The following is a 144,179-nucleotide window of genomic DNA, read 5'->3' on the forward strand; positions in this document are numbered from 1 at the left end:
ACCACATGCATTTCCCAATTCAAGTGTTGGAGCATTATAGTCACATATCCATCCACACCCAATTCGGTCCAGCATGAGAAAGCATTTCTAGCATGATCTCTTCATTCCTCTTTCAAGGTTCAGAAGAGATCCAAGTATGAATAGTTTCTTTTCCACGATAACTACCCAATTGGATGAAGATCGAAAGCTCTCTAGTAAAATCAAGAGGAAAGAAAGAAGAAGAAGAATAACAACTACACTTAATCCATTGAATCACAATAGAGCTCTCTAACCCAATGTAAAGAGTTAGTTGATCATTACTCTACCAAAATAGAAAAGAAAGAAAGTGTAGAAAAGTAAAGATGAAGATTGAAACTGAAAATAAAACTTCAAAATTCATAAATGAAAAGTACAAAGAAAGAAAAGGAAAAGTGTGTGAGGGGAGGGAGTCCGAGGACCCCTCTTCAATCCCCCTTTCCAGAATTTCCAAGATGCTTTCAATGTAAAGACTAAGGCCTTTATATAGGCTCTCCTAAATTACAAAATGAAATTAAAAGCAAATTACAATTAAATGAAAATTCCTATTCTAGATGCTTCTTGTGGTCTTGATTGGTTGACAATTGTGGGCTTGCTTGTTTGAGCTTTGAAGTGGACTTGAGAGAGAGTGAGTCAAGTTGAGGTCCAGGTGCTAAAGTTAGTGCTAAAGTTAGCCACACTAACGCTACAAGTGTGGCGTTAGTGCTAAAGTTATTGTGGCTAACGTTGCACTTGCTGCCCAGTTGGTGTTTTTGGGGCTTAAAAGATGCCTCTTATTTGTGCTCCAATTTCATGCCCACTATAGAGTATTATATATCATTGGAAAGCTCTGAATGTCAGCTTTCTAATGCAACTAGAATCACCTCAATTGGACCTCTGTTGCTCAAGTTATGCTCCTTTGAAGTGGACATGGTGGCGGGCATAGTTGCCAGCGTTACTGGAAAACTTGAGTGCCAATAACGCTAGCGATCAGGGCTTCATTATTGCCAGTTTCTGGAGCTCAAACTTAGTGTCCACCCCATACTATTATATATTGTTGGAAAGCCCTGAATGTCTACTTTCCAATGCTTTTGGAAGCGCATCATTTGGAGCTCTATAACTCGAGTTACACTTCTTGGAAGATGAAGAGGTCAGCTGGCCTTTATACAGGTTGATACCATGTTCATTATTGCACTTTCAGGGTCGGTTTTCTCTCTCAAATTTAGTGTCAACCATGTAGTGCCATATATGCTTGGAAAGCCCTGGAATCCTACTTTCCAATGCCACTGAAATCACCTCATTTGAAGCTTTCTGGCTCAAGTTATGCGTGTTTGAAGAAGGCATAGTTAGGCTGCCTGGTGGGACTTTTGCCCACGTTAACTACCACGTTAACTAAGTTAACATGGGAGTTAACGTGGATCATAGTGGCTTGTGTGGGCTCATTCCAACGTTAGTGATAATTTTGGGTGTCACTAACATTGGCGATCACCTCCCTTCTTCACGTTAGCTTCCACGTTAACTAGGTTAACGTGGCTTATTGTGACTTGGCCAATGTTAGTGATAAAGTTGAGTGTCACTAACGTTGGCTTCCCCTTTACTTCTTAACGTTAGAGGCCACGTTAACTAAGTTAACGTGGCAACTAACATGGCCACTTATGAGCATGGTCCAACGTTAGTGATAATGTTAAGTGTCACTAACTTTGGCTCCATTTCCTTTCTTCAAAGTTAATGCCACTAACTTTTCTCACTAACGTTGTGGCTTTCTTTCCTTCCACATTAGTGCCCACGTTAGTGTAACTAACGTAGCCACTAACGTGGCTCTTCTCTTCTTCTTTTGGCCTGAAATCAATTAAACAAAGTGCATCAAAGTCTTTCTCTTAATCATGGGATCATGCATCATCCAATTTATCATATAATTCATGCAAAATTCTCATGAAATCATGTAAAGTGCACAATGTATGCTTGAATCAAGATGTAAGTGAATATCTACCCAAAACTAGCTTATTTCCTAAGAAAATGCATGAAACTACCTTAAAAACAGTAAAGAAAAGGTCAGTGAAACTGGCCAAAATACCCTGGTATCACAACACCAAACTTAAAGCTTGCTTGTCCCTAAGCAAGTACTGGAACAAGAGAATGATGAATGGAATGCCAAGAGAAATGAGTCATTCTTGTGGAAGTCATGTCCCTGGTTTTATGGTGGTTTCATGCATAGCAACTTAGGTTCATTCCTGGCTTTCAGACCTTTATCATGTCCTAGAATACTTACTGTGATTGCATCCCATGAGACTTTTATTCATTGATCCTTTTGTTGTCATTTCAAAGCTTATTTTTGTTCTTAAGCTAAGTGCTCTGTAAGGGGGCAACTCTTTAAAATAAGCTTTCAGCCAACACTCCCGAACCAGTTGGTTCAAGGTGCTAGGTGTTGAAGCACCCCTAAGGACTTACTTGCTCAAGTCTCTCCCCCATACATACACACCACAAGCACATAGTTATTTATTTTCTTTTCTTAAGACCTTGGTGTCCAGCACCTCTTTGGGTTACTAAATGCTCTGTAGTGAGGGTTACTCTTGATAGTGGACTTTCAGCTGATAATCCCGAGTTAGTTAACCCAAGTTACCAAGTGATAAGGCATCCCTAAGAGCTTATTCATCCAAGAAAATCCCTCACACAGGAGCATCACAGACACATGCCTTCAGATTAAAAACCATTGGTGCCTAGCCTTATTACTTATTCTTTTTCTTTTATTTTTCAACTTTGATTGTTCTTTCCCTTTTTCTTATTAGGATCTTGTTATTTAGCTAGTCTCATGGGGTGTGTTCAAAGCATATGATTCAGGACAGATAATTGTCTTCCCACCTTGTGGTTGAACCAACTTAGCTAACTTATGACCACACCACAAACTCAGGAACTTACTCCATAGTATGAACTCCACTCTGGTCTTTTATAAAACAGTCATTCTCTTTTCATTTGATTCAAAAGGGATAAGCATACAAGTAAGCAAAGTAAGGATGCAGTAATGACATTTAGACTAGAAAACACAGCCTTAATCAATAAAAAGTTTAAAAGACAGAATTGACATGCTTATTCACAAGGGGCAAGCACACATACATACAAAGAACTTAGAAGACAATCATGCAATTGAATGTACTGGAAATAAGTAAGAGGAGAAAGGAACTTTACCACCTTGTATTTTATCTTCATTATTGTTGCCCTTTTCCTCCTATTCTTCCCCTTTCCACACCAGTCATAGAATGATTGCTTATACTCAAGCAACAATTAAAACAGTGGTGATGGGGTCCATGATGGATCATGAATGTCTTAGAATGAAGTGTGAGTATACATGTGTCTCAGCAAGCAAGGTTAAGGATACAATAAAGACACAAGAGATACAAACAGAGACATTTTGATTGGATTAGTAAGTGGTGTTGGCATGGTACTTTGCATGAAAGTTAAGTGGCAACACCAAACTTAGTGTGCCACTGTCAATCTAGAATGTTGCAAGTACCCAGTGAAGATTGAAATTTAAATTGTTGCATGGTAAAACCAAACTTAGAGTGCAATCATATGCCAAATTATTGAAAGTAAACTAAGCAAAGCAAGAAAATGTTACCTACGGTTGGGTTGCTTCCCAACAAACGCTCTTTTAATGTCATTAGCTTGACATGTTGTTCACGACTTTCTTCCTCTTCTTCCAGTTTGTTAAGAGGAATGACCTCAAGAGGAAAGAGGAGCCAGTTAATGCCCCTTGTTTTGAGTGCCTCTCCCCAGCAAGCCTTCTTCTGTTGTTAGCTTGAGTAAACTTGCTTGTTGGGGTAGGGGTGGGATGGCTTTTGGTTGACCTTTCCTTCTTCATGGATATTGTCCTTCTTTTCTTGGTCACCATCCTTTTGTTAGTGTTCATGTTGATTGCCTTCACCACCTTGATTTCAGGATTTGGGTATTGTATGATGGGTGGAGCATCCTCTTCATCAAAAACTTCTTGAATTGGTGGTTCAATGAACTCACCCTCTATGCAACTCTCTATTTCATTGGAGTGTGGGCTCCCTTGATTGACTTCCTCTCTTTTTCTTGACCTTTGAATGAACTCCTCTGTTTCTGGAGAGAGTGGAGTGGTTTCTCTTTGTGATCTCAGCTCTTCAATGAATTGTTCTTCAGAATAGAGTTGTGCATTCTGTCTTAATTTTTCTTCATGGTCTCTTTCTGCTATTTTCTCCTCTTCGATTGTCTTCATTATTTCTTCAAGGAGGAGTTCTATCCTAGCGAGTCTCTCTAAAGGTGGTTGGGTAGGTTGTAATGGTTGGGCGGGGTTAGTTTGTGAATGGAATTGGTTATTTTGTGGTTGTGTGTTCTGAAAGTGGTATGACTCTTGTGGGTAGTAAATTGAGTTTTGTGGATGGTGAAATGAATTGTATGGATTTGGGATAGACTTTTGTGCTGAGGCATACTCAAATGATGAAGAATTTTGGCATGTAAAACTTGGAGGTGAGGTTGTATAATTGAGAGGTGTTGGCTCTTGATGACTGGGGTATGAATGAGTGAAATCTCTCTGATTTTGATTTTCCCACCCACAACTTGAGTAGTGATCAATTTTACCAAAATATGTACCATTTTGTGGCTCTGGAAAGTACCCCATTTCATGTTCTTGATACTCCCACCCACCATGAGCATAGTAAATTGGATCATCCTGTGGTGGTGGAGAGTTTCTCATGAAATGTGATTGACTACAATACGAGGGATGCTCCTTTCCTTCCTACAAAAAGCTCTGTCTCAAACAATAATCACCACAAGAAATTGGAATCTCCATTGTCACAGATGAGGAAATTCCCAGTGAGGCAATATCACAAACAGTTAGTTAGCAAAAGAAAATAAAGAAACAAAAGAAAACAAAGACAAAATAAAAGTGTCTAATCTAGTAAATCAATCAACCGGTAGTTTGTTAATCACAATTAATCCCCGGCAACGGCGCCATAAACTTGATGCACGGAAAACTTGTCTCTCAACAAATCTCCCTTCGGCAACTGTACCGAATTGTCGTCAAGTAAAACTCACAATACAGTGAGGTCGAATCCCACAGAGATTAACGGATTAAGCAATCAATGGTTAATTGATTATCCTAGTTAGACGGTTCAGATTTGGATGATGAGCATAAGGAATTGTAAATTGACAGAAAAGTAAAGAAAGCAATAAAGTGCATAAAAGTAAAATGGCAAGAAAAGTAAATGTAAGAACTAAAAATAAAATGAACATTGGGATCGAGAGATATTGCAATCCTCCGGATCAAGTTCATTCTCATCTCTTCCTCAATCAATGCACTCATTGATCTCCTTGGCAATCTTAAGTGATCGAATTACAATTCCTTGTAATTCGATCTCTCAAATCTTGATCAATAGCTAATTCCTTGGCCAATTGCTCATGAGAAGAGATGAAGTATGGTCACTGATTATACCACATGCATTTCCCAATTCAAGTGTTGGAGGATTATAGTCACATATCCATCCACACCCAATTTGGTCCAGCATGAGAAAGCATTTCTAGCATGATCTCTTCATTCCTCTTTCAAGGTTCAGAAGAGATCCAAGTATGAATAGTTTCTTTTCCAAGATAACTACCCAATTGGATGAAGATCGAAAGCTCTCTAGTAAAATCAAGAGGAAAGAAAGAAGAAGAAGAATAACAACTACACTTAATCCATTGAATCACAATAGAGCTCTCTAACCCAATGTAAAGAGTTAGTTGATCATTGCTCTACCAAAATAGAAAAGAAAGAAAGTGCAGAAAAGTAAAGATGAAGATTGAAACTGAAAATAAAACTTCAAAATTCATAAATGAAAAGTACAAAGAAAGAAAAGAAAAAGTGTGTGAGGGGAGGGAGTCCGAGGACCCCTCTTCAATCCCCCTTTCCAGAATTTCCAAGATGCTTTCAATGTAAAGACTAAGGCCTTTATATAGGCTCTCCTAAATTACAAAATGAAATTAAAAGCAAATTACAATTAAATGAAAATTCCTATTCTAGATGCTTCTTGTGGTCTTGATTGGTTGACAATTGTGGGCTTGCTTGTTTGAGCTTTGAAGTGGACTTGAGAAGTGAGTCAAGTTAAGGTCCAGGTGCTAAAGTTAGTGCTAAAGTTAGCCACACTAACGCTACAAGTGTGGCGTTAGTGCTAAAGTTATTGTGGCTAACGTTGCACTTGCTGCCTAGTTGGTGTTTTTGGGGCTCAAAAGATGCCTCTTGTTTGTGCTCCAATTTCATGCCCACTATAGAGTATTATATATCTTTGGAAAGCTCTGAATGTCATATTTCTAACGCAACACAAATCACCTCAATTGGACCTCTGTAGCTCAAGTGATGCTCCTTTGAAGTGGACATGGTCGCGGGCATAGTTGCCAGCGTTACTGGAAAACTTGAGTGCCAATAACGCTAACGATCAGGGCTTCATTATTGCCAGTTTCTGGAGCTCAAACTTAGTGTCCACCCCATACTATTATATATTTTTGGAACTAGATATCTACTTTCCAATGCCTTTGGAAGCGCATCATTTGGAGCTCTACAACTCGAGTTACACTTCTTGGAAGGTGAAGAGGTCAGCTGGCCTTTATACAGGTTGATACCAAGTTCATTATTGCACTTTCGGGGCAGGTTTTCTCCCTCAAATTTAGTGTCAACTATGTAGTGCCATATATTCTTAGAAAGCTCGGGACACCTACTTTCTAATGCCACTGGAATCACCTCATTTGGAGCTTTGTGGCTCAAGTTATGCGTGTTTGAAGAAGGCATGGTTAGGCTGCCAGGTGGAACTTTTGCCCACGTTAACTCCCACGTTAACTAAGGCTCATAGTGGCTTGTGTGGGCTCATTCCAACATTAGTGACAATGTTGGGTGTCACTAACGTTGGCGATCACCTCCCTTCTTCACGTTAGCTTCCACGTTAACTAGGTTAACGTGGGAGTTAACGTGGCTTATTGGGGCTTGTGTGGGTTCCTTCCAACGTTAGTGACAATGTTTGGTGTCACTAACGTTGTCCACCACCTTGTTTCTTCACGTTAGCTTCCACGTTAACTAGGTTAACGTGGGAGTTAACGTGGCTTATTGTGACTTGGCCAACATTAGTGATAAAGTTGAATGTCACTAACGTTGGCTTCCCCTTTACTTCTTAACGTTAGAGGCCACGTTAACTAAGTTAATGTGGCAACTAACGTGGCCTCTTATGAGCTTGGTCCAACGTTAGTGATAATGTTAAGTGTCACTAACGTTGGCTCCATTTCCTTTCTTCAAAGTTAATGCCACTAACTTTTCTCACTAACGTTGTGGCTTTCCTTCCTTCCACGTTAGTGCCCACGTTAGTGTAACTAACGTAGCCATTAACGTGGCTCCTCTCTTCTTCTTTTGGCCTGAAATCAATCAAACAAAGTGTATCAAAGTCTTTCTCTTAATCATGGGATCATGCATCATCCAATTTATCATATAATTCATGCAAAATTCTCATGAAATCATGTAAAGTGCACAATGTATGCTTGAATCAAGATGTAAGTGAATATCTACCCAAAACTAGCTTATTTCCTAAGAAAATGCATGAAACTACCTTAAAAACAGTAAAGAAAAGGTCAGTGAAACTGGCCAAAATGCCGTGGCATCAATACCACAGACAAGGTTTAGACTTTCCGGATCACGGGAATGGCCATCCATGGGTTCTAACTTATACCACGAAGATTCTAATATCTTTGACTCGGTCCCCTATATTAGATATCCAAGAGATACCCATTCAATCTAATGTAGAACGGAAGTAGTTGTCAGGTACGCGTTCATAATTGGGAATGATGATGATTGTCACGACCATCTCATTCACATTGATGTGCAAATGAATATCTTAGAAGCGGAATAAGTTTGTATTGAATAGAAAAACAGTAGTACTTTGTATTAATTCATGAGGAACAGCAGAGCTCCACACCTTAATCTATGGTGTGTAGAAACTCTACCGTTGAAAATACATAAATGATGAAGGTCCAGGCATGGCCGAGAGGCCAGCCCCCAAACGTGATCTAAAGATGAAACTAAAAATGTTCCAAAGATATTCCAAAGATATTCCAAAGATGTAAATACAATAGTAAAAAGTCCTATTTATACTAAACTAGTTACTAGGGTTTACATAAATGAGCAAATGATGCAGAAATCCACCTCCCGGGGCCCACTTGGTGTGTGCTTGGACTGAGCATTGAGCTTTACACATGTAGAGGTCTTTCTTGGAGTTGAACGCCAGTTTGTAACCTGTTTCTGGCGTTTAACTCCACTTTGCAACCTATTTCTGGCGTTTGACTCCAGAATCCAGCATGGAACTGGCGTTCAACGCCGGTTTACTTCATCTATCCTTAATCAAATTATGGACTATTATATATTGCTGGAAAGCCCTGGATGTCCACTTTTCAACGCAATTGAGAGCGCGCTATTTGGAGTTCTGTAGCTCGAGAAATTTCACTTTGAGTGCAGGAAGGTCAGAATCTAACAGCATCTGCAGTCCTTCTTCAACCTCTGAATTTGATTTTTGCTCAAGTCCCTCAATTTCAGCCAGAAAATACCTGAAATCACAGAAAAACACACAAACTCATAGTAAAGTCTAGAAATGTGAATTTTAATTAAAAACTAATAAAAATATACTAAAAACTAACTAAATCATACTGAAAACTATGTAAAAACAATGCCAAAAAGCGTATAAATTATCCGCTCATCACAATACCAAACTTAAATTGTTGCTTGTCCCCAAGCAACTGAAAATAAAATAGGATAAAAAGATGAGAATATACTATAAATTCCAAAATATCAATGAAACTTAGCTCCAATCAGATGAGCGGGACTTGTAGCTTTTTGCCTCTTGAATAGTTTTGGCATCTCACTCTATCCATTGAGGTTCAGAATGATTGGCATCTATAGGAACTCAGAGTTCAGATAGTGTTATTGATTCTCCTAGTTCAGTATGTTGATTCTTGAACACAGCTACTTTATGAGTCTCTGCCGTGGCCCTAAGCACTTTGTTTTCCAATATTACCACCGGATACATAAATGCCACAGACACATAACTAGGTGAACCTTTTCAGATTGTGACTCAGCTTTGCTAAAGTCCCCAATTAGAGGTGTCCAGGGTTCTTAAGCATACTCTTCTTTTTGCTTTGGACCTTGACTTTAACCACTCAGTATCAAGTTTTCACTTAACACCTTCACGCCACAAGCACATGGTTAGGGACAGCTTGGTTTAGCCGCTTAGGCCAGGATTTTATTCCTTTAGGCCCTCCTATCCACTGATGCTCAAAGCCTTGGATCCTTTTTTTATTACTCTTGCCTTTTGGTTTTAAGGGCTATTGGCTTTTTGCTCTTACCTTTTGGTTCAAAGAGCTTTTGGCTTTTTCTGCTTGATTTTTCTTTTTCTTTTTTTCTCTTTTTTTTCTTTTTCGCTATTTTTTTTCTCCTTTTTTTTCTGCAAGCTTTTGTATTTACTGCTTTTTCTTGCTTCAAGAATCATTTTTATGATTTTTCAAATTATCAAATAACATTTCTCCTTTTCATCATTCTTTCAAGAGCCAACATATTTAACATTCATAAACAATAACTTCAAAAGACATATGAACTGTTCAAGCATACATTCAGAAAACAAAAAGTATTACCACCACATCAAAATAATTAAACTAGTTTCAAGGATGAATTCAAAACCATGTACTTCTTGTTCTTTTGTTTTTAGAACAATTTTCATTTAAGAGAGGTGATGGATTCATATTCATACTTTTAGGCATAGACACTTAGACACTAATGATCATATATTAAAGACACAAACATAATTAAACATGAAGCATGGAAACCGAAAATAGCAAATAAATAGACAAGGAGATTAAGGAATGAGTCCACCTTAGTGAGGGTGGCGTCTTCCTCTTCTTGAAGAACCAATGGTGCTTTTGAGCTCCTCTATGTCTCTTCCTTGTCTTTCTTACTCCTCCCTCATAGCTCTTTGATCTTCTCTAATTTTATGGAGGATGATGGAGTGCTCTTGGTGCTCCACCCTTAGTTGTCCCATGTTGGAACTTAATTCTCCTAGGGAAGTGTTAATTTGTTCTCAATAATTCTGTGGAGGAAAGTGCATCCCCTGAGGCATCTCAGGGATTTCATGGTGAGGAGTCTCCTCATGCTCATGTTGAGGTCCATGGTCTCTTATTTGCTCCATCCTTTTTTTAGTGATGGGCTTGTCCTCTTCAATGAGGATATCTCCCTCTATGTCAATTCCAGCTGAATTGCAGAGGTGGCATATGAGGTGAGGAATGGCTAACCTTGCCCAAGTGGAGGACTTGTCAGCCACCTTGTAAAGTTCTTGAGGTATAATCTCATGAACTTCCACCTCTTCTTCAATCATAATACTATGGATCATGATGGCCCGGTCTATAGTAACTTCAGACCGGTTACTAGTAGGAATGATTGAGCGTTGAATGAACTTTAGCCATCCCCTAGCCACTGGTTTGAGGTCATGCCTTCTTAATTGAACCGGCTTGCCTCTTGAGTCAATTTTCCATTGAGCTCCTTCCTCACATATGTCTATGAGGACTTGGTCCAACCTTTGATCAAAGTTGACCCTTCTTGTGTAGGGGCGTGCGTTTTCTTCCATCATTGGCAAGTTGAATGCCAGCCTTACATTTTCCGGACTGAAATCTAAGTATTTCTCCCGAACCATGGTAAGCCAATGCTTCGGATTCGGGTTCACACTTTGATCATGGTTCCTAGTGATCCATGCGTTTGCATAGAACTCTTGAACCATTAGGATCCTGACTTGTTGAATGGGGTTGGTGAGAACTTCCCAACCTCTTCTTTGGATTTCAATTCGGATCTCTGGATACTCATTCTTTTTGAGCTTGAAAGGAACCTCAGGGATCAACTTTCTTCTTGGCCACAACTTCGTAGAAGTGGTCTTGATGGACCTTTGAGATGAATCTCTCCATCTCCCATGGCTCAGAGGTGGAAGCAACTGCCTTCCCTTTCCTCTTTCTAGAGGTTTCTCTGGCCTTAGGTGCCATAAATGGTTATGAAAAAATAAAAAGCTATGCTTTTACCACACCAAACTTAAAATATTTGCTCGTCCCCGAGAAAAGGAAGAAAGAAAGAAGTAGAAGAAGAAGAGAAATAGAGGAGAGGGAGAGAGAGTAGGTTTCGGCCAAGTGGAAGAAGAGAGAGTTGTGTTGTGTGAAATAGAGGAAGGAATGAGGGGTTTAAGTTTCGGCTTGATGCGCGGAAGTCGTGATTCCTTGGTGACGACGCTGAAAACTTTATACGCACGTTCATAATCTTAATTCTTTGTCACAACTTCGCACAACTGACCAGCAAGTGCACTGGGTCGTCCAAGTAATAAACCTTACGTGAGTAAGGGTCGATCCCACGGAGATTGTCGGCTACAAGCAAGCTATGGTCACCTTGTAAATCTCAGTCAGGCTGATTCAGATTTATTAAGAGATTATAGTGTACTAAAAGATAATTAAAATAGGATAGAGATATTTATGTAATTCTTTGGTGAGAATTTCAGATAAGCATATAGAGATGCCTTTCGTTCCTCTGAACCTCTGCTTTCCTGCTGTCTTCATCCAATCATTCCTACTCCTTTCCATGGCAAGATGTATGTTGGGCATCACCGTTGTCAATGGCTACTTCCCGTCCTCTCAGTGAAAATGATCCAAGATGCTCTGTCACGGCACGGCTATTCATCTGTCGGTTCTCGATCATACTGGAATAGGATCCATTGATCCTTTTGCATCTGTCACTACGCCCAGCACTCGCGAGTTTGAAGCTCGTCACAGCCATCCCTTCCCATATCCTATTCGGAATACCACAGACAAGGTTTAGACTTTTCGGATCTCAGGAATGGCCATCCATGGGTTCTAACTTATACCACGAAGATTCTAATATCTCGGACTTGGTCCCCTGTATTAGATATCCAAGAGATACCCATTCAATCTAAGGTAGAACGGAAGTGGTTGTCAGGCACGCGTTCATAAGTGGGAATGATGATGATTGTCACGACCATCTCATTCACATTGAAGTACGAATGAATATCTTAGAAGCGGAATAAGTTTGTATTGAATAGAAAAATAGTAGTACTTTGTATTAATTCATGAGGAACAGCAGAGCTCCACACCTTAATCTATGGTGTGTAGAAACTCTACCGTTGAAAATACATAAATGATGAAGGTCTAGGCATGGCCGAGAGGCCAGCCCCCAAACGTGATCTAAAGATGAAACTAAAAATGTTCCAAAGATATTCCAAAGATATTCCAAAGATGTAAATACAATAGTAAAAAGTCCTATTTATACTAAACTAGTTACTAGGGTTTACAGAAATGAGTAAATGATGCAGAAATCCACTTCCGGGGCCCACTTGGTGTGTGCTTGGGCTGAGCATTGAGCTTTACACATGTAGAGGTCTTTCTTGGAGTTGAACGCCAGTTTGTAACCTGTTTCTGTTGTTTAACTCCACTTTGCCACCTGTTTCTGGTGTTTGACTACAGAATGCAGCATGGAACTGGCGTTCAACGCCAGTTTACGTCATCTATCCTTAATCAAAGTATGGACTATTATATACTGCTGGAAAGCCCTGGATGTCTAATTTCCAATGCAATTGAGAGTGTACCATTTGGAGTTTTGTAGCTCGTGAAATGCACTTTGAGTGCAGGAAGGTTAGAATCCAACAGCATCTACAGTCCTTCTTCAACCTCTGAATCTGATTTTTGCTCAAGTCCCTCAATTTCAGCCAGAAAATACCTGAAATCACAGAAAAACACACAAACTCATAGTAAAGTCTAGAAATGTGAATTTTAATTAAAAACTAATAAAAATATACTAAAAACTAACTAAATCATACTGAAAACTATGTAAAAACAATGCCAAAAAGCGTATAAATTATTCGCTCATTAGAAGTACATCAACATGGAGGAAAACTCCCGACTAGGAGAGACCTCAAAATCTGGATTCACCTACCCCTCCCGAGATAAGGGTAAGGAATCCAAAAAGAAGGAAGATCGACATGGGGAGAAAATAAAAAAAATCACAATTACACCCCTCTTCGGGTGTCCCTTGTGGATGTCTACAGGAAAGTTTGCCACACTGAAAAAATACCTGATGCGGGGAAAACTTGTCTCACAACAAATCTCCCTTCGGCAAGTGTACCGAATTTGTCGTCAAGTAAAAACTCACAATAGAGTGAGGTCGAATCCCACAGGGATTGATTGATCAAGCAACTTTGATTAGAAGAATGTTCTAGTTGAGCGAATCCAGAAAGTGGGTTGAGAGTTGCAGAAAATAAAATGGCGGGAATGTAAATAACAGAAAAGTAAATGCTAGAATTAAAGGACTGGAAGTAAATGACTGAAAATAAATTGCAGAATTGTAAATGGGAATGGGGGATTTGCTCATAAAAGTAAATAGCAGAAATTAAAGAGAATGGGTAAGATCAGAGATGGGGAGTTCATTGGGCTTAGGAGATGTTGCAATTCTCCGGATCAAGTTCATTTTCATCTCTTCCTCAATCAATGCACTCATTGATCTCCTTGGCAATCTTAAGTGATTGAATTACAATTTCTTGCAATTCAATCTCTCAAATCTTGATCAATAGCCAATTCCTTGGTCAATTGCTCATGAGAAGAGATGAAGTATGGTCACTGAGTATACCACATGCATTTCCCAAACCAAGTATTGAGAGGGTTATAGTCACATACCCATCCAAACCCAATTTGGTCCAGCATGAGAAAGCATTTCTAGCTTGATCTCTTCATTCCTCTTTCAAGGTTCAAAAGAGATCCAAGTTTGAATAGCTTCTCTTCAAAGATAACTACTCAATTGGATGAAGACCGAAAGCTTTCAAGTAAAATCAAGAGGAAAGATAGAAGAAGAATAATGAAAATTAGTATTGATCCATCAAATTACAACAGAGCTCCCTAACCCAATGAAAGGGATTTAGTTGTTCATAGCTCTTGAAAATGAAAACAAAGATGGAGAATACATCATAAAACTAGAAATTACAAAGAAAGTAAAATACAGAGAGTGGTTCTTCAGCCTCCAGAACTCCTTTACAATTCAAAGTTACTCCTATATATACTACTCTTCTCAGCTTCTAGTTCATTCTTCAAGTCTTGGGCCTTTGGATCTTGAGTTTGAAGCAGTTTCTTTCTTTATTTGGGCTTGGCTTTACTTGCAGAGAGAAAGTGCAGAGTGGCTAGAGACTTAAGCTCAGGGCGTAAGGGGTGTTAATCATTTAGTGAAAGTCCAAGTTCGGGAATGTTAGTGACACTTAACATTGTCACTAACGTTCCAATGCACCCCTTTTGCCTCAGGTTAAAACCCACGTTAACTAGGTTAAGGTGGCTTTTAACGTTGCCTTGTCAACCTTCGAGAACGTTAGTGACACTCAACATTGTCACTAACGTTCCAGTGTGCCCCTTCTTGCTTCACGTTAAAGCTCACGTTAACTAGGTTAACGTGGCTTCTAACGTGGCCTTTGCCATCCTTCGAGAATGTTAGTGACATTCAACGTTGTCATTAACGTTCCACTGTGCCCCTAGGTCTCACGTTGGAGTCCATGTTAACTAGGTTAACGTGGCTTCTAACGTGGCCATCTTTTAGCCATCCCAACGTTGGTGACAATATTGAGTGTCACTAACGTGACTCTTGGGGGTTGTGTGGTTGCTTCAACGTTAGTGACAATGTTGAGTGTCACTAACGTTGTCGACAACTCTTCATCCTCTTCGTTAGTTCCCACGTTAACCAAGTTAACGTGGGAGTTAACGTGGTACTTTGCACCATAGGCCAACGTTAGTGACAATGTTGAGTGTCACTAACGTTGGCTTCTCTTCCCCCCTTTAACGTTAGAGGCCACGTTAACCTAGTTAACGTGGCTTCTAACGTGGCCACTTATGAGTAATTGCCAACGTTAGTGACAATGTTGGGTGTCACTAACGTTGGCTCAACTTCTCTTCTCTACGTTAGAGTTCACGTTAACTTGGTTAACGTGACTCTCTAACGTGGGCATTGATGGCTTTTTTTGAGAGTGTTATTGGCAATCACTTTTCTCATTAATCTTGCAAGTTACCTCCCCTTTTCTTGCTTCCTTTTGGTCCTGAAATCAAGCAATAAAGTGCATCAAAGCTCTAGTCCAAGTCATGGGTAATGCAACATAATATTTGTCACTAAACTTATGCAAAATCCTCATGAAATTATGTAAAATGCACAATGTATGCTTGAATCAAGGCATAAGTGAATATCTACCCAAAACTAGCTTATTTCCTAAAGAAATGCATGAAACTAACCTAAAAACAGTAAAGAAAAGGTCAGTGAAACTGGCCAAGATGCCCTGGCATCACAACACCAAACTTAAAGCTTGCTTGTCCCTAAGCAAGTACTGGAACAAGAAAATGATGAATGGAATATCCAGAGGAATGAGTCATTCTTGTGGAAGTCATATTACTGATTTTATGGTGGTTTCATGCATAGCAACTTAGGTTCATTCCATTACTGGCTTTCGGACCTTTATCATGTCCCTAAACACTTACTTTGTTTATATCTCATGAGACTTTTATTCATTGATCCTTTTATTGTTATTTCAAGGGTTATTTGTGTTATTTAGGCTAAGTGCTCTGTAAGGGGGCAACTCTTTAAAATAAGCTTTCAACCAACACTCCCGAACCAGTTGGTTCAAGGTGCTAGGTGTTGAAGCACCCCTAAGGACTTACTCCCTCAAGTCTCTCCCCCACACATACACACTACAGGCATTTAGTTTATTTATTTTCTTTTCTTGAGACCTTGGTGTCCAGCACCTCTTTGGGTTACTAAGTGTTCTGTAGTGAAGGTTACTCTTGATAGTGGACTTTCAGCTGATAATCCCGAGTTAGTTAACCCAAGTTACCAAGTGATAAGGCACCCCTAAGATCTTATTCATCTAAGTAGATCCCTCACACAGGAGCACCACAGACACTTGCCACAAGATTAAAACCATTGATGCCTAGCCTTATTGCTTACTCTTTTTCTTTTGTTTTTTACTTCCATTGTTCTTTCCCTTTTCTCTTCTTAGGATCTTGTTATTAACTTAGTCTCATGAGTGTATCCAAAGCAAAGTATTCAGGATAGATAGTTGTCCTCCTAGCCTTGTGGTTGAACCAACTTAGCTAACTTATGACTACCCCAAAGATTTATGAATGCACTTCCACAATATCAACTCCACTCTGGTCTTTTACAAACATAATCATTCTCTTCTTCAATTTGATTTAAAAAAAGGGACAAGCTTACAAGAAAGGGAAGTAATGATGCAGTGACATAAAGACCAGTGAACATAGACTCTCTTCAATACTAAAAACTAAAAATAACATGATTTGAAAAAGGTTTAAACATAACATGGAAGCAAGTTCTATTTCATACAAGATCTTCCTTATTTAAAATATAGAGAAAGATGGAACAAAGAAGGAACTCCACCACCTTTTACTATTGTGGGAAAGGGACAGCCATCTAACCTTATTTCCATCCTTGATAAGTTACATGGTTATGTAGAGGAAGAAGAGAGGATCATTTTGGTGAAAACGGAGTTTTGATTTGAGTTTTAGTTCAGAAGAAATCAAGCTTTGAAGATTAAGTGTTCTTGAAAGTTTCTCTCTTTTCTCTCTTGTTATTTTCGGCCAAAATGATGAAATGAGACAGCCTTGGAGGTCTTGGGGGTGTAAGGTGAGTTGTGATTGGTTGGCTTGGAGGTGGATTAAAATAATATTAAAATATCTCTGGTGTACAACTACTAAAACTAGGTGTACTGGAACACTCGTAAAAACATCTCTAAAAATTATTTTCTGAGCTACTAGCATAAATGACACTAGTAACATATTTATTATGAGAATAGAACATTTATAATGAGGCCTTAGCATTGCTAAATTCATCAGAGAGTGCTGGTGCTAAGCTGCACCAGTAAACCGTAAACCCGGTTAAACCGATTTTCTGTTTTTAACAAAAACAGACCAGGTAACCTTATAATATCATTCAAGCATGTTATAATACTAATATAATGATAATATTATACTATTATCTCTCTCCTCTCATGAATCGAGTCCGGTTCATCAAACAGAGACTATTTACGGAAATCAAAATCAAAACTGCCAACCGATACGGTTCAAAAACTAGGTTCTTCCCGATTGCATTATCAAGCTTGCCTCAGAGGAGGTTCTAGCTTAAGGATGACATAATAATAATGAGGATTGAGATGCTTGATGATATAACAGAGGTGTTCCCTTTATTGATCTTCTGGAGAAACCCGTACTTTCAGAAAAGATCTCATATACTCGAAAATCAGGGTTGTTACATTCTACCCTCCTAAAAGAAAATTTTGCCCTCAAAATTTTTGTTATCTAGGAATAGATGCGGGTAATTATCTTTCATCTTATCTTCCAGTTCCCAAGTGTGCTCTTCTTCTCCTCTTGGTTCCCAAGCTACTTTGACTAAGCGAACAACTTTGCCTCTTAGCTGCTTATCACTTCTTTCTACTATCTGAACTGGTGATGCTTGATATGTCAAATCATTTCGTAACTGTACTGTATCTGGTTGTAAAACGTGACTCTCATCGGGAACATATTTTTTTTAAGTTGCGAGACATGAAAAACATCATGAAGGTTTGATAAATAAGGAGGAAGGACTATTTGATAAACTACTAGACCGACTCTTTTAAGTATTTGGAAAGGTTCCATGTATCGTGGGTTAAGCTTTTTAGTTTTAAGGACTCTACCTATCCCAGTAATCGAGGTTACTTCTAGAAAGACACGGTTTCTGTCACTAAACTCTAAGGGTCTACGTCTATTATCGGCATAGCTCTTTTGACGGCTTTGTGCTGTCTGGATCTTCCGACGAATCTCCTTTATCTTCTCAGTAGTTTCTTACACTAATTCTGGACCTAAGACACTAGCTTCTTCAACTCTGCAAGCAATGGTGACATCCAGTACAGTGCTATGGAAATCGGTCCGGCTCCAGGTACTAGATCAATGCTGAATTCTATCTCTCGCTGAGGAGGAGACTCAGGTATGTCGTCCAAGAAAACATCAGGAAATTCCTTCATCATTCAGATTCGTTCTAAGCTTAATTCACTACCATTTGAGCTAGCCGCTAACAGAACGTACCCCTCACAATCACTCCCGCCTAAGGTAACTCTTACAGAATTCAGATATAAGGTGTGGGACAGAAATGGTTTAGTACATAGACTATCAGATAGAATAACAACAGTTCTTTTAAAATAATCAAGGAAAACATGATACTTAGATAACCAATCTAATCCTAAAATAACTTCTAAACCATATGGAGGCAAACAGATTAGATAGTGTATAAAAGTCCTGTTCCTAATAGCGAATGGTACTTGCAGAAACACTAAACTGGTCAAAGCATTTTGGGATGCAGGTGTATGGACAATCAAGTAAAAATTCAATTTAAAGAAATATAATCCTAACTCGTGAGCAATAGTTAGAGAAATTAAGAATGCGATGCACCCGAATCATACAGTACAGTTAGAAATTGATTCTTGACATAACCTAACCTTGAATGAGGGCGTTCGATTGCACAACATCATCAATAGTGATAGCAAACACTCGTCCTTGTTGCTGGGTTCTAACAGAATTTTGAGTAAATCCCTTCAGACAATCCTTGGCAATATGTCCAAGTTCTCCACAAGCATAGCAGTTAGGTGATCCAAACTGGCAAGACCTGTTATCATGCTCTTTTCCACATTGCTTACATGCAGTGTTTATGTAAGCCTGATGGGCTCGTTCACCATTGCATTGCCTTGCTTTACCTCCATTCTTACCCGTACGGCGAGCAGTAATGTTACCAACTTGTAGATTCTTATGTTGTCGTATGCCACGCGCTTTAAAATGCACCCTTCTCCCAGCTGCCTGATGATTACTAAGACGCCTTGGTGGAAATCCTTGGCAACTCACCTTGGCCACATTCACTTTCTTAATACATTCTTCTACTAACTTATTCTTGTTGACTAATTCAGCAAAATTACATATCTCCAGCGGAACTATTGAACTCATCAGATCATCACGAAGGCCTCCTTCAAACTTCAAGCACTTCCATTCTTCAAAGTCAGCAGGATTCCCTTGACAGATCTTAGAGAAACGACACAAGTCATCGAAATTACGAGCATACTCAGCAACAGTCATACCCCCTTTCCTCAGCTGCATAAGCTCTATCTCTTTAGCATCACGCACTGCTCTTGGAAAATATTTCTTGTAGAAATCATCTTTAAAAATATCCCAAGGAATGTCACCTTCATTACGTTGTAGCAGTCGCTGTATCCCTTGCCACCAGTACTCAGCTTCTCCCTCGAGCATATAAGTAGCAAACTCCACGTGTTGTCCTTCCGGAACATGCTGCGCTCTCAGTGATCGTTCAATACCTCGAAACCAGTTATCAGTGTCAGTCGCAACGAGTGTACCCTTAAACTTAGGCGGATTAACTTTCAGAAATGTCGCAAGGGTCATAGGTCTTTCAAGATGCCCTAAGTTATTCTCATCATTCCCATTATCTTCTCCGTATTCATTCTCGTTCCCATTTCTCACTCCGAGACGTTCAACAGCCCTAGCCGCTGCTACAGCAGCTTCACGCACTACTTCAGCCACGTTGTTCATGGTAGCCATAAACGTTTCCTATTCCCTCTCGTAGTTAACATTAGGAATTCCTTCCCGTACGCCTCGTCTCCGTGAACCCATTATAGTCTTGTTCACACCAAACAATCATTGTTAAGGTGATCAGTCTTAACACTTCAAGTCAAGTGTGAATATTCCCAAAATGAAAACACAGAGACAATCATGCAGCATATATCACTGGGATATCCTATACGCATGAGACACACAACAGAGTCTGCAATGAAGCATAGTCAGTCCACTCCCCAGGCTCTATTGGGAACGAACTGCTCTGATACCAAATTGTAACGACCCAATTTTCAATATGTCTAGATCATACCGGAAACTGAGCGCTACCAATTTGTCTTCCTAATTATTATCTATTATTTATTATATGAGCCTGATTCGTTGTTAAAAGCGTAGTTAATTTGCGTGGTACTTTTTTTTTTAAACGTTTGGATTAAAAACAGAATCATTTATAATCAATCCACAAATAGTAACAGATAAAACAGTTATAAGCAACCACACATAAATACATCACAAGTAGCTAGCAACATTCAGTTATCCAGCCTTTATTAGAGTATAGACCTTTAGTTAGAACACCCCTAGGTATAGCTAGATAATTACTATATACATATACATACATACAACATCCCAGGTCCTGACTTGTTCAAGAAGTCCCTAAGCTGGCACCCAGGCTAGCCTAGACTCTATATTCACCTAGTCCCTCTAAACTACTAAAGCGAGGGAAAGTATGTTCTAAGTCTTCACAACTCAAGTCAGGTGGAACGTCATCAAAATATAGAACATCATCTGCTACTCCTCTACACAATCAGACTTTTCCACAGGACATCTCTCTGGTACCTCATAAAGTATCCACAAAATAGGAATCTCGTACACAGGATTTAGGTTAAAGTGCACATACGAACAGGGTGCAGACGTTGGCTGGTCTCACAGTATATACATATAATCAGAGAACGATATTTACCCTAGACTCCGAAGACTATCTAGAGCAGAATCCTCTTCTTGCGAATAGTCATCAGTGAACTATGGTAAGGTACTCTTACTTCCATCTGAAGGGGGAAGGGAGAGAGAAGGGGTAAGAACTGGGGAGTTCTTAGTAGGGTCGGGGTTATTAGTTACGTTCATTTACTTGGGGTCGATTAGCAAACAAATAACATAATACAGCGAAGCAGTAAACAGAAGATAAAGATAGAAAGAGAAAGTAGAGGCAATAGAAAGTAGAACACAAACAAAAGAATACAATAAAACACAGAAATAGTATGCAAGCAGACAAACATAAAGAAATAAACCACACACAGAAAGGAATGCAACAGAGAATGATGCGCAGACAAGAATGATGCATGTCTAGCCCTAGTGCAGGTAATGAGCTCATCTGTCGGTTACTAACCCGCTCCCGACGTTATCCAGCAACCTCTGTCTGGATAAGGCTTTCCTATTGGCTATACCCCTATGTACAGGAAATAACCCCTCTGCCACCACAGGGTCCACTGCATGCAGGAAATAACACATCTGCCACTGCAGGGATGTATGCCGACACACCTTCTGTATACAGGAAATAACCCCTCTGCCACTACAGAAATGGAACAGGTGGTCACGGTACTTCTGTAGCAGGAAATAACCCCTCTGCCTTACAAAAATAAAATATGGATCTGTACCGCAGGAAAGCGTTTCTCAGTGGTTGCACCATTATCTATCTGACTGCTACAATGCAGTAGATGAACATATAGATATCTCTGAGGTTGCCTTAATGCAACAGATGACCTCTCAATAGGTCCTCTACTCTTTATCATATTACTCTCTTCGCTTTGTCTCTTTATTCTGCTCTGTTTGTTCTTTTCTCTGCGCTTCTTTACTTTATTCTGCTTTCTCTGTTTAACGTATGTATTTAAAGGTTATGTAAATTTCGGTATGAATAGTTCGCCTGTCCCAAGTATAGGTTCATTAAGTCTATACTGAAACAGTTTAACTTTTCATATAATACCTAACCCTAGTCGCAACTCAAGGACTAACTATGTTGCCCTAGTTCGTTCACTAATTTCTGTCTGTTTTTCTGTTATTAAAACCTTACAGACTTTTCTTTAGTTTTTATCTTTTCTTCAACTTTTTATCTTTCTTTTATCTTTGCCTCACTAATATGTTCTTACCACTCCCTAAGTATTTTATGAGGGTAATTATGAGATTCTGCACTTAAAGTTGTCTTTCTAAAGCTTTTACAGAAAACTGCCTTTTTCGCATTATTTTATTATTTTTATTATTAAATTTTCGAAAATTACCCCACTTTAACTTTTAACCTTTAAAATTCACTTTTTACCACCCGTAACTTTTAATATTTCTACTTTTACCACCCTAACTTTCAGAAATTACCATATAACCCCTTAAACACCAAAAATTTTACTTCCTTGCCCTTTTATGAATAAAAAAGGTGTTCTTCATTGTTCTTCACCACACTCAAAGTGTTCTTCATGTTCTTCATAAATTCTTCAGATTCTTTCTCTGTTTTTACCCGTTTTTCAGTCTTTTCAGCAACCGATTTTTACTATAATTCATAATAAATTAGCAGCCACTAAAACTCCATCTTTTCTACATGATTTCAACACAAATTGAACCCCAATTTAAGGTCTAGGGTTCGTTTTTCCAGCAGCCATGAAGAACACAAATTCAAAGTTGAATATCATCGAATTTCATCAAATTTTCACCAAAATTTCAACAAGAATTACTCATATAAACAATCAATTTCAAGCATAACCAAACCATATCATAATCACACAACTCAAACACAATCAATCAAGATTAAATTCGTCAATCCCTACCTGGTTTTGTTGCTCCTAATTCGGTTAAACTTTCAGGTGGTCCTTAAGCACTTTTTCCTCCTAAATCACATCAAGAACAACTTTAAATCCAAAAACTCTCAACTGACCAAATCTCACTCAGTATGTTAGGAAGAGATATCTCACCTTAGACTTGCTAGAAATTCACATTTCTTGGCCCTCAAGTCAAGTTAAGCATGATTCCTAAGGAAGAACATCAAGAAAACACATGTTTTGCATGGTTTTCCTTCAAAACCGAATTGAAATGGGAAAGGGACAGCCATCTAACCTTATTTCCATCCTTGATAAGTTACATGGTTATGTAGAGGAAGAAGAGAGGATCATTTTGGTGAAAACGGAGTTTTGATTTGAGTTTTAGTTCAGAAGAAATCAAGCTTTGAAGATTAAGTGTTCTTGAAAGTTTCTCTCTTTTCTCTCTTGTTATTTTCGGCCAAATGATGAAATGAGACAGCCTTGGAGGTCTTGGGGGTGTAAGGTGAGTTGTGATTGGTTGGCTTGGAGGTGGATTAAAATAATATTAAAATATCTCTGGTGTACAACTACTAAAACTAGGTGTACTGGAACACTCGTAAAAACATCTCTAAAAATTATTTTCTGAGCTACTAGCATAAATGACACTAGTAACATATTTATTATGAGAATAGAACATTTATAATGAGGCCTTAGCATTGCTAAATTCATCAGAGAGTGCTGGTGCTAAGCTGCACCAGTAAACCGTAAACCCGGTTAAACCGATTTTCTGTTTTTAACAAAAACAGACCAGGTAACCTTATAATATCATTCAAGCATGTTATAATACTAATATAATGATAATATTATACTATTATCTCTCTCCTCTCATGAATCGAGTCCGGTTCATCAAACAGAGACTATTTACGAAAATCAAAATCAAAACTGCCAACCGATACGGTTCAAAAACTAGGTTCTTCCCGATTGCATTATCAAGCTTGCCTCAGAGGAGGTTCTAGCTTAAGGATGACATAATGATAATGAGGATTGAGATGCTTGATGATATAACAGAGGTGTTCCCTTTACTGATCTTCTGGAGAAACCCGTACTTTCTGAAAAGATCTCATATACTCGAAAATCAGGGTTGTTACAGTTGTCCTTGGCTTAGTTGCTATTCTATCATTTGCCTCTGCCACTCATCTTGCTGCCCCATCATCTGTAGTTGAAGCTCTTTCTGTGCTCCTTGGCTTTCCAAATATTGTCTAGATAAGCCATCAATGGCTTCCTATAATTGGTGCATGTCCAAGGTCTGTGGTGCTTGTCCCTCTAAGGCTTGTCCTTCAACTACTTGAGGAGCTGTCCTCTTTCTTTACTTCCGTTGAGGCAGGGGGAGTGCTGCAGCATTCATCCTTTGGACCGTTATTGGAATGCCTTCCTTTATCCAAACGGGGTCCTCATCTTCAAAAACCACTCTAGCTTTCTTGCATATTCGGTAAATGGTGCTGGGGTATCCTAATGTTCCTCTTGAGTCGCTTTTCTCTGCCATCTTTCTAATTCCTTGAGCTATGATCTCATGAACTTTGATTTCTCCTCCCTTGAGTATACAATGCAACATTGTTGCTCTCTCGAGATTCACCTCCGAGTTGTTTGCAGCTGGGAGAATAGACCTCCTTACTAGCTCGAACCACCCCTTAGCTTCAGGAGTGAGATCTGTTCTCTTAATGAACTTTGGTTTATTTCCTGCACCCCTTTCCCAGTCAGCTCCTGGTACACAAAGGTCTAGTAAAAGCTGGTCATAATTGGGGTTGTTGTCCAATCTTGAGTGGTAACTTTCTTCTTTAAATGGTATAGACCGTAGCTTCAATGCCCTCATTACACTCATGGGACCAAAATTCACCATTGTTCCTCTCACGAAGCTTGTATATGACTCATCTTTCTTATCATACCTGACTGCATTTGCATAAAATTCTCTTACGAGATTTGCATTCACCTTAGTGACCGGGTCAGTGAGGAGCTCCCATATTCTCCTTTTTACCTTTTCTGTGATTTCGGGGCATTCAGTCTTCTTAACTTGAAATCCCAGCTCATACTTCTTTTCCTTTCCTATAAAGATTTAAAATAAGGAAATTAATATCATAAAAAAAAATTTAAACTCTACGGCTAGAATAAAATGAAAGAAAGGATTTGATTGTTTATTTATGAATTCTAACTAACTAACTAACTATTGGTGGTTCCTTATATGCATTTTGGTGGCACCATGGGGTGACACCAAACTTAGTTTGGATCACTGTGATGGAGGTGTTGTGTTCAAAGCTCCCAAGACTAGCAGCATCTTGGTTTGCTTTGAACACCAAACTTGTTCCTCACTATATTCTGCATAAGAAGATTTTCACCAATTGTTTGTCAAGTTTGAATTGAAGCTCATAAAAATTGACTTATTCATTATCTTCTGAAAGCATATAAAACATGGGTTGCCTCCCATGAAGCGCTTCTTTAGCGTCACTAGCTTGACGTTTTTCTTTCATCACGGTGGTTGGTAGTGCTTAAAGTCCTCCCCTCTTGCTGTGGACTTGTATCTATTAGTTGGATCAATGATCTCCACATGTTCCAGGGAAAGAACTCTGTTGATAGTGAAGACCTTAGGTAATTGAGATGGCACAGTAGGTAGGTTAGGGGAAATATCTGGGAAGTAAGCTGAGACAACTCTATCCCCTGGAGAGAAGTCTTTCGTAGGGATCTTCTTGTTCCTCCATCTCCTTGGTACCTCCTTCTTTGTTTCTTTTGAGGTTGCCTTCTCCTTGGTGACCTCTTTTCTCCAAGGAGTTGTGATGCTGTCTTCACCTGCCTCTAGAGGTTTGGGATCCTCCAACTTTTCCTTTAGCTGTGGTAATTGCTGTTTTCCTTGTTTGTCAGTTAAGGGGGTCTCAGAATGAACTGGCTGTGCTTCAGTGCTTGTTTCCTCCTTCAGTGTCTCATTATCATGTGTGCTTAGTTCCTTGTCCTCTTGATCTGTTTCTTGTGAGAGTTTGAAAATATTGAAGCTGAGTCGTTCATCATGGATTCTAAATATTAGCTCCCTTTTCTCTACATCGATAAGTGCTCTGGCCGTAGCTAGAAATGGTCTTCCTAATATGATTGGGTGAGTGTGACTTTCTTCCATGTCCAGAATGACAAAGTCTGTTGGGAGAAAGTACTTTCCAACCTTTAGCAACACATTTTCCACCACTCCTATTGCTTGCTTTTGAGTTTTGTCAGCCAGTCTGATAATGACATCTATGGGTATTATCTCATTGATCTGTAGCCTCTTCACCAGGGATAAGGGCAGTAAGTTGATGCTGGCCCCTAAATTGCATAGTGCTCTGTCGAACATATTTTCACCTATGGCACAAGGGATATGAAAACTTCCTGGGTCTCTTCTTTTTGTAGGCAACTCAGGTTGAATAAGGGCACTACATTCCTTGTTCATCACTATAGTCTGCCCTCCCTTGAGTGAGCTTTTCCTGGAAAGAAGTTCCTTCATATACTTGATGAATGCGGGCATTTGTTGAATTGCCTTGATGAATGGTATGTTCACATGCAGAGATGCAAACAAGTCTAGGAACCTTGAGTATATTCTTTTTCCCACAGCACCATTGAGCAGTTGAGGGAATGGTGCATAGAGCTTCAGCAGCTCTTGTTGTGAGATTTCTGGTTCTTTGTGATCTCTATCCTCCTCCTTTGTTGAGTTGTCTTCAGGTTGTTTGCACATTTTGCCTTGCTTGTCTTCAATCTCTTGATCACTTGTAGTGACCATTTTGCAATCTTCCCATCTTACTTTCTTTGCTTCTCCCTTGGGGTTTTTCTCAGTGTCACTTGGGAAGCTATCAGTCGGTTTGGGAATCTTCTCAGCTAAATATCCCACCTGGAATTCCAGCTTCCTAATGGTTTTTCCCTGGTTCTTAATATTGGCTCGCACCTCCTCTTTGAACACCTTATTTTCTTGAATCTCTTGGCATATTCCTTCAAATAAGGCTTCAATCTTAGAGAGCCTGTCATCAATTGATGAGTGGTTCGGAGCAGATGTGCTGTTTTGGTTTTGATAAGTATGTGGAGAAGTGTTGTTGTGGGGGTGTTGAGATGTCCTCTGGGTGAATTATTGGTGAGCTGCATTGTTGTTGGAGTTGTAACGTCTCTGGTCTTGGTTTTGATCTTGCTCACTTCCCCACCCAAAGTTCGAGTGATTTCTCCATCCAGGGTTGTAAGTCTTGGAGTATGGATCATAGTTTTTCCTTGGTGAATTCCCAATGTAGTTGGCTTGCTCCTGACTCCCTTCTGCTTCTTGGTTTACTCCTTCTTGTGTTGCTGATGAAGTGGAGATTGCTACTACTTGGTTCATCTCCATCTTCTTTGTGAGGTCAGCCAGCTGCTGGGTTATGAGCTTGTTTTGGGCCAACAGAGCATCTACATTGTTTAGCTCCATCACTCCTCTTGTGTTCCCTCTTTCGGAAGCATAGAAGTAGTCGTTTTCTGCTACTGTTTCAATAACATCTATGGCTTCCTCAATGGTCTTCTTCTTGTTCAAAGACCCTCCTGATGAATGGTCTACTGCCTTCTTTGACTCATAAGAGAGCCCTTCATAGAAAATGTGCAGCTGGACCCATTCGTTGAACATGTTAGGTGGACACCTCCTTGTTAAGTCTTTGAACCTCTCCCATGCTTCATACAGAGTCTCACCATCCTGTTGCTTGAAGGTTTGAACCTCAGCTCTCAACCTATTGATTCGTTGAGGAGGGTAGAATCTTGCTAAGAATTTGTTCACCACATCCTCCCAAGTTGTCAAGCTCTCCCTTGGGAAGGATTCCAGCCACTTGGCTGCCTTGTCTCTGAGTGAGAAGGGAAATAAGAGAAATCTATAGGCGTCAGGATGAACACCATTAGATTTCACTGTGTCACATATTCTCAGGAAGGTGGTCAAATGTTGATTGGGATCTTCTTGAACACCTCCTCCAAATGAACAGTTGTTCTGAACAAGGGTGATGAGCTGTGGTTTAAGTTCAAAGTTGTTGGCATGGATTGTTGGCTTTTGGATGCTACTTCCACAATTGCCTGGGTTTGGATTAATGTAAGAGCCCAAAACTCTTCTATCCTCCCCAGCATGATTTGCTCCACCTCCTCTGCCATGGTTGTGAGTCTCTTCTTCATGATGATTTTCCATGTTTTCTTCCATGTTTGGTTCAAAGTATTCCTCAAACTGTTCCTCCTCTTCTTCAGCACCAACTACTCGTTTTCCTTTTGCCTCTCTCCTTAGTCTAAGGAAGGTTCTCTCTGGTTCAGAATCAAAGAAAGTTGAAGCCCCGCTTCTTCTCCCTGTCATACAACTAACAAGTACAAGCAGAGAAAATAGGTGCAGACAGTATTTGTGTCAGAATTGATGTTAGTTGTGGGTGATGCAATATATCAAACAGTTAGTGGGTTAGCAAATAGAATTAAAAATAACAAAGAAAAACAAAAGAGTAGATGGAGAAGGGAAGAAGTTTAGCTAAAACAAAAAGTAAATCACTCAAACAGAAAAATGAAATTCACAAAATAAAATGCTCAATCTAGTGATCTTCCAATCTAATCATTGTTGATGCACAATCAATCCCCGGCAACAGTGCTATAAACTTGATGCGGGAAAAACTTGTCTCACAACAAATCTCCCTTCGGCAAGTGTACCGAATTTGTCGTCAAGTAAAAACTCACAATAGAGTGAGGTCGAATCCCACAGGGATTGATTGATCAAGCAACTTTGATTAGAAGAATGTTCTAGTTGAGCGAATCCAGAAAGTGGGTTGAGAGTTGCAGAAAATAAAATGGCGGGAATGTAAATAATAGAAAAGTAAATGCTAGAATTAAATGACTGGAAGTAAATGACTGAAAATAAATTGCAGAATTGTAAATGGGAATGGGGGATTTGCTCATAAAAGTAAATAGCAGAAATTAAAGAGAATGGGTAAGATCAGAGATGGGGAGTTCATTGGGCTTAGGAGATGTTGCAATTCTCCGGATCAAGTTCATTTTCATCTCTTCCTCAATCAATGCACTCATTGATCTCCTTGGCAATCTTAAGTGATTGAATTACAATTTCTCGCAATTCAATCTCTCAAATCTTGATCAATAGCCAATTCCTTGGTCAATTGCTCATGGGAAGAGATGAAGTATGGTCACTGATTATACCACATGCATTTCCCAAACCAAGTATTGAGAGGGTTATAGTCACATACCCATCCAAACCCAATTTGGTCCAGCATGAGAAAGCATTTCTGGCTTGATCTCTTCATTCCTCTTTCAAGGTTCAAAAGAGATCCAAGTTTGAATAGCTTCTCTTCCAAGATAACTACTCAATTGGATGAAGACCGAAAGCTTTCAAGTAAAATCAAGAGGAAAGATAGAAGAAGAATAATGAAAATTAGTATTGATCCATCAAATTACAACAGAGCTCCCTAACCCAATGAAAAGGGTTTAGTTGTTCATAGCCCTTGAAAATGAAAACAAAGATGGAGAATACATCATAAAACTAGAAATTGCAAAGAAAGTAAAATACAGAGAGTGGTTCTTCAGCCTCCAGAACTCCTTTACAATTCAAAGTTACTCCTATATATACTACTCTTCTCAGCTTCTAGTTCACTCTTCAAGTCTTGGGCCTTTGGATCTTGAGTTTGAAGCAGTTCCTTTCTTTATTTGGGCTTGGCTTTACTTGCAGAGAGAAAGTGCAGAGTGGGCAGAGACTTAAGCTCAGGGCGTAAAGGGTGTTAATCATTTAGTGAAAGTCCAAGTTCAGGAACGTTAGTGACACTTAAAATTGTCACTAACGTTCCAATGCATCCCTTTTGCCTCACGTTAAAACCCACGTTAACTAGGTTAACGTGGCTTTTAACGTTGCCTTGTCAACCTTCGAGAACGTTAGTGACACTCAACATTGTCACTAATGTTCCAGTGTGCCCCTTCTTGCTTCACGTTAAAGCTCACGTTAACTAGGTTAACGTGGCTTCTAACGTGGCCTTTGCCATCCTTCGAGAACGTTAGTGACATTCAACATTGTCACTAACGTTCCAATGTGCCCCTAGGTCTCACGTTGGAGTCCACGTTAACTAGGTTAACGTGGCTTCTAACGTGGCCATCTTTTAGCCATCCCAACGTTAGTGACAATGTTGAGTGTCACTAACGTTGGCTCATCCTTCATTTCTCATCGTTAGCTTCCACGTTAACCAAGTTAACGTGGAAGTTAACATGACTCTTGGGGGTTGTGTGGTTGCTTCAACGTTAGTGACAATGTTGAGTGTCACTAACGTTGTCGACAACTCTTCATCCTCTTCGTTGGTTCCCACGTTAACCAAGTTAACATGGGTGTTAACGTGGTACTTTGCACCATAGGCCAACGTTAGTGACAATGTTGAGTGTCACTAACGTTGGCTTCTCTTCCCCCCTTTAACGTTAGAGGCCACATTAACTAGGTTAACGTGGCTTCTAACGTGGCCACTTATGAGTAATTGCCAACGTTAGTGACAATGTTGGGTGTCACTAATGTTGGCCCAACTTCTCTTCTCTACGTTAGAGTTCACGTTAACTTGGTTAACGTGACTCTCTAACATGGGCATTGATGGCTTTTTTTGAGAGTGTTATTGGCAATCACTTTTCTCATTAATCTTGCAAGTTATCTCCCCTTTTCTTGCTTCCTTTTGGTCCTGAAATCAAGCAATAAAGTGCATCAAAGCTCTAGACCAAGTCATGTGTAATGCAACATAATATTTGTCACTAAACTTATGCAAAATTCTCATGAAATTATGTAAAATGCACAATGTATGCTTGAATCAAGGCATAAGTGAATATCTACCCAAAACTAGCTTATTTCCTAAAGAAATGCATGAAACTAACCTAAAAACAGTAAAGAAAAGGTCAGTGAAACTGGCCAAGATGCCCTGGCATCAATACCCCTAGCTCGACCACTCAAAAGCAAAAAAGGAGGAGGAAATTGGACTGAATATTGTGAATACCATCGAATCCGTGGGCATTCTACCAACGAATGTTTTGACTTAAAGAATGTCATAGAAAAACTAGTAAGAGAAGGGAAATTAGATCGGTATCTGGCCACTCGGGATGATCTGCAAAGAAAAAGAAGAAGGGACGAAGATGTCGGACGAACCGAGCGATCACCTCGTACACCAGAAAGACACGTCCACATGATACACGGCGGATTTGTGGGAGGAGAAATCTCCAAATCATCTCGCAAAAGATATCTTAAAGAAGTATATCATGTTGAGGGTTGGCGGTCTACCCAGGATCTCGGCCGGTACAAGCTCTACTAAAGGCAGAAGAAAGCTCGGACCAGAACGATCCCAAGCTGTGGAAGAGCAAGTACAAGCTCTACTGGAGGCAGGATTCATAAGAGAAGTCAAGTACCCACTATGGCTAGCTAACGTCGTCTTGGTAAAAAAATCAAATGGGAAGTGGCGAATGTGCACCAACTACACTGATCTCAACAAAGCCTGTAAATGATCCATATCCACTCCCAAGTATCGATGCTCTAGTAGATGCCTCCTCCGGATATAGATACCTCTCGTTTATGGACGCTTATTCGGATACAACCAAATCCCAATGTATCCACCCGACCAAGAAAAAACTTCATTCTTAACCCCAAAAGCAAACTATTGCTACATCGTCATGCCTTTTGGTCTTAAAAATGCGGGAGCTACTTACCAGAGATTAATGAATAAGGTCTTCACGGATCATATTGGAAAAACCATGGAAGTCTATGTGGATGACATGTTAATAAAGACACAAAATGAAGAGACGTTGCTGTCCGACCTCGCCCAAATATTCAACACCATAAGAAGGCATGGCATGCGACTTAATCCTGCAAAATGCACCTTCGCAGTAGAAGCTGGAAAATTCCTGGGTTTTATGCTCACACAAAGAGGAATTGAGGCAAATCCAGATAAATGCCAGGCCATACTCGATATGAAGAGCCCGACTTGCATCAAAGAGGTACAACAGCTTAATGGTAGACTGGCAGCCTTGTCCAGAATTTTAGCGGGATCAACGATAAGATCTCTCCCCTTCTATGCTACTCTAAGGAAAGGAAAGAAATTCGAATGGACAAAGGAGTGCGAACAGGCCTTCCAAGATTTCAAAAGATTCTTAGGATAGCCACCTATCCTATCTCGGCCACGAGAAGGAGAACCACTCATATTATACCTTGCAGTAGGAAGTCAGGCAGTAGCCTCAGCACTAGTTTGAGAAAACGACAGTGGGCAACAACCCGTATACTTCATCAGTAAAGCATTACAAGGATCCGAGCTAAACTACCAAAAATAGAAAAATTTGCCTATGCTCTCATACTAACATCTCGACGTCTTCGTCCATACTTCCAAGCTCACACTATTAGGGTTCGGACCAACCAGCCCATAAAAGGGATATTGCAGAAAACAGACCTAGTAGGCAAAATCTTTTAATGGGCAGTCGAGTTGTCCGAATTTGACCTTCAATACAAAGCTCAGACAACCATCATATCATAATACCTGGCCGATTTCATTGCAGAATATACAGGCACCCCGGAAACCCCACAGAATGGAATCTCTACGTGGATGGCTCCTCAAATAAGATTGGAAGTGGCGCGGGTGTGATAATTGAAAATAACCAAGGAACCCAAATCGAACTCTCTCTCAAATTCGGGTTCCCTGCCTCAAACAACCAAGCTGAATATGCGGCACTACTAGCTGGTTTGAAGCTGGCTAAAGAGGTTGGAGCTCAAAAACTCATCATATTCAGCGACTCACAGGTGGTCATGATGCACGGAAAACTTGTCTCTCAACAAATTTCCCTTCGGCAAGTGTACCAAATTTGTCGTCAAGTAAAAACTCACAATAGAGTGAGGTCGAATCCCATAGGGATTGATTGATCAAGCAACTTTAATTAGAGGAATGTTCTAGTTGAGCGAATCAGAATTTGAGTTGAAAATTACAGAAAATTAAATGGCAGGAAAGTAAATAACAGAAAAGTAAATGCTAGAAACAAAGAGCTGAATGTAGATGACGGAAAGTAAATTGCAGAATCTTAAATGGGAATGGGGTAATTGCTCATAAAAGTAAATGACAGAAATTAAAGAGAATGGGTAAGATCAAAAATGGGGAGTTCATTGGGCTCAGGAGATGTTGCATTCTCCGGATCAATTTCATTTTCATCTCTTCCTCAATCAATGCACTCATTGATCTCCTTGGCAATCTTACGTGATCGAATTACAATTCCTTGTAATTCAATCTCTCAAATCTTGATCAATAGCCAATTCCTTGATCAATTGCTCATGAGAAGAGATGAAGTATGATCATTGATTATACCACATGCATTTCCCAAATCAAGTATTGAGAGGATTATAGTCACATATCCATCCAAATCCAATTTGGTCCAGCATGAGAAAGCATTTCTAGCATGATCTCTTCATTCCTCTTTCAAGGTTCAGAAGAGATCCAAGTTTGAATAGCTTCTTTTCCAAGATAACTACCCAATTGGATGAAGATCGAAAGCTTTCAAGTAAAATCAAGAGAAAAGATAGAAGAAGAATAATGAAAACTAGTATTGATCCATCAAATTACAACAGAGCTCCCTAACCCAATGAAAGGGGTTTAGTTATTCATAGCTCTAGAAAATGAAAACAAAGATGGAAAATACATGATGAAACTAGAAGTACAAAGAAAGTAAAATACAGAGAGTAGTTCTATGCCAAGAGGCTCCCTATAATTTCCAACTCTCATTTTAATTCAAAGCTACTCTTATATATACTACTCTTCTGATCTTCTAGTTGGCTTTTCAAGTCTTAGGTATGGGCCTTTGGATCTTGAGTTTGAAGCAGTTATCTTCTTCATTGGCTTAGTTTTACTTGCAGAAAGAAAGTATGAAGTGGGCAGAGACTTTAGCTCAGGACGTTAGTGGTGTTAACGTTTAAGTGGAAATATGGGTTCGAGAACATTAGTGACAATCACTTTCTTCACTAACGTTCCTCACCAAAGTAAGAGCCACGTTAACTCCAACGTTAGTGGCACAAACGTTGCTACTAACGTTGCCTCTTTGTCCTTCGCACACGTTATTGGGACTTACCTTTCCCAATAACGTTGAGAAGTCTCCCCCTTTCCTACGTTAGAGTCCACGTTAACTTAGTTAACGTGGCTCTTTTAACGTAGGCTTGCCAACCTTCGAGAACGTTAGTGACACTTACCTTTGTCACTAACGTTCCAATGTGCCCCTATTTCTCACGTTAGAGTCCACGTTAACCTAACTAGGTTAACGTGGCTTCTAACGTGGCCATGCTAGCCATCTCCAATGTTAGTGAAAAAGTTGAGTATCACTAACGTTGGCTCATCATTCCCTTATCCACGTTAGCTTCCATGTTAACTAACTTAACGTGGGAGTTAACATGGCTCATAGTGGCTTGTGTGGGTTCATTCCAACGTTAGTGACAATGTTAGGTGTCACTAATGTTGGCGATCACATTCTTGCTTCGCGTTAACTTCCACGTTAACTAAGTTAACGTGGGAGTTAACGTGGCTTATGGAGGCTTGGCCAACGTTAGTGACAAAGGTGAATGTCACTAATGTTGGCTTCTCTCTTGCTTCTTAACGTTAGAGCCCATTTTTAACTAAGTTAACGTGACTCTTAACGTGGCCACTTATGAGCTTGGTCCAACGTTAGTGACAAAGGTAAGTGTCACTAACGTTGGCTCCATTTCCTTTCCTCCACGTTAGAGTTCACGTTAACTTAGTTAACGTGACTCTTAACGTGGCAATGATGGCTTCGAGAGCGTTATTGGTGATTACTTTTCTCATTAACTTTGCAAGTAACTCCCATTCCATGTTAGGAGTTACGTTAATTAGATTAACGTGGCTGCTAACGTGGTTCTTCCTTGCTTCCTTTATCCTGAAATCAAGCAATAGAGTGCATCAAAGTTCTAGTCCAAGTCATGGGAAGTACAACATCCAATTTGTCATTAAATTCATGCAAAATCCTCATGAAATCATGTAAAGTGCACAATGTATGCTTGAATCAAGATGTAAGTGAATATCTACCCAAAACTAGCTTATTTTCTAAGGAAATGCATGAAACTACCCTAAAAATAGTAAAGAAAAGGTCAGTGAAACTGGCCAAAATGTCTTGGCATCACAACACCAAACTTAAAGCTTGCTTGTCCCTAAGCAAGTACTGGAACAAGAGAATGATGAATGGAATGCCAAGAGAACTGAGTCATTCTTATGGAGGTCATGTCCCTAGTTTTATGGTGGTTTCATGCATAGCAACTTAGATTCATTCCTTTACTGGCTTTCAGACCTTTATCATGTCCTAGAATACTCACTGTGATTACATCCCATGAGACTTTTATTCATTGATCCTTTTGTTGTTATTTCAGGGCTTATTTGTGTTCTTAGGCTAAGTGCTCTGTAAGGGGACGACTCTTTAAGATAAGCTTTCAGCCAACACTCCCGAACCAGTTGGTTCAAGGTGCTAGGTGTTAAGACACCCCTAAGGACTTACTCCCTCAAGTCTCTTTCCCCCATAGATACACACCACAGGCATATAGTTTATTTATTTTCTTTTCTTGAGACCTTGGTGTCTAGCACCTCTTTGGGTTACTAAATGCTCTGTAGTGAGGGTTACTCTTGATAGTGGACTTTCGGCTGATAATCCCGAGTTAGTTAACCCAAGTTACCAAGTGATAAGGCCCCCCTAAGAGCTTATTCATCCAAGTAAATCCCTCACACAGGAACACCACAGACACATGCTTCAAGATTAAAACCATTGGTGCCTAGCCTTATTGCTTACTCTTTTACTTTTATTTTTCCACTTTCATTTTTCTTTTCCCCTTTTTCTTATTAGGATCTTGTTATTTAGCTAGTCTCATGGGATGTGTTCAAAGCATAGTATTTATAACAGATAGTTGTCTTTCCACCTTGTGGTTGAACCAACTTAGCTAACTTATGATCACACCATAAACTCATGCACTTACTCCATAGTATGAACTCCACTCTGGTCTTTTGTAAACACTCATTCTCTTTTCATTTGATTTAAAGGGAACAAGCATACAAGTAAGCCTAGTGATGATGCAGTGACATAAAGACTAGCAAGCATAGACCTCTTCAACACAACTTAAATAACAAAATAAAAAAGTTCAAACTAACATGGAAGCAAGTTCTATTTCATACAAGATCTTCCTTATTTAAAGCATAGAGAAAGATGGACCAAAGAAGAAACTCCACCACCTTTTACTCATGTGCTTGCCCATGCTCTCCTCCTTGCTTGACCTCCTTGTGTCCCTCTTGAGTGCTCGTACTCCCACTCTCTTTGCTTTTTCCAATCAACTTCTTCCAGAAACCACTATCTTCCATCTTTTTTTTTTTGTGTTTCCTTTTGCTGTTTCACCTTCCTCTCTTCTTGTTCTACAAAGTCTTTTTGGACCTCATCATATGTAGGGATGGCATAGTGTAGATCATGCATATGACTAGACATGTAGTTCAACTTGGCTTGAGTGTTTACGTTGAACTCCTCCCTACGTAGTTGCCGTCCTTCATTAAGTACAGTAAACTCATTGAATGCTTTCATCTGAGCTATTTGCCGCTGATTGAGTTCCTGCAAATGCTTATCTTGACGTTCTTGCCTCTCAATAACCTGGTGGATGGCTTGAGTGAGCTGGGAGTATTGTTCCTGTTGCTGCTCCATTTGTTATTTCTGCCATTCTTCTTGTTGGCTCATCCAGTTGGACTGAAGGTTTAGTATTTGCTCTTGTCCTTCCATATGTCTCATCCCCAAATCTTCAATGGCCCTTAGAAGGTGATTCATATTCAAGTCGGCTGTGTCATGATGCTCTTCTTGTTGATATTCTTCTTGATGAGGCTCCTCTTGGTGAGCTCCTTCTTTTGCTTTTAGTTTCCCTATTTGTGGCCTTCTTTGTTGCTGAGCAGGTGTAGTATAGACCAGACGCTGGATTGTCATTAGCCTCCCTGGGTTCACCCAGTCTGGATTGCTATCCTCAAAGACCACCTTGGCATTTGTGCACAATCTGAGAAAGGTGCTGGGGTACCAAAGTCTGGCACCTGATTCAAGCTTCTCAGCTGACTCTTGAATTCCTTCAGCTATCAGTTCATGCACATTGATTTCTCCACCTTGTACTAGGCAATGTACCATAGTTGCTCGGTTAATATTGACCTCTGAATTATTTGCAGCTGGGAGAATAGACCTCCTCACGAGTTCAAACCACCCCTTGGCTTGCGGACTAAGGTCTCCCCTCTTTATGAACCGGGGTCTTCCATCTGCATACCTCTCCCAATCTGCTGCTATAACACAGATGTCAGTCACGATTTCTGTGAGCTCATCATTGTCAGGGCTCTTACTTATCCTTGCATGATAACTGGGCTCATCAAAATGTGGTGATTTCAAGTGAAGATTTCTTGTTATAGCATTTGGGCTGAAGTCCACCCCCTTTCCTCTTACATAGCTTTTGAAGGTTGGGGCCCTGGTTTTGTCTTCTCTAATCACATTTGCGTAGAACTTTTTGATGAGGTTTGCATTGATCTTCCCCTTTGGATTAGTGAGCCTTTGCCACCCTCTTTGTTCAATTTTCTCCCGAATCTGTGGGCACTCATCTTCATTGATTTGGAAGGTTAACTTGGGCAGTATCTTTTTGAGCTTTATCCGCTCAAATTCTCGTTCAGTGAAGGCAGTTTTGAATCTCTTCTCATCGAAAGGAATGCTCTCCATTGGTTCCTTCCTTTTTTGCCTCTTGGAGCTTGATGATGCCATGAATTTGAGTTGCTGTGTGAGGGGGTTGGAAGGTAAGGATAGATGAAGAATTTGGTTGGTTAGGATGAGGTGTGATGAAGAGGTTTTGGACGCCGAAAGTGTGAAGTGTGGAGAGTGGGAATTTGAGTGTGAGGGGTAAGTATGCACTAGGACACACTTATATAGGGAGATTATGAGTGAGTGGAGGGTGTGGATTGATGGAATGGTTTCTTGATGGACGGTTGGGGTTGTGCATGGAGAAAGGACAAGGATCATCACTTTGTGAGGGTTATTGGTTCGGTCTCCAAGGGTCTCCTTTTTTTCAATGTTGCATGGCAACAATTTCCAATGCATTCCTTCTTGAGACAAGGGTGTAGTTTCTCTTCATGAAGTGGCCGAACCTTTCTCATTTAATTGTCCAATCAATCCCCTTCAATGCTCCTCTCCTTTTTCCTATAAAAATAAGAAAAATTAATATCATAAGAATTCAAAATTTACGGCTAGAATAATAAAGAAAAAGGATTGGATTGTTTATTCATCAACACCAACTAACTAACTAACTGTGTATCCTTATATGCATATTCGTGGCACCTTGGGGTGACACCAAACTTAGTTTGGAGCACTGTGATGAAAAGTTTTGTTCAAAGCTCCAAGACTAGCATGCTCTGAGTTGCATCCATGCTTTCTTGGCATGCTTTGAACACCAAACTTGTTCTTCACTATATACTGCATAATAAGGATTTCACCAGGTGTTTGTCGAGTTTGGGTTGGAATTCATGAATATTGACTTATTCACTATTAAAAGCATATAAAACATGGGTTGCCTCCCATGAAGCGCTTCTTTAGCGTCACTAGCTTGACATTTCTCCCTCATCAGGGTGGTTGGTAATGCTTAAAGTCCCCCCCTCTTGCTGTGGACTTATATCCATTGGTTGTATCAATGATCTCTACATGTTCCAAGGAGAGAACTCTGTTGATAGTGAAGACCTTAGGTAACTGAGATGGTACAATGGGGAGATCAGGGGGGATATCTGGGAAGTAAGCTGAGATCACTTTATCCCCTGGAGAGAAGTCCTTGGTAGGGATCTTCTTGTTCCTCCACCTCCTTGGTACCTTCTTCTTTGTTCCTTTTGATGTTGCCTTGCTCTTTGTGACTTCTTCTTCTAAGGAAATTTTGTTGTTGTCTTCACATGTCTCTGGTGGTTTAGGTTCCTCCAGCTTTTCCTTGAGCTATGACAACTGCTTATTTCCTTGTTCATTAAGCAAGGATTTTTCCTGATGGGCTGGTTGTGCTTCAGTGCTTGCTTCCTCTTTCAGTATCTCATCATGATCTTTGCTTGGTTCTTTGTTCTCTTGGTCTGCTTCTTATGAGAGTTTGAAGACATTAAAGCTGAGTCGTTCATCATGGATCCTCAATATTAGCTCCCCTCGCTCCACATCTATGAGTGCTCTGGCTGTAGCTAGGAATGGTCTTTCCAATATGATTGGGTGGGTGTGACTCTCCTCCATGTCCAGGATGACAAAGTATGTGGGAAGGAAGTATTTCCCAACCTTTACCAACATATTTTCCACCACTCCTATTACTTATTTTTGAGTTTTGTCTGCTAGCCTGATGACTACATCTGTGGGCATTATCTCATTGATCTGCAGCCTCTTCACCAGGGATAAGGGCATTAAGTTGATGCTTGCTCCCAAATCACAGAGTGCTCTATCAAACATTGTTTCTCCTATGGCGCAGGGGATGTGAAAACTCCCTGGGTCCTTTCTTTTTGTAGGCAACTCTGGTTGAATGAGGGCGCTGCACTCCTTGTTCATCACTATAGTTTGGCCTCCCTTGAGTGAGCTTTTCTTGGGAAGCAGTTCCTTCATATACTTGATATATGCAGGCATTTGTTGGATGGTCTTGATGAATGGTATGTGATGCCAAGGCATCGTAGGCTAGTTTCACTAGCATTTTTCTGTTAGTTTTAGTTGTTTTATGCATTTTCTTGAGCTTAAAGTAACCAAGAATGGTTAAAAGAATAACAAAGCAATGAACCATCCAAACAATATGATTTTGATGCAAATTCCATGAGTTTTAGTTATATTACTTGAATGCTATGAATGGAAGATTTCTCATGAAATTTTGCAAGACTTTGATGCATTTGTTTGAATGATTTCAGGGAAGAAGAGGCTAAGCAAGGAAGCAACAAAATCAATAAAGGAAGCTTGAATATCACATGTGGAGTTTAAGTTCCAGTTTAAGCCTAAACTGGAGCTTAAACGCCAGAATCATGAAGGCTAAGAAATGCTGGAATTGAAGTTTAACCTCCAGTTTAACCTCAAACTGGAGGTTAAACGCCAGAATGAAAAGCCTCACCAAAGAAGCATTCCACGTTTAACCTCCAGTTTGACCTCAAACTGGAGGTTAAACGCCAGAATGAGAATGCCACTCAGGAAGGAGTTCCACGTTTAACCTCCAGTTTAACCTTAAACTGGAGGTTAAACGCCAGAATGGGAAAAGCACCAGGGAGCCATTTCCACGTTTAAGCTCCAGTTTGACCTCAAACTGGAGCTTAAACGTGTTCGACCAAGTTTTCCCCTCCAGGGTTGCTCTCTCCATTTCCACGTTTAAGCTCCAGTTTGACCTCAAACTGGAGCTTAAACTTGTTCGACACCTCCAGGGCTACCCTTCTAAGCTTCCACGTTTAACCTCCAGTTTAACCTTAAACTGGAGGTTAAACGTGTTCGACCTCCAAGATGCCTCCTTCCATTTCCACGTTTAACCTCCAGTTTAACCTTAAACTGGAGGTTAAACGTGTTCGACCTCCAGGGCTGCCCTTCCTATCTCCACGTTTAAGCTTCAGTTTAACCTTAAACTGAAGCTTAAACGTGTTCGACTACATGACTCTCCAGGGCTGCCTTCTTCCATTTCCACGTTTAAGCTTCAGTTTAACCTTAAACTGAAGCTTAAACGTGCTTCTACAAAAGGCCTCACTGGAAGTGTCTGGCGTTTAAGCTGCAGTTTAAGCTTAAACTGCAACTTAAACGCCACTCTTGGAAAAGGTTTCTGGGCCAAAAATATTGCGGTTTAAGTTAGTCTTTGAGCACAAACATTAACTTAAACTTACTCTGGTATGAAACCCAATTGAATATCATGGTTTATGGGATTGGGCCTGAAGGATTGATGAGTTTGAAATCTCAATTTATTGAGTCATGTGTCATTATTTGATTATCACTAAGTTGGCTCAATGAATGTTACAGAATTTGGATCAACAGCCTCAACAAGATTATGGATCATAAACCCAAGGCAAAAGGAAAGCATGGAGAGGCCTCAAAGCCCAAGAAACACAACAGAAGCTCAATATAGAAAGTGTATAAATAGGATAGAATTGAAGGGAGGAAGGACTTTTACTTTCACTTTTAGCTAGTTTTCATATCTTTGTAATTGAATTCAGAGCTATGACTCACTAAACCCCCTTTCATTGGGTTAGGGAGCTCTATTGTAATTCAATGAATCAATAATAGTTTTTCTTCTTCTTCAATCTTTTCTCTTGAATTTTGTTAGAAAGCTTCTCGATCTAATTCCATTGGGTAGTTGTCTTGGGAAAGAAACTACCCATAATTGGAATCCTTCGGAACCTTGGGAAAGGAATGGAGGATTCATGCTAGAGAAGCTTTCTCACAGTGAATTGGATTGGGGTTTGGATGGATATTGTGACATGTAATCCTACCAAATTGTGGTTCATGAAACTGTGTGGTATAATCAGTGATCGAGCATCATCTCTTCTTATGAACATTTAAACCAAGGGATTGGGAATTTGTTCATTTTTAGAGAGAATTGGTGAGCCAAGGGATTGGGATCCAATCATATAAGATTGCCAAGCAAAATTCAATGAACGCATTGCTTGAGGAAGAGATAAACATGTTTTGATTCGGAGATCTCAATATCTCCTATAACCCAATGAATCCCCCAATTCTGATTTTCATCTTCTCTTTACATTCTGCAACTCAATTCATGCAACCACCCCATTCCCTTTTAATTTCAGCAATTTAGTTTCTGCTCTTTAATTCATGCAATTTAAGATTCCGCCATTTCAATTTCTTGTCATTTACTTTTCCCGCCAATTTTACATTCCGCAATTCTCACCTCAATCTTGATTCCGCTCAACTAGAACACACTTCTAATCCGAATTGCTCACTCAACCAATCCTTGTGGGATTCGACCTCACTCTATTGTGAGTTTTTACTTGACGATAACCGGTGCACTTGCCGGAAGGAATTTTGCCGATCGTGCAATTTCCTAAATCGTAGCATAACTAGTTTATGCGCATCAAGTTTATGGCGCCGTTGCCGGGGATTGGTTTTCGATTGACAATTCTCAAATTGGAAGTTAACTAGATTGAGCATTTTTTTTGTTTTGATTAATTCAGTACAAGTTACTTGTTGAATTTTAATTTCTGCACCCTGTTACATGCTTTCTTTCTTTATGCCTTTAAATTCAAGCAACTAACTCACTGACTCACTAACTGTTTGAATTAATTCCTCAATTGCTCTAACCATACTCTTCCATTAACCAAGAGTATTTCACTTGTTTGTTGCCTGTGCTGTGTTCTTGTATGACAGGTAGGAGAGGAGAGACATCAACTCCTCCATATACCGAACCAGAGAGGACCCTTCATAGACTTAGAAGGGAAGCAAGAGGGAAGAGAGTACTGGGAGAAGAAGAATCTGAAGGAGAGTCTGAGGACAATTTTGAGGAAGCTCTAGATCTCAACATGGATAGAGAAGTTCACAACCATGAGAGAGCTGAAGGAAACAATGCCATTCCTGAGAGGAGGGTTCTTAGTTCATACATAAACTCAACCTCTGGGAATTGTGGTAGCAGCATCCAGAAACCACCCATTCAGGCCAACAATTTCGAGCTCAAACCACAGCTAATATCACTGGTGGAGAATCATTGTTCATTTGGTGGAAGTGCTAATGAAGATCCCAACCAACATCTCACAAAATTCTTGAGAATTTGTGACACTGTGAAGTCCAATGGAGTCCAGGAAGATGCCTATAAACTGCTTTTGTTCCCATTTTCACTTAGGGACAAGGCAGCTAAGTGGCTGGAATCATTCCCAAGAGGGAGTCTAACAACATGGGATGAGGTGGAAAGCAAGTTTCTGGCACGTTTCTACCCCCCACAAAAAGTCAATAGGCTTCGATCTGAGGTTCAGACTTTTAGACAACAAGATGGTGAAACTCTCTACGAGGCATGGGAGAGATTCAAGGATTTGACAAGGAAATGCCCACCAGACATGTTCCATGATTGGGTGCAATTGCATATTTTCTATGATGGACTCTCTTATGAATTAAGGAAGGCTGTAGACCATTCATCAGGAGGTTCATTGAACAGGAAAAAGACTGTGGAAGAGGCCATTGAAGTAATTGAGACAGTGGCTGAGAATGAGTACTACTATGCATCAGAAAGGCACAACACTAAGGGAGTCATGGAGCTGAACCATGTTGATACAATTCTAGCCCAAAACAAGGTGTTTGCCAAGCAACTAGCAGAGCTTACCAGGCAATTAGAAACAAAGCAAGTGGCTGCAATACACACACAAGATCAAGAGGAAGTAAGCATTGAAGGAGGTGATTGGGAAGAGGCCAACTATGTGGGAAACCAACAAAGGCAATCATATGATCCACACTCCAACACTTACAACCCAGGATGGAAAAATCACCCAAACTTTGGGTGGGGGAACCAACAAACCCAACCACAAAACCACAAACCTTACAACCACAACCAACATAACAATTCCACATACCAAAACTCCAACCAAAGATCATACCAAACCACACAAAACACTTACCCCCAACCATCATATCATAGCCAAAATAATCAACCTACTCAACTTAATCCGAACCAACAATTTCAAGATCAATTAAACCGGATAGAAGGAATGATGGCAACCATGAGTCAAGACATAACCGAATTGAAAAGCTTCAGGGATGATGTGAGAGCTACCTTAAGAAACCATGGTGAAAAACTCAAGAGGATGGAGTCTCAAGTAGGAGAGCTATCTCAACAGGCCGTCAAATCAACTGTAGTGTTCCCTAGTGACACAGAAAAGAATCCTAAAGGGGAACAAAAGAGAGTGAGATGGGAAGAATGCAAGGCCATCACCATATTGAAGGAAGTTTCAGAAGAAGAAGGAATCAGGCCCTCAGAGCAGGAGCCAGAAATCTTGAAGGAAGGTGTGGAAGAAGTTAAGCAGGAAAGTGGAACTGAGCAAGCCAAGGAACTGCAAAAAGGCATGCTGGAAATATACCAACCAAAAGCACCATTTCCTCAGAGGATAGGAGGAGGTGAAAAAGGGAAAACCTATTCAAGGTTTTTAGAGACATTTAACTCTCTCCAGGTCAATATTCCCTTTCTTGAGATTCTCCATCAAATGCCTACACACATCAAGTATTTAAAGGAATTGTTAAGCAAGAAAAGAGTTTTGAAGGGAGGACAAACGGTAACAATGAACAAAGAATGCAGTGCTCTCATCAAGAAGGACACACTCTCTAAGAAAACGGACCCAGGAAGTTTTCATATCCCTTGCATCATAGGGGAAACAAAAATTGACAGAGGATTCTGTGATCTAGGAGCTAGCATAAATGTGATGCCTCTAACTCTTATGAAGAGGCTACAACTGAATGAGGTGAGATCCACTGATGTAATCATACAACTGGCTGACAAAACTCAGAAGCAAGCTGAAGGGGTAGTTGAAAATGTGCTGGTGAAAGTGGGGGATTATTACTTCCCCACAGACTTTGTCATTGTGGACATGGAGGAAAGCTACTTACACCCTATCATTCTGGGCAGACCATTTCTAGCCACTACTAGAGCGCTCATAGATGTAGAACAAGGAGAGCTAATTCTGAGAATACATGATGAACAGCTCATTTTCAAAGTTTTCAAACCTGCATCTGAGCCTGAACTAGAACCTGAAAAGCCTAAGGATGATAGTAGCCATCTGTGTTTGGAGGAAAGTAATCCAGCAGCTGAAACTCTAAAACAGTCCTTGGAAGGCAAACAAGAGTTGCAAGAGTTAAAGCCACAAGAATCAGTGGAAACAGATCAGAAGGATTCTCCTGACATAAGGGTCAATGAAGAAATCCTCAAGAGAAAGGGAAGAGTGATAGGGAGATTGCCAAGAGGGTGGAGAAACAAGAAAATTCCCACTGAAGGTTTTTCTCCGGGAGATAACGTGATATCAAGTCATTATCTACCAATCCCACCTGGCCTCAAAACCATTCCTTCCCAGCTCCCTCAAGTGTTCACAATCAGGAAAGTTCTTTCTATGGAACATTTAGAGGTCATGAATGACTCAAGTGGGGACGTTTTCATAGTGAGAGGAGAAGACGTCAAGCACTACAATCCACCCTAACAAGGGACAACCGTCAAGCTAGTGACGTTAAAGAAGCGCTTCATGGGAGGCAACCCATGTTTTAATATCCTTACTTTTTTTGTTTTGTTGTGCATCTAATAAAGCATGGTTTCTTATGCATGAACTTGAATCCTCAGGACAACTGCTGAAAGAGTGCACTAAACATTGCATGTAAAATGCAATTTGCCTCTAAGTTTGGTGTGCCTGAAGGCACCCCAAATTTTATTCAAAATGCATTCAATTTTTAGTGCACAACCAAAGATTAAGTTTGGTGTTCCTCTTTGAACACGGTTCATGAAAAGCACGAAGTTCCTCTGGATTTCAAAATTCATGACAAGTATACCATTCGCATGTTTTAATGCTTTGGTTTCAATTACTTAGGGTAGTAAATTTGTTTAGAATCAAAGAGCCAAGGTGACTATGATTTATTAGAATTAAGCACATTCATTAAGGACAACCAATATGGATTTCATGTCATCAGGAGACTTGACCAAACACTAAGTTTGGTGTCCAAATAATAAGTGTGCATACATGTAGAAGTCACGGCTATAAGCTCATAAAGACAATCATTGATTTACATGTGCAAGTACTATTCATAATTCACATGGACCGAAAAATGATAGCAAACTTGTTTGATTGTGCAGGTACAAAAGAAAAGACAAAAATGAGGAAAAAGACAAAGGGAGGTACGGTGCTTGGTCAAAAAGAAAATTCACAAGTCTTTGAAACTAACACATGGGAAAAGGAAGTTCTGCAAGAAAAGATAGCTACATGTACAACCTAATGCACCCAGAATACTTCCAAGAAAATGAAAAGCAATTCGTCCTTCTCCCTAATTCATATATTTACCATCAAGCCACCCTTCACAAATCACCCTAACCGTCCATTTTGCACTTACGGGCACTATAAAGAACCACTTGGGGAACAAGTTCAACACCACCAAATCTCCTTCATGCACATTTCCTTCATCATAGCATAAACTATCTCTTGCCGAAAACAACCTCCCCACACTTCCAACAACACTTCTTGCTTCACCTTGTCAACTTTAGCTTGTCACTTACCAAAACTAAGGAACCAATGGCAGCTTCATCTAGCCACAAAAGAAGAAAAGACAAGCAGCCAATGGAGGAAAACAGGGAATTCGATGCAGGGAGATACAGATCAGTTTTCCATGAGATTCAAGCCGAATGGATGAGACCTAAAACGGTACTAGCTGAGGTTCCCTTTGACCTTGAAAAGGATGAGTTCCCAGGTGTTTGGGAAAAGATCAAAAAGAGGAAGTGGGAGCTCCTGACTAAGCCAATAACTAAAATCAACATCAACCTGGTGAAAGAGTTTTATGCAAATGCAGTAAGGGAGGATCCAACCAAGAAACCCACATACAAAAGCTATGTGAGAGGGGTGGAAGTTGACTTCAGTCCCAAAGCAATCATGAAAACTCTTGGCCTGAAAAACATACATTTCAGCCAAGCAAGTTATGAAGAAAGGATGATAGGAGAACCTGACTATGCAACTATTGCTGAAGACCTTTGTGCTATCAGAGCTGAATGGGTGAGAAAAACAAGAGGGGCTCCAAGAGTCTTGAGAAGGGGAGACCTAACACCTGAAGCTAAAGGGTGGTATGCAATAGTTAGGAGATCCATCCTACCCACTGCAAACTCTTCAGAAATAGTCCCTAAAAGAGCCATCTTGCTACATTGCATTATGGTGGGAGGGGAGATCAAAGTTCATAAACTCATTGCTGAACAGATACAAGAGTTTAGTGAGAAAAGTGACCCTGAATCCTGGCTCCACTTCCCCAGCACTATCATTAGACTATGCATCGATGCCCAAGTACCACTTGAGGATGAAAGACCTAATTGGCTATATCCTGGATTGGCCATAACCGCGTACAGAATGACTCTTGGCCCAACTCCTCCAAGACATACAAGAAGAAGAAATGAAGAAGGGCAACAAGTGGAAGCCGAGCAAGAAGCAGAACAAGAAAGACAGGAAGGAGAAGACAGAGAAGAAGAGCAAGAAGAGCAAGCAATTCCAGAGAGAAGACAACGAATTCCCAGAGACCCCATGGATATGAGCAGAATGCAGGAAATCATGGAAGGAATGTCTCAACAATACATGAGGTCTCAGGAGAGACAAGAGGACTTTCACCTAAAAATGATGGATATGCAAAGGAACTTTGAATCAAGATTCTTCGATCTGCAAAGGGAACAGAATTTACACTTACAGGAATCCTTCAGCCACATATGCCAACACAAAGATGCCAATGTCTTGGCAATCAAGGAAGCCACTACTTTACAGAATGCAAGATACTCAGTCCAAGCTGATTACAACATCAGTTCGCAAATCAAGCTTAACTACATAGGGGAACATCTACACAAGATGGACCCAGCATTCCCAGCTTTTGATGAGTATTTCAAAGGGAGGAAAGAAGGAGAAATAAACAAGGCAATGATCCTTGAAAAAGGAGTGGAAGAAACGATGAAAAAGGCTGGATTCTAGAAAAAGCTCATAAGAAAAGACAAAGGAAGCACAAGTGGTCAAAAAGAGACAGGAAGCAAGAAGAAGCAGGATCCCAAGAATTAAGAAGAACCAAGCAATAAATAAGAGGTGGTCTCGTTCCTTAATAATCAAATGATCATTGGTTGATTGTCTTTATGAGCTTTCTTTCATCATAAGTCATTTAAGTGTTATGTGGAGTTTTTTTTTTTTTAGTATGAGTGTCTGTTTATTGCTTTGAATAAAGTGAATGCCTAGATGTTTGGATATAACTTCACCTTCTTAAACAAGTGCTTGCCATGCTTGTTCTGTTTCCAAAAATAAAAGAAAAGTTTGAACAAAAGTAACTTGGCTAAATTAGTGACAAATCAAGTAGAATTAAGTGGTGGTATGCATGCTTGATTGTTTAGTCAGATCACTGGAATTAGAGTGTAGAATTATCATTCTTTGTGTAGAAATTGAAAACTGTCTATGGATCTGGATGAATAAATGTCTTTGGCCATGAAAAAGAAAGAAAAAGAAGAAGAAAAAGCCACTGAAAAAGGGCAACCAAAAAGCAAGAAAATTGAGAAAATAAGCTAGGCACCAATGGTTTGAACTTCTGAGACAAATGCCTGTGGTGTTCATGTATTAAGGATATGCTTGGATGAATAGGTTCTGAGGAGTGTTTCAACACTTGGTAACTTGGGTTAACTAACCCGGGATTATCAACCAAAAGTCTATTATCAAGAGCAACCTAAATACAAAACATTTAGTCACACAAAGAGGTGCTGGGCACCAATGTCTCAAGAAGAAATGTGAACTAAAATGCCTAAAGTGGATATGTGTAGTGCACTGATAAGAAAAAGAAAATGCCAAAGGCTTGTGCAACACATGACACTAAGCAAACAAGGAGCAAAGGAGCTCTAAGAAAAAGAAAAGAAAAACAAAGAAGAGAAAAGTGCCAAAGACATAAGAATAACAAGAGGCCATAGCAGTGTTTGATGGATGCAATGAAAAAGTGATAATCTTACCTGATAAGTATGAAAAAGTGATGCTGCAACTTTCTGCATAAAACCCTTCTGATGAACTTCAAATGCTTGCTAATATAGCCAATGTAATTGCTTTCTGTTTCATACTTTCTTCTCAAATAACTCAGGACTTGCTTAGGGACAAGCAAGTATTAAGTTTGGTGTTGTGATGCCAAGGCATCGTAGGCTAGTTTCACTAGCATTTTTCTGTTAGTTTTAGTTGTTTTATGCATTTTCTTGAGCTTAAAGTAACCAAGAATGGTTAAAAGAATAACAAAGCAATGAACCATCCAAACAATATGATTTTGATGCAAATTCCATGAGTTTTAGTTATATTACTTAAATGCTATGAATGGAAGATTTCTCATGAAATTTTGCAAGACTTTGATGCATTTGTTTGGATGATTTCAGGGAAGAAGAGGCTAAGCAAGGAAGCAACAAAATCAATAAAGGAAGCTTGAATATCACATGTGGAGTTTAAGTTCCAGTTTAAGCCTAAACTGGAGCTTAAACGCCAGAATCATGAAGGCTAAGAAATGCTGGAATTGAAGTTTAACCTCCAGTTTAACCTCAAACTGGAGGTTAAACGCCAGAATGAAAAGCCTCACCAAAGAAGCATTCCACGTTTAACCTCCAGTTTGACCTCAAACTGGAGGTTAAACGCCAGAATGAGAATGCCACTCAGGAAGGAGTTCCACGTTTAACCTCCAGTTTAACCTTAAACTGGAGGTTAAACGCCAGAATGGGAAAAGCACCAGGGAGCCATTTCCACGTTTAAGCTCCAGTTTGACCTCAAACTGGAGCTTAAACGTGTTCGACCAAGTTTTCCCCTCCAGGGTTGCTCTCTCCATTTCCACGTTTAAGCTCCAGTTTGACCTCAAACTGGAGCTTAAACGTGTTCGACACCTCCAGGGCTACCCTTCTAAGCTTCCACGTTTAACCTCCAGTTTAACCTTAAACTGGAGGTTAAACGTGTTCGACCTCCAAGATGCCTCCTTCCATTTCCACGTTTAACCTCCAGTTTAACCTTAAACTGGAGGTTAAACGTGTTCGACCTCCAGGGCTACCCTTCCTATCTCCACGTTTAAGCTTCAGTTTAACCTTAAACTGAAGCTTAAACGTGTTCGACTACATGACTCTCCAGGGCTGCCTTCTTCCATTTCCACGTTTAAGCTTCAGTTTAACCTTAAACTGAAGCTTAAACGTGCCTCTACAAAAGGCCTCACTGGAAGTGTCTGGCGTTTAAGCTGCAGTTTAAACTGCAGCTTAAACGCCACTCTTGGAAAAGGTTTCTGGGCCAAAAATATTGCGGTTTAAGTTAGTCTTTGAGCACAAACATTAACTTAAACTTACTCTGGTATGAAACCCAATTGAATATCATGGTTTATGGGATTGGGCCTGAAGGATTGATGAGTTTGAAATCTCAATTTATTGAGTCATGTGTCATTATTTGATTATCACTAAGTTGGCTCAATGAATGTTACAGAATTTGGATCAACAGCCTCAACAAGATTATGGATCATAAACCCAAGGCAAAAGGAAAGCATGGAGAGGCCTCAAAGCCCAAGAAACACAACAGAAGCTCAATATAGAAAGTGTATAAATAGGATAGAATTGAAGGGAGGAAGGACTTTTACTTTCACTTTTAGCTAGTTTTCATATCTTTGTAATTGAATTCAGAGCTATGACTCACTAAACCCCCTTTCATTGGGTTAGGGAGCTCTATTGTAATTCAATGAATCAATAATAGTTTTTCTTCTTCTTCAATCTTTTCTCTTGAATTTTGTTAGAAAGCTTCTCGATCTAATTCCATTGGGTAGTTGTCTTGGGAAAGAAACTACCCATAATTGGAATCCTTCGGAACCTTGGGAAAGGAATGGATGATTCATGCTAGAGAAGCTTTCTCACAGTGAATTGGATTGGGGTTTGGATGGATATTGTGACATGTAATCCTACCAAATTGTGGTTCATGAAACTGTGTGGTATAATCAGTGATCGAGCATCATCTCTTCTTATGAACATTTAAACCAAGGGATTGGGAATTTGTTCATTTTTAGAGAGAATTGGTGAGCCAAGGGATTGGGATCCAATCATATAAGATTGCCAAGCAAAATTCAATGAACGCATTGCTTGAGGAAGAGATAAACATGTTTTGATTCGGAGATCTCAATATCTCCTATAACCCAATGAATCCCCCAATTCTGATTTTCATCTTCTCTTTACATTCTGCAACTCAATTCATGCAACCACCCCATTCCCTTTTAATTTCAGCAATTTAGTTTCTGCTCTTTAATTCATGCAATTTAAGATTCTGCCATTTCAATTTCTTGTCATTTACTTTTCCCGCCAATTTTACATTCCGCAATTCTCACCTCAATCTTGATTCCGCTCAACTAGAACACACTTCTAATCCGAATTGCTCACTCAACCAATCCTTGTGGGATTCGACCTCACTCTATTGTGAGTTTTTACTTGACGATAACCGGTGCACTTGCCGGAAGGAATTTTGCCGATCGTGCAATTTCCTAAATCGTAGCATAACTAGTTTATGCGCATCAGTATGTTGACATGCAGAGATGCAAACAAGTCAAGAAATCTTGAGTATATTCTCTTCTCAATAGCACCATTGAGTCGTTGGGGAAAAGGTGCATAAAGTCTCAGCAGCTCCTGTTGTGAGATTTCTGGTTTTTGGTGATCTTTTTCCTCCTTCTCTGTTGAGGTATCTCCAGGTTGTTCTGCCAACTTGTTTGGCTTGTCCTCAGTCTCCTTATCACTTATAGTGACCATCTTGCAATCTTCCCATCTTACTTTCTTTGTTTCACCTCTCTGATTCTTCTCTGTGTCACTTGGGAATCCATCTGTAGGTTTGGGAATCTGCTCAGAGAGATACCCCACTTTGGATTCCAACCTCTTGATTGTGTCTCCCTGGTTTTTGAAATTGGCTCGCACTTCCTCCTTGAATGCCTTGTTGTCTTGAATCTCTTTGCCTATGCCTTCAAGTAGATTCTCAATCCTTGAGAGTCTGTCATCAAATGATGGTAAATTGGGATTAGAGGTGGAAGGATGAGGAGGGTTATTTTGGCCTTGGTAAAGGTTTTGAGGGGGTTGGTTATGTAGGTGCTGATATGGTCCAGATGTGAAATGTTGGTGGGCTGCATTGTTGTTGGGATTTGAATGTCTTTGATCTAGGCCTTGGTCTTGTTGATTTTCCCACCCAAAGTTTAGGTGATTCCTCCATCCAGGGTTATAGGTCTTAGAGTATAGATCATGGTTTTGCCTAGGTGAATTCCCAATGTAGTTGGCTTGCTCCTGACTACCCTCTGCTTCTTCATTCACTCCTTCTTGGGTTGTTGATGAAGTAGTGATTGCTGCTACTTGGTTCCTCTCCATCTTCTTGGTGAGGTCAGCCAGCTGCTGAGTAATGAGCTTGTTTTAGGCCAACAGAGCATCTACATTGTTTAGCTCTATTACTCCTCTAGTGTTGCCTCTTTCAGAAGTATAGAAATAATCATTCTCTGTTACTGTTTCAATGACATCTATGGCTTCCTCAATGGTCTTCTTCTTGTTCAAAGATCCTCCGGATGAATGGTCTACTGCCTTCTTTGATTCATATGACAGGCCTTCATAGAAAATGTGCAGCTGCACCCATTCGTTGAACATGTCAGGTGGACACCTCCTTGTCAGGTCCTTAAACCTCTCCCATGCTTCATAAAGAGTCTCACCATCTTGTTGCCTGAAAGTTTGGACCTCAGCTCTCAGCCTATTGATTTGTTGAGGAGGGTAAAATCTTGCTAAGAATTTGTTCACCACATCTTCCCAGGTTGTCAAGCTCTCCTTTGGGAAAGACTCCAGCCACTTGGCTGCCTTATCCTTGAGTGAGAATGGAAATAAGAGCAGTGTATAGGCGTCAGGATGAACACCATTAGACTTCACTGTGTCACATATTCTCAGGAAGGTGGTTAGATGTTGATTGGGGTCTTCTTGGACACTTCCTCCAAACGAACAGTTGTTCTGAACAAGGGTGATGAGCTGTGGTTTTAGTTCAAAATTGTTGGCATGGATGGTTGGCTTTTGAATGCTACTTCCACAGTTTCCTGGGTTTGGATTGATGTAAGAGCCTAAAACTCTTCTATCCTCCCCAGCATGATTTGCTCGACCTCCTCCGCCATGGTTGTGAGTCTCTTCTTCATGATGGTTTTCCATGTTTTATTCCATGTTTGGTTCAAAGTATTCTTCCTCTTCCTCAGTACCAACTACTCTTTTTCCTCTTGCTTCCCTCCTTAATCTAAAGAAGGTCCTCTCAGGTTCAGAATCAAAGGAAGTTGAAGCCCCGCTTCTTCTCCCTGTCATACAACCCACAAGTACAAGCAAGGAAAATAGATGCAGAAAGTATTTCTGTCAGAATGACTGTTAGTGTGAGTGATGCAATATATCAAACAGTTAGTGGGTCAGTAGAATGAATGGTAAATAACTAAAAACGAAAAAGTAGGGGGAAGGGAAGAAATTAACTAAAACTGAAAGTAAATTACTCAAACAAAAAATTAAATCAAACGAAAATAAAATGCTCAATCTAGTTACCCTCCAATTTAATCATTGTTGATGCACAATCAATCCCCGGCAACGGCACCATAAACTTGATGCACGGAAAACTTGTCTCTCAACAAATTCCCCTTCGGCAAGTGTACCGAATTTGTCGTCAAGTAAAAACTCACAATAGAGTGAGGTCGAATCCCACAGGGATTGATTGATCAAGCAACTTTAATTAGAGGAATGTTCTAGTTGAGCGAATCAGAATTTGAGTTGAGAATTGCAGAAAATTAAATGGTGGGAAAGTAAATAACAGAAAAGTAAATGCTAGAAATAAAGAGCTGGATGTAGATGACGGAAAGTAAATTGCAGAATCTTAAATGGGAATGGGGTAATTGCTCATAAAAGTAAATGACAGAAATTAAAGAGAATGGGTAAGATCAGAAATGGGGAGTTCATTGGGCTCAGGAGATGTTGCATTCTCCGGATCAATTTCATTTTCATCTCTTCCTCAATCAATGCACTCATTGATCTCCTTGGCAATCTTAAGTGATCGAATTACAATTCCTTGTAATTCAATCTCTTAAATCTTGATCAATAGCCAATTCCTTGGTCAATTGCTCATGAGAAGAGATGAAGTATGGTCACTGATTATACCACATACATTTCCCAAATCAAGTGTTGAGAGGATTATAGTCACATATCCATCCAAACCCAATTTGGTCCAGCATGAGAAAGCATTTCTAGCATGATCTCTTCATTCCTCTTTCAAGGTTCAGAAGAGATCCAAGTTTGAATAGCTTCTTTTCCAAGATAACTACCCAATTGGATAAAGATCGAAAGCTTTCAAGTAAAATCAAGAGAAAAGATAGAAGAAGAATAATGAAAACTAGTATTGATCCATCAAATTACAACAGAGCTCCCTAACCCAACAAAAGGGGTTTAGTTGTTCATAGCTCTGAAAAATAAAAACAAAGATGGAGAATACATGATGAAACTAGAAGTGCAGAGAAAGTAAAATACAGAGAGTAGTTCTATGCCAAGAGGCTCCCTATAATTTCCAACTCTCATTTTAATTCAAAGCTACTCCTATATATACTACTCTTCTGATCTTCTAGTTGGCTCTTCAAGCCTTGGGTATGGGCCTTTGGATCTTGAGTTTGAAGCAGTTATCTTCTTCATTGGGCTCAGTTTTACTTGCAGAGAGAAAGTATGAAGTGGGCAGAGACTTTAGCTCAGGACGTTAGTGGTGTTAACGTTTCAGTGGAAATGTGGGTTCGAGAACGTTAGTGACAATCACTTTTTTCACTAACGTTCCTCACCAAAGTAAGAGCCACGTTAACTCCAATGTTAGTGGCACAAACGTTGTTACTAACGTTGCCTCTTTGTCCTTCGCACACGTTATTGGGACTTACCTTTCCCAATAACGTTGAGAAGTCTCCCCCTTTCCTACGTTAGAGTCCACGTTAACTTAGTTAACGTGGCTCTTTTAACGTAGGCTTGCCAACCTTCGAGAACGTTAGTGACACTTACCTTTGTCACTAACGTTCCAATGTGCCCATATTTCTCACGTTAGAGTTCACGTTAACTAGGTTAACGTGGCTTCTAACGTGGCCATGCTAGCCATCTCCAACGTTAGTGACAAAGTTGAGTGTCACTAACGTTGGCTCATCATTCCCTTATCCACGTTAGCTTCCATGTTAGCTAAGTTAACGTGGGAGTTAACGTGGCTCATAGTGGCTTGTGTGGGTTCATTCCAACGTTAGTGACAATGTTAGGTGTCACTAACGTTGGCGATCACATTCTTGCTTCGCGTTAACTTCCACGTTAACTAAGTTAACGTGAGAGTTAACGTGGCTTATGGAGGCTTGGCCAATGTTAGTGACAAAGGTGAATGTCACTAACGTTGGCTTCTCCCTTGCTTCTTAACGTTAGAGCCCACGGTAACTAAGTTAACATGGCTCTTAATGTGGCCACTTATGAGCTTGGTCCAACGTTAGTGACAAAGGTAAGTGTCACTAACGTTGGCTCGATTTCCTTTCCTCCACGTTAGAGTTCACGTTAACTTAGTTAACGTGACTCTTAACGTGGCAATGATGGCTTCGAGAGCGTTATTGGCGATTACTTTTCTCATTAACTTTGCAAGTTACTCCCATTCCACGTTAGGAGTTACGTTAATTAGATTAACGTGGCTGCTAACGTGGTTCTTCCTTGCTTCCTTTGTCCTGAAATCAAGCAATAGAGTGCATCAAAGTTCTAGTCCAAGTCATGGGAAGTACAACATCCAATTTTTCATTAAATTCATGCAAAATCCTCATGAAATCATGTAAAGTGCACAATGTATGCTTGAATCAGGATGTAAGTGAATATCTACCCAAAACTAGCTTATTTTCTAAGGAAATGCATGAAACTACCCTAGAAACAGTAAAGAAAAGGTCAGTGAAACTGGCCAAAATGCCCTGGCATCAGGTCTCTTCACAAATAGTAGGGAGCTACCAAGCCAAGGATCCCACCATGAAAAAGTACTTGGATAAAACCAGGGAACAGCTCGGACAACTCGGAGAGTATGAGGTCCGTCACATACCCCGCGAATAAAATGCCCGAGCTGATGCACTCTCAAAATTAGCCAGCACCAAACTAGGAGGCAACAATAGAAACCTCATCCAAGAAATACTACAGAACCCGTCAATCTCGGAAGAAGAAAAAATCCTGGCCATAACAGGTCTGGATCAAGGATGGATGACTCCTATAATTAACTTCCTCAAAACAAAAAACACTTCCTACAGATGAGAAGGAAGCAAAAAGGTTAAAACGGGAGGCACCATACTACACTATCATAAACAATGCTCTATACAAAAAAGGAATTTCAATACCATTGTTAAAATGTGTACCAACCTCCAACACAAAGGAAGTTCTAGAAGAACTACACAGTGGCATCTGTGGCAATCATCTCGGAGCACAAGCACTCACCAAAAAAGTACTCCGGGCAGGATTTTATTGGCCGACTCTACAAAAAGAAGCCACAGATTTCGTAAGGACATGTCTACCATGTTAGAAACATGCCAACTTTTACATTGCCCCGCCAGAGGAACTCATCAGCGTGACCTCACCTTGGCCATTCGAAAATTGGGGACTCGACCTTCTCGGACCCTTTCCTCAGGGATCGGGACAAGTTAAATTCCTCATAGTGGGGGTAGACTATTTCACAAAGTGGATCGAGGCAGAACCTCTAACTAACGCCACTGCTAAAAGAAGTCGAAAATTCCTATATAGGAACATTGTCACAAGGTTCGGGGTTCCATACTCCATCACCACAGACAATGACACCTAATTCACAGATGCAGGCTTCAGAAAACTACTAGCCGACTTGAACATAAAATACCAGTTCAGTTCCGTAGAACATCCCCAAGCCAATAGACAAGCCGAAGCTGCCAACAAAATCATATTGACAGGGCTAAAACAAAGATTACAGGAAGCAAAGGGAGCCTGGGCAGAAGAGCTCCCACAAGTCCTATGGGAATATCGAACAATGCCACATTCCACCACAAAGGAATCACCCTTCTGATTAGCATACGGAATGGAGGCAATGATCCTAGTAGATATTGAAGAAGGGTCGCCTAGAGTGATCCACTATAATGAAGAAGCCAACTCCCAACTTCAAAGGGAAGAACTCAACCTACTTCCGGAAGTCCAAGAAAAAGCTCGGATCAGGGAAGAAGCATTAAAACGATGAATGGCTTCGAGATACAATCAAAAGGTAGTGCAGCGAGGTTTTGCTGAGAACAACCTCATCCTAATCTGAAATGATATCAGAGCAACTCGACTTGGAGAAGGAAAGTTCGCAGCAAACTGGAAAGGACCCTACCGAGTTATAGAAGTACTTGGAAATGGCTACTACAGACTGTCCGAACTCGATGGGTGAGAGCTTCCTAGGTCATGGCACGCCTGCAACCTAAGAAGGTACTATAGCTATGGACAATAAAGGATCTTAGGATAAGGCGCACTCTTTTTTCTGAAAAGATTTTTTAACGAGGTACCAAGCCAAGATCTACAAATTGCCCGACTTAGAGGGATAAAACCCCCAAATGTGTATATCTGCATTTTCTTTTTGAATAAAAGTTTTTTAGATTTTCTACAAATTCTCAAGACGCATTAATCTGAAACATTAAGAATTCATCATCCGATTATGAAGCTACAGATCGGCAGAAAGTGAAAATCAAATTTACTGCACGATCGCGATAAAGACCAACAGAGATGAAAACCAAATTCATTAAAAGGTCGATCAAACGAGGATTAAACCCAATTTCTACAAAATCAGCAAAGATGAAAACAGAATAATGCAAGAAGTTATCGAAAGTGATCCATAGAAAGGACCTGACGAGGTCTTAATAAAATGGATTGCTAAAAAATAACTTAAAGACTGGCCGACGTAAAGAAGTCGGACCGGTTGCAATAACCAAAGTTATAAGTAAATCCTTGGAAAGAGGTCTGGCCAGCCCTATAAAAGAGAATTACTATAACTTTGAAGGGCCCGACATGAAGAAGTCGGCCCAAAACATAAAGTTATAAAGGTAATCCCTGAAAGAGACCTGAACAAGGTCCAAGAAAGAGGATTACAAAAATAACTTAGAAGGGCTCGACATGAAGAAGTTGGCCCAAAACATAAAGTTATAAAGGTAATCCCTGAAAGAGACCTGAACAAGGTCCAGGAAAGAGGATTACAAAAATAACTTAGAAGGGCCCGACATGAAGAAGTCGGCCCAAAACATAAAGTTATAAAAGTAATCCCTGAGAGAGACCTGAACAAGGTCCAAGAAAGAGGATTACAAAAATAACTTAGAAGGGCCCGACATGAAGAAGTCAGCCCAAAACATAAAGTTATAAAAGTAATCCCTGAAAGAGACCTGAACAAGGTCCAAGAAAGAGGATTACAGAAATAACTTAGAAGGGCCCGACATGATGAAGTCGGCCCAAAACATAAAGTTATAAAAGTAATCCCTAAAAGAGACCTGAACAAGGTCCAAGAAAGAGGATTACTAAAAATAACTTAGAAGGAACCAACACAAGGAAATCGGTTCCAAAATCAACAAGTTATAAAAAGTAACCCCTGAAAGAAACTTGATGAGGGTCCGAGAAAGAGGGTTACTAGAAATAACTTAGGTAAGACTGACATAAAGAAGTCGGCCTCCCCCAAACAAGTTACAAGAGTAATTCCTAAAATAAGATCTAACAAGGTCCAAAAGAAAGGATTACTAGAAGTAACTGAAATGACGAAGTCTGCTTCCCAAAAACCTTAACGTTATAAAGGTAATTACTAACGGAGACCTCACAAAGGTCCCAACAAATAGGGTTATTAGAAATAACTTCAAGCCAACATAAGGAAGCCGACATAAAAGTTAGATCCAAGCAACTACAACCTCAGAGGAATCAAGCCACAAGTATAAAGGCAATCTAAGGAGGTCAATAAAGCTCCAACACTCCAAAAAGCCTAAAAAGATACCAAGGCAGATGCAAACAGACATGATATGAAAAGCATAAAGTTATAATAATAACAAGCTCAAGAGGCTACCAAAATCAGCCCCAAGAACTTGGAAACTATTTTGTTTTTCAAAATAAAGTTACTAAACAAGCAACTAAAAGAGTGTCAATAGTTAGCAAACATCATAAAGAGTTTAAAAGCCCACAAGCCAGGCTATCTACACAAACATTTAGAAAACTATTTAACGAAGGCTTCTCGGCAACATCAACACGAGGTGAAGGAGGGCGAGTCTGAAGAGGGACTGCATCCATTGTCCCGTCATCCCTATTCAAGATTTGGCAATCAGGATCTGATTCAGGATGAACGACCTCAGAGGAAGGAGCTGAAGAAGTCGGCATAACAGAAGCTTTTGCCGCAGGCACAGAGGGAGGCTCAACATCGTCATCATCAGGGTCGTCAGAGACAATCTTGCCATCCTTTACAACATTATCCAGACTGAATAGAGCAAGGTCGACCTCGGGGGCAAGAACCCGAACCTGCTCCTTCAGGTTCTCATAAGCAGCATTTACGCTGCGTACAAGGTGACCCTAGAGCTCGGCATAATCAACCCGGGCAGACTCCAACTCCTCCCTAAGACGCATCACTTCCTTATAGGTCGTGACATATCTATCCTTGTGCCTCAATGCCGTGTCTTCAGCCAACCTCACAGAAGCCACCAAGGCAACAAAACTAGCCTTTTCGGCCTCTAACTCCTTCTCCAGCTTGGTCACTTTCACTTGGAGTTCCTCTTTCAAACCCTTCATCCGGTTGAACTCCTGCTTAGCATCCTCCATGAAGGCTTTGGTGGCATGAAGAGGAAGATCTTGGGCAGTTCGGTACAGGGCAGCTCCCATATGCGCCATCTTAATACTACTCCGAGTTATAGAATCTAAATGGCGAAGGAGAGATACATCATCCATAAGGAGGGCACCATAAGGACCGATCTGCTGGTCGACAAAGCCAACAGCGTCAAAATCAGGAGCATCCAGATTGAAGGGCTCGACAGTTCAGGGTCTTTTGGAAGGAGGAATGACCGGAGGTTAAGAAACAGTGGCAGAAGATTACGGAGGATCAATTACACGGACTCGAGGAGTAAGGATCATTCTCCTCGGTCCAGGCGAGCTCGGCACAGATGGCTTCAGTGGAACCTGAGAGGACCCTTCCCCATCCGCCCTGGTCGAGATGTTCTGGGCTGCAGTAGCCTTTCTCGCTTTCTTGAAAGCCTTCATCGATTCATTATTCTTGGCCATCTCTGAAAAATGAAGAACAAACAGCTTTACAAACCAGAAAAAGAAGAAGGCAGCAAAGAAAAAACAAGAAACAAAATATATCAAGTAAATACCCAATGCAGTTCGGACAAGGGATGGGTCCCCCAAAGATTTTTAGTGTCCAAATGAGGAGGTTTCCCCCAAATGTCCTCCAAAACAGTTACAAAGGCCTGCTCGACCTCGTCCAACATCTCTCAGGTATATTAGGATACCATTACGTTCTTCTGCCACTCTAAAGGAAAGCGGGGTTCGTTATTCTCATCCAGAAAGAAAGGCCGAGCTCCTTCAATAGCCCGGAGCTTAAAGAAGTAATTCTTAAAATCCCGGAAGGATTCATCATACATAGAAAAAACCTTGTGCCCCTGGGCAGACCTAAAAGAAATCCAAGAAGCCTTCTTCTTGGTAGTCCCAGGCTTGGTTAACACAAAAAGATACAAAAAGAGAGTTTAAGAAGGAGTAACAGCAAATTCTCGACAAACCAACTAAAAAATCTTAATAAAACCCCAAGAATTTGGGTGAAGCTGAGAAGGGGCAACGTTATAGGACCATAACAGGTCAGTTTCAAAAGAAGTAAAGGGAAGGGTGATGTTCATTTGGCTAAAAAAGAAATCATATGCATAGAAAAAGGGACGCTCCCCCTGAGTCAGGACAGGGAAGCAAATCCTATCTTCAGAATCAGGTGCTACCAACTCATAACTGTTCTCCTAATCTTGACCGCTTCAAATTCGGTGATGTTTTTTAAGCTCTACGCAAAATTTAGAATTGGCTAAAGAAACACACAGCAATACAAGGGAGTCCAACCAATCAGACATCCCCTCAGGAACCTTAGAAGACGCCTCGATAATATTTTTGCGAGAAGACATGGCCAACTAGTCCTACAAACAAGAAAAGAAGATTGGATTACTAAAAAATATCTCAGACGAAATCAAAACAACTCGGCCAACACAATCCAGCACAGTACAAGCGATAAAAGGAAACCCCAGGACCTACACCAAAAAGATCCAAGGGCATCCTTTGGAGGCAGAACAAGGACTCAGGAAAACCTACAAGCCTACACCTCGATATAGGAAGATAATGACCCTTTTTTTCAACTAAAGTGACAACTCTGAATAGAAAGCCACGAGTCACAGATAAAACTATCAAAATAACCACACTCCAGACCCACAGTCTCATTCATAGTCAACAAACGAAGCGACCAAATAACAAAGCGTATCAAAAAGAAGGTATCAAAGACTCAATCTTTTCCAGGAAAATAAAAAGCATCGTTATCTTCCACAAAATTCACCAGCAAATAAAACTATCAACATAGGCGAAAGACATCAAAGGAGCAATCTTTCGAGAAAGCAAGCAGGTTCATGCAGTTCGCAGAAGAAGAAAAATAAATGGTACGAACCCTAGAATACAGAAAGCAAGCAAAACCCCCAAGCAAGAAACAAACAGATGCATGGCAATACAAAGGTTCAAACTTTCGAAGAAACCAAAAACAGAAATAACATAACACAAGCGACAAAGAAAGTAAGGAGAAACCAACCTGGAAAAATCAGAAAGCTTTGAAAGAAAGTTGAAGATAAATCGCCCTTCCACAGCCAGGAAAAAACAATAACCAAGCAGTGTCGCAGGGAGAAACGCAAAAACTGCAAACTCCTAGCAAAAACAGAAGGAGAGAAAGAAAAGGAAAGTTACGGAGAATAGAAACCATTTTTCCGAGTGTGAAATTCAAAATAGAGACGCAAGGGAAACGGGGCAATTAAAAACCAATTAATGAGGTGATGCACGGAAACTTGTCCTTTAACAAATCTCCCTCGGCAAGTATACCGAATTGTCGTCAAGTAAAAATTCACAATAGAGTGAGGTCGAATCCCACAGGGATTTATTGGTCAAGCAACTTTAATTGGAAGAATGTTCTAGTTGAGCTAAGCAAAAATTGGGTTGAGAATTGCAGGAAATTAAATGGCGGAAAAGTAAATTGCAGAAAATAAATGACGGAAGGTAAATTGCAGAATCTTAAATGGGGAAGGGGAGTTTAGCATGAAAGTAAATAGCAGAAAGTAAAGAGAATGGGTAAGATTAGAAATGGGGAGTTCATTGGGCTTAGGAGATGTTGCATTCTCCTAATCAAGTTCATTTTCATCTCTTCCTCAATCAATGCATTCATTGATCTCCTTGGCAATCTTAAGTGATTGAATTCCAATTCCTTGGTAATTCAATCTCTCAAATCAGATCAATAGCCAATTCCTTGGCCTATTTGCTCATGAGAAGAGATAAAGTGTGGTTACTGATTATACCACATGTATTTCCAAATCAAAGTATTGGGAGAATTATATGTCACCATATCCGCCCAAACCCCAATTTGGTCCAACATGAGAAAGCAATTCTAGCATGATCTCTTCATTCCTCTTCCAAGGTTCAGAAGAGATCCAAGTATGAATAGCTTCTTTTCCAAGATAACTACTCAATTGGATGAAGATTGAAAGCTTTCTAGTAAAATCAAGAGAAAAGAGAGAAGAAGGATAATGAAAACTATTATTGATCCATCAAATTACAACAGAGCTTCCTAACCCAATGAAAGGGGTTTAGTTGTTCATAGCTCTGGGAATGAAAAGCATAGATGGAGAGTACATTCTGAGAATTAAACTAAAAGTTACAGAGAAAGTAAAATACAGAGAGTAATTCTAATAATGCCAAAAGCTCCCCCTTTCTAGTTCAAAGTTCTCCCTATTTATACTATTCTTCTGATCTTCTAGTTGGCTCTTCAAGTCTTGGATATGGGCCTTTGGATCTAGAGTTGAAGCAGTTATCTTCGTTAGTGGGCTTAGCTTTACTTGCAGAGAGAAAGTGTGAAGTAGGCAGGGATTCTAGCTTAGGACGTTATTGGCGTTAATGTTAAGTGGAAGTGTGGGTTCTAGAACGTTAGTGACAATCACCTTTTTCACTAACGTTCCTAACCCAAGGATGCTCCATGTTAACTTCAACGTTAGTGGCATCAACGTGACCACTAACGTTGCCTCTCGGTCCTTCGCACACGTTATTGGGACTTACTTTTTCCAATAACGTTGAGAATCCTCCTTTCTCGCTACGTTAGAGTTCACATTAGGATGGTTAACGTGACCATTAACGTAGGCTTGCCACATCTTCGAGAACGTTAGTGACACTTACCTTTGTCACTAACATTCCAAAATCCCCCTACTTCCTACGTTAGAGTTCACGTTAACTAAGTTAACGTGGCTTCTAACGTGGTATTGCTAGCCATCTCCAATCTTAGTGACAAAGGTGAGTGTCACTAACGTTGGTTCATCATCCCTTTTACTCACGTTAGCTTTCACGTTAATGTAGTTAACGTGGGAGTTAACGTGGATCATAGTGGCTCATCCCAACGTTAGTGACAAAGGTGAGTGTCACTAACGTTGGCGATTCTTTGCTCCCTCCACGTTAGAGTCCACGTTAACTGAGTTAACGTGGCAACTAACGTGGCTCAAAGTGGCTTAGCTCAACATTAGTGACAAAGGTGAGTGTCACTAACGTTTGTCATTCTTTTGTTTCCCCACGTTAGAGTCCACGTTAAGTGAGTTAACGTGGCTCTTAACGTGGCCAATATGAGCTTGGTCCAACGTTAGTGACAAAGGTGAGTGTCACTAACGTTGGCTTCATTTTCTTCTTCCACGTTAATGTAGTTAACGTGGTAATTAACGTGGGCTATGATAGCTTCGAGGACGTTATTGGCGATTACTTTTCTCATTAACGTTGCAAGCTAGCTCCCCTTCCACGTTAGAGGTCATGTTAATTAGACTAACGTGGCTGCTAACGTGGTTCTTCCTTGCTTCCTTTGTCCTGAAATCAAGTAATATAGTGCATCAAAGTTCTAGTCCAAGTTATGAGACATGCATCATCCAATTTGTCATTCAATTCATGCATAATTCTCATGAATTCATATAAAAATCACAATGTTAGCTTGAATCAAGATGTAAGTGAAATTCTACCCAAAACTTGCTTATTTCCTAAGAAAGTGCATGAAACTACCCTAAAACCATAAAGAAAAGGTCAGTGAAACTGGCCAAAATACACTGGCATCACAACACCAAACTTAAAACTTGCTTGTCCCTAAGCAAGTACTGGAACAAGAGAATGATGAATGAAATGACAAGATGAATGAATCATTATTGTGGAAGTCATGTTCTTTGTTTTATGGGGGTTTCATGCATAGCAACTTAGGTTCATTCCTTTATTGGCTTTCAGACCTTTATCATGCCTTGGAATACTCACTTGATTGCACCCTTTGAGACTGTTATTCATTGATCCCTTTGTCTTTCCAAGGTCTATTGCATCCTTAGGCTAAGTGCTCTGTGAGGGGGCGACTCTTTAAAATAAGCTTTCAGCCAACAATCCCGAACCAGTTGGTTCAAGGTGCTAGGTGTTGAAGCACCCCTAAGGACTTACTCCCTCAAGTCTCTCTCCCCCATATATGCACACTACAGGCACATGGTTTGTTATTTTCTTCCCTTGAGGTCTTAGTGTCCAGCACCTCTTTAGGTTACTAAATGTTCTGTAGCAAGGTTGCTCTTGATAGTAGATTTTTAGTTGATAATCCTGGGTTAGTTAACCCAAGTTACCAAGTGATGAAGCACTCCTAAGAACTTATTCATCCAAGCAGATCCTTGGTACAAGAGCACCACAGACACATCCCTCAAGATTCAAGCCCTTGGTGCCTAGCCTTATTCCTTATTAACTTTTCTTTCTTTTTTTCAATTCTTATTGTTCTTTTCCTTTTTCTTATTAGGATCTTATTATTTAGCTAGTCTCATGGGGTGTGTTTCAAGCATATGATTTAGGACAGATAGTTGCCTTCCCACCTTGTTGGTGAACCAACTTAGCTAAGTGATTACTACACCACAAGTCTAAGAACTTACTCCACAAATTGAACTCCACTCTGGTCTTTCATAACATCTCTTTTTATTTAGCTTAAGAAGGACAAGCATACAATAAGCAAGATGGAATTGAAAACAAGCAATTTGACAAGCAAGCATAGACCTAGGCAAAAGCAAACTTAAAGACAGAATTGAAAATTCCTAAGCTACTATGGAAGCATATTCTATTTCATACATGATTTTCCTTATTTAAAAAAAAACTTGAAAAAGAAAAATGGAACAATGAGGGAACTCCACCACCTTTTACTCTTGGGGGTGCTCATGCTCTCCTTCCTGTTTGTCCTCCTTGTGTTTTTCTTGAGTGCTTGCACTCCCACTTCCCTTGCTTTTTCCAATCAACTTCTTCCAGAAGCCAGCATCTTCCATCTTCTTTTTTAATGTTTCCTTCTGCTGTTTCACATTCCTTTCCTCTTGTTCTGTGAGATCTTTTTGGACCTCATCATACCTAGGGATTGCAGAGTGTAGATTATGCATATGACTAGACATATAGTTCAACTTGGCTTGAGTGTTTATGTTGAACTCCTCCCTATGTAGTTACCGTCCTTCATTCAGTACGCTGAACTCATTAAATGCCTAAGTCTGAGCTAGCTGGCGTTGGTTGAGTTCTTGTAGACGTTTATCATGACGCTCTTGCCTTTTAGTCACTTGATTGATGGCTTGAGTGAGCTGGGAATAATGTTCCATTTGCTGTTTCTGCCACTCCTCTTGTTGATTCATCCAATTAGAAAGGAGTTCTTCTTGACGATCCATCCTTTGGGCTTGAACGTGCAGTTGTTGTTCTTGTCCCTCCATATAACTCCTCGCTAGCTCCTTAATGGCTCCGTGAATATGATTCAAGTTGATGTTGGTTGGATCATAGTACTCTTCTTGCTGATATTCTTCCTGTTGAGGTTCTTCTTGGTGAGGTTCTTCTTGTGGTGTTCTTCTCCCTATTTGAGGCCTTCTTTGTTGTTGGGCGGGTGTCACATACGTTATACGCTGGAGTGTAACCATCCTTCCAGGGTTTACCCAAGTTGGGTTGCTGTCCTCGAAGACTACCTTGGCTTTCGTACACAGCCTAAGGATGGTGCTGGGGAACCAAAGTCTAGCACCTAGATCATTCTTCTCGGGTGATTCTTGAATCCCCTCAGCTATAATTTCATTCACATTGATGCTTCCACCCTTTACTAAGCAGTGTACCATAGTAGCTCGAGTTACGTTGACCTCAGAATTGTTTGCAGCTGGGAGGATAGATCTCCTCACAAGTTCAAACCATCCCTTGGCTTCCGGGATGAGGTCTACTCTCCTGACGAACCGAGGTCTTCTATCTGAATACCTTTTCCAGTCAGATCCTATAACACACGTATCATTCACAATTTCTTCGAGTTCATCATTGTCAGGGCTCTTACTTATTCTTGCATGATAACTAGGCTCATCAAAATGTGGTGATTTCAGCTGAAGAGTTCTTGTTATCGCATTGGGGCTGAAGTCCACCTCTTTTCCTCTTACGTAACTTTTGAAGGTGGGGGCCTTGGTTTTGTCTTCTCTGACTACATTTGCATAGAACTCTTTGATGAGGTTTGCATTTATCTTTGCTTCTGGGTTCGTGAGCCTTTGCCAACCCCTTTGTTCAATCTTCTCTCGAATCTGTGGGCACTCTTCCTCATTGAGTTGGAATGTTGACTCAGATAGTATCTTTTTGAGCTTTATTCGTTCAAATTCGAGTTCATAGAATGCCGTTTTGAATCTCCTTTCATCAAAAGGAATGCTCTCCACCGGTTCCTTCTTCTTTTGCCTCTTGGAGCTTGATGATGCCATGAGTAGGAGTTGATGTGTGAAGGTGGTGGAAGGTATGGATAGATGGGGGAATTCGGTTGGGTTAAGATTGGGTGTAGTGAAGGGATTTGAGTTCCGGAGGTGTGGAGTATAAGGAATGGGAATTGGAATGTGGAAGGGTTATGAACTAAGAACCACTTATATAGAGAAGTGGTGAGTGAATAGAAGGTGTGGATTGATGGGGTGGTTGTGTGATGGACGGATGGGGTTTACCTTGGGATGAGCACAAGGATCATCAACTTTATGATGGTGTTGGGTCAGTTTCCAAGCTTGTTCTTTTTCCAATGTTGCATGGCAAAAATTCCCAATTCAATCCCCTTGGAGACACGTGTACAGTCCTCTCCTTTTGTGGTAGTCAAACCCTTCAACTGTCTCATCAATTCTCCTACAAAATAAAAGAAATGTGATTAAAAGAAAACTTATGGAAAGTGGCAAAAAATTAAGAGAATAACTACTTTTTACTATGAATGACTAATTTGTTCCAAGCATAAGTTCATTAAGTCTATGCTGAACCAGCTTAATCTTTCATACTTTACTAAACCTCAAACACAAACCAATCACGGCCTTAGGCCCAAGCAATTCAATCAACACCCAATTCACTACAATCCAGCCAATCAGATACAAACACAAGTAAAGAGATTCAAACACAATCAAGAGTAATTACATCAAGTATAGCAATTAGCAGTTAAACAGAATTACTCACATAGGCAAATCAATTACAATATACACACCCAAACAATGTCACATAGATGCATATGATGAATGTCTAGTCCTAGTACAGGCCATGAGCTCATGTGTCGGTTGGCTGCCCGCAATCCCGACATTTATCCGGTCAGGAGTAATCCCGATTTCCCGAATACGATTTTCCGTTCCTAAATAAATGCGCATATGATAATAGCCGCTCATTTGAGACAGCCTCTACTTACTGCAGGAAAATATATATACTCTGCTCTACTCTGGGGAAGCGGAAAATGGCTGTAGGTAACTTAGTTTCCCTACAGAGGCTCTGGGTTGCATTAAGCAACTAATATATATTAAATATAGCTCTGGGTTACATCAAGCAACTAATATATATTAAATATAGCTCTGGATTACATCAAGCAACTAATATATATTAAATATAGCTCTGGGTTGCATCAAGCAACTAATATATATATATATATATATATACACAAATATCTCTTTACTTTGCTCTGGTTTCTCTTTTCTCTGCATCTCTTTACTCTACTCTAGTTGTTCTATTCTCTGTATCTCTTTACTTTTCCCTGAATACTCTTTCATCTGTATCTATATTACTCTTTTTCTCTTTATCTCTTTACTCTTTTGTAATTGTAAATATGCAAGCGGGACAAAACCCATATCCTTGCTAGCAACTTTATAAACCAAATATATTTTCTCAAAAGAATCAGTAAAGTTATTATCGTTAAACAAGTCTCAATTATTCATTTTGATTAAGTCCTTTTACTTTTATAAAAATTTGGACATAATCTCCTTTAAAAATAGGACTTAGCCACCCTTATGGATTTCTTCTTTCTCAACATTTCATCAGCCTCTTTCAGCAGTTGCCACAATAATATATATTCTCAAAAATATTTGATAATAGTATAGAAAATCTATTTCTTAAATTCCATATCCAAAATAATTGTCAACCCAACCTGGCAGCCTGATTTCCATTTTGTTTTTAAAATATCAAATGAATTCGGAATCACGCAAACTTTATATCCATGTGACCGTCTCGGATTAAGATTTCTATTAAACCAAAAATCATAATTTTTTGCTGACTCTAGCTTCAGGAATATAAGCAAAACCGTGACTGCTCTGCAGTATTTTAAAACCAGAAGACAGCAGCAGCATACAACATTTGAAATTTCATATAAAATCCAAATTAAATTCAAACACCTTCAAAATTAATGTGGTTAAACTTAACTTACCCAAATTTCTTTCTCAATTGGTTCCAGGGTCATACCAATTTTAATGAAGGAGTTACGTAGCTTGGAAGTTAGGTAATTTTCTGCAGAATTCTGTTTTACAAATCATTAAACACAACCTCTTCCAAGTCCCATAACACACTTATTAAAATATGGAAAATCTTGAAATTTGAATCATAAGTACTAAACATACTCAACTTTCACCTCCAATTGGTTGCATCTTAATATCATTCCAGAATTAAAAATTATAAAGTCTCAAAGTTACTGACTTAGAAAACAAAACCTGACTTTTACTGCATAATACATCTTAATTTAAAAATTCATATCTTTAAAACCACAACTCTAACAATTCTAAATTTTTATGAAATTAAAGTATTAGGACCAAAGTTTCATTTAAAATTTGTTCCAATTCAAAATTCAAGCTGCAGAAATTTTAATAGAGGAAACAAATTGCTACTGTGTTAAACGTTCTGCAGAAAAACCAGATTTGACATCCCTAATTCAAAAATTCACCATAAATCATAAACTTAATAAAAAAGTCTCAAATTCACCAGTTTAGTTCCTTGTATCCCCAAGTTTAATCCGGACGTGGTTCCACGCAATTTCGATAATCACAGAATTAGTTATAGCTTTTCAAAGTTGCTGACTCAGTTTAGAAATTATGCAGAAAATCAGATTTTAGAATTCAACTTTGAAAGATCATAACTAATTCTTTAGTTGATACGAAACCTTCAAAATTGAGTTTTCACAATTACACTTAATATAATTTCATTAACACTTAAATGCTTATCATTTCAGTCATTATAGAGTCACTGATTCACTTTCAAAGTTGCCGTTTAATTTCAAGAGAACCTGATTTTCAGCAAACCATTTAGTGTTCAAAATCCAATTCTTCAATACCCCTCAAAACCAATTCCAAATCAACCACCAACCAAGCTCATTAACATTACAATATACCAAATAATAGCTCAACAGCAACAAATCCAACATGACCCATTAAAATTTAGTAATTCTCAACAATAAGTCATCAAACTATTCCCAATCTACATAATCAATCAATATCACCAATCAACAATTCCAAATCACAATCTCAACCATTCCAATCACAATTTTAGCCACGATTCAATATTCACATAATCAATCAATTACTCACATCTATTAAATCTATTTGTAGTTATTCAATAAACCTTGTAGGCATTCTTAAATTGAAATCGTTTTAAACCCTCTACCTCGATGTCGCAATCGCATACTTTAACGTAACAACTCTCTTCTCTTTTAGTTTCAGGGCAGCAGCAGTAACTCTCACGCAACCACAACCGGAACAGCAACAACATTAGCCTTCGCAGCACTGACCATGGTTGCAGTAAAATAGAGGATTCAAATTGGATAGGAATCAAAAGCAATTTCAGCTCTAGGGATTCAAGACAAAGCAAGAACTAAGATAGAATTAAAACCAGAACATGGCAACCACAGCAGTGACAAAACAAAACGTGTAAATAGATCAACCCTAAGGAGAAGATAAGACCAGTACCCAGATAGCAAATTCAGAATCAGTAACAGCTTCAACCGTCCCATGGCAGCACCAACTTCAACACTCAACCTAATTGTAGCAGGGAATAGGAGCCAAAAAGGGGCTGAGCAACAAAGATATAGGCAACCATGATTAAAACAAGCACATGGAAGAGAAACAAAGTATAATCAGAGTAAGGGTGAGAGTGTTACGGTTTCAAAAATGGGAAAATTTGAATCAGAACAAAGAGGAGGATACTGGCTTAATTAAGAGTTGGTGGCGGCAGCTTGCTTCCTTTGATGACAAGCTCCACCCACGGTAGCTCCAGAAATCAAAAGAGCAGAGGTTAGAAGCAGGAACCGCCGTTCCTGTAGCAGCTCCAATCTCTTTTCTCTGTCATTCTTCCTCTTCTCTTCTGCCCTAAATGGCGTTGATAGTGGCAAGGAGAGCTTCAGCGATGATGATGAGGCACGGTGGCAATGCTACCTTCTCCGTCGATCGTGCACGTCTCTCTGTTCTTCGTGGTGCTTCCCTGATCCCTCTTCTCCCTTTCCTCAGTTTCTCGTTTCCCTTTGCTTCTTCTCTGTTCCCCCTTTTTTTTTCCTTCTGTGATATGTATTGCGTATATGTGGTAGGAGTTTAACCGTGAATGAGTGGTGAGGAAACAATAAGCGTGGCCCAATAACTCATAAACGAGTGTGAAGTACGTGTGTCGGTGCGTGATTGGTCAGCGAGTATACGTGTTAGATAATAACGGTACGTATAAAATAAGAAACATAAAACTAGGAAAAATATATATACAAGTAACATAACTTTTATAAAATACTTGAGATAGAATAACAATTTAAGATTCAAATATAATACTATAAAGATTACTTTCAAAACGCATAAGATTTTATCTATCAATCTATTAACGAGCTCAAATAATTATTTCTAATTTAAATTATAAAACAAGCATACTAATCACATTTTATAAAATACGGTTAAACTCGAAATATCAATTACCTAAATCAAATTATATGACCTTTCATTATGTTTCCATTATAACTTTAATTTCAATTTATATAAAATAACTAGTTAAAATAAAAGTTGTACATAAATATTAATTGACTTAAACTTAAAGTATTTACAAAAATCCATTTAATCATTCCTAATGAATTAATCTCTAGGAGCTCAAACTAATAAAATAAACCATAATTTATCCATAATAGAAATTATTTAAATTAAATTATATAATTTTCAAAATATATAAAATAACCAACTATAAAAATTTACACAAGAATATTAATTGAATTAACTCCAAATATTAGTAAACTAATTTAATTACTCTCAATTGATTAATTTATAAAATAACATATCAAATCAATAAAATAAATCGTAACCTTTTCAGAATAAAAGTTACTTAAATTAAATTATACAATTCTTTCTTATTTTTCAACTACTAAAATTATACAAAATATTCCATTATAATAAAATTACTTAAGAATATTAATTGATTCAAAATAAAACTATCTCCGAATCTATTTAATTAGTTCTAATAAAATAATTTCTAAAATTATAAAGTTTAAACTTAATAAGATAAAATCATAATTTATTTATATTTAGATTTTCAAAAATGCGGGATGTTACATTCTATCCAACTTACAAAAATTTTCGCCCTCGAAAATTGATACAAGATGAAGAAAAGATTTATATTCACATCCCCTTTTGAATATTTTAAAGGTACCAAGAAAATTATATCACAAACACAAAAGAAAATATATTAGGTAATGTAAAAGTTGATAAAATAATTTGATGCAAACCAAATTTTAAAATCTAAAATTAAATAGGCACAATGTTCGTTCAGAACTCTTAACAAAGCATGATCACTTCCTCTCGTCGCCTCAAAACTCCACAACTCCTTATAACTTCGTAGACTGACCAGATTCACTTTCCGTACGCACGAATTGTGTCCCTAAGAACTAGCGCATATAAGGAATACGAAACATGAGAAGAGAAAGACAAACGGCACGAAAGGTTTATGCTGAAATTGGAGGAATACTCAAATTCTCAGTTGAACAAGATGGTATTTCGCCAGAATTTAAAGGAATACGTGAAATCATCAACAATCAAGGATATATATTAGCAATGAAATAGAGTATAAAGGGAGTTAGTTCAAAACTTAGGAAGAAATTTTGAATCGAACAGTTTCAATATGAACATCATTAGGGAAAATAGTACAACAATTTTGAACAACTTCAATTTGAAATAGAAGGAATTAGTTTATCTTTTTAAAAAGAATATATATAAATCTAACAATTTCCAAAAGTACTAAACTTAGTATAAATAATATGTTATATCAATTTAATTTTTAAATCAAAACAAATCATGCATGGTTTGTAAATTAAAGCTTGGTTGATGTTAAGGGCAAAATATTTTCTTTAAAAATCTTGAAGGATACTTAAGTACATAATTAGGTAAGAATAGCTATAAGAATAATAAAGTTGGAAGAAAATCAGCTTCTATTTAAAGAATAGATTCTGAAATAAAATTTTCTATAAATCAATAAAAGATAAGTGGTGCATCACAATTAAACAAAATTAAACTATATACAGAAGTTTCAGAGTTTATGTAAGAAAGTCTAGGCTGAATTAAAAACAATCCCATCAAAATTTAAGCAAGGGTTGTGGATACAGTCAAGTAAGAAAAGATTTAAATTGAAATTTTTCTCAAAGAGAATCTGAAACAAGTACTCAAGAAGGAAATTACAAGAAATGGTATGTTGCATCGAAATAAATCAGAGTTCAGAGCAAGGAGCATAGAGTTTGTAAGGTGAGGATAAATGTTTCAAAAGATTCAAACAACAACCGGATACAGAGTCAAGCAAGGACATGCACGAATAATAATGCAAGGTTAGCAAGAAAGAGATCAGAAACTAGAAATTCCAATACAATTAATATAGAAAGAGATAACACTAAGCACGAATAAAGAGCATACGTCGAAACGGAACTAATCTCTAGAATTTAGTTTCTAACGTCCCCAAAACCTCGTAACTCGCGTTAATCTATCACTTCTATTTCGTCTATGATAACCAATTAGTGTTCCATATACATAAATCATTAGTATTAAGTTGGCCAAACTTGATACCATAAGATATGCAACGGTAAACTAATAGCGTTAATCATCAGACAGTCATGCATATAAAACACAAACTCTTGTCATCAGAACAAGTTATAAAGTGATGAGCGGATATTTTATACGCTTTTTGGGGTTAATTTCATATAGTTTTGAGTATGTTCTAGTTAGTTTTTAGTCTATTTCCATTAGTTTTTAGGAAAATTTTATATTTCTGGACTTTACTATGAGTTGTGTGTTTTTCTGTAATTTCAGGTATTTTTCTGGCTGAAATTGAAGGAGCTGAGCAAAAATCTGATTCAGGCTGAAAAAGGACTGCTGATGCTGTTGGATTCTGACCTCCCTGCACTCAAAGTGGATTTTTTGGAGCTATCGAACTCGAAATGGCATGCTTCCAATTGAGTTGGAAAGTAGACATCCAGGGCTTTCCAGCAATATATAATAGTTTATACTTTGCACAAGGATAGATGACGTAAACTGGCGTTCAACGCCAGTTCTCTGCCCAATTCTGGCGTCCAGCGCCAGAAAAGGATCAAAAGCTGGAGTTGAACGCCCAAACTGGCACAAAAACTGGCGTTCAACTCCACAAATGGCCTCTGCACGTGAATTGCTTAAATCTCAGCCCCAGCACACACCAAGTGGGCCCCAGAAGTGGATCTCTGCATCACCCATCATAGTCTACTCATTTTTTGTAAACCTAGGCTACTAGTTTAGTATTTAAACAACTTTTAGAGACTTATTTTGCATCTCATGACATTTTAGATCAAAACTTTGTATTCTCTGACGGCATGAGTCTCTAAACCCTATTGTTGGGGGTGAGGAGCTCTGCTGTGTCTCAATAAATTAATGCAAGTATTTCTATTTTCCATTCAAACACGCTTGTTCCTATCTAAGATGTTCATTCGCGCTTAACTGTGATGGAGGTGATGATCTGTAACACTCATCACCTTCCTTAAATCATGAACGTGTGCCTGACAACCACCTCCGTTCTATATACGATTGAATGAGTATCTCTTAGATTCCTTAATCAGAATCTCCGTGGTATAAGCTAGAACTGATGGCGGCATTCATGAGAATCCGAAAAGTCTAAACCTTGTCTGTGGTATTCCGAGTAGGATTCAAGGATTGAATGACTGTGACGAGCTTCAAACTCCTGAAGGCTAGGCGTTAGTGACAGACGCAAAAGGATAGTAAATCCTATTCCAACCGGATCGAGAACTAACCAGTGATTAGCCGTGCTGTGACAGAGCGCGTGAGCGTAGTTTTCACTGGAAGGATGGAAAGTAGCCATTGACAACGGTGATCCACCAACACACAGCTTGCCATAGGAGGACGTGCGTGCGTGAACAAGAAGACAGAGGAAAGCAGAGATTCAGAAGACAAAGCATCTCCAAAACTCCAACATATTCTCCATTACTGCATAACAAGTAACCTTTCATCCATGCTCTATTGTTTATTTGCAATTCAACTGATAAACATAATTGACTTCCTGACTAAGATTTACAAGATAACCATAGATTGCTTCAAACCAACAATCCCCGTGGGATTCGACCCTTACTCACGTGAGGTATTACTTGGATGACCCAGTGCACTTGCTGGTCAGTGGTACGAGTTGTGAAAAGTGTGATTCATAATTCGTGCACCAAGTTTTTGGCACTGTTGCCGGGGATTGTTCGAGTTTGGACAACTAATGGTTTATTTTGTTGCTTAGATTAGGAAAAATTTCTCTTTTTTGTTTAGAGTCTCTTTTTATTGTTGTGTTAGAATCTTAGAATCCTTATTTTCTTTTTAAAATCTTTTTCAAAAAAATAATTTTTCTATTAATTCCTATGCCAAACTTTAAGTTTGGTGTTCTTCCGTTGTGTTCCCGTGTTCTTGTGAATCTTCAAGGTATTCTTAAGTTTTCCTTGTGTCTTGATCTTAAAATTTTTAAGTTTGGTGTTCCTTGGTGTTTTTCCCTCCCAAAATTTTCGAAAATAAGAAACCTCAGATCTAAAAATTTTAAATCCTGTGTTATCTTATTGTTTTTCTCTCTCCTTTAAAAATTCAGATTTTTATTTCAAAATTTAAAACCTTTTTCAAAAATCATCATATCTTTTTCAAAATCTCCTAACCACTTTCTCTCTCCTCACTTTTTCGAAAATCTTTTACTCATTTTTATTTATTTAATTTTGATTTATTTTATTTTCGAAATAAATTAATAAATAAATAAATAAAAATATATTTTTTTGTTTTACATCATCTCCCTTTCTCCATCATGGACCTAAGCGGAAATGAACAATCCAGGAGGACTCTGGGGTCATATTCTAACCCCTCTACTGCTTCATATGGGAGTAGTATCTGCATACCCTCCATTGGAGTCAGTAGCTTTGAGTTGAATCCTCAGCTCATTATCATGGTGCAGCAAAGCTGCCAGTATTCCGGTCTTCCACAGGAAGAACCTACAGAGTTTCTAGCACAATTTTTACAAATTGCTGACACAGTACATGATAAGGAAATAGATCAGGATGTCTACAAACTATTACTGTTTCCATTTGCTGTAAAAGATCAAGCTAAGAGGTGGTTAAATAACCAACCTAAGGCCAGCATAAAGACATGAAAACAGCTGACATAAAAATTCCTGAATCAATATTTCCCTCCAAAAAGGATGACACAGCTAAGGCTGGACATCCAAGGCTTCAAGCAAGGAGATAATGAATCTCTTTATGATGCCTGGGAGAGATACAGAGAGATGCTACGAAAATGCCCCTCTGAAATGTTTTCAGAGTGGGTTCAGTTAGACATCTTCTACTATGGGCTTGCAGAAGGAGCTCAGATGTCTCTAGATTACTCAGCTGGTGGATTTATCCACATGAGAAAGACAATTGAAGAGGCTCAAGAGCTCATTGATACAGTTGCCAGGAATCAGCATCTGTACTTAAGCAGCAACCCTTCCATGAATGAAGAGGTTAAAATAGTAACTGCTGAACTCAGTCCTGTGAAACAAGCTACTGAATTCAATCAGCAATTGGACTTTCTGACAAAGCAGCTGGCCGAATTTAAAGACAGGTTACAAGAGACAAGGATGGCTAATATACACATATGGACGAACAGTTTAAGCAAACAAAGCAGCAGCTGTCAAGGCAAATAGCAGAAGAATGCCAAGCAGTTCAACTAAGAAGTGGGAAAACATTAAATACACCACCGCAAGGCAGTAAAAAGCTAAGAAATGAGCAAACCACCCAAAATTCACCTGAGGACAGTAAGAGCCCAGGGAAAAATAATTCTGGCGCTAAAGCACCAGAAAATTGGTGGAAGGCTGGCGCTGAACGCCCAGACCATGGCCAAAACTGGCGTTCAACGCCAGAAATACAGCAGGACTGGCGTTCAACACCAGAAAAGGGCAAGGATCTGGCGTTGAACGCCCAAAATGGGCAGGATCTGGTGCTGAACGCCCAAAATGGGCACAGTTCTGGCGTTCAGACGCCAGAAGCAGACAAGGAGCTGGCGTCCAGTTTCACTCCAGCTTCTAACTCTGGCACTCAAGTGCCAGTGAGGGATCAGACACACACAAATGCTGATAACAACCCCTCTAAAAAGGCTTCTTCAACCACTTCTGTAGGCAATAAACCTGCAGCAACTAAGGTTGAAGAATATAAAGCCAAGATACCTTATCCTCAAAAACTCCGGAAAGAGGAGCAGGATAAGCAATTTGCTCGCTTTACAGATTATATCAGGACTCTTGAAATAAAGATTCCATTTGCAGAAGCACTTGAGCAAATACCTTCTTATGCCAAGTTCATGAAAGAGATCTTGAGTCATAAAAAGGATTGGAGAGAAACAGAAAGAGTTCTCCTCACTGAAGAATGCAGTGCAGTCATTCTGAAGAGCTTTCCTGAAAAGCTTAAAGACCCTGGGAGCTTTCTGATACCATGCATATTAGAAGATAATTGCACCAAGACAGCTTTATGCGATCTTGGGGCAAGCATCAACCTAATACCTGCATCCACTATCAGGAAGCTTGGCTTAACTGAAGAAGTTAAACCAACCCGAATATGTCTCCAACTTGCTGATGGTTCCACTAAATACCCATCAGGCGTGATTTTGGACATGATTGTCAGAGTTGGGCCATTCGCCTTTCCCACTGACTTTGTTGTGCTGGAACTGGAGGAGTATAAGAGTGCTACTCTCATTCTAGGAAGACCCTTCCTAGCAACTGGACGATCCCTCATTGACGTCCAACAGGGGGAAATAACCCTGAGAGTCAACGATGATGAGTTCAAGTTGAACGCTATCAAAGCCATGCAGCATCCAGACACATCAACAGACTGTATGAAAGTTGATCTTATTGACTCTTTGGTAGAAGAGATCAACATGGCTGAGAGTCTCGAATCAGAGTTGGAAGACATCTTTAAAGATGTTCAGCCTGATTTGGAGGATTCAGGGGACATGAAAGAGCCTCTGAACTTTCTTCTGAAAGAGGAAAAACCTCCTAAACCCGAGCTCAAGCCATTACCACCATCCTTGAAATATGCATTTCTGGGAGAAGGTGACACTTTTCCAGTGATCATAAGCTCTGCTTTAAATTCACAGGAAGAGGAAGCAATTATTCAAGTGCTACAGACACACAAGACAGCTCTTGGGTGGTCCATAGGTGACCTTAAGGGCATAAGCCCAGCTAGATGCATGCACAAAATCTTATTGGAGGATAATGCCAAACCAGTGGTTCAACCACAGCGGCGGCTAAATCCAGCCATGAAAGAAGTAGTGCAGAAAGAGGTCACCAAACTATTAGAGGCTGGGATTATTTATCCTATTTCTGATAGCCCCTGGGTGAGCCCTGTCCAAGTCGTCCCAAAAAAGGGAGGCATGATAGTGATTCATAATGAAAAAAATGAACTGGTTCCTACAAGAACAGTTACAGGGTGGCGCATGTGTATTGACTATAGAAGGCTCAATACAGCCACCAGAAAGGATCATTTTCCTTTACCATTCATAGACCAGATGCTAGAAAGACTAGCAGGTCATGATTATTACTGCTTTTTGGATGGCTACTCAGGCTATAACCAGATTGCAGTAGATCCCCAGGATCAAGAGAAAACAACATTCACATGCCCATCCGGAGTGTTTGCTTATAGAAGGATGCCATTTGGGCTATGTAATGCGCCTGCAACCTTCCAGAGATGCATGCTCTCTATTTTCTCTAATATGGTGGAAAACTTTCTGGAAGTCTTCATGGATGACTTCTCAGTATATGGAGACTCATTCAGCTCCTGTCTTGATCACCTGAAACTTGTTCTGAAAAGATGCCAAGAGACCAACCTAGTTTTAAACTGGGAAAAATGTCACTTCATGGTGACTGAAGGAATTGTCCTTGGGCATAAAATCTCAAACAAGGGAATAGAGGTGGATCAAGCAAAAATAGAGGTAATTGAAAAATTACCACCACCTGCCAATGTTAAGGCGATCAGCAGCTTTCTGGGGCATGCAGGATTCTATAGGAGGTTTATAAAGGATTTTTCAAAAATCGCAAAACCTCTGAGCAATCTGCTAGCTGCTGACACGCCATTTGTGTTTGACACAGAGTGCTTGCAGGCGTTTGAAACGCTGAAAGCTAAGCTGATCACAGCACCAGTCATTTCTGCACCAAACTGGACGTTACCATTTGAGCTAATGTGTGATGCCAGTGATCATGCCATTGGTGCAGTATTGGGACAGAGGCATGACAAGCTTCTGCATGTCATTTATTATGCCAGTCGCGTTCTAAATGATGCCCAGAAAAATTACACAACCACAGAAAAAGAATTACTTGCAGTGGTTTACGCCATTGACAAGTTCAGATCATACCTAGTAGGATCAAAATTGATTGTGTATACTGACCATGCTGCTCTTAAATATCTACTCACAAAACAGGATTCAAAACCCAAGCTCATCAGATGGGTATTGCTTCTGCAAGAGTTTGATATAGAAATAAGAGACAGAAAAGGGACAGAGAACCAAGTGGCTGATCATCTGTCCTGGTTAGAGCCAGTGGAAGGGACGTCCCTCCCCTTTCTTGAGATCTCTGAGACGTTTCCTGATGAGCATTTATTTGCCATTCAGGAAGCACCATGGTTTGCCGATATTGCAAACTATAAAGCTGCAAGGTTCATACCCAAGGAGTACAACAGGATACAAAAGAAGAAATTAATTACTGATGCAAAGTATTACCTGTGGGATGAACCTTACCTCTTTAAGAGATGTGCAGACGGAATTATCCATAGGTGTGTGCCTAAAGAAGAAGCACAGAGGATCCTGTGGCATTGCCACGGATCTCAATATGGAGGCCATTTCGGAGGTGAGCGAACAGCCACCAAGGTCCTCCAATGTGGCTTCTATTGGCCCACACTCTATAAAGATTCCCGAGAGTTTGTACGTAATTGTGACAGTTGCCAAAGAGCTGGTAATCTGCCTCATGGTTACGCCATGCCTCAACAAGGAATCTTGGAAATTGATTTGTTTGACGTATGGGGAATTGATTTCATGGGACCTTTCCCACCATCATACTCAAACACTTATATTCTGGTGGCAGTTGACTATGTATCAAAATGGGTTGAGGCTATCACCACACCCACCAATGATACTAAAACAGTGCTGAAGTTCCTCCAGAAACATATCTTTAGCAGGTTTGGTGTCCCTAGAGTACTAATCAGTGATGGGGGCACTCACTTCTGTAATAAACAGCTTTACACTGCCATGGTTCGGTATGGAATTCGCCACAAGGTGGCCACTCCGTATCATCCACAAACCAATGGGCAAGCTGAAGTCTCTAACAGAGAATTAAAGAGAATCCTGGAACGGACAGTAAATACCCGTAGAAAGGATTGGGCACGAAGCTTGGATGATGCTCTGTGGGCTTACAGGACAGCATTCAAAACCCCCATAGGGACATCTCTATACCAACTCGTTTATGGTAAGGCATGTCACCTGCCCGTGGAACTGGAACATAAAGCCTACTGGGCAACTAGATTCCTAAACTTTGATGCCAAATTAGCAGGTGAAAAACGATTGCTCCAGCTAAATGAGCTAGAGGAATTCAGATTCACAGCTTTCGAAAATGCCAAGCTTTATAAAGAAAAATCAAAAAAATGGCATGACAGAAAGCTGTCATCTAGAATCTTTGAACCAGGACAGAAGGTCCTGTTGTTTAACTCTAGACTCAGGCTATTCCCCGGGAAACTAAAATCCCGGTGGGGGGGACCATACGTGATTACAAGTGTATCACCATATGGTTATGTGGAGCTTCAAGATATTGTTTCTGATAAGAAGTTCATTGTCAATGGACAGAGAATCAAGCATTATCTTGAAGGCAACATTGAGCAAGAATGCTCAAGGCTGAAGCTGGATTAAGAGCTCAGCAAGGTCCAGCTAAAAACAATAAAGAAGCGCTTGCTGGGAGGCAACCCATCCATGGGGCAACAATCCTCTAAGCATTTTGCCCTATTTCTATTTTTATTTTTATTTGTTTATATAGAGTTCATTGACAACAAGGTAAATAATCATTTACAGAAGACCTCGGCACACAAAACAGAGAAAAAGAGCTCACTGGCAAGAAAATGCCAGTAAAAGTATATTTTGGGCGTTCAACGCCCAAAATGGGCATCCACTGGGCGTTGAACGCCAGTAATGGTAGCAATCTGGGCGTTCAACGCCAGAAAGGGGCACCCACTGGGTGTTGAACGCCAGTAATGGCAGCAGCTGGGGCGTTGAACGCCCAGGAGAGCAGCATTTGGGCGCTGAACGCCCAAAACAGGCAGTGTTTGGGCGTTCAAACGCCAGGACAGCAGGGAGGAGCCAAATTCATTTTCCACACGTATTTCCATTTTAATTTCAAATTTTATGTTTCAATGCATGATTTTTACATGAACATGTTAAGAACCCTGATTTCTAAAATCCTTAATTTCTAAAAATCCCTCTTTCCAAATTCAATCCAAACTCTTTTCAAATCTTTTCTGAAAACAAATCTATCTTTTTCACTCAAAAATCTTTTCAACTAATCCATATCTTTTTCAAATCTTCATATTATCTTTTTCAAAATTCAGATTTATCTTTTTCAAAAATCTATCATATCTTTTCAAAATTAAACTATATCTTCTATCTTATCTTTTTCAACTCAATTTTTTATCTTATCTTTTCCAATTTTTCGAAAACCCACCCCCCCATCCCTTTAAATTTGGGTTCGGCCTCCCTCCTCCTCCATCAACAATTGCACCTAGCTCTCCTTCTATCCCTCTCCTTTCTTTTCTTTTGCTTGAGGACAAGCAAACCTCTAAGTTTGGTGTGTTTATCCGAGATCACTAAGAGCATGGCTCCTAAAGGAAAATAACCCACTCCAAGAGGCAAGAAAGAGAGCATTCCAAAACCACTTTGGAATCAAGGGAAGTTCTTATCTAAAGAACATTCAGACCATTATCTTAAAGTAATGGGTCTAAGATCAGTGATCCCGGAAGTTAGATTCGATTTGAAAGAAGATGAATATCCGGAGATCCAGGAGCAAATTCGAATCAGGAACTGGGAAGTCCTAGCTAATCCTGAAACGAAAGTAGGAAGGAACATGGTCCAGGAGTTCTATGCTAATATGTGGCAGACTGACAAGCAAAAACTATCTGGAACTGCCTTCTATGAATTTCGGACCATGGTCAGAGGAAAGATTGTTCATACCACCCCTGACAAGATCAGAGAGATCTTAAAGCTACCTCAGCTAAAGGATGATCCAGACTCCTTCAACAGGAGGATGATGAGAGCAGACATTGACCTGGATAAGATTCTAGAGGACATATGTATCCCTGGAGCCAGGTGGACCACCAACACAAAGGGTGTCCCAAATCAACTCAAGAGAGAAGATCTCAAACCAGTCGCCAGAGGATGGCTGGACTTCATTGGGCGTTCTCTGTTGCCCACTAGCAACCGTTCTGAAGTCACAGTTAAAAGAGAAGTGATGATCCATTGCATCATGATGGGAAAGGAAGTGGAGGTTCATCAGCTGATTTCAACTGAACTCTACAAAATTGCTAATAAAAATTCTAAAGAGGCCAGGTTGGCTTATCCAAGCGTGATTTCTCTACTCTGCAAGGACGCTGGAGTAAGGATGGGAATAACTGAGTATATCCTAATTGAAAAGCCAATCACCAAAGCATCAATGGAAAAACAACAAGCACAGGAGGATCCCATCAAGAAGAGAGCACAGGAATTCCTACCAGAGATCCCTCAATCTAAATACTGGGAGTATCTTGAGACGTCCGTTACCAAGATACGGGAAGCTATGGAGCAAATAATAAAATAACAGAAGGAACACAGTCAAATGCTGACCTATATGCTTAAAGAACAAGAGGAGCAGGGGCGTGACTTAAGGGAATTGAAGCGCCAAAAGTCTTCTCTTGTAGGACCAAGCACCCCAAGGATCAGAGGAACCCCCGTTCTCCCAGAATAAAGGTTGTTAATTTCCAATTTCTGCCTTAACTCTGTGATAGTGTCTTTATAGAAGTTTACCTTAGAAGTCATATAGTAGTAATTAGTATCTATTTTGATTTTATCTCCAATTAAGCTATAGTTTATTTTTTCTCATCATCAGCAAACATGAATAAAATAGTAGATCTTTTGAATAAGAGACAATAAAATTTCGAGTTTTAATAAGAGAAATTCTAATTAGTTAAATGTGGTGGCAATGCTTTCTGTCTTCTGAATGAATGCTTGAACAGTGCATATGTCTTTTGAATTTGTTGTTTAAGACTGTTAAATATGTTGGCTCTTGAAAGAATGATGAACATGAGACAGGTTATTGATAATCTGAAAAATCATAAAAATGATTCTTGAAGCAAGAAAAAGCAGCAAAGAACAAAGCTTGCAGAAAAAAAAAATATATATATAGAGAAAGAAAAAGAGAAAGCAAGTAGAAAAAGCCAAAGCTCTTAAAACCAAAAGGCAAGAGCAAAAAGCCAATAGCCCTTAAAACCAAAAGGCAAGGGTAATAAAAAGGATCCCAAGGCTTTGAGCATCAGTGGATAGGAGGGCCTAAGGGAATAAAATCCTGGCCTAAGCGGCTAAACCAAGCTGTCCCTAACCATGTGCTTGTGGCGTGAAGGTGTCAAGTGAAAACTTGAGACTGAGCGGTTAAAGTCAAGGTCCATGCAAAAAGAAGAGTGTGCTTAAGAACTCTGGACACCTCTAATTGGGGACTTTAGCAAAGCTGAGTCACAATCTGAAAAGGTTCACCCAGTTATGTGTCTGTGGCATCTATGTATCCGGTGGTAATACTGGAAAACAAAGTGCTTAGGGCCTCGGCCAAGACTCATAAAGAAGCTGTGTTCAAGAATCATCACAATGAACTAAGAGAATCAATAACACTATCTGAATTCTGAGTTCCTATAGATGCCAATCACTCTGAGCTTCAATGGATAAAGTGAGATGCCAAAACTGTTCAGAAGCAAAAAGCTACTAGTCCCGCTCATCTAATTAGAATCTGAGCTTCATTCAAAAACTCTGAGATATTATTGCTTCTCAACCTATTAGTCTTCTATTTTATTTGTCTAGTTGCTTGAGGACAAGCAACAGTTTAAGTTTGGTGTTGTGATGAGCGGATATTTTATACGCTTTTTGGGGTTAATTTCATATAGTTTTGAGTATGTTCTAGTTAGTTTTTAGTCTATTTCCATTAGTTTTTAGGAAAAATTTATATTTCTGGACTTTACTATGAGTTGTGTGTTTTTCTGTAATTTCAGGTATTTTTCTGGCTGAAATTGAAGGAGCTGAGCAAAAATCTGATTCAGGCTGAAAAAGGACTGCTGATGCTGTTGGATTCTGACCTCCCTGCACTCAAAGTAGATTTTCTGGAGCTACAAAACTCGAAATGGCATGCTTCCAATTGCATTGGAAAGTCGACATCCAGGGATTTCCAGCAATATATAATAGTCCATACTTTGCACAAGGATAGATGACGTAAACTGGCGTTCAACGCCAGTTCTCGCCCAATTCTGGCGTCCAGCGCCAAAAAAGGATCAAAAGCTAGAGTTGAACGCCCAAACTGGCACAAAAACTGGCGTTCAACTCCACAAATGGCCTCTGCACGTGACTTGCTTAAATCTCAGACCCAGCACACACCATGTGGGCCCCAGAAGTGGATCTCTGCATCACCCATCATAGTCTACTCATTTTTTGTAAACCTAGGCTACTAGTTTAGTATTTAAACAACTTTTAGAGACTTATTTTGCATCTCATGACATTTTAGATCAAAACTTTGTATTCTCTGACGGCATGAGTCTCTAAACCCTATTGTTGGGGGTGAGGAGCTCTGCTGTGTCTCGATGAATTAATGCAAGTATTTCTGTTTTCCATTCAAACACGCTTGTTCCTATCTAAGATGTTCATTTGCGCTTAACTGTGATGGAGGTGATGATCTGTGACACTCATCACCTTCCTCAAATCATGAACGTGTGCCTGACAACCACCTCCGTTCTATATACGATTGAGTGAGTATCTCTTAGATTCCTTAATCTGAATCTCCGTGGTATAAGCTAGAACTGATGGCGGCATTCCTGAGAATCCGGAAAGTCTAAACCTTGTCTGTGGTATTCTGAGTAGGATTCAAGGATTGAATGACTGTGACGAGCTTCAAACTCCTGAAGGCTGGGCGTTAGTGACAGACGCAAAAGGATAGTAAATCCTATTCCAACCGGATCGAGAACCAACCGGTGATTAGCCGTGCTGTGACAGAGCGCGTGAGCGTAGTTTTCACTGGAAGGATGGAAGGTAGCCATTGACAACGGTGATCCACCAACACACAGCTTGCCATAGGAGGACGTGCGTGCGTGAACAAGAAGACAGAGGAAAGCAGAGATTCAGAAGACAAAGCATCTCCAAAACTCCAACATATTCTCCATTATTGCATAACAAGTAACCTTTAATCCATGCTCTATTGTTTATTTGCAATTCAACTGATAAACATAATTGACTTCCTGACTAAGATTTACAAGATAACCATAGATTGCTTCAAACCAACAATCCCCGTGGGATTCGACCCTTACTCACGTGAGGTATTACTTGGATGACCCAGTGCACTTGCTGGTCAGTGGTACGAGTTGTGAAAAGTGTGATTCATAATTCGTGCACCATAAAGCATGACAGACACTCAGAGTATGCAAATGAAGCATAGTCAGTCCACTCCCAAGGCTCTACAGGAAGGACTGCTCTAATACCATATTGTAACATCCCTTCCAGCAAAATACCTTGCTTAAGTCAGGGTATTTCCACTAGAAAGAACATTACGTAACCTTATCTAGTATTAACTACTTAATTATCGAGCCTTTGTATCGAGTTCGCGTTTCAATTTTAAGAAAATTCCAGAAATTTTTGTTTTTATTCATTAAAGACATGTATCAAGGATAAACATTGCAAATAATAATAACAATCACATAAGTATTATTAATAGCAATTTTTATACATAAGAAGTCATATAAACCCAAATACAACACCTACTCCTCTGTTAAAATAAAACCTCAAAGGACAAGAGCGAGGGGACTCTATGAAAGCAATTAAAACCATAAAGAAAGCCTACTAATCACTTGCAGCTTCATATTGCATCTTCAAACCTGTGTCACTGAAAGGGTGGAAAATTTGGGGGTGAGAACCAAACCACATGTTCTCAGTAGAGGTAGAGAATGCCATGAAAGTAAAGAATAAAGCGTAAATAGTTAATTTCATTTAGAGACATTGAAAAGAAAACTACTTTCAGTCGCAGTATTCATCGCTCGCCTTATATAAACTTCTTTTGAAAACCAATGGCTCAACATTCCAAAATCTAAAACCTTCTTTAGAAGCATCAATTAATTATCCAAAATCCTAAACTCATATTTTTCTTTATATACTTCTTAAAAGTTTTCCTAGACTGTATGAATGACTAATTTGTTCCAAGCATAGGTTCATTAAGTCTATGCTGAACCAGCTTAATCTTTCATACTTTACTAAACCTCAAACACAAACCAATCACGGCCTTAGGCCCAAGCAATTCAATCAACACCCAATTCACTACAACCCAGCCAATCAGATACAAACACAAGTAAAGAGATTCAAACACAATCAAGAGCAATTACATCAAGTATAGCAATTAGTAGTTAAACAGAATTACTCACATAGGCAAATCAATTACAATATACACACCCAAACAATGTCACATAGATGCATATGATGAATGTCTAGTCCTAGTACAGGCCATGAGCTCATGTGTCGGTTGGCTGCCCGCAATCCCGACATTTATCCGGTCACGAGTAATCCCGATTTCCCGAATACGATTTTCCGTTCCTAAATAAATGCGCATATGATAATAGCCGCTCATTTGAGACAGCCTCTGCTTACTGCAGGAAAATATATATACTCTGCTCTAATCTGGGGAAGCAGAAAATGGCTGTAGGTAACTTAGTTTCCCTACAGAGGCTCTGGGTTGCATTAAGCAACTAATATATATTAAATATAGCTCTGGGTTGCATCAAGCAACTAATATATATATATATATATATATATATATACAAATATCTCTTTACTTTGCTCTGGTTTCTCTTTTCTCTGCATCTCTTTACTCTACTCTAGTTGTTCTGTTCTCTGTATCTCTTTACTTTTCTCTGAATACTCTTTCATCTGTATCTATATTACTCTTTTTCTCTTTATCTCTTTACTCTTTTGTAATTGTAAATATGCAAGCGGGACAAAACCCATGTCCTTGCTAGCAATTTTATAAACCAAATATATTTTCTCAAAAGAATCAGTAAAGTTATTATCGTTAAACAAGTCTCAAGTATTCATTTTGATTAAGTCCTTTTACTTTTATAAAAATTTGGACATAATCTCCTTTAAAAATAGGACTTAGCCACCCTTATGGATTCCTTCTTTCTCAACATTTCATCAGCCTCTTTCAGCAGTTGCCACAACAATATATATTCTCAAAAATATTTGATAATAGTATAGAAAATCTATTTCTTAAATTCCATATCCAAAATAATTGTCAACCCAACCTGGCAGCCTGATTTCCAATTTGTTTTTAAAATATCAAATGAATTCGGAATCACGCAAAATTTATATCCATGCGACCGTCTCGGATTAAGCTTTATATTAAATCAAAAATCATAATTTTTTGCTGACTCTAGCTTCGGGAATATAAAAAAAACCGTGACTGCTCTGCAGTATTTTAAAACCAGAAGACAGCAGCAGCATACAACATTTGAAATTTCATATAAAATCCAAATTAAATCCAAACACCTTCAAAATTAATGTGGTTAAACTTAACTTACCCAAATTTCTTTCTCAATTAGTTCCAGGGTCATACCAATTTTAATGAAGGAGTTACGTAGCTTGGAAGTTAGGTAATTTTCTGCAGAATTCTGTTTTACAAATCATTAAACACAACCTCTTCCAAGTCCCATAACTCACTTATTAAAACATGGAAAACCCTGAAATTTGAATCATAAGTACTAAACATACTCAAATTTCACCTCCAATTGGTTGCATTTTAATATCATTCCAGAATTAAAAATTATAAAGTCTCAAAGTTACTGACTTAGAAAACAAAACCTGACTTTTACTGCATAATACATCTTAATTTAAAAATTCATATCTTTAAAACCACAACTCTAACAATTCTAAATTTTTATGAAATTAAAGTATTAAGACCAAAGTTTCATTTAAAATTTGTTTCAATTCAAAATTCAAGCTGCAGAAATTTTAATAGAGGAAACAAGTTGCTGCTGTGTTAAACGTTCTGCAGAAAAACCAGATTTGACATCCCTAATTCAAAAATTCACCATAAATCATAAACTTAATGAAAAAGTCTCAAATTCACCATTTTAGTTCCTTTTATCCTTATGTTTAATCCGGACTTGGTTCCACGCAATTCCGATAATTACAGAATTAGTTATAGCTTTTCAAAGTTGCTGACTCAGTTTAGAAATTATGCAGAAAATCAGATTTTAGAATTCAACTTTGAAAAATCATAACTAATTCTTTAGTTGATACGAAACCTTCAAAATTGAGTTTTCACAATTACACTTAATATAATATCATTAACACTTAAATTCTTATCATTTCAGTCATTGTAGAGTCACTGATTCACTTTCAAAGTTGCCGTTTAATTTCAAGAGAACCTGATTTTCAGCAAACCATTTAGTGTTCAAAATCCAATTCTTCAATACCCCTCAAAACCAATTCCAAATCAACCACCAACCAAGCTCATTAACATTACAATATACTAAATAATAGCTCAACAGCAACAAATCCAACATAACCCATTAAAATTTAGTAATTCTCAACAATAAGTCATCAAACTATTCCCAATCTACATAATCAATCAATATCACCAATCAACAATTCCAAATCACAATCTCAACCATTCCAATCACAATTTCAGCCACGATTCAATATTCACATAATCAATCAATTACTCACATCTATTAAATCTATTTGCAGTTATTCAATAAACCTTGTAGGCATTCTTAAATTGAAATCGTTTTAAACCCCCTACCTCGATGTCGCAATCGCATACTTTAACGTAACAACTCTCTTCTCTTCTAGTTTCAGGGCAGCAGCGGTAACTCTCACGCAACCACAACCGGAACAGCAACAACATTAGCCTTCGCAGCACTGACCATGGTTGCAGTAAAATAGAGGATTCAAATTGGATAGGAATCAAAAGTAATTTCAGCTCTAGGGATTCAAGACAAAGCAAGAACTAAGATAGAATTAAAACCAGAACATGGCAACCACAGCAGTGACAAAACAAAATGTGTAAATAGATCAACCCTAAGGAGAAGATAAGACCAGTACCCAGATAGCAAATTCAGAATCAGTAACAGCTTCAACCGTCCCATGGCAGCACCAGCTTCAACACTCGACCTAATTGTAGCAGGGAATAGGAGCCAAAAAAGGGCTGAGCAACAAAGATATAGGCAACCATGATTAAAACAAGTACATGGAAGAGAAACAAAGTATAATCAGAGTAAGGGTGAGAGTGTTACAGTTTCAAAAATGGGAAAATTGGAATCAGAACAAAGAGGAGGATACTGGCTTAATTAAGAGTTGGTGGCGGCAGCTTGCTTCCTTTGATGACAAGCTCCACCCACGGTAGCTCCAGAAATCAAAAGAGCAGAGGTTAGAAGCAGGAACCGCCGTTCCTGTAGCAGCTCCAATCTCTTTTCTCTGTCATTCTTCCTCTTCTCTTCTGCCCTAAATGGCGTTGATAGTGGCAAGGAGAGCTTCAGCGACGATGATGAGGCATGGTGGCAACGCTACCTTCTCCCTCGATCGCGCACGTCTCTCTGTTCTTCGTGGTGCTTCCCTGATCCCTCTTCTCCCTTTCCTCAGTTTTTCATTTCCCTTTGCTTCTTCTCTGTTCCCCCTTTTTTTCCTTCTGTGATATGTATTGCGTAATGTGGTAGGAGTTTAACCGTAAATGAGTGGTGAGGAAACAATAAGCGTGGCCCAATAACTCATAAACGAGTGTGAAGTACATGTGTCGGTGCGTGATTGGTCAGCGAGTATACGTGTTAGATAATAACGGTACGTATAAAATAAGAAACATAAAACTAGGAAAAATATATATACAAGTAACATAACTTTTATAAAATACCTGAGATAGAATAACAATTTAAGATTCAAATATAATACTATAAAGATTACTTTCAAAACGCATAAGATTTTATCTATCAATCTATTAACGAGCTCAAATAATTATTTCTAATTTAAATTATAAAACAAGCATACTAATCACATTTTATAAAATACGGTTAAACTCGAAATATCAATTACCTAAATCAAATTATATGACCTTTCATTATGTTTCCGTTATAACTTTAATTTCAATTTATATAAAATAACTAGTTAAAATAAAAGTTGTACATAAATATTAATTGACTTATACTTAAAGTATTTACAAAAATCCGTTTAATCATTCCTAATGAATTAATCTCTAGGAGCTCAAACTAATAAAATAAACCATAATTTATCCATAATAGAAATTATTTAAATTAAATTATACAATTTTCAAAATATATAAAATAACCAACTATAAAAATTTACACAAGAATATTAATTGAATTAACTCCAAATATTAGTAAACTAATTTAATTACTCTCAATTGATTAATTTATAAAAATAACATATCAAATCAATAAAATAAATCGTAACCTTTTCAGAATAAAAGTTACTTAAATTAAATTATACAATTCTTTCTTATTTTTTAATTACTAAAATTATACAAAATATTCCATTATAATAAAATTACTTAAGAATATTAATTGATTCAAAATAAAACTATCTCCGAATCTATTTAATTAGTTCTAATAAAATAATTTTTAAAATTATAAAGTTTAAACTTAATAAGATAAAATCATAATTTATTTATATTTAGATTTTCAAAAATGCTTGGATGTTACAGTTAACGTGGCTTCTAACGTGGTATTGCTAGCCATCTCCAACGTTAGTGACAAAGGTGAGTGTCACTAACGTTGGCTCATCATCCCTTTTACTCACGTTAGCTTCCACATTAATGTAGTTAACGTGTGAGTTAATGTGGCTCATAGTGGCTCATCCCAACGTTAGTGACAAAGGTAAGTGTCACTAACGTTGGCGATTCTTTGCTCCCTCCACATTAGAGTCCACGTTAACTGAGTTAACGTGGCAACTAACGTGGCTCAAAGTGGCTTAGCTCAACGTTAGTGACAAAGGTGAGTGTCACTAACGTTGGTCATTCTTTTGTTTCCCCACATTAGAGTCCACGTTAACTAAGTTAACATGGCTCTTAACGTGGCCAATATGAGCTTGGTCCAACGTTAATGACAAAGGTGAGTGTCACTAACGTTGGCTTCATTTTCTTCTTCCACGTTAATGTAGTTAATCTGGTAATTAACGTGGGCTATGATGTCTTCGAGGACGTTATTGGCGATTACTTTTCTCATTAACGTTGCAAGCTAGCTCCCCTTCCACGTTAGAGGTCATGTTAGTTAGACTAACATGGCTGCTAACGTGGTTCTTCCTTGCTTCCTTTGTCCTGAAATCAAGCAATAAAGTGCATCAAAGTTCTAGTCCAAGTTATGAGACATGCATCTTCCAATTTGTCATTCAATTCATGCATAATTCTCATGAATTCATATAAAAATCACAATGTTAGCTTGAATCAAGATGTAAGTGAAATTCTACCCAAAACTTGCTTATTTCCTAAGAAAGTGCATGAAACTACCCTAAAACCATAAAGAAAAGGTCAGTGAAACTGGCCAAAATGCCCTGGCATCATGAGGATATTATACCCTCGCATATTCCCAAGGCTAAGAGCGCTAATGCAAAAGCGCGTGCTTTTAAGAAGAAGCAAAAGAAAACGTTCTGCATTCAAAAAAGAAGAAATCTACAAAGATGAAGTCGAAAAAATGCCCGAGTTCGGCTTCACCAGAGAAGGATCAAAGTCCTAAAACTAAGAATCGACCTAGAAAGAAAGACCGAGCTCGAGCAGGGGCACTGTTCATACCCTGGGTTGAGCTATCCGACCTAGGATGTTTAGCGACAAGGCGACCGACCTCTTTCCAGTCAGACTATCTGACCTCCTCTCAAAGAGCTCGGTCAACTCACCAGGGAAGCCCAATAAAGGGCCCAGATAGAGGAACACAACCCAAATCCAAAAGTGGCCCAAGCCTACAAAGATAAGGGTGGTTCCCTTGAAGATAAGATGACCTCACCCAAAGATAAGATAACTAACTTATCTTATCTAAAAAGGTCACTCCACACTACTATAAATACACTGGAGCACCTAGGTATAACTCATACTCTGATTCTACTAAAAACTTGTTTAATACCCTTGCTAACATAAGCATCGGAGTCCCTTGCAGGTTCCACCACCCTCCGGTGACAAAGGATCAGCAACATAGTCAATCCAACAAGTCGGACACGGCCGCTCCGGCCGCCATCCACCAGCCGGACACGTCAGCTCTGACCAGCACAGAAGATCTCGTCCGAGATCGACCTACAGTTTCAGGTAACCCTCAGAACAATAACTGAAGTATTGAAACCTCGGGTCGTCTCTCAAGGAATTGCAGGGCATTATGATTTATTATTGGTTATGAGTAAAAGTATATTTTTGGATTTTTAAATAAGGAACAAGTAAATTAAATGACAAGAAAAATAATTTAATAAGTATAAAAATCTCTTTGTAAGGTATGAGAAATTGAGGTCCTATCCTAGTTATCCTTATCAGGTGTGAAAAGAATTGGATTCTGCTCCCACTTTTAATTAACCCTTGCTAAACAAAGGAAAGTCAAGTAGATAAATTAATTAGATCCTCAGGTCCTAGTCAACTCCTATGGGAAAACTAGAGTTATTGGAGTACAAATTAATCAACAAAGAATTCCAATTTCAATCAACAGCTGAGTTTGATAACTCAAGTGTTGCTAATTACTTAACCAAAGCCAAAAAGGGAAAATGAATCTAAATTGAATTGAAACCATTCATAAACATAATAAAACAATCATTAATCTGAAATACCTCAAGTTGTATTTAAACGTAAATTCAAATCCTAATAGGAAAAGTTTGTAAATCAATAATGAACATTAACAAGTAAAAGTATTAGAATAAATAAATAAAAATAGAAGAGAAACATTAATTTAAAGGAACATAGAACCTGGCATTGAAGTAGTAATCATAAAATAAAATAAAAGGAATCCTAGCTAATGCTAAATCCTAAGAGAGAGGAGAGAACCTCTCTCTCTAAAACTACATCTAATCCTAATAATTATGAATATTGTATCTATCACTAAGTTGTTCTACATGTATCTTTTGATTCCTCCATTCTCTGGCTTATATTCTATACTTCTAGTTTGGATTTGGACCGAAAAAGGGTCCAGAAATCGCTGGGGGCATTTTCTGCAAATTCCTGTACGTGGCGTCTGTCACGCGTTCGCGTCATCTGGGAGTTTTCCTTGTCACGCGTATGCGTCGGTCACGCGTTCGCGTCAATTGCGTTCTTCTCAAGGCGCGCGTCCGCATCATCTACGCATTCGCGTCACTGCATTTTCGCGCTAGGCACGCGTTCGCGTCGTCCATGCGTTCGCATCGCTGCCTTTTCTTCAAAACTCCATTTTTGTGTTTTCCTTCCATTTTTGTATGTTTCCTTTTTGTCCTTTAAGCTATTCCTGCCCTGTGAGATCTGAAAATACTTAACACACAAATCACGGCATCGAACGGTAATAAAGGCTAATTAAAATTAATATTTTTAAAGCATAGAAAACATGTTTTTCACATATATCATAAAATAAGGAAGGGAAAGTAAAACCTTGCAATTTACATGAATAAGTGGGTGAAGGATTGAATAGATCACTTAAATTGAGCATAAAATACATCATAAAATATGGGTTTATCAACCTCCCCACACTTAAACAATAGCATGTCCTCATGCTAAATCCAAGAGAAAAGGGTAAAGTTAGAATGGTGGAATCTCATGCAATGCAATCTATTCTAAATGCAAACTACCTACATGAATCATGCAATTTTTAATTATCACCCACCTATATATATAGAGCTTACATGTGGTTAATTTGTTTCATATTTTCAAGGAATCATATATGCATAGCCAAACCTAGATCATGTTAAAGCACTTTCACAATTGAGTTGGGTAAAGATATTTCACAAACTTGCAAGACAATTAGCAATTAAGCAGAGATATATGGTAATGAGCTATTGAACCCTCACTGGATTTGTGTTTACTCTCTAGTAACTCAGTGTTTGGGGTTAATCACTCTATTTTTTCTATTCATGCTTTCTAAAACTTTGTTCTTCATCTAACCAATCAACAAATATTGAATACAGACATACAAAAATCGTGAGGTCTTTCTTAAGGTTGTAATGGGGCCAAGGTAAAGGTAGGGGTATATATATAAGGCTAAGTGGTGCACGAATTTGTTACATGTCAATGTCAATATTACTATTTTTCACAAATTCGCACAACTAACCAGCAAGTGCACTGAATCGTCCAAGTAATACCTTACGTGAGTAAGGGTCGAATCCCACGGAGATTGTTGGCTTGAAGCAATCTATGGTTACCTGTAACTCTTAGTCAGGAAAACAATTCACTTATCAAATTGAATTGCGAGGAATAAAAGAGCATGAAATAAATACTTGTTATGCAGTAATGGAGAATATGTTAGAGTTTTGGAGATGCTTTGTCTTTTGAATCTCTACTTTCTCCCTGTCTTCTTCTTCATGCACGCACGTCCCTCCTATGGCAAGCTGTTTGTTGGTGGATCACCGTTGTCAATGGCTACCATCCTTCCTCTCAGTAAAAATGGTCCAGGTGCGCTGTCACCGCACGGCTAATCATCTGTAGGTTCTCGATCATACCGGAATAGGATTTACTATCCTTTTGCGTCTGTCACTACGCCCAGCACTCGCGAGTTTGAAGCTCGTCACAGTCATCCAATCCCAGAATCATACTCGGAATACCACAGACAAGGTTTAGACTTTTCGGATTCTCAAGGATGCTGCCAATGGATTCTAGCTTATACCACGGAGATTCTGATTAAGGAATCTAAGAGATACTCATTCAATCTAATGTAGAACGGAAGTGGTTGTCAGGCACACGTTCATAGGTTGAGAATGGTGATGAGTGTCACGGATCATCACATTCATCATAATGAAGCACGAATGAACATCTTAGATAGGAACAAGCGTGTTTGAATAGAAAACAGAAGTAATTGCATTAATTCATCGAAACACAGCAGAGCTCCTCACCCCCAACAATGGAGTTTAGAGACTCATGCCGTCAAAGAGTACAAAGTTCAGATCTAAAAATGTCATTAGATTCAAAATAAATCTTTAAAAGTTGTTTAAATACTAAACTAGTAACCTAGGTTTACAGAAAATGAGTAAACTATGATAGATAGTGCAAAAATCCACTTCTGGGGCCCACTTGGTGTGTGCTGGGGCTGAGACTTAAGCTTCTCACGTGCTTGGGCTGTTTTGGGCGTTCAACTCCAGGTTGTAACCTGTTTCTGGCGTTGAACTCCAACTTGTAACCTGTTTCTGGCGCTGGACGCCAGACTGCAACATGGAACTGGCATTGAACGCCAGTTTACGTCATCTATCCTTGAGCAAAGTAAGGACTATTATATATTGCTGGAAAGCCCTGGATGTATACTTTCCAACGCAATTAGAAGCATGCCAATTGGACACCTGTAGCTCCAGAAAATCCATTCTGAGTGCAGAGAGGTCAGAATCCAACAGCATCAGCAGTCCTTTTTCAGCCCAAATCAGATTTTTGCTCAGCTCCCTCAATTTCAGCCAGAAAATACCTGAAATTACAGAAAAACACACAAACTCATAGTAAAGTCCAGAAATATGAATTTTTCCTAGAAACTAATGAAAATATACTAAAAACTTAACTAAAACATCCTAAAAACTACATGAAATTAACCCCAAAAGCGTATAAAATATCTGCTCATCACAACACCAAACTTAAACTGTTGCTTGTCCCCAAGCAACTAGATAAATAAAATAGAATACAAATAAGTCACGAAGCAATAATATCTCAGAGTTCTTGAGTGAAGCTCAGATTCTAATTAGGTGAGCGGGACTAGTAGCTTTTTGCTTCCGAACAGTTTTGGCATCTCACTTTATCCATTGAAGCTCAGAATGATTGGCATCTATAGGAACTTAGAATTCAGATAATGTTATTGATTCTCCTAGTTTAGTATGTTGATTCTTGAACACAGCTACTTTATGAGTCTTGGCCGTGGCCCTAAGCACTTTGTTTTCCAGTATTACCACCGGATACATAAATGCCACAGACACATAATTAGGTGAACCTTTTCGGATTGTGACTCAGCTTTGCTAAAGTCCCCAATTAGAGGTGTCCAGGGTTCTTAAACACACTCTTCTTTTTACTTTGGATCTTGACTTTAACCACTCAGTCTCAAGTTTTCACTTGACACCTTCACGCCACAAGCACATGGTTAGGGACAGCTTGGTTTAGCCGCTTAGACCAGGATTTGATTCCCTTAGGTCCTCCTATCCACTGATGCTCAAAGCCTTGGATCCTTTTTATTACCCTTGCCTTTTGGTTTTAAGGACTATTGGCTTTTTCCGTTTGCTCTTTTTTTTTTCTTGCAAGCTTTGTATTCACTGCTTTTTCTTGCTTCAAGAATCTTTTTTATGATTTTTCAGATTATCAATAACATGTCTCATGTTCATCATTCTTTCAAGAGCCAACATATTTATCATTCAAGAACATCAAATTCCAAAGACATATGCTCTGTTCAGGCATTCATTCAGAAGGCAGAAAGCATTGCCACCACATGTAAACAATTAGAATTTGTTTTATTAAGAATTCGAAAAAAATATTGCCTCCTTATTCTAAAGAAAATCTTCTATTTTATTCATGTTTAATGATGATGAGAAAAATAAATTATAGGTTAATTGGAGACAAAATCACTACTAATTACTACTATAATTTCTAAGGTTAAACTCAAATAAGAACAATTATCACAGAGTTAAGGCTAAGATTAGAACTCAACAACCTTGAGTTTGGGATGTAGATGTTCCTCTAATCTATGGGGTGCTTGGTCCTTCAAGAGATAACTTCTGACACTTCAGTTCCTTTAAGTCACGCCCTTGCTCTTCTTGTTCCCTGAGCAATTTGCAGAGCATACTGTTTTGATTTTGCTGTTCTTCCTTTATTTGGTCTATAGATTCTTGCAACTTGGTAACAGATGCTTCAAGCTGTTCCCAATATTCAAATTGAGGGACTTCCGGGAGAAATTCTTGCACCCTCCTCTTGATTTCCATTGTGGTTTTAGTGATTGGTTGCTCCACTGAGATGTACTCCGTTATTCCCATCCTTACTCCAGCATCCTTGCAGAGCATAGAGATTAGGCTTGGATAAGCCAACCTGGCATCCTTGGAGTTCTTGTTTGCATGTATGTAAAATTCAGATGGAATCAGTTGATGAACTTCCACTTCTTTTCCCAACATAATGCAATGGATCATCACTGCTATTTTAACGGTGACTTCAGAACGGTTGCTAGTGGGCAATATAGAACGCCCAATGAAGTCCAGCCATCCTCTGGCGACTGGTTTGAGATATTCTCTCTTGAGTTGATTTGGGACACCCTTGCTGCTGGTGGTCTACCTGGCTCCAGGGATGCATATATCCTCTAGAATCTTGTCCAGGCCTATGTTTGTTCTCATCATTCTCCTATTAAAGGAGTCTGGATCATCTTTCAACTGAGGTAGCATAAAGATCTCCCTGATTTTGTCAGGGTGGATGTGAACAATCTTTCCTCTGACCAAAGTCCGATAGTCATAGAGGGCAATTCCAGATATTCTCTGCCTATCTGTTTGCCACAGATTAGCCTAGAACTCCTGAACCATATTCCTTCCCACTTTTGTTTCAGGATTAGCTAGGATTTCTCAGTTCCTGTTTCGAATCTGCTCTTGGATCTCCGGATATTCATCTTCTTTTAGATCGAACTTGACTTCCGGGATCACTGATCTTAGACCCATTATTTTGTAGTAATGGTCAGAATGTTCTTTGGTTAAGAACTTCCCTTGATTCCAAAGTGGTTTTGGAATACTCTCTTTCTTGCCTCTTGGAGTGGGTTATTTTCCTTTAGGAGCCATGATCTTAGTGGGTATGGTTTAGTGATCACGGATAAACACACCAAACTTAGAGGTTTGCTTGTCCTCAAGCAAAAGAAAAGAAAGAAGAGGGATAGAAGAAGAGCTAGTGTCGAATGGTGGATGAGAGGAGGGAGGCCGAATGTGGCTTTAAAAGGGAGGGGGGTGGGTTTTCGAAAATTTTAAAAAGATAAGATAGAAGATATGATTTAAAAAAATAAATCTGATATGAAAAGATGTGATTTAAAATTGAAAAGATATGAAAGATATTTGAAAAAGATAAATCTGGATTTTGAAAAAGATAATGTGGAGATTTGAAAAAGATATTGATGAGTTGAAAAGATTTTAGAAGGAAAAGAGATAGATTTGTTTTGGAAAATTTGAAAAAGAGTTGGATTAGATTGAAAAAGAATTTGTGTTTATGGATTAAGATACATTTGATATTTTTAAAGTAGGGTTTTTAGAAATTAGGGATTTTAGAAATCAGGGTTTGTAACATGTTTATGCAAGAAATCATGAATTGAAACATGAAAATTAAAATTAAAATGAAAAATATGAAGTAAAAACGAATTTACGTCCTCCCCACCATCCTGGCGTTAAACGCCCAAATGCTGCATGTTTTGGGCGTTTAACGCCCAAATGCTGCTTCTCCTGGGCGTTCAATGCCCAGCTGTTGCTTCTTTCTGGCGTTGAACGCCAAGAACTCCTTTGTCATTGGGCGTTTTTCTGAACGCCCAGGACGCTGTAAATCTGGCGTTAAACGCCCAGAAGGAGCTTCTTTCTGGCGTTCAATGCCCAGAAGATGCTTCTTTCTGGAATTTAACGCCCAGATAGCTATCCTTACTGGCGTTCAACGCCCAGTGGATGCTTCTTTTGGGCGTTGAACGCCCAAAACAGACTTTTACTGGCATTTTCTTGCCAGTGAGCTCTCTTTCTCTGTTTTGTGTGCTGAATCCTTCTGTAACCCTGTGAACTTATACAATTGACTCTTTACCTTAGTAGCAATGAACTTTATATAAACAAATAAAATCAACAATAGGGCAAAATAATAGAAAAAGTCTTCCCAATGGCTGGGTTGCCTCCCAGCAAGCGCTTCTTTATTGTCTTTAGCTGGACCATGCTGAGCTTTTAATCTAGCTTCAGCCTTGAGCACTCTTGCTCAATATTGCCTTCAAGATAGTGCTTGATTCTCTATCCATTAACAATGAACTTCTTATCAGAATCAATGTCTTGAAGCTCCACATAACCATATGGTGATACACTTGTAATCATATATGGTCCCCTCCACCGGGATTTCAGTTTCCCGGGGAATAGCCTGAGCCTAGAGTTAAACAACAGAACCCTTTGTCCTGGTTCAAAGATTCTAGATGACAGCTTTCTGTCGTGCCTCCTTTTAGATTTCTCTTTATAAAGCTTGGCATTTTCGAAAGCAGTGAATCTGAATTCCTCTAGCTCATTCAGCTGGAGCAATCTTTTTTCTCCAGCTAGTTTGGCCTCAAAGTTTAGGAATCTGGTTGCCCAGTAGGACTTATGTTCCAGTTCCACGGGCAGGTGACAAGCCTTACCATACACAAGTTGGTACGGAGAGGTCCCTATAGGAGTCTTGAATGCTGTTCTGTAAGCCCACAGAGCATCATCCAAGCTTTGTGCCCAATCCTTTCTACGAGTACTTACAGTCCGTTCCAGGATTCTTTTTAGTTCTCTGTTAGAAACTTCAGCTTGCCCATTTGTCTGTGGATGATATGGAGTTGCCACCTTGTGGCGAATTCCACACCGGACCATGGCAGAGTAAAGCTGTTTGTTGCAGAAGTGAGTGCCCCCATCACTGATTAGTACCCTAGGGACATCAAACCTGCTGAATATATGTTTCTGGAGGAATTTCAGCACTGTTTTAGTATCATTGGTGGGTGTGACAATGGCCTCTACCCATTTTGATACATAGTCAACTGCCACCAGAATATAAGTGTTTGAGTATTATGGTGGGAAAGGCCCCATGAAATCAATTCTCCATTGATAAACCACTATTTTATGGTTTATCTTGTGCTCAATTGAGTGGATTTCATCAACTCTTTACCCACTTATTCATATTATTTGCATGGTTTTACATTTGCCTTCCTAATTATGTGCTTTGATTGAAAACATGCTTCTTTGATCTTATATTTGCTTATTATTAATCCTCTCTTATTACTATTAGATGCCTTGATATGTGTGTTAAGTGTTTTCAGATATTATAAGGCAGGAATGGCTTGGAGGATGGAAAGAAAGCATGCAAAAGTGGAAGGAATGCAAGAAGTTGGAGAAATTGCTAAGTTGTCCAGCCTGACCTCTTTGCACTCAAACGGCTATAACTTTAGCTACAGAGGTCCAAATGACGCGGTTCCAGTTGCGTTGGAAAGCTAACGTCCGGGGCTTCAATTCGATATGTAAAATGATATAGTTTCTCTAACACTAGGCGACGCGACCGCGTGATCCATACAGCCGCATCGCAGTGACAGAAATCCAGCATGGCAAAATTCGAAACCAGCGAATTTTGGACTATTTTCGACCCAGTTTGCGGCCCAGAAAACACAGTTTAGAGGCTATAAAGTGGGGGAATACATCCATTCAGGAGGAGGCTCTCAACATTCACAATTTTAGGATTAGATGTAGTTTTTAGAGAGAGAGGTTCTCTCCTCTCTCTTAGGATTAGGATTTAGGATTTCTCTTAGTTTTAGGAGTGACTCTCAATCCCAGGTTCTTTATTTTTATGTATTTTCTCACTTTTGTTTATGACTCTCTATGTTTAGATTGATTTTCTATTTAATATATTTTTGAGGTATTTCAGACTTATGATTGCTCTTTTTTATTATATAAATAATTTGGATTTTTCTCTTTTGGCTTTGGTTGAGACCTTGGTAACTCTTGAGTTATCAAACTCATTGTTGATTGAAAATTGGAATTAATTTGTCCACTTAACTTACCTTCAAAGTTAGAGGTTAATAAGGTGGTGGAAGAATCCAATTCTCATCACAATTGATAAGGATAACTAGGATAGGACCTCCAGTTCTCCATACCTTGCCAAGAGATTTTATTATTGTTAATTTATTTTACTTGTCATTTAAATATACCTGTGCACATTGTCCAAACTCCAAATTTCTCAAACCCCCAAATTTACAATCTCCATAACCAATAATAAGAACATACCTCCCTGCAATTCCTTGAGAAGACGACCTGAGGTTTGAATACTCGGTTATCAATTTCAAAGGGCTTTGTTACTTGTGACAACCAAAACGTTTGTACGAAGGGATTTTTGTCGGTTTAGAGACTATATCTACAATGCGACTGTTTTTATGACATTCTTTACTGGCAAAAATCCTAACGTCAAAATGGCGCCATTGCTAGGGAATTGCAAATGTGTGCCTTATTATTGGTTATTGTAAATATTTGCTTTTTTATTTGCTTTTATTTTTATTTTTACTTTTTTTTTCTTTTTCGTAAATTAAAAAGGTTATTGATTTTTTTTTAAATTTTTTTATCTTATCTTATCTTTTTTTTCAAAAGCCAAATTTCAAAATTCAAATATTAAATTTTTTTTTTAAAATTCAAATTTTAAAAAAAAATTTTTCAAATTTCAAATTTCAAAAAAAAATTTCAAATTTCAAAAATTTAAAATTTAAAATTTCAAAATTTAATTTTCAAATTCAAAATTTAAATAACCTTTTAATTTAAATTTATTTTTATTTTTATTTTTAATTTTTATTTGCTACTATGAACTCTCACCCCTTTCGCTATGAGTCTGGTTACAATAATGTTGCAGGAAGAAGAAATTACAATGAGAACAGGCATCAAGGTTGGAATAATCAAAGATAGGAGGAGCCACAAGGACTTGATCAATCCTCATGGCAACAACCACCTCCAATGGACTATCAACAACCACCACCATATGCCTATGAACCCTTTCCTCAACATAACTTTGGACCACCATACTCACAAGCCCCTTTCCGCCATTCACCTCCATATGACCCTAACCCTCTACCACCATACCAACCACCTTATGAGCCATATGAACCATATATAGAACCACCCCAATTCCAATCCAATCACTCCCAACCACCACCACTTTCTTTTGTAGCATGTCCAAGTCCGGCAACCCGAGAAGCAGAGGATCGCCTAAGGGAAACAGTAATTAAATTTCAGGCAACCGTTCTACAACTGGGGCAAGCAATGATTCAATGGGCTTCTAGATGCTCAAATATACAAAGATCAGCCACAGTCCCATGTGGACAGTCTAGTGAAGAGCGTAGTATGAAGGAGATACCAGAAACCCCAGTGGACAAGACAGAGAATGAATTCGTACTAGAACAAGTAGAAGAAGCTGTCATTGTTCAAGAAGAAGAAGAAGTGGTTGAAGACTTAGGAGATGCAGAACCTCTATGGGAAAGTCAAGACATAGAGCCTCCTTCCAAGACGGTTGTAATTGATGCTGAGGAAGGTGTACAACCTCCAAAGCATATCATAGTTGAAGACTTGAAAGAGGTTGATCAAGAAATGGAGATTCAAGAAGAAGAAGCACAACCTCCCATGCCCTTGGAAAGCAATGAAAAAGAGATTAAATTGGAAGAAAGCTACCAAGAGGAAGAGGTTGAAATTGAAGAAGCTTGCAAAGAGGTGGTAATTATCAGAAAAGAGCACAAGGGAGTGGAGCTTGCAATTTCATTAAGAACACCTCCCCCTAAGTTGCCATCATCCTTCACAACATTCAAGTGGGTAAAATTTATATCCCATAGCTTTCTAATCCCACTTGAATATGGGCTACTGGAGACAGATCGTCAACATAGAGCTCTTTGTGGCATTAAGAGAAAGAGGAAGATGGCCAGTGATAAGAATTGTCAAGCAAGGTTCAACATGGTTGTGTGCTCAAAGTTTAAATGCAAAGGTTGGTGTAAAGCTCAACTGAATGGGTCTAGGAAGTTGTTTGGCCGCTTACGTGAGAATTCAGACTGCTTGCCACCCGGAGGGAACAATATTGCTCAACCAAAAGACGGGTGCAAAGGCAAGGTCTGGGACCCCGGAATCCGTTCTACCAATCACCACTCTTGGGGCCTTGTCACTTGCTTTAACTTACTTGAAGGCTTTCTGCGCTAGTTTGGGATCCCGGAGGTTACTGGAGATACAAACATTGGTGGGGATTCCTGGATCAGTACAAGCACAAGCCACCATAGCAGGAAGCTCATCGAATGTCCAACTTAAGGACTATAACTAAAAGTGCTAGGTGGGAGACAACCCACCATGGTATGATCGTTTCTTCTTAGTTTTTATTTAGTTTTATTTGTTTTTGAATTTTATTTTATTTTGTTATATTGAACCTGGAGTTTTTCATCACATTCATATTAACACTGCATTCTGCATTTTTTAGATTATAAAAAAAAAAAACCGAGCACGCGACGCGACTGCATCAGCGACGCGTCCGCATCGCAAGGAGATGGGAGACAATATTAATATGAACAGAGAGTTTCGCAGGAGAAGCGCTGGAGGCGTGCCAATGGCACAAATCACCCCACGCGACCGCGTCGCTGACGCGACTGCGTCACCTGGGAATAATGGCCTCCCACGCGACCGCGTCACCCACGCGGCCGCGTGACCTGAAAATCGACGTCAACCGGGTGCATGGCCGAAAGTTGAGCTGGAGTTGGGCTGGACTCGTGCTGGAAGCCCAAGCCTCACCACGCGAACGCGTGCCCCACGCGTCCGCATCATATCCCCATGATGGCCACTCACGCGATCGCGTCGACCACGCGATCGCGTCACCCAGAATTTTGGCGAAAAGAGTTTCGAACAGAGAGTTATGCGACCGCGAGGCTGAACTCGTGCCACTAGCACAAATCAAGTCACACGATCGCGTGCCCCACGCGTCCGCGTCACCCAACCTTATCGCGTACCACGCGACCGCGTCACCCACGCAACCGCGTCGCCAGCATCGCACAACCTATCCAGATTAGTGCCAATTTTCTTATCTTTTCTTCTCCGAATCCTTATTCTCTTATCTTTTCTTATTTCTTTCTTCTTCCTTTCTTATTTTCTCTCACTTCCATTCTAGTTTATTTAATTTATTTGCATACTTTCATTCATTGCATATTTTTATTTTTCTAAAATTATTATTGGTGTTCAAATGTTCTTATTCAACTGTTACATCTTTTCTGGTATTTTCTTGGTGCTTAATGACTTGTTTAATTCTGATTGAGTAATATTATTCAAATCAATACCAATCTTTTATATCTGTATTACTTTTGCATTGACATGAATTTATATTATCACTCTTTCCCCACTCTCCTCTCCGTTGTTGCAATTTTGCACCACTGGTATGCCATGGCTTCTATTGTTTTCTCACTTACATGTTGAAGCTTCCATGTAAATGAGACCCTTATCATTTGGCATTAACCCACCCATACTTCTTTTATGTTCTTATCTCTATTTCTGGGTTACTCTTCTTCCCTTTTTTCTTTCAGGATGGCCACCCGGAAGGGAAGCGGAAGACGTTTACATGGGGAGACAGACAAGTCCATCTGCACAATCCTTAGAGAAAAGCAACAGTTGAAACAACCCGTCCACCTGCACATCTCAGTATGCACCGAGGACGGTGTAATCTTTAAGTGTGGGGAGGTTGATACCGATCTCCATGGGTTAGTTATTTCCTCTTTCAACACCAATGTTTTATTTTATTTGTTTGTTCATTATTGCATTTGCATATTTATTTGATTTTATGCATTAGGTTACTACTTGGTTAAAATAATAAATCTCTTTTTGAGATCCTATTTTTGAAAAAAAAAATTTCACTAATTTAAATAAAAAAAAATTTAAAACATTTTTATGTGTTAAAATTGTTTGAAGTTGTATTTGGAACATAGTTTTTTAGTCAAAGAACACACAACCTGTGAGACTTTGAGCTTATTTACATGGTTACATTATTTAACCATAAATATTTTATTCCTATGTGTTCCCTTCTCTATGATTGTAATCTATATTTTGTTCCAACCTATATGTCCATTATTTAGTGTATTTACATGTTTGCATATGATTGAGGCCATTATTTGATTTTAGCTCACTTATCCCAAATAAGCCTACCCTTTAAATCACCCTTGTCAGCCACTTTGAGCCTTTTAAACCCCTCTTGTTCTGTATTTTACCACATCACTAGCCTTAAAGCAGAAAAACAATTAAATATCTCAATTGAATCTTTAGTTAGCTTAAGATAGTGTGTTAATTAAGTATGGGAAAACTGTGGGAACATGGTTAATAAAGGAAAAGTATAATGTTTCTAATTTATTTGAATATCGGGAATTTGGGAACCTACTCATGAAAAACCAAAATAGAAAAATAATAGAAAAATCCATGTGCATCGATAAGTTATGTTTGTTTCTCTAAAAAAAAAAAGAGAAAAAAAAAGAGAAAAAAAAGAGAGAAAAATCCAAAAAAATACTCAATAAATAAGTAAATAAGGGGATAAAATTACCCCAATATTAAGTTTAATAAAAGATCAATGCACATGTGATAAAAATTAAAGAAAAATTTGGTACATGAGTATGGGAATTATACAAAAGTGAGAATTATGGGTAGCTAGGCATGAATTTAAAAGTATATAGAGTATATGTATATTAGGTGAGAGCTTAGGTTAATTGAAGATTCATATTATAGCTCACTTGGCCATACATATATCCTTACCTTTACCTCAGCCCCATTAAAACCTTGAAAAGACCTCATGATGTTTGCATTAGTACATTAAATATTTGTTGATTGGTTAGATGAAGAACAAGGTTTAGAAAGCATGACTAGAGAAGAGTAGAGTGAATAACCCTATACACTTGAGATATTAGAGTGATATACACTACCAGTGAGGGTTCAGTGCTTAATTCTATATTCCCTGCTTTCATAAGCTATCTTCTTACAAGTTTACTTGTCTTTTACTGTATAATTTGAATTAGTGAAATCTAATTTATGTGTTTCTTGAAGAGCTTATTTACTTTTTAACCAAGTAGGTAGAATCATTTCACATTTAGTTGCATTTATATAGATAGGATTGCATTTCATACATTTTATCATTCCTATTCACCTTTATAGCTTCTCTTGAGCTTAGCATGACGACATGCTAGTGTTTAAGTGTCGGGAGGTTGATAAACCACTATTTTATGGTTTATCTTGTGCTCAATTGAGTGGATTTCATCAACTCTTTACCCACTTATTCATATTATTTGCATGGTTTTACATTTGCCTTCCTAATTATGTGCTTTGATTGAAAACATGCTTCTTTGATCTTATATTTGCTTATTATTAATCCTCTCTTATTACCATTAGATACCTTGATATGTGTGTTAAGTGTTTTCAGATATTATAAGGCAGGAATGGCTTGGAGGATGGGAAGAAAGCATGCAAAAGTGGAAGGAATGCAAGAAGTTGGAGAAATTGCTAAGCTGTCCAGCCTGACATCTTCGCACTCAAACGACTATAACTTTAGCAACAGAGGTCCAAATGACGCGGTTCCAGTTGCGTTGGAAAGCTAACGTCCGGGGCTTCGATTCGATATATAATATGATATACTTTCTCTAACACTAGGCGACGCGATCGCGTGATCCATGCGGCCGCATCGCAGTGACGGAAATCCAGCATGACAAAATTCGAAACCAGCGAATTCTGGACTGTTTTTGACCCAGTTTGCGGCCCAGAAAACACATATTAGAGGCTATAAAGTGGGGGAATACATCTATTCAGGAGGAGGCTCTGAACATTCACAATTTTAGGAGTAGATGTAGTTTTTAGAGAGAGAGGTTCTCTCCTCTCTCTTAGGATTAGGATTTAGGATTTCTCTTAGTTTTAGGAGTGACTCTCAATCCCAGGTTCTTTATTTTTATTTATTTTCTCACTTTTGTTTATGACTCTCTATGTTTAGATTGATTTTCTATTTAATATATTTTTGAGGTATTTCAGACTTATGATTGCTCCTTTTTATTATATAAATAATTTGGATTTTTCTCTTTTGGCTTTTGTTGAGACCTTGGTAACTCTTGAGTTATCAAACTCATTGTTGATTGAAAATTGGAATTAATTTGTCCACTTAACTTACCTTCATAGTTAGAGGTTAATAAGGTGGGGGAAGAATCCAATTCTCATCACAATTGATAAGGATAACTAGGATAGGACCTCCAGTTCTCCATACCTTGCCAAGAGATTTTATTATTGTTAATTTATTTTACTTGTCATTTAAATATACCTGTGCACATTGCCCAAACTCCAAATTTCTCAAACCCCCAAATTTACAATCTCCATAACCAATAATAAGAACATACCTCCGTGCAATTCCTTGAGAAGACGACCCGAGGTTTGAATACTCGGTTATCAATTTCAAAGGGGTTTGTTACTTGTGACAACCAAAACGTTTGTACGAAGGGATTTTTGTCGGTTTAGAGACTATATCTACAACGCGACTGTTTTTATAACATTCTTTACTGGAAAAAATCCTAACGTCATCCATACATCAAACAACTCAATCTCCATGATTCCTTGTTGAGGCATGTTGTAACTATGAGGCAAATTACCAGCTCTCTGGCAACTGTCACAGTTACGTACAAATTCTCGGAAATCTCTGTAGAGTATAGGCCAGTAGAAACCACATTGGAGGACCTTGGTGGCTGTTCGCTCACCTCCGAAATGACCTCCATATTGTGACCCATGGCAATGCTATAAGATGCTTTGTGCTTCTTCTCTAGGCACACACCTACGGATTATTCTGTCTACACATCTCTTAAAGAGATAGGGTTCATCCCACAAGTAGTACTTTGCATCAAAAATTAATTTTTTCTTTTGTTTCCTGCTGTACGCCTTGGGTATGAACCTTGCAGCTTTATAGTTTACAATGTCTGCAAACCATGGTGTTTCTTGAATGGCGAACAAATGCTCATCCGGAAAGGTTTCAGAGATCTCAATAGAGGGAGAGGGCGCCCCTTCTACTGGCTCTATTCGGGATAGATGATTGATGACAAGTCATCTTAGCCTAGTTTCACTAGCCTTTTTCTTTTGTTTTCAATTGAATTATGCACTTTCTTGAGCCAAAAGCAAGCCAATTGGGTAGATTTTCATGTTTCCTTTGATTTAATCAACTATGTATGAATTCATGCTATTTCATGAGATTTTATGCTATGATTGTCACATATTATGAAAGAATGAATATCTCATGATTTTGAGCATAGCTTTGATGTGTTTGGTTGATTAATGATAGGTGAAGAAAGCTTGAAGAAAGGTTGATGCAAGAAGGAAGGGCTAGGAGGAAGAGAGAACAAAAATTTTGAGCAAAAGTTTGCCTCAAACTTTAGCTCAAACTTTTGGATTAATTATGAACCAGGAAGTAAAAGCTGGAGCAAAAGTTAGCCCCTAACTTTTTGGCTAACTTTTGGCATGAAAAACACTCCCTGGATGCACAAAAAGTTTGCGCCAACGTTAGCCCCTAACTTTTTGGCTAACGTTGGCGCATGAAAAATACTCCTTGGACTAGCAAAAGTTTGCGCCAACGTTAGCCCCTAACTTTTTGGCTAACGTTGGCGCTATGAATATGCAAGGGGAGGCCAACGTTGGAGCAAAAGTTAGACCCCTAACTTTTGCCCCAACGTTGGTATCAGCAAAACAAGGGTGCTGATGTGAAAAGTTGGAGCAAAAGTTAGCCCCTAACTTTTACTCCAACTTTTACTCAAGCTTTCATGATTCCAACCCGGTTCAATTCGGTTCTTCTCCAAACTCCAAGAGCAATCAACCAAGGCCTCTCTCAACCCAATTCCACCAAGAACAAAGGCCCAATTGAAGGCTTGAAGACCATTTGAAGAAAGTGTATAAATAGATTAGAATTTAAGTTTTAAGGGAGCTTTCCTTTTAGTTTTTGAGAAGAGTTTTCTTTTCGGTTTGCTGAGAGCTCACTTTTATTTTTCTTAGCATTGTTGTTTTAATTCAAGAGAATTTGGGAGGAGAATTGATCTCTCTTCTTCCTTGTTCTTGCCCAGCACTCTTTACTTTTCTTATCTTGGATTTTGGGTTGAGAATTGAAGAAATTCTGTTTCAATCTCACCTTGGGATCTTGTTTAATTTTCTGCTTAATTGAATTTCAGTTTCGGTTACTTGCTTCTTCATCTACTTTCTTTGCAATTTACAATTTCCTTTGCAATTGTGCTTGTTGGATCTAGGAAGGCATTGAGATCTAGACTTGGTTTTCTAGTCTCTTGGGTCCTGAGATCCGGATTTCCCATTTCCCATTCCCTGTTTATTGTTTTCATGCTTATTTACATTTCTGGTTTAAGATCCGGTTTGATTCAAGACATCCTTTACTTCTCTGTTTGTTGCAATTTACTTTTCCTTGTTTAATTTCTGCAAATCCAACTCCTAATTCACTTTACAATTCAAGCCATTACATTTCTTGCACTTTAAAATTCTGCAATTTACATTTCTTGCGTTCTATGTTTCTGCCATTTAATTTCTTGCTCTTTAAGATTCAGCACTTTAAATTCCAGTTCTCTTTAATTTCATGCAATTCACCCATTTCCTTTACTTTCTATGCAATTTAAATTCTGCAAATCACAAATCTCTCAACCAAATCTTGATTCGCTTGACTAAATCAACCACTAAACTAAAATTGCTCAATCCTTCAATCCCTGTGGGATCGACCTCACTCCCGTGAGTTATTATTACTTGATGCGACCCGGTGCACTTGCCGGTTAGTTTTGGGTGTTTTGGAGAAATTTGTTTTTCCACAAAAATATCCCATCAAGTTTTTGGCGCCGTTGCCGAGGATTGAATTAGATTGACAATGATTAAGTGAGGTGGTGATCTAGATCTAGCATTTTTATTTTCTGTTCCTTTAATTTTGAATTAACCCACTAACTGTTTGAATTTTTGCTTAAGCTAACTAAAACTTCATTCTAGCAATAGATTGAAGTGTCACTGGTTTGTGTGTTTCTTATGTTCTGCTTGTATGTCAGGTACAAGAAGAAATACACCCATCTTTCATGAACAAGACGAAAGAACTCTTAGAAGGTTAAGAAGAGTTGAACGAGGGAAAAATATTGTTGGAGAAGAGGAATCAGAAGAAGGATTCCAAGATATGGAGGAACATTCAACCAATCCACCAGGTGGAGCAGACAACAACAATAACAATCCACCCCAGAGGAGAGTTTTAGCTTCCTGTACTTTTGCAAATCCTAGACATTGTGGAAGTAGCATCTTAACTCCAAATGTCAATGCAAACAATTTTGAACTAAAGCCACAACTCATCACTTTGGTTAAAAACAATTGCTCTTTTGGTGGAGGACCACTTGAAGATCTGAACCAACACCTATCCACCTTCTTGAGGATTTGTAACACTGTTAAAACTAATGGTGTGCCTCCTGACAGCTACAAGCTATTGCTATTCCCATTTTCTCTCAGAGACAAGGCCACTCAATGGTTGGAATCCTTTCCAAGAGACAGCATCAATAATTGGGATGATCTGGTAACCAAGTTCCTTGCCAAATTTTACCCACCTCAAAGGATCATAAGGTTGAAGACTGAGGTACAAACATTTACACAAATGGAGGCTGAACCCATCCATGAGGCATGGGAGAGATACAAGGCTCTAATCAGGAAATGTCCTCCTGAAATGTTCACTGAGTGGGATAAGCTGCAGAATTTCTATAAGGGCTTAACATTAAAATCTCAAGAAGCTTTGGATCATTCAGCTGGAGGTTCCTTGCAACTCATGAAAACTGCAGAGGAAGCTCAAAATCTCATTGATATGGTGGCTAACAACCAATATTTCTTTGCTCATCAAAGAAACTACCAACCATCACAAAGAAGAGGAGTAATGGAGCTAGAAGGAGTGGACTCAATCTTGGCTCAAAACAAGATAATGCAGCAGTAAATTCAATAACAATTTGAGCAAATGGCCAAGAGGATTGATAGTCTCCAAGTTGCAGCAATTAACACTAGCCAACCATCAACCACATGGGGACAGAATGAAGAAACTCAAGAAGAACAACAACAAGAGCAAGTACAGTATATGCACAACCAAGGACCAAATGAAGTGTATGGTGATACATACAATCCATCCTGGAAGAACCACCCAAACCTCAGATGGGGAGATAATCATACCCAAAACCAACAACCATGGCAGAGGAACTCAAACCAAAATAACCCAAGAAGCAACCAAAACTACAACCAACAGCAGACTAACCAAAACCCCTACAGAAAACCTCAAAACAACTACCCCAACCCCAACCAGTACCAATCTAATAACCAACCCACCAACCAAAATACCTACCATCCACCACCCACATCTCATAACCCACCTCAGGTATCACCTGAAGCCCAAAGAATCACTAACTTGGAAGCTGTGATAGAAAAAATGTTGAAACACCAGGAAATGACAACCAAGAATCATGAAGCATCCCTGAAGAGCCTAGAGAGACAGATGGGGCAAATCTCCAAACAGATTTCTGTTAAGAGACCTTCAAGCTCACTGCCGAGTGACACAATCCCAAATCCTAAGGAAGAATGCAAGGCAATACAATTAAGGAGTGGGAGAACATTGATGAGCAACAATGACACTACTAAGAAGCAAGCAGAGAGCAGCAAAAGTGCAATAGAAGATGAGGAGCAAACAAAGGCAGATGAAGCCAAGGATCAAGTTGTGATGCCAAACAAGAGAACTGAGAAACTTAAAGAGAAAGACAACCAGCCACACGGTTCAACAGAAGTGACTCAGGTACAGCAGCAAATAGGAAGGAGCATCATACCTCCACTGCCATATCCCCAGAGGCTCAACAAAGAAACCAAGGACCAACAATTTCATAAGTTCCTTGAGACTTTCAAAAAGCTGGAAATCAATATTCCCTTGGCTGAAGCACTTGAGCAAATGCCTCTGTATGCCATGTTTTTGAAGGAGCTTATCAACAAGAAAAGAAGTTGGCATGAGAAGGAAACCATACTGCTCACTGAGGAATGCAGGGCTTTGATTCAAAAAGGGTTTCCCCCTAAGCTTGAAGATCCAGGGAGCTTTTTGCTACCTTGCACCATTGGGGAATTAACCACACTAAAGCAATGTGCGATCTAGGAGCAAGTATCAACTTAATACCATCCTCATTGGTAAAAAAGCTGCATATAGAGGAAGTTAAACCAGTACAGATATCTCTAGAGCTAGTAGATAAGTCAACAGTATACCCCAGGGGTATGATTGAAAACCTTCTGGTCAAGGTGGACAATTTCATATACCCTGCAGATTTTGTGGTTCTAGATTCAGAAGGGGATGATAGTGACTCTATTATTCTGGGAAGGCCATTCTTGGCCACTGCTAGAGCTATCATAGACATAGAGGAAGGAGAATTAACTCTCAGAATGCATGACAAGAGTGTCACTCTGAAGGTGTTACCAGAAGCGCAGTTTGGTAATGAGAAGAAAAACTATATGAAACTTGACAAGGAAGAATCACAGTTAAAGGAAGAAAGCAACAAGGCGATTCACAACAACATCCCAAGGCAAAAGATTGTGCAAACTGATGAAGAAGTCCAAGAGAATATTGGAGTATTAGCCACTGAAAGGATGAAAGATCCCCAAGGTAAGCCTACGGCCAGAAAAGAAAGGTCAACGAAAGAAAGGATGAAACGCAGAAACAAAACAAAAATGGGTTGGAAGAACAGGAAGATTCCAACAGAGGGGCTTTCCAAAGGTGACAAAGTGCAACTGACATATCAACAGCTGGGAGCAAGCCAACAGACTGATGACTATTACACTGTCAGCAACATACTCTCATTAGAGCACGCTGAAATTGAACACCAGAGAACAAAGAGGAGGATCACAGTCAGGGGAGACAAGCTGAGGCACTACAATCCTCAACGACCATAAAAGAAAGCCCCAATGTCAAGCTAGTGACAATAAAAGAGGGCTCCATGGGAGGCAACCCATGATTTAAGATTTATGTCATTTTAAATTCAATAAACTATGATCATCTGAGCATGAAATTTGTTTTCATGGACTAACTCAATGAATGCAAATTTTTTTTTTCATATGCTAAGACTTCTAAAGTTTGGTGTGCCTTCAAGCACACCAAACCAGTGTTACAAATATTTTCACATTATATGCCTAGCATATGACCAAACACTAAGTTTGGTGTTTCTCTCCTCATGAAAATAAAAATCATGCATCAATGATCATACATTATCTCTTACTGAGACTTTTCAATTAAAAAGAAATCATATTCTGTGATGAAGGCATCAATTGTGATTTACCACAAGCATCTCACATTTACCCCTTAAGCAAGATACAAGTTTGGTGTTCACCAAACTTTGATGCACGGATTTAGGGACACAATTGATCCTTCATGAAAAAAAAAAAGAGAGAGAGAAAAAGGAAAATTATGATGAAAACATTTCTTATAAACATTTGACCAAGAATGACATTGGGATTTCAATTTCACTAGTTGGAGGGAGAACCACATATTTTCAACTATATGACCAAACATTAAGTTTGGTGTCCTCCAAGGAAAGTCACGGTTCAAATGGATATAAGGAATGATGATTCATATAGTGTTAATGAAAAGAAGCACTATTGCCATGGTTTGATATTGCTAATGTGTGTTGTCTTGTTGTGATGACTAGGTGGTCAAAGAATACTTTATGAAAGAGACAAGACAAAGGAAAGCATAGCATGAGGACAAAATTTTATCACATGCCTCAAAAAGAGAATCTGCCACTCCTTGAAATGATCACGGCAGAGACAATTGAAGAAGGAAGCTTTGTCTTCATTCATCCTTACATGCACACCTTTGATTCACATAGTATCTAATTACATCCTAGCCCTTCATTGTTCATTTAAATGACATACCACCTCCAAGCCATGCATGTGACCGAATCCTTGCACTCCAACCATTTAAACCTCCCTTCATCATTTCTCATCATAACAAGCTCGGCCTCAAAATTTCATCTTTCTCCAAGACACACATCAAAATCTCTAACAATCTTCACACTCCCTTTAACCTCAAGAGTCTCAAACAACCAAGTGATCATGGCCTCTTCCTCAAGAACCAAACGAAGAAGAGGGAAAGATCCCATGGTGGAGGAGAGCACCCATGAATATGACCAATGGAGATTCAAATCTCGGTACCATCAGATGCAAATTGAATGGATGAATCAGAAGAAGATATATCCAGAAATTCCACTCTTGCTGCCGGATGATGGATGCCAAGAAATGAAGGACAAAATTCGAAAGAGGAGGTGGGAGGAACTCATATCACCAATCACCCGAATCAATGCTAATATCATAAGAGAGTTCTATGCCAATGTCTCAAGGCTTGACATGAGTGAGGCCCCAACATACAAGAGCTATGTGCGGGGAGTGGAAGTAGATTTTAGCTCGGATGCAATCAAGAAAGTCTTGGGACTAAAATCAGTTCGCTTTAGTGAACCGGGATACCACCAAAGGGTAAATGGGGATCCGGATTACGATGGGATTGCTAGAGATATTTGTATGGAGAACTCAAAGTGGGAAGGAGATGACAAGAATAAATACAAGTATTTGAAGAGAGTTAACCTTACCCCGGAAGCAAAGGGATGGTATGAGTTGTTGAAAAGATCAATTCTGGGCACAGTAAACACCTCAAAAGTTAACAAGAATAGAGCTATTATGTTGCATTGCATAATTGTGGGAGGAGTGGTAAAAGTTCATGAAATTCTAGCAAAGGACATTCAAAAGCTTACTGAGAAGAATTCGGCCGGGTCTTGGTTGTACTATCCGAGTACCATTTGGAGGTTGTGTGCAAAGGCTAAAGTGCCAATGGAAGAGGAGAATCCAATGTGGTTAAGCCAAGGCATGCCTATAACCATTGAGAGAATGATGATGGCTCCTGAAGTACATCAAGGCCGAAGACCACATGGAAGAAGGGAAAGAGAGGAACCAATGGAGGGAGAAGAATTACAAGAGGAAGAAGAGCCATAAGAGGAGGATGAACAGCAGCACATTCCTCTACATAACAATCTGGACATGACTCAAATGCAGGAAGCAATTGGAAGATTCTCACAACAGTACATGAGAATTCAAGAAAGGCAAGAGGAATACCATTCACTATACATGAAAAACCAACAAGCACAAGAAGAACGGGAGCTAAGAATGATGAACAAACAAAGTGAATTCGAGTCAAGATTCCTTGTGATGCAAGAAGAACATGCTTTTCAATCTCATGAATCATTTGGAAAGTTGGAACAAATGCAGGCTGAAAATTTGAGGGCTCTCAAAGAGTTCACAACACTCCAAGATGCAAGATATGAAGTCCAAGCCGACTACAACATAAATAGTCAAATCAAGCTGAACTATATTGGAGAGCATCTGCACAACATGGATCCAGCTTTTCCAACTTTTGATGAATTCTTCAAAAGGAGAAGTGAGATAGAAGTAAGCAATGCAATGAAGCTTGAAGATAGAGTAGAGGAAGCAATGAATAGAGCTGGTTTCTGGCGGGATCAACAGACAACAGACATGGACACAGGAAACACCAGCAACCAGGTGTATGAAAGAAGAAAGAAAAAGCATGACAAATAAAAGGTGGACTTGCTCCTTGTTCATCACTAAGAAAGCATGCGTTGTGTCTGTTTTAAGTGGTCCTTGCATCTTTAAGTAGTTATCATAATCAATAGTGTTTGCATCATGTTTGTTTCTCTTAGAATAAGTAAGCTAGTCTATGTGTGTGCTTGTATGTTTACTTTCACTGAACAAAAAGCATGCTTTGTCCCCTGCATTTTCAATTCAATAAAAGAAATGTTTGAATGTGAAGTGAAATAGTTCTCTGTTAGATAGAAGTAAAATAAAAGTAAGTGGTGGTATATGTGTGATTGTATAATAGCTCACCTTTAATGAATAAGAATACTAGGATGTCTCCTCTTAAGTAGAAAGTAGCTACTGTCTATGAATCTTAATCGAATAAAAATCCTTGGTTAGAAAGAAAAACAAGGGGAGAAAAAGAAATAGCCAAAAAGTGGCAGAACAAAAGAAAAACAAAAAGAAACAAAGCTGGACACCAATAGCTTGAACCTTAGAATATATGCCTGTGGTGTCTTTGTATTAGGATCTGCTTGGATTATTAAGCTCTTTGGAGTGCATCAACACTTGATGACTTGGGTTAACTAACCCGGGATCATCAGCTGAAAGTCCACTATCAAGAGCAACCTAACTACAAGGCATTTAGTAGCCCAAAGAGGTGTTGGGCATCAATGTTCTAAGAAGGAATGTGAGCCAAGTGTCTATAGTGAATAATATATCAAGTATAAAGAAAAGGAAATGAACTTGCTACACATGACACTCAAATAAAGCTTATGAACAAGATAATAGCCAAGGATAAAGGAATAATGAGAGGTCATAGCAGTATGTTACTTGAAGCTTGAAGGAGGCTTTCTAGGCTTAAGAGTCAATAAGAGGTGAGTGTGTACATATCCACATAAAACCCCATGAACTACCAATAACACTCTACTAGCATGAACATCCTCTTCCATTTCATTCTTTCTTCTCAATAAATCATTTCTTGCTTGGGGACAAGCAAGCTTTAAGTTTGGTGTTGTGATGACAAGTCATCTTAGCCTAGTTTCACTAGCCTTTTTCTTTTGTTTTCAATTGAATTATGCACTTTCTTGAGCCAAAAGCAAGCCAATTGGGTAGATTTTCATGTTTTCTTTGATTTAATCAACCATGTAAGAATTCATGCTATTTCATGATATTTTATGCTATAATTATCACATATTATGAAAGAATGAATATCTCATGATTTTGAGCATAGCTTTGATGTGTTTGGTTGATTAATGATAGGTGAAGAAAGCTTGGAGAAAGGTTGATGCAAGAAGGAAGGGCTAGGAGGAAGAGAGAACAAAAAGTTTGAGCAAAAGTTTGCCTCAAACTTTAGCTCAAACTTTTGGATTAATTATGAACCAGGAAGTAAAAGCTGGAGCAAAAGTTAGCCCCTAACTTTTTGGCTAACTTTTGGGCAAAAGCTGGACCAAAAGTTAGCCCCTAACTTTTTGGCTAACTTTTGGCATGAAAAACACTCCCTGGATGCACAAAAAGTTTGCGCCAACGTTAGCCCTTAACTTTTTGGCTAACGTTGGCGCATGAAAAATACTCCCTGGACTAGCAAAAGTTTGCGCAAACGTTAGCCCCTAACTTTTTGGCTAACGTTGGTGCCATGAATATGCAAGGGGAGGCCAACGTTGGAGAAAAAGTTAGACCCCTAACTTTTGCCCCAACGTTGGTATCAGCAAAACAAGGGTGCTGATGTGAAAAGTTGGAGCAAAAGTTAGCCCCTAACTTTTACTCCAACTTTTACTCAAGCTTTCATGATTCCAACCCGGTTCAATTCGGTTCTTTTCCAAACTCCAAGAGCAATCAACCAAGGCCTCTCTCAACCCAATTCCACCAAGAACAAAGGCCCAATTGAAGGCTTGAAGACCATTTGAAGAAAGTGTATAAATAGATTAGAATTTAAGTTTTAAGGGAGCTTTCCTTTTAGTTTTTGAGAAGAGTTTTCTTTTCGGTTTGCTGAGAGCTCACTTTTATTTTTCTTAGCATTGTTGTTTTAATTCAAGAGAATTTGGGAGGAGAATTGATCTCTCTTCTTCCTTGTTCTTGCCCAGCACTCTTTACTTTTCTTGTCTTGGATTTTGGGTGGAGAATTGAAGAAATTCTGTTTCAATCTCACCTTGGGATCTTGTTTAATTTTCTGCTTAATTGAATTTCAGTTTCGGTTACTTGCTTCTTCATCTACTTTCTTTGCAATTTACAATTTCCTTTGCAATTGTGCTTGTTGGATCTAGGAAGGCATTGAGATCTAGACTTGGTTTTCTAGTCTCTTGGGTCCTGAGATCCGGATTTCCCATTTCCCATTCCCTGTTTACTGTTTTCATGCTTATTTACATTTCTGTTTTAAGATCCGGTTTGATTCAAGACATCCTTTACTTCTCTGTTTGTTGCAATTTACTTTTCCTTGTTTAATTTATGCAAATCCAACTCCCAATTCCCTTTACAATTCAAGCCATTACATTTCTTGCACTTTAAAATTCTGCAATTTACATTTCTTGCATTCTAAGTTTCTGCCAATTAATTTCTTGCTCTTTAAGATTCAGCACTTTAAATTCCAGTTCTCTTTAATTTCATGCAATTCACCCATTTCCTTTACTTTCTATGCAATTTAAATTCTGCAAATCACAAATCTCTCAACCAAATCTTGATTCCCTTGACTAAATCAACCACTAAACTAAAATTGCTCAATCCTTCAATCCCTGTGGGATCGACCTCACTCCCGTGAGTTATTATTACTTGATGCGACCTGGTGCACTTGCCGGTTAGTTTTGGGTGTTTTGGAGAAATTTGTTTTTCCACAAAAATATCCCATCAAGTTTTTGGCGCCGTTGCCGGGGATTGAATTAGATTGACAATGATTAAGTGAGGTGGTGATCTAGATCTAGCATTTTTATTTTCTGTTCCTTTAATTTTCAATTAACCCACTAACTGTTTGAATTTTTGCTTAAGCTAACTAAAACTTCATTCTAGCAATAGATTGAAGTGTCACTGGTTTGTGTGTTTCTTATGTTCTGCTTGTATGTCAGGTACAAGAAGAAATACACCCATCTTTCATGAACAAGACGAAAGAACTCTTAGAAGGTTAAGAAGAGCTGAAAGAGGGAAAAATATTGTTGGAGAAGAGGAATCAGAAGAAGAATTCCAAGATATGGAGGAACATTCAACCAATCCACCAGGTGGAGCAGACAACAACAATAACAATCCACCCCAGAGGAGAGTTTTAGCTTCCTATACTTTTGCAAATCCTAGACATTGTGGAAGTAGCATCTTAACTCCAAATGTCAATGCAAACAATTTTGAACTAAAGCCACAACTCATTACTTTGGTTCAAAACAATTGCTCTTTTGGTGGAGGACCACTTGAAGATCCGAACCAACACCTATCCACCTTCTTGAGGATTTGTAACACTGTTAAAACTAATGGTGTGCCTCCTGACAACTACAAGCTATTGCTATTCCCATTTTCTCTCAGAGACAAGGCCACTCAATGGTTGGAATCCTTTCCAAGAGACAGCATCAACAATTGGGATGATCTGGTAACCAAGTTCCTTGCCAAATTTTACCCACCTCAAAGGATCATAAGGTTGAAGACTGAGGTACAAACATTTACACAAATGGAGGCTGAACCCATCCATGAGGCATGGGAGAGATACAAGGCTCTAATCAGGAAATGTCCTCCTGAAATGTTCACTGAGTGGGATAAGCTACAGAATTTCTATGAGGGCTTAACATTGAAATCTCAAGAAGCTTTGGATCATTCAGCTGGAGATTCCTTGCAACTCATGAAAACTGCAGAGGAAGCTCAAAATCTCATTGATATGGTGGCTAACAACCAATATTTCTTTGCTCATCAAAGAAACCGCCAACCATCACAAAGAAGAGGAGTAATGGAGCTAGAAGGAGTGGACTCAATCTTGGCTCAAAACAAGATGATGCAGCAGCAAATTCAACAACAATTTGAGCAAATGGCCAAGAGGATTGATAGTCTCCAAGTTGCAGCAGTTAACACTAGCCAACCATCAACCACATGGGGACAGAATGAAGGAACTCAAGAAGAACAACAACAAGAGCAAGTACAGTATATGCACAACCAAGGACCAAATGAAGTGTATGGTGATACATACAATCCATCCTGGAAGAACCATCCAAACCTCAGATGGGGAGATAATCATACCCAAAACCAACAACCATGGTAGAGGAACTCAAACCAAAACAACCCAAGAAGCAACCAAAACTACAACCAGCAACAGACTAACCAAAACCCCAACAGAAAACCTCAAAATAACTACCCCAACCCCAACCAGTACCAATCTAATAACCAACCCACCAACCAAAATACCTACCATCCACCACCCACATCTCATAACCCACCTCAGGTATCACTTGAAGCCCAAAGAATCACTAACTTGGAAGCCGTGATAGAAAAAATGTTGAAACACCAGGAAATGACAACCAAGAATCATGAAGCATCCCTGAAGAGCCTAGAGAGACAGATGGGGCAAATCTCCAAACAGATTTCTGTTGAGAGACCTTCAAGCTCACTGCCGAGTGACACAATCCCAAATCCTAAGGAAGAATGCAAGGCAATACAATTAAGGAGTGGGAGAACATTGATAAGCAACAATGACACTACTAAGAAGCAAGCAGAGAGCAGCAAAAGTGCAATAGAAGATGAGGAGCAAACAAAGGCAGATGAAGCCAAGGATCAAGTTGTGATGCCAAACAAGAGAACTGAGAAACTCAAAGAGAAAGACAACCAGCCACACGGTTCAACAGAAGTGACTCAGGTACAGCAGCAAATAGGAAGGAGCATCACACCTCCACTGCCATATCCCCAGAGGCTCAACAAAGAAACCAAGGACCAACAATTTCATAAGTTCCTTGAGACTCTCAAAAAGCTGGAAATCAATATTCCCTTGGCTGAAGCACTTGAGCAAATGCCTCTGTATGTCAAGTTTTTGAAGGAGCTTATCAACAAGAAAAGAAGTTGGCATGAGAAGGAAACCATACTGCTCACTGAGGAATGCAGGGCTTTGATTCAAAAAGGGTTTCCCCCTAAGCTTGAAGATCCAGGGAGCTTTTTGCTACCTTGCAACATTGGGGAATCAACCATCACTAAAGCAATGTGCGATCTAGGAGCAATTATCAACTTAATACCATCCTCCTTGGTAAAAAAGCTGCATATAGAGGAAGTTAAATCAGTACAGATATCTCTAGAGCTAGTAGATAAGTCAACAGTATACCCCAGGGGTATGATTGAAAACCTTCTGGTCAAGGTGGACAATTTCATATACCCTGCAGATTTTGTGGTTCTAGATTCAGAAGGGGATGATGGTGACTCTATTATTCTGGGAAGGCCATTCTTGGCCACTGCTAGAGCTATCATAGACATAGAGGAAGGAGAATTAACTCTCAGAATGCATGACAAGAGTGTCACTCTGAAGGTGTTACCAGAAGCACAGTTTGGTAATGAGAAGAAAAACTATATGGAACTTGACAAGGAAGAATCACACTTAAAAGAAGAAAGCAACAAGGTGATTCACAACAACATCCCAAGGCAAAAGATTGTGCAAACTGATGAAGAAGTCCAAGAGAATATTGGAGTATTAGCCACTGAAAGGATTAAAGATCCCCAAGGTAAGCCTACGGCCAGAAAAGAAAGTTCAACGAAAGAAAGGATGAAACGCAGAAACAAAACAAAAAAGGGTTGGAAGAACAGGAAGATTCCAACAGAGGGGCTTTCCAAAGGTGACAAAGTGCAACTAACATATCAACAGCTGGGAGCAAGCCAACAGACTGATGACTATTACACTGTCAGCAACATACTCTCATTAGAGCACGCTGAAATTGAACACCAGGGAACAAAGAGGAGGATCACAGTCAGGGGAGACAAGCTGAGGCACTACAATCCTCAACCACCATAAAAGAAAGCCCCAATGTCAAGCTAGTGACAATAAAAGAGCGCTCCATGGGAGGCAACCCATGATTTAAGATTTATGTCATTTTAAATTCAATAAACTATGATCATCTGAGCATGAAATTTGTTTTCATGGACTAACTCAATGAATGCAAAATTTTTTTTTCATATGCTAAGACTTCTAAAGTTTGGTGTGCCTTCAAGCACACCAAACCAGTGTTACAAATATTTTCACATTATATGCCTAGCATATGACCAAACACTAAGTTTGGTGTTTCTCTCCTCATGAAAATAAAAATCATGCATCAATGATCATACATTATCTCTTACTGAGACTTTTCAATTAAAAAGAAATCATATTCTGTGATGAAGGCATCAATTGTGATTTACCACTAGCATCTCACATTTACCCCTTAAGCAAGATACAAGTTTGGTGTTCACCAAACTTTGATGCACAGATTTAGGGATACAATTGATCCTTCATGAAAAAAAAAGAGAGAGAGAGAAAAAGGAAAATTATGATGAAAACATTTCTTATAAACATTTGACCAAGAATGACATTGGGATTTCAATTTCACTAGTTGGAGGGAGAACCACATATTTTCAACTATATGACCAAACATTAAGTTTGGTGTCCTCCAAGGAAAGTCACGGTTCAAATGGATATAAGGAATGATGATTCATATAGTGTTAATGAAAAGAAGCACTATTGCCATGGTTTGATATAGCTAATGTGTGTTGTCTTGTTGTGATGACTAGGTGGTCAAAGAACACTTTATGAAAGAGACAAGACAAAGGAAAGCATAGCATGAGGACAAAATTTCATCACATGCCTCAAAAAGAGAATCTGCCACTCCTTGAAATGATCACGGCAGAGACAATTGAAGAAGGAAGCTTTGTCTTCATTCATCCTTACATGCACACCTTTGATTCACATAGTATCTAATTGCATCCTAGCCCTTCATTGTTCATTTAAATGACATACCACCTCCAAGCCATGCATGTGACCGAATCCTTGCACTCCAACCATTTAAACCTCCCTTCATCATTTCTCATCATAACAAGCTCGGCCTCAAAATTTCATCTTTCTCCAAGACACATATCAAAATCTCTAACAATCTTCACACTCCCTTTAACCTCAAGAGTCTCAAACAACCAAGTGATCATGGCCTCTTCCTCAAGAACCAAACGAAGAAGAGGGAAAGATCCCATGGTGGAGGAGAGCACCCCTGAATATGACCAATGGAGATTCAAATCTCGGTACCATCAGATGCAAATTGAATGGATGAATCAGAAGAAGATATATCCAGAAATTCCACTCTTGCTGCCGGATGATGGATGCCAAGAAATGATGGACAAAATTCGAAAGAGGAGGTGGAAGGAACTCATATCACCAATCACCCGAATCAATGCTAATATCATAAGAGAGTTCTATGCCAATGTCTCAAGGCTTGACATGAGTGAGGCCCCAACATACAAGAGCTATGTACGGGGAGTGGAAGTAGATTTCAGCTCGGATGCAATCAAGAAAGTCTTGGGACTAAAATCAGTTCGCTTTAGTGAACCGGGATACCACCAAAGGGTAAATGGTGATCCGGATTACGATGGGATTGCTAGAGATATTTGTATGGAGAACTCAGAGTGGGAAGGAGATGACAAGAATAAATACAAGTATTTGAAGAGAGTTAACCTTACCCCGGAAGCAAAGGGATGGTATGAGTTGTTGAAAAGATCAATTCTGGGCACAGTAAACACCTCAGAAGTTAACAAGAATAGAGCTATTATGTTGCATTGCATAATTGTGGGAGGAGAGGTAAAAGTTCATGAAATTCTGGCAAAGGACATTCAAAAGCTTGCTGAGAAGAATTCGGCCGGGTCTTGGTTGTACTATCCGAGTACCATTTGGAGGTTGTGTGCAAAGGCTAAAGTGCCAATGGAAGAGGAGAATCCAATGTGGTTAAACCAAGGCATGCCTATAACCATTGAGAGAATGATGATGGCTCCTGAAGCACATCAAGGCCGAAGACCACATGGAAGAAGGGAAAGAGAGGAACCAATGGAGGGAGAAGAATTACAAGAGGATGTAGAGCCATAAGAGGAGGATGAACAGCAGCACATTCCTCTACATAACAATCTGGACATGACTCAAATGCAGGAAGCAGTTGGAAGATTATCACAACAGTACATGAGAATTCAAGAAAGGCAAGAGGAATACCATTCACTATACATGAAAAACCAACAAGCACAAGAAGAACGGGAGCTAAGAATGATGAACAAACAAAGTGAATTCGAGTCAAGATTCCTTGTGATGCAAGAAGAACATGCTTTTCAATCTCATGAATCATTTGGAAAGTTGGAACAAATGCAGGCTGAAAATTTGAGGGCTCTCAAAGAGTTCACAACACTCCAAGATGCAAGATATGAAGTCCAAGCCGACTACAACATAAATAGTCAAATCAAGCTGAACTATATTGGAGAGCATCTGCACAACATGGATCCAGCTTTTCCAACTTTTGATGAATTCTTCAAAAGGAGAAGTGAGATAGAAGTAAGCAATGCAATGAAGCTTGAAGATAGAGTAGAGGAAGAAATGAATAGAGCTGGTTTCTGGCGGGATCAACAGACAACAGACATGGACACAGGAAACACCAGCAACCAGGTGTATGAAAGAAGAAAGAAAAAGCATGACAAATAAAAGGTGGACTTGCTCCTTGTTCATCACTAAGAAAGCATGCATTGTGTCTGTTTTAAGTGGTCCTTGCATCTTTAAGTAGTTATCATAATCAATAGTGTTTGCATCATGTTTGTTTCTCTTAGAATAAGTAAGCTAGTCTATGTGTGTGCTTGTATGTTTACTTTCACTGAACAAAAAGCATGCTTTGTCCCCTGCATTTTCAATTCAATAAAAGAAATGTTTGAATGTGAAGTGAAATAGTTCTCTATTAGATAGAAGTAAAATAAAAGTAAGTGGTGGTATATGTGTGATTGTATAGTAGCTCACCTTTAATGAATAAGAACACTAGGATGTCTCCTCTTAAGTAGAAAGTAGCTACTGTCTATGAATCTCAATCGAATAAAAATCCTTGTTTAGAAAGAAAAACAAAAAGAAAGAAAAACAAGGGGAGAAAAAGAAATAGCCAAAAAGTGGCAGAACAAAAGAAAAACAAAAAGAAACAAAGCTGGACAACAATAGCTTGAACCTTAGAATATATGCTTGTGGTGTCTTTGTATTAGGATCTGCTTGGATTATTAAGCTCTTTGGAGTGCATCAACACTTGATGACTTGGGTTAACTAACCCGGGATCATCAGCTGAAAGTCCACTATCAAGAGCAACCTAACTACAAGGCATTTAGTAGCCCAAAGAGGTGTTGGGCATCAATGTTCTAAGAAGGAATGTGAGCCAAGTGTCTATAGTGAATAATGTGTCAAGTATAAAGAAAAGGAAATGAACTTGCTACACATGACACTCAAATAAAGCTTATGAACAAGATAATAGCCAAGGATAAAGGAATAATGAGAGGTCATAGCAGTATGTTACTTGAAGCTTGAAGGAGGCTTTCTAGGCTTAAGAGTCAATAAGAGGTGTGTGTGTACATATCCACATAAAACCCCATGAACTACCAATAACACTCTACTAGCATGAACATCCTCTTCCATTTCATTCTTTCTTCTCAATAAATCATTTCTTGCTTGGGGACAAGCAAGCTTTAAGTTTGGTGTTGTGATGACAAGTCATCTTAGCCTAGTTTCACTAGCCTTTTTCTTTTGTTTTCAATTGAATTATGCACTTTCTTGAGCCAAAAGCAAGCCAATTGGGTAGATTTTCATGTTTCCTTTGATTTAATCAACCATGTATGAATTCATGCTATTTCATGAGATTTTATGCTATAATTGTCACATATTATGAAAGAATGAATATCTCATGATTTTGAGCATAGCTTTGATGTGTTTGGTTGATTAATGATAGGTGAAGAAAGCTTGGAGAAAGGTTGATGCAAAAAGGAAGGGCTAGGAGAAAGAGAGAACAAAAAGTTTGAGCAAAAGTTTGCCTCAAACTTTAGCTCAAACTTTTGGATTAATTATGAACCAGGAAGTAAAAGCTGGAGCAAAAGTTAGCCCCTAACTTTTTGGCTAACTTTTGGGCAAAAGCTGGACCAAAAGTTAGCCCCTAACTTTTTGGCTAACTTTTGGCATGAAAAACACTCCCTGGATGCACAAAAAGTTTGCGCCAACGTTAGCCCCTAACTTTTTGGCTAACGTTGGCGCATGAAAAATACTCCCTGGACTAGCAAAAGTTTGCGCCAACGTTAGCCCCTAACTTTTTGGCTAACGTTGGTGCCATGAATATGCAAGGGGAGGCCAACGTTGGAGAAAAAGTTAGACCCCTAACTTTTGCCCCAACGTTGGTATCAGCAAAACAAGGGTGCTGATGTGAAAAGTTAGAGCAAAAGTTAGCCCCTAACTTTTACTCCAACTTTTACTCAAGCTTTCATGATTCCAACCCGGTTCAATTCGGTTCTTCTCCAAACTCCAAGAGCAATCAACCAAGGCCTCTCTCAACCCAATTCCACCAAGAACAAAGGCCCAATTGAAGGCTTGAAGACCATTTGAAGAAAGTGTATAAATAGATTAGAATTTAAGTTTTAAGGGAGCTTTCCTTTTAGTTTTTGAGAAGAGTTTTCTTTTTGGTTTGCTGAGAGCTCACTTTTATTTTTCTTAGCATTGTTGTTTTAATTCAAGAGAATTTAGGAGGAGAATTGATCTCTCTTCTTCCTTGTTCTTGCCCAGCACTCTTTACTTTTCTTGTCTTGGATTTTGGGTGGAGAATGGAAGAAATTCTGTTTCAATCTCACCTTGGGATCTTGTTTAATTTTCTGCTTAATTGAATTTCAGTTTCGGTTACTTGCTTCTTCATCTACTTTCTTTGCAATTTACAATTTCCTTTGCAATTGTGCTTGTTGGGTCTAGGAAGGCATTGAGATCTAGACTTGGTTTTCTAGTCTCTTGGGTCCTAAGATCCGGATTTCCCATTTCCCATTCCCTGTTTACTATTTTCATGCTTATTTACATTTCTGTTTTAAGATCCGGTTTGATTCAAGACATCCTTTACTTCTTTGTTTGTTGCAATTTACTTTTCCTTGTTTAATTTCTGTAAATCCAACTCCTAATTTCCTTTACAATTCAAGCCATTACATTTCTTGCACTTTAAGATTCTGCAATTTACATTTCTTGCATTCTAAGTTTCTGCCATTTAATTTTTTGCTCTTTAAGATTCAGCACTTTAAATTCCAGTTCTCTTTAATTTCATGCAATTCACCCATTTCCTTTACTTTCTATGCAATTTAAATTCTGCAAATCACAAATCTCTCAACCAAATCTTGATTCGCTTGACTAAATCAACCACTAAACTAAAATTGCTCAATCCTTCAGTCCCTGTGGGATCGACCTCACTCCCGTGAGTTATTATTACTTGATGCGACCTGGTGCACTTGCCGGTTAGTTTTGGGTGTTTTGGAGAAATTTGTTTTTCCACAAAAATATCCCATCACTTGTAACATAGGCACCATGACCTTTGAGAAGGCTCTGTGTGACATGGTGTCAAGAATAAACTTAATGCCACTCTCTGTAATGGAGAAACTTGGGATCTTTGAGGTACAAGCTGCCAGAATCTCATTAGAGATGGCAGACAACTCAAGAAAATAGGCTTCTGGACAAGTTGAAGACGTGTTAGTAAAGGTTGAAGGCCTTTACATCCCTGCTGATTTCATAATCCTAGACACTGGGAAGGATGAGGATGAATCCATCATCTTTGGAAGACCCTTCCTAGCCACAGCAAAAGCTGTGATTGATGTGGACAGAGGAGAGTTGGTCCTGCAACTAAATGAGGACAACCTTGTGTTTAAAACTCAAGGATCTCCTTCTGTAACAATGGAGAGGAAGCATGAAAAGCTTCTCTCACTGCAGAGTCAACCAAAGCCCCCACAGTCAAACTCTAAGTTTGGTGTTGGGAGGCCACAACCAAACTCTAAGTTTGGTGTTGAACCCCCACATTCAAACTCTAAGTTTGGTGTTGAGAGGTCTCAACAATGCTCTAAACTTCTGTGAGGCTCCATGAGAGCTCACTGTCAAGCTATTAACATTAAAGAAGCACTTGTTGTGAGGCAACCCAATGTTACTTAATTATATCTATTTATTTTCTATTGTTATTTTATTTTTTTAGTTTGATGATCATGTGAAGTCACAAAAACTACTAAAAAATCAAAAATAGAATGAAAAACAGCATTAAAAATAGCTCACCTTGGAGGAAGAACTTACTGGCGTTTAACGCCAGAAAGAAGCATCAAGCTGTCGTTAAATGCCAGAAACAAGCACCAGACTAGCGTTTAACACCAGAATAGAGCATGGAAGTGGCGTTAAACGCCAGAAACAAGCAGCAAGCTGGCGTTTAACGCCAGACATGCATTCTAAGGGCGTTTTACACGCGTAATTGGAGCAGGGATGTTAAGTCCTTGACCCCACTAGATCTGTGGACCCCACAGGATCCCCACCTTTTCTTCTCTCCTCTTCACACCTTTTCATAACTCTCTTCCCCAAATACCCTTCCCCAATCACCTCAATCACCCTTCCCCATCACCTCTTTACCATTCACATCCATCCTCTCTTCCCCAAAAACCCCACCTACCTCCAAAATTCAAACTCTTTTCCCTCCTAAACCCAACCCTAATGGCCAAACCCTAAACCTCCCCCCACTCCTATATAAACCCCTTATTCCTTCTTCATTTTCACACAACACATCCCTTTCTTCTTTCCCTTGGCCGAATACACACCTCTCGCACTCTCCTCCATTTTTCTTCTCCTTCTCCTTCTTTCTTTCTTCTTTTGCTCGGGGACGAGCAAACATTTTAAGTTTGGTACGGTGAAATCATTGCTTTTTGTTTTTCTATAACCATTAATGGCACCTAAGGCCAGAGAAACCTCAAGAAAGAGGAAAGGGAAGGCAATTACTTCCACCTCTGAGTCATGAGAGATGGAGAGATTCATCTCAAAGGTCCATCAAGACCACTTCTATGAAGTAGTGGCCAAGAAGAAAGTGATCTCTGAGGTTCCTTTCAAGCTCAAAAAGAGCGAATATCCGGAGATCCGACAAGAGATTAGAAGAAGAGGATGGGAAGTTCTCTCCAATCCTATTCAACAAGTCGGGATCTTAAGGGTTCAAGAGTTCTATGCAAACACATGGATCACTAGGAACTATGATCAAAGTGTGAACCTGAATCCAAAGAATTGGCTTACCATGGTTCGGGAAAAATACTTAGATTTCAGTTCGGAAAATGTAAGGTTAGCGTTCAACTTGCCAATGATGCAAGAAAACGTATGCCCCTACACTAGAAGGGTCAACTTTGATCAAAGGTTGGACCAAGTCCTCATGGACATATGTGTGGAAGGAGCTCAATGAAAAGTTGACTCAAGAGGCAAGCCGATTCAATTGAGAAGACTGGACCTTAAGCCTGTAACTAGAGGATTGTTGGAGTTCATTCAATGCTCAATCATTCCTACTAGCAACCGGTCTGAAGTTACTATAGACCGGGCCATCATGATCCATAGTATCATGATTGGGGAGGAAGTGGAAGTTCATGAGATTATACCTCAAGAACTCTATAAGGTGGCTGACAAGTCTTCCACTTTGGCAAGGTTAGCCTTTCCTCACCTCATTTGTCACCTCTGCAATTCGGCTGGAATTGACATAGAGGGAGACATCCTCATTGATGAGGACAAGCCCATCACTAAGAAAAGGATGGAACAAACAAGAGATCATGGACCTCAACAAGAGCATGAGGAAATTTCTCACCATGAAATCCCTGAGATACCTCAAGGGATGCACCTTCCTCCACAAAATTATTGGGAATAAATCAACATTTCCCTAGGAGAATTAAGTTCCAACATGGGATAACTAAGGATGGTGCACCAAGAGCACTCCATGATCCTCTATGAGATTAGAGAAGATCAAAGAGCTATGAGGGAGGAGCAACAAAGGCAAGGAAGAGACATAGAGGAGCTCAAGAGCACCATTGGTTCTTCAAGAAGAGGAAGATGCCACCCTTACTAAGGTGGACCCGTTCCTTAATCTCCTTGTTCTTATTTTCCTGTTTTTCGTTTACTATGCTTTATGTTTATTTATGTTTGTGTCTTTACTATATGATCATTAGTGTTTAAGTGTCTATGTCTTAAAGCTATGAATGTCCTATGAATCCATTACCTCTCTTAAATGAAAACTGTTCTAAAAATAAAAGAACAAGAAGTACATGGTTTCTAATTCATCCTTGAAACTAGTTTAATTATTTTGATGTGGTGACAATACCTTTTGTTTTCTGAATGAATGATTGAATAGTGCATATGTCTTTTGATATTGTGGTTTATGAATGTTAAATATGTTTGCTCTTGAAAGAATGATGAAAAAGGAGAAATGTTATTGATAATCTGAAAAATCATAAAATTGATTCTTAAAGCAAGAAAAAGCAGTGAATACAAAAGCTTGCGAAAAAAAAGAGAAACGAAAAATGGCGAAAAAAAAGAGAAAAAAAATAAATAAAAGAAAAAGAAAAAGCAAGCAGAAAAAGCCAAAAGCTCTTTAAACCAAAAGCCAAGAGCAAAAAGCCAATAGCCCTTAAAACTAAAAGGCAAAGGTAATAAAAAGGATCCAAGGCTTTGAGCATCAGTGGATAGGAGGGCCTAAAGGAATAAAATCCTGGCCTAAGCGGCTAAAACAAGCTGTCCCTAACCATGTGCTTGTGGCGTGAAGGTGTCAGGTGAAAACTTGAGACTGAGCGGTTAAAGTCGAGGTCCAAAGCAAAAAAAGAGTGTGCTTCTGGATACCTCTAATTGGGGACTTTAGCAAAGCTGAGTCACAATCTGAAAAGGTTCACCCAGTTATGTGTCTCTGGCATGTATGTATCCAGTGGTAATACTGGAAAACAGAGTGCTTAGGGCCACGGCCAAGACTCATAAAGTAGCTGTGTTCAAGAATTAACATACTGAACTAGGAGAATCAATAACACTATTTAAAATTCTAAGTTCCTATAGATGCCAATCATTCTGAACTTCAATGGATTAAGTGAGATGCCAAAACTATTCAAGAGGCAAAAAGCTACTAGTCCCGCTCATCTGATTGGAGCTAAGTTTCATTGATATTTTGGAATTTATAGTATATTCTCTTCTTTTTATCCTATTTAATTTTCAGTTGCTTAGAGACAAGCAACAATTTAAGTTTGGTGTTGTGATGAGCGGATAATTTATATGCTTTTTGGCACTGTTTTTACATAGTTTTTAGTATGATTTAGTTAGTTTTTAGTATATTTTTATTAGTTTTTAAATAAAATTCACATTTCTAGACTTTACTATGAGTTTGTGTGTTTTTCTGTGATTTCAGGTAATTTCTGGCTGAAATTGAGGGACTTGAGAAAAAATCAGATTCAGAGGTTGAAGAAGGACTGCAGATGCTGTTGGATTCTGACCTCCCTGCACTCAAAGTGAATTTTCTGGAGCTACAGGAGTCCAAATGGTGCGCTCTTAATTGCGTTGGAAAGTAGACATCCAGGGCTTTCCAGAAATATATAATAATCCATACTTTGCTCGAGTTTAGATGACGCAAACTGGCTTTCAATACCAGCTCTCTGCCCTATTCTGGAGTTAAACGCCAGAAACAGGTTGCAAAGCAGAGTTAAACGCCAGAAACAGGTTACAAACTGGCGTTCAACTCCAAGGAAGTCCTCTACACGTGAAAGCTTCAATGCTCAACCCAGGCACACACCAAGTGGGCCCGGAAGTGGATTTCTGCATCATTTACTTATTTCTGTAACCCTAGTAACTAGTTTAGTATAAATCGAACTTTTTACTATTGTGTTAGGAATCTTTGATCAGTTTTATGCTATCTTAGACCTTTAGGGAGGCTGGCCATTCGGCCATGCTTGGACCTTCATCACTTATGTATTTTCAAAGGTAGAGTTTCTACACACCATAGATTAAGGTGTGGAGCTCTGCTGTTCCTCATGAATTAATGCAAAGTACTATTATTTTTCTATTCAATTCAAGCCTATTTCTTCTCTAAGATATTTATTCGCACACAAGAACATGATGAATGTGATGATTATGTGACGCTCATCATCATTCTCACTTATGAACGCGTGCCTGACAAACACTCCGTTCTACATGTAAATAAGCTTGAATGTGTATCTCTTAGCCTCCTGATCTACGATCAGAGTCTTTGTGGTATAGGCTAGAATTATTGGCGGCCATTCTTGAGATCCGGAAAGTTTAAACCTTGTCTGGGGTATTCCGAGTAGGATCCGGGAAGGGATGGCTGTGACGAGCTTCAAACTCGCAAGTGCTGGGCGTAGTGACAGACGCAAAAGGATTACTAAATCCTATTCCAGTATGATCGAGAACCGATAGATGATTAGCCGTGCGGTGACAGCGCATTTTGGACCATTTTCACTGAGAGAACGGGAAGTAGCCATTGACAATGGTGATGCCCTACATAAAGCTTGCCATGGAAAGGAGTATGAAGGATTGGATGAAAGCAGTAGGAAAGCGGAGATTCAGAAGGAACTAAGCACCTCTATACGCTTATCTGAAATTCTCACCAATGAATTACATTAGTATCTCTATTTTTATTTCATGTTTTATTTATATTTTAATTATTAAAACTCTATAACCATTTGAATCCGCCTGACTGAGATTTACAAGGTGACCATAGCTTGCTTCAAGCTGACAATCACCGTGGGATCGACCCTTACTCACGTAAGGTTTATTACTTGGACAACCCAGTGCACTTGCTGGTTAGTTGTGCGAAGTAGTGACAAAGAATTAAGATTATGAACGTGCGTATAAAGTTTTCAGCGCCGTTACCAAGGAATGAACGATCTCGATTTCGCATACAAGTGAGCATCTTTCCTATCTTTTCCTAGTGAATTTGCATTTAAATTGTTGAGTTTAATTAAGAATTAATTATCTTTTAGCCACTGTGGATGCTACTTTGAGTCTTGTGCAATTCTGTTTATTTTAGGTAGTATTCAGTTGGATTTGATGGAGCTTCCCCAGAAAAAGAGAAGAAGGCCATATAGAGCAGGAATGGCCTAAAGGATGGAGAGGAAGCTTGCACAAATGGAATCAACACAATCATTAAAGGAGATGACCAGCGAGGGCGACGCGTGTCGAAACCTGACGCGTGCGCGTGATTTGGAGCTTACCATGGCGACGCGTGCGCGTACCTGACGCGTACACGTGAAAAGCAAAGTTGCACAGCGACGCGTGCGCGTTCCTGACGCGTACGCGTGACAAGCGCGAAGTGCAGAAAACGCTGATTCCTATTAATTCTGATTTAAACTTTTATTTTAAAATAGGAAAAGATATTATTTTTTTTTAGTTTTAGAAAATAGATTTTAAATTTATTAGGATTAGATATAAAAGGGAAAAAAACTTCCCTCTGGGGGATCCCATACCACCTCTACCAAAATACATTTTATCAGAATCCTTATTTTCTCTTTGAACCATGAGCAACTAAACCTCCATTGTTAAGGTTAGGAGCTTTGTCTATTGTATGGATTGATTTTATTTCTTTTCTATTTTAATTCATGTATTGATTTATATTTCAAGAACTGTTTTCGTTCTTTATTTTATGAACTTGGGTGGAACGGAAGTATGACCCATGTTCTAATTGAGTTTTTGTATAACTTGGAAAAGCTCTTTACTTGAAAAATAGCTTGAAAACAAATTCTCCTAAATTTTAATTATTTGGATTTAACAGGATACGTGACATATAATCCTTTTATATTTGGGTAATTAGGATTTTTGTGGCATATAAACTAGAATTAAGCTTCACCCTCTAATTGGAATTAATTGACCAAGGAATTGGCAGTTGATGAATTTTAGAGGAGACTAGGAAGGTCTAAGGAATTAGGGTCTAGTCACATATAGTTTGACATGAATTAAATCTTGCATGATTAAAATAAATTAATAACAAAAATCAATTCGGAAAATAGATAACTCTGAAGCCTTAACTGCCTTCTCCATACTTTATTCCCAACTTATTTACTTACTCTTTTAATGTTCTTTATATTGTTTAATGTCTTTTGAACACCAAAACACTATTTTCTGTTTGTCTAACAAAGCCAATCACTCAATCATTGTTGCTTAGTCCATCAATCCTTGTGGGATCGACCCTCACTCACCTGAGGTATTACTTGGAACAACCCGGTGCACTTGCTGGTTAGTTTGTGGGTTATAAATTACCGCACCAGAAAGCGTATGATTGATATAAAATAGCACAATAAGCAACAACCAATCCCATAATGAACGGAAACTCCTTATTCATCATGAATCATAATAAAAAGGTCACATGGAGAGGTACTTGTTACAAAAAGTGCTCAGCTTGATAGGAATCAAGTTAAGTCACTTAAACAAATGCAAAGCATTAACAAGGAACAAGTACTAGACATGTGATGAATTTTAATATGAGAATCATAATAAAGAAGTAAGTTTCAACTTAAATCACTTAATTCAATGCACTTAGATAATTTGTCCTAGTGGTACAATCAAAACATAAGTATCCAAACACACTAGGTACTAGTGAATTAAGACAAAGAACGGAGTGCATTAGTAGAAACTCAAGCAACAAGCAATCCAATCATCAAACAAACACTTGCAATTTATTTAAAGAATAAACTACCAAACTAAAACAAATATAATTATCAAAATAATAATGAAATGCAAGCAAAACAAAGAAGAACAAGTAGCAAAAAGGGTGAAGGGAGAAGAAGGGGAAGGAAGAGAAAAGAAGGAAAGAAGTAGAGAGAAAGAAGAAGGGAAAAGAAGCATAAAAGTGAGAAAACAGGGGTGTGCGTACGCACAGACACGTGTGCATATGCACATGATGAGGAAAAAGAAAGGAGTGTGCTCGCACACTCTATGTGAGCGCTCCTGGCAGAAGAGGGAGTGAGAAGTGTGCGTGCGCACAAAGTCGTGCGCATGCACAAAAGACTCTTTTTTTTTGGTATGAAGGATCATGTGTGCGCACGCACACAGGTCCATGCGAGCGCACAGAAGCAAAAGGGGGCAGGGGTTCACGCGCACAGGCTGTGGCAACGCTCCCAACAGAGGGGTCACACATTGGCGTGCGGCCGCACAAATAGCGCAAGAAGGGAGACTCGTGCATACGCACACAGCAGTGCGCACGCATAGGTCACAAAATAGAGGGAAGTGGGCGCGCATAGGGCGTTCTGGTGCTGCGAACAGAGGGCATATCAAGGAGTGTGCGGACGCACAAGCTTGTGCAGCTGCACAGGTGGCGAAAAATGCAGTTCTGTGCGTACGCACAGCATGGTGCGCACGCACAGATGCCCTTTTTCAAAAATTTTTTTTCTTCAAAATTCTAAGGTACCAAGCCTTAGTTCAATGAAATCTCAACCCTAAAAATGTTCAAACATCCAAATTTTCATGACCCACATGCAAATTTACTTACTAAACTCAAAATTAAACTAATCCTAAGCAAACCAAAATAAGCAAAAATGCAAATAAGCCAAATTATAAACAAGAGAAAGGTTGAAACAATGTTACCATGGTGGGGTGTCTCCCACCTAGCATTTTGGTTTAATGTCCTTAAGTTGGACTTATGGAGAGGTATCATCAAACCTTCTGAAATCCCACCCAAGCTTGTATTCTCCAAGGCTTTTGAGACTCCAAGGCTTATACACCCACATCTTGTTGTCAATTCCTTTCATTCCATCTAGGTAACAAGCACTTGAAATTCCCAATTCCTATACACAATAGCAACAAAACTCACAGTACAATGGGTGAGAATTCATAGGATAAAAAGAAAGTGAAAAGCAAAGGTAACAAGAACAAATAAAATGAACTCCTAAAATTAGTAAAAACAAGCAATCAATCAAAATAAACTATTCCCATATTCACATTATCCAAATACAAGCAACATATGTACAAACAACCAAAAATAAGCTATTTACAATATTCACAATATGCACAATAGCCAAGAATACAACACCATTGCAACTACCCGGCAACGGCACCAAATTTGACAATGAGAATTTTATGTCGGTTTGGAATCGATCAAAGACAAGAATTAATTCGTTTGTAGCATAGTCCAAACCAACAATGAATTCTCAAGATCAAATATTAAATACAATACAAAATAACCGGGATCAAGAGTACTTCAACCTCGGGTCGTCTTCCCTAGGAGTTGTAATGAAATGTCATGTTATTGGCTATGAAGGAGAATTGGGGGTTGTGAATGCAAGAGAGAGCAAGGAATTAAAATGGCAAGAAATTAGAGTGCAAGAAGGTAACTTAGCATGCAAGAAATTGAAAGTCAAAGCAATTAAAGCAAGAAAGGGAAATTAAATGCTAAAAAAAAAACTGTTGGCAAGAAGTGGGTAATTAAGGATTCCTATCTTAGTTGTGGACCACAAACATGGTAATTGTGTGTGAATTAATCCCAATTAGTCAACCCTACATCGAGGATAAGTCAATTAGGCATAATTAACCTCAATCCCTAAGTCCTAAGTCAACACTAAAGGGGTCACTTAGAGTCAAGGAAAACCAAATTAATTAACAATCCTCACACAATGTGGAATGGACTTCCACCACTAAAGTTCACCCAAACACCCAAATTTCCACCCAAGAGTATGATAAACAAAGCAAAAACCCAACCAAGCATTTTGTCAAATACTTGGTAGGTGTGAAAATAAAGCTTGGTAAAATAACAAGAAATAATAAATGCTACAACTACCAAGCAAGAAAAGTAAAGATAGAAACTCAATAAAGCAATAAATGGCATGAAACATAAAATTGCATTGAATGTAAATTAAAATGACAAGAGTGTTCTTAAGCATAAAAAGCAACAAAATGAGAAATTAACATGATAAACTAAAGAGAATAAGACAATAAAGTAAAGAAAGGTAGAAGAAACTAGATCAAAACAAGAATTAGACATAGAAATTATAAGGAAATTAAACTAAAAACCCTAGGTTCTAGAGAGAAGGGGGAGCTTCTTTCTCTAGAAAATGAGTTACATGACTAAAATCTAATCCTAATTGCTCCCCCCTTCAAATGGAGTGAGGCCTTGCTTAATATAGGAAGAATTAGCATCAAAAAGTCCAAAAACTGGGCTCTGGAGGCCCAGAAATCGCCCCCAGCAATTTTCATTAAATGAGTCACGCGCTGGGACGTGTGCGGACGCACAGGTGTGTGCATCCGAACACATGCTGATTTTCTTCTTGTGCGTACGCACAGGTTGTCATGCGTACGCACACATGGTTCTGTGGCTTTTGTGCATATGCACACTAGGTCGTGCGCACGCACACTCCAATGTGTGCTTCTCCTTTGTTTTCCTGCAAGTTTTCTCCCTTTGTACATGCTTCCTTCCACTTATGCGTTGCCAAACTTACCTTTAGGACCTAAAATCACTCATCAAACATGTCATGTCATCGAGTGGCAAAAAAGTGGGATTAAAATAACTAATTAAGCACAAAAACGCATGTTTTCACATTTAGGTACAATATAGAGAGAAAACACAAAAGCATGCTATTTGGATGAATAAATGTGGGCTTATATGATAGAATCCACTCAAATCAAAGCAAAATATATTGTCAAATATGGACTCATCAATTGCATCCCATAAATCCCATTCTCTTGTGATTCTTTTGTCTTTTGCTTTCTTTTAGCATGACGACATGCTTGGTTTAAGTGTGGGGAGGTTGATAAACCCCATTTTTAGGGTTTATCTTGTATGGATTTTGGGGGTTTTATCGATATTCTTCCACTCTTATTCATATAAAATGCATGATTTTGTTTTTCTTTCCCAATTTTGCTTCATGGTTGAAAACTTGCTTCTTTTACGTTAAATATATTATATTTTAATCCTCTTCTATTACCATTCGATGCCGTGATCAATTTGTTAAGTGATTTCAGAGTTTATAGGGCAAGAATGGCCTAGAAGAGAGGAAGGAAGCATGCATAAATGGAAGGAGCATGGAAAAGTGGAGCTTTGGAGCTGGAGCAGCGACGCGTACACGTGCCTTGTGTGTACGCGTGGATGTGCACTGCTAGGATCAGCGTGACGAAGCCGGCGCGAAGAAGCCGGCACATTCGCATGTCTGGGCAAGAACCTGATGGACGCGCACGCGTGCATTACGCATATGCGCGGATCGTAAAACTCCAGGGACGCGTAAACGTGCTTTGTGCTTACGCGTCGATGCTCGCACGTTACTTTTAAAGTGAAAACGTGACTGGCAATTTCAGAGGAGTTCCAGGCCTAGTTTTGAGCAAAATTCTGGCGGGATTAGGCATAAAAGACCAAGGATTAAAGGGATCCATCATCATTCACACATTACACAAATTTGGATTTTTTTAGTTAGTTTTTGTAAGTTACATTCTAGAGAGAAAAGCTCTCAATTCTCTCTAGGTTTTTGCTTTCTCAATTCTCAATTTCAATTCCTCTTGGATCCATTAGTGAGATCAATTGTCAATTCAATTTCATTTTGATTTAATTCGTAGATCTAATTCTTCTACTCTCAAATTAGTGTTCTTGTTGCTCAAGTCACTTTGGATCTTAGATTTGGATTTTGTTACTTTGATTTCCATTAATGTATTGAGGTATTTCATGTTAATTGATGATAATTGTTTGATTGTTGTTAATTGCTTGAATTAGATAGCTTGAATTCAAATTCTCTTCTCAACTTCACAACGTCTTCCACTATTGCTCACTAATTGTTTGAGAAAATGTCAACTTTAGCTATGGAGTAGATTCTTCATTCTTGGCTTGGGGGTGGAGTTATTGGAGACACTTGAATTGTCAATATCTTTTGTTGATTATCAATTGGAAATTGCTAATTGATTTGTATGTCACTAAAACTAGACTTTCCAAGGGTTTGACTAGGACTTATGACTCAAATTGATTATTTTCACTTGACTTTTCTCCATAGTTAGAGGTTAACTAAGTGAAGCAATAACCAATTATTGTCACAATTGATAGAAACCATGATGATAGAACTTCCAATTCTCACTTTTATTAGCTTGATTGCTTGCACTAAACTCTAAAACAGCAAAAGAACTCCTAACCAGTGATGTGCATCTTAGGGAAACTCCTAAGGAGAACTCCTCGGGACTAATACTCTCGGTTATTGATTTTGAATTGTGGACTCACATGTTCTATGTTTGATGTGGGATTGCTTGTTGGTTTAGACTATACTCACGATCGAATTTATTGATAAATTCTACACCAACATAAAAATCACTCATCAGCCTGCCATAGATGAAGATCATTCACAAGCAAAGAAGACAGTAGTACCAGAGTTAGTTCAAAAAGACAAAGCAACCCCAACTCTCAACTCTATTCCTATTATTGCTTTCTAATTAAAATAACAAGTACTTATACAAAATTCTAAACATAATCACATCAACAACCTTCTGATTCCGCCTTACTAAGACCTACAAGACAACCACAAGCTTGCTTCAAGCCACAATCCTCGTGGGATCGACCCTGACTCGCTCAGGTATTACTTGGACCCCCCATTGCAATTGCTGGTACACTCCTGCCGTATGAGTTAATGGAGTTGGTTATGGGGATGGTGGTTTGTCCCACCGCGGTGAAGACGGTAGTATTATCCTGCTTATGAGTTAATGGAGTTGATAATTGATGAATGATAGGGATTAATAAACCTAAGCTTGATAAATTGATAACGAATTGGGAAGGTTGAGGATTCTCTCTAGATTATACGGTTTTATATATGGGAATGGAGATTTTAACAAGATTATGATTGAAAAATGTGACGGGTACTATATCCCAAGAGTGTGGCAGGCACTATATCTCGGAATGAATAGGCGAGTTAAGGTTGAGGATTTCCTCTCTCGTGATGTGATTATAATTGAGAAGGCATTATGATTGACGTTGTGAGGATGATGGCGTTGTCCCACTCACAAAAAGGTGAGTTGAGATTGAGGATTCTCTCTCTTGCTACGATATAAAAGCTTGAAGTTGAGAATTCCTTCTCCTGTTGTAGTGGGCAAGCTTGAGGTTGAGGATTCTCTCTTGTCACACTGGGGAGTTGGATAGAAGGTTGAGGATTACCTTTGGTTTAATTATGTATTATTAATTCTAATTTTTGTTATGTTTGATTATGTTGGATTGAAATGAGTTTTAGTTTAATATAGTGAGGACAGTGGCTTTGTCTCGCACACGTATAGGTTGAGGATTCTCTCTCTTGTTGCAGTGGGCAAGTGGGATTGAGGATTCCCACTCTTGCTACATCGGGAAATTAAATAGAGAAGGTTGAGAATTTCCTTGTATTCAATTTCTGGCTGTGGTAAGAATGAGTTAGGTTGGGGATTCTCTATCGTTACATCATAGTCTCTCTCTGATTGAGGAGGTTGAGGATTCCATCCTAGAAATTTGAGGATCCCCTTCGTATTAAGAGACGATATCTGGGTTAGCTATCGGATGTGTCGGGTTCTGGCAGTTTAACTGACACGTAAGCTTATGGCCAGTAGGATAGGCATGCATGATATGCATTTGTGTGTATCAATTGGGTGTGCATCTTGTACTTGGCTTGCCTTGTTGAGTAATTGTATCTATATGTTATTTGATCTAATTGCTCTATCTGTTCTTTCTATTTGTGTATTTCTTGTATTATTTTGTATGTGTTTGAACAATTGAGAGATCCCTTATGCTGGCAATGGTGACGCTGAGGGTTGTTCTTGATGTGATAATTGGAGGTTTGTGGAAAACCAACTTTTGATATTGTTCTAGGCCAGAGGCCGAGTTTTGATATTGTTTTGGGCCCGAGGCTGAGATTTTATTATTTTGGGCCGGAGGCTGTGACTGGTTGGGCCGGAGGCCGTGACTTGGTAAGTTGGTAAAGGTTAATACACGCTTTGACTTGTGGTGGTTTATATGTTGATTGTTTTTGCTTGGGCCGGAAGCCATGATTGGTTAGATGATTATCGGAGGCCATGAGTGAATTATATTTAAGGTAGGGAAAGGTATGAAAGATTAAACTGGTTCAGCATAGACTTAATGAACCTATGTTTGGAACAGGTTGGCCATTCATACAGTTTCAGTAACTTTTAAGATTTTATGATGGAAGCATGAATATGGGTTTTAAGTACGTAACTGTTGGTTTTTTTAAAAGATTCATAAGATGAAAGATAATCACTGTGTTTGAAATCCACTTTTTTATTTATACATACCCTTTTATGACAATTCTTAAAACCCTCTACTGAAAACCTGTGAGGACGATGTTCTCACCCCCTACAGACTTTTATTTTCAGGAAGCAGATGAGGAAGCTTACAACGTGATTTCTGTGTTTTATGACTGTAGTATCATGGAAGCCTTTTCCCTCACCTTGTTACTGAGATTTATATTTTTCTAAAGAGGGATAGGAGTTATGATTCTTGTGAGATAACTTTATATACATATATATGTTTGTATAATTATTCGAATTGTGGATGTAATAGTATTATGATAATTTGTATGTATGTATGTGCGATTAAAAGAAAAAGTATTTCCGGTTTTTCAAAGAAAACAGCGATACAATTTTGAGTTAAAGGCTCCTATTTTAATATTATATATGTATGGAAGTCGTCGTAATATCCGCTCTATCAGAGTAGCGCAGCGAGAAGTGTAACCTTCTGATAGTAAGGATGTTACACTCCCACTACATTCCCATCCAAACCACCAATTCCTCCATCATCCTTAAATTTTAAACCCACCACACCCTAAACAGAGGCAATTCCTGGTGGCTCGCGGCTTCCACAACACCAAATGGGTGAGGCAAGAGTGGTCTTTAGGTCTCGTGATGCCTCGCATTTCTCTTTTTCCCCAAATTGGGTTGGGTTCGTGGGCCTCACAAGAGTGGCATTTAGATCTTGAATTCTCTGCTGCTCTGCCAAGTTTTGAGAACCTTCACTCACAATACTGCCTCGAAATCAATGAGACGTTGCTTTTAAAATGGGATGTCCAATTTTGTTTGATTAGGAGGGAAGCTAACGGAGCGAATAAACTCATAGTGATGTTGGGTGCAAATAGTAGCCAGGTTCATCTTGAGTGGTAGAACCCTTGGGAGGAGCTTCGTGTTTTGACTAAGATGGAAGCTATTGGATCTTAGGCAGTGCATCATCTACCAATTTTTTTAGTATTTACCATTTTGGTCCCTGTTCTGAGGGTTACCTGAAACTGAGGGTCGATCTCGGATGAGATCTGTGGTTGTGGCCGGAGTTGTCGTATCCGACTTGTTGGATCTGGTGGAGCTGCTGATCCTTGATCACCGGAGGGTGGTGGTACCTGCAAGAGACTCTGATGCTTAAGTTAGCATGTGCTTTAGGCAGGTTTTTGTCTAGAATCAGAGTATGAGTTATACCTGGGTGCTCCAGTGTATTTATAGTAGTGTGGAGTGACCTTTAAGATAAGTTAGTTATCTTATCTTATCTTTGAGCGAAGTTACCTTATCTTTCAGGCCCGCCGCCTTTAGAGTGGGCTGCGTTCTTTTGTTGGGGCCTACTTGGGCCTCTATGGTGATTTGGCCGACCCCTTTATGAAGAGGTCGATAACGAGCCAACCTTCACAAGAGGTCAGTCGCTTTGACATCGTCCAGCCAGGATAGAACAGCTCGGACCAGTGTATGAACAGTGCCCCTGCTTGAGTTTGGACCTTTCCATGAGATCGTGCTTTCAGAGCTTCGATCTTTTTGGGGAAGTCGTGCTCAAGCATCTTGGCTTCAATCCATTTTGCGAGTCTTATGTTGTAAATGCTAAGCGTTTTTGCTTTTGGCTCCTTTATTGTCGCGTTCGTTCCTCGAGGTTGCCGTTCGGGCTTTTTAGTCGAGTCTTTATAACCTTTTAGGTATAGATCCTTTTGGTTTGCTTTGGATGACTTTTTAGCCTCAATTTGAGATCGTGCTTTCTTTAGGCGGAGTTGTATCCTTTTTAGCTAAGCACCTTTTAGCCTTAAGTTGTTTTTCAACCTTTTTGGATTTTTACTTGTTCTTGTTGAGGTCGTATTCGTCCCTTTAGGTTATGCCTTTTTGGGTGCCGACTTGTTTGGCCTCACTGTTCGGGCTTTTTAGTCATATTCCAACAACTTTTTAGGTAGTGTTCCAAAGGGAACATTTTCTTTATAGTTTGTTTGGAAGACTTTTTAGCGCCGTTTCGATTTGTGCTTTTTCTTTTTAAGTAGTGTCTTTTTTCAAGACTTCATACCTTTCAGCAAAGCACTTATGGCCTTTCTTTGGCCTTTGCGAGATGCCTTTGTCCCTTTGATCCTTTCATATTAGTCCGACTTCTATGTCGGGCCTTCTCGAGTTATTTTTAGTAATCCCATTTTTAGTCAGACCTCGTCAGGTCGTTTTATATGGGTTACTTTTTATAACTCCTTGCATTAATCCGAGCTTTATTGCTTCACCTTGCCGACCTCTTTATGATCGGTCAATGAATTTTTCTTTTAAGCGTAAATTAATGCGTCTTGGTAGAAAACTTTTTAGGGAACCTGAAAAATTTATTTAAATAATAAAATGATGATATGGATAAGAGTGTGTACATGTTAGTGTTTACCCTTCTAGATGGGGCAGCTTTCTAGATCTCGGCCTGGCACCTCATTAAAAAACCTTTTTTAGGAAAAAGAGTGCGCCTTGACCTAAGATCTTTCACTATTTTCTAGCTATAGTACCTTCTTAGGTTACAGGCATGCCATAACCTTGGTAGCTCTCGCCCTTCGAGGTCGAACACCTTGTAGTAACCTTTCCCCAATACTTCTGCAACTTGGTATGGTCCTTTCCAGTTGGCTGCTGGCTTCCCTTCTCCTAACCGGCCTGCTCCGATATCATTCTGGATTAAAATGAGCTCGTTGGTGGCGAAGCTTCATTGGACTACCTTCAGATTATACCTTAGGGCCATTCGACGCTTTAGCGCTTCCTCTCTAATCCGAGCTCTTTCTCGAACTTCTAGAAGTAGGTCGAGCTCTTCCCTTTAAGTTTGGGGGTTGGCCTCTTCATTGTAGAGGATCATCCTGGGGGATACTTCTTCTATCTCCACTGGAATCATTGCCTCCATTCCATAAGCAAGTCGGAAGGGTGATTCTCCTGTGGGGGAGTGTGGAGTTGTTCGATATGCCCATAGGACTTGTGGGAGTTCTTCAGCCCAAACTCCCTTTACGTCCTGTAGTCTCCTTTTTAACCCAGCCAGTACAGCTTTAATGGTGCTTTATTTTCAACTCAGCTACCAAGTTTCTAAAACCTGTATCAGTGAACTGAGTGCCATTATCTGTGGTGATAGAGTATGGGATCCCGAACCTTGTGATAATGTTTCTGTATAGAAATTTCGGACTTTTTTGGGCGGTGGCATTAGCTTAGGGCTCTGCCTCAATCCATTTTGTGAAATAGTCTATTCCTATAATGAGGAACTTGACTTGTCCTGACCCCTGGGGGAAGGGTCCGACGAGGTCAAGCCCCCACTTTGCGAATGGCCATGGCGACGTAACACTAATGAGCTCCTCTGGTAGAGCGATATGGAAGTTAACATGCTTTTGACATAGTGGGCATGTCTGGACGAACTCTGTTGCTTCCTTTTGTAAGGTTGGCCAAAAGAACCCAGCTCGGAGTACTTTTTTGGAAAGAGCTCGTGCCCCGAGGTGGTTGCCACATATACCGCTGTGTACTTCTTCCAGGACTTCCTTTGTGTTGGAGGTCGGCATACATTTTAGGAGGGGTGTTGAAATCCCTCTCCTATATCGGATGTTGCCCATTATGGTGTAGTACTGTGCTTCTCGTACTAGGCTTTTTGCCTCCTTTTTGTCTGTGGAAAGTGTCTCAAATTTGAGATAGTTGATTATGGGGGTCATCCATCCTTGATCCTGGCCTGATATGGTTAGGACCTTTTCTTTCTCTGAGATTGATGGACTTTGCAATGTTTCTTGGAAGAGGCTTCTATTATTGCCCCCTGGTTTGGTGCTGGTTAGTTTTGAAAGTGCATCAGCTCGGGCATTCTATTCCCGAGGTATGTGTTGGACCTCATATCCCTCGAACTGTCCAAGCTGTATTCTGGTTTTGTCTAGGTATTTTTTCATAGTGGGATCCTTAGCTTGATAGCTCCCTTCTATTTATGATGTAACTACTTGTGAATCGCTGTAAATGGTAAGCCTTTGGACTCCTACCTCTTTAGCCAGCCTTAAACCAGCCAGTAGTGCCTCATATTCAGCCTGATTATTTAA

The 144,179-nt window shown here is 39.1% G+C and overlaps 1 protein-coding gene, 1 long non-coding RNA gene, 3 other non-coding genes and 1 pseudogene across 9 annotated transcripts; 3 read left to right on the forward strand and 3 right to left on the reverse strand.

Moving 5' to 3' along the window:
* The first annotated feature begins 27,103 nt into the window (after window positions 1-27,103).
* On the forward strand, window positions 27,104-27,207 carry LOC148548005 (small nucleolar RNA R71). Its single transcript, XR_015898661.1, has one exon. It is a non-coding gene; the product is annotated as a small nucleolar RNA R71 (small nucleolar RNA).
* Window positions 27,208-33,781: 6,574 nt separating this feature from the next.
* On the reverse strand, window positions 33,782-70,212 carry LOC107612160 (uncharacterized). Of its 5 annotated transcripts, none has more exons than XR_015896731.1 (5): window positions 69,848-70,212; window positions 69,657-69,759; window positions 69,355-69,473; window positions 66,411-66,582; window positions 33,782-34,379 (listed from the first exon to the last, which is right to left on the reverse strand). XR_015896731.1 is itself a non-coding variant. In XM_088497328.1 (4 exons), exon 4 carries the CDS (start codon window positions 66,177-66,179, stop codon window positions 64,956-64,958), a length of 1,224 nt encoding a protein of 407 aa, XP_088353454.1. In that variant the 5' UTR covers window positions 66,180-66,582; window positions 69,355-69,473; window positions 69,657-69,759; window positions 69,848-70,212; the 3' UTR covers window positions 64,430-64,955. The 5 variants fall into 5 exon arrangements, 3 of the variants coding, with proteins under 3 accessions (XP_088353454.1, XP_088353455.1, XP_088353456.1); XR_015896732.1 differs by lacking the exon at window positions 33,782-34,379 and adding an exon at window positions 60,999-61,104; XM_088497328.1 differs by lacking the exon at window positions 33,782-34,379 and having other exon boundaries at window positions 64,430-66,582.
* Window positions 42,416-42,519, reverse strand: LOC148548006 (small nucleolar RNA R71). The gene has a single exon (XR_015898179.1). It is a non-coding gene; the product is annotated as a small nucleolar RNA R71 (small nucleolar RNA).
* On the forward strand, window positions 51,806-51,909 carry LOC148548007 (small nucleolar RNA R71). Its single transcript, XR_015897821.1, has one exon. It is a non-coding gene; the product is annotated as a small nucleolar RNA R71 (small nucleolar RNA).
* A 14,949-nt stretch (window positions 70,213-85,161) lies between the features above and the next one.
* LOC107612001 (uncharacterized) lies at window positions 85,162-89,147 on the reverse strand. The gene is made up of 4 exons (XR_001613562.3): window positions 88,763-89,147; window positions 88,572-88,674; window positions 88,270-88,388; window positions 85,162-85,359 (listed from the first exon to the last, which is right to left on the reverse strand). It is a non-coding gene; the product is annotated as an uncharacterized LOC107612001 (long non-coding RNA).
* Window positions 89,148-118,608: 29,461 nt separating this feature from the next.
* LOC148548008 (uncharacterized) lies at window positions 118,609-120,918 on the forward strand (annotated as a pseudogene).
* Window positions 120,919-144,179: the final 23,261 nt, after the last annotated feature.

The sequence above is a fragment of the Arachis ipaensis genome, chromosome B8, assembly GCF_059453495.1.
Source record: "Arachis ipaensis isolate K30076 ecotype BB chromosome B8, ASM5945349v1, whole genome shotgun sequence".
Lineage (NCBI taxonomy): Eukaryota > Viridiplantae > Streptophyta > Magnoliopsida > Fabales > Fabaceae > Arachis > Arachis ipaensis.

Coding starts and splice junctions, on each gene's coding strand:
- LOC107612160 (XM_088497330.1), bottom strand. CDS start 66,179: ATGGCATCATCAAGCTCCAAGAGGCAAAAGAAGAAGGAACCGGTGGAG.